A 138,874-nucleotide genomic window follows, 5' to 3' on the forward strand; every position below is an offset into this window, starting at 1 on the left:
TTCCAAGGAGAGACTTCTTTATAGCTTTGGGACAGACATTAGTCTCTCAGCCGTCCCACTGCTTGTGGAGCCCTATGCCAGCGAATCGAAGCACACAGATATTAGTTTATGTTGTGTGTGCTGTTGCTGAAATCAACAATTCAATTACTTGAATCAAAGTAATAAGAGAAATTATTTACTGTTACATGTAATCGGATTTAATGAAATATGATCTTACAAAACAAGAAAGTTAAAAAGCAATTGTTTACATGGAGTAAAAGTATACGTATATCTTTATATTTTTATTATTTTTTTAAGGATTTTGTTTATTTATTTGAGACAGAGAGAGAGAGAGAGCACGAGCGGGGTGAGGTGCAGAGGGAGAAGCAGCTTCCCTGCTGTGCAGGGACCTCAGTGTGGGGTCCATCCCAAGTCCTGGGATCATGACCTGAGCCGAAGGCAGATGCTTACCCGACTGAGCCACCCAGGCGCCCCTAAAAGAGTGTATGTTTGAAAGGCTTCATCTTAAACTCCTATGAAGAGATTTTCTAAGATTGATAAGGTGGGTTTAGGGGAAGCATTGCATACCCGGACTATGGCACCAGAGCCCCTCTCCATGGAGGTCATGGTTTCTGAAATGAATGTAAGTCCACCAGAAATAGCACTTCTAAAGGGTTCCTATGAATGTATGATGCAAGGCTTTTTCGCAATATTTCTGTGATTTCAGGCCAGGTCCGCTCACGCTTCAGGGAGCCTAATGCCACTGATTTGACTTGCTGACCCTCCCTCCTTGAAGCTGGTCTCCCCTAGAAGAGTTGAAGCTCCCTGTGGGGAGCTATGTTTCGGAGCCCCCAAAGATGGACTTCGAAAGTGGAGGGACGCAGCTGCGTTAACAAAGCCCAGGTGGCCTCCTTGGTGATTCCTCCGCCCTGGTCCCTGTGTCTAACCCATCAGCCAGTCCTGTCGATGTCCTCCCTCAAGCTTCTCCTCACGAGATCCAGGAGCCCCCGATGCTCTGAGTGTGCCACCTGATGCCAGAGGGACTCTCCTCCAGTTCCTAGAGATTATAAATGATTTACCCTGCACTGGGCCTTTCATACACAAACCAACCAATCCAGCGACTCTAGGAGTCCCCACCACCGACTCTAGGAGGCTGTCCCACTCAGGGCCACCTGCCAGAATCACCCAGAACCAGGGACAGACAACCAGGGGGCAGCCCCAGTGCCCAGAGCCTGCCGGAATTATCCAAACGTAGCCTTCTTCCCCGGCCTTGCCCGTGCTTCCCCACGGAAGCCGCAATAAAGGCCCTTGTGCACATTTTCCCTGGCTTCCTCTGCGTCTGGCTGACCCTGGGGCTTCCCCATGTGGCCCGGTGTAGGTGGCCTAACATGTCCTCCCTCCTGGGGACGGTCACAAACTACCTTTCCAATGACAGCGTCTATTAATCTGTAGGCCTTGCCATACCTACTTGAGTAATAATAACACATTTCAAAACACCCTGGAGCTGTGGGTCCCACTTCCCACCCCCCACCCCAGACCCTTTGATAACCGCCCCACCCCCACACTCTCCATGTGCTTCTCCTCTAAACCCGTGGCCCAGGACCCCGGGGACTCTCCTAAAATGAAAAGTGGTTGCGTTGCTCTCTTACTTAAAATCCCCCAGAGCCTTCCACTGTAGTTAGCATAAAAGCCACACTCCTCACCCATGCCTTACAAGCCATCTTGAGCCACTTCTGGCTCCGCGCTCGAGCCACGCGCTCTGCGCTCGAGCCACATGGGGACCTCCTCCCAGTCCCTCAGAGAGGCCACGTGCTTCCCTGCCTCCGGGACATTCTGTTTCTCTGTGGTCATTGTGCTTGTCACTGTCACCTCTCCCCACGGCACCCCCCACTTGGACTCCAGTGGAAGCTCCTTGCGAGCCTGGGCCTTGTCCACAGTTGTGTTCCCCGAGCCAACGTTTCTGGCGTGGAGCACTGGAGTCATGTATGAGGGGTACCTGAGCTGTATTTCCACGTCTGAAGTGGGGCTGGTGACCCCACAGCCACCTGAGAGCTGCTGGCTCCAAGAGGCCCCCAACTTCTGGACCCCCCGCCAGACTACTGCAGGGTCAAGGCTGGGAGAGGCAGACTGTGCCTGCTTCCTGGAGAAGCCAATGGAAAGCCAGCCTCTGTCTCATGAGGTCCTGCTGACCATCCCATTTCCCGGCAAGGGTGCCCTGTCCTTCCCCAGACCCCAGGCTCATCCGTTGTCTGCTCCAGAAGCTTGGCTGTCCCTAGGCTGCGTCTCCACTTGGCCCGAAGGATGCGATGCAGCTTTTGCTGGTGCAGAGATGTCTGGGGAGGCTGCCAGCGCTTTTATCTTTTCATTTCATCTGCCAGCCCAGAGCTTTTCCCTGCTTTTGACTCTTGAAGCTTAAGGTAAGAAACATTGACCTTGACTACAGGTAGCCTCTTGCTTTGTTATTCAAGGTCCCCTGTCCCGCTGCACATTCCAGGCCAGCTGCTCCCCAACCTTCTCTCTGCTTTTCCCTTGACTCCTGACCTACTGGGCAGCCTCGGAACAAAATTTGGGATTTCCCCCCCCCCCGAGACCCACCCCCATAAAGATCTGGCTCGGACTGTTGCAGCATTATGGATTTACCTCTCCTACCCAAGGGCTCCACGGCACCTCCCCACACTGCTGCCAAGGGGCCGCTTAGAGGAAACGCTCCCAGCGTGACTCACAGCTGTGTGCAAAGCGAAGGGGACTTTGACACCCGAGCCTGGTGACACTGGTCCCCCACCTTCCATGACATTCATTTGTCAGCATTTTTTTTAATTTTTAATTTTTTTATTTTTTATAAACATATACTATATTTTTATCCCCAGGGGTACAGGTCTGTGAATCGCCAGGTTTACACACTTCACAGCACTCACCAAAGCATATACCCTCCCCAATGTCCATAACCCCACACCCCTTCTCCCAACATTTGTCAGCATTTTTTAAGGATCCACTATTTGCTGGGTATTGGTCTGCTAGGGTCTGTCTCACTGGACTGGGCAGGGACTTTGATCACATCAGTGTTGCACAAGCTATCCAAACAGATGTTTTCAGACTGCATCATGTAGACAGTCGAACAAAGCGGCCCGGGATGACCGGATAGCCACGAGCAAATGAATGAAGTTAGACCTGCTTCCTCTCCCATCGTACACAGAAATCAACTCGACATGGACCCAAAGCCTAAATATTAGAGCTAAAACTGTTGAACTCATAGAAGAAGTTGCAAGCATAAATGTCCATGATGTTGGATAGGCAAAGGCTCCTTAGACTATGACACCAAAAGCACAAGCGGCAAAAGAGAAAAACAGATCAGCGGGACATCATTACGGAATTACTCTTATGCTTCAAAGGACACCATCAAGCCAGTGAAAAGACAGCCCACAGAATGGGAGAACATGAAAAGGTGCTCAATGTGAAAAGCCATCAAGACGACGTAAATCAAAACCACCACGATTAGATCCCGACTCACACCCATGAGGATGGCTGCGATTGAGAAGTCAGTTAATAGCAAGTGTTGTTGGCCAGAAGGTGGAGAAATAGGAACGCTCGGACACGGTCAGTGGGAACGTCGATTGGCGAGCCACTCTGCCAAATTGTCGGGCCGTTCCTCCAAAAGTTAATTGTCGAGTTACCATTAGGCGGGCCGATTCCACTCCTGGGTGTACGTGCCAAAGAAATAAGAACGTGTCCATAGAAAAACGTGTATGCGCGCACAGCCCGTAACACAGATGTCCATGAACTGATGAATGGATAAACAAAATGTTGCCTCTCCATCCAATCAACTATTACTCAGCAATTAAAGGGATGAGGCCCTGATACACATTGCAACATGGAGGAACCTGGAAAACATCGTCTAGGCGCACATTAAACGCGCGTGTGTATCTAACGCACGTATACACAAATGTCACATGTTACATGATTCCGTGTATATGAAATGTCCAGAATTGGCAAGTCACAGAGATAGAGAGTAGATTAGAGGCTGCCTAGGGCTGAGACAGTTGGGCAGAAACGGGGAATGAGTGCCAGGAGATATATGGTTTCTTGTCGGGGTGATAAAAATGTTCTAAATTGGTATTGGAGATGGTCCCATCACCCAGTGAACGCACTAAAAGCCAGTGAATTTTGCTCTGTGAATGGGTGAATTAGATAGTTGGTGAATTATATCTTAGTAAAGCTATTAGTAAAAAGTTCTCAAGATCCTGGACAGTCAGGAGGATTTGAGAGTCTGGAAAGTGATCGTTTGTGGTAGGCAGAATAATGACTCCCTGAGGATCTCCAGGCCCTAATGCCTGGGCCCTGGGAGAATGTCACCTTCCACGGTAATAGGGACTTTGCAGATGTGACTAAGGGTATGGACTCTGAAAATGGGATATTGTCCTGGATTATTCGAGTGTGCCCAGTCTAATCATGTGAGTTCTTAAAGGCAGAGGCCTTAAAAAAATGGGCACCTGGATGATGCAGTTGGTTAAGTGTCTGACTCTTAATTTCAACTTGGATCATGATCTCAGGGTCATGGGTTCAAGCCCCATGTTGACCTCCGTGCTCAGCAGGCAGTCTGCCTCTCTCTCTCTCTCTCCCCCTGTCCCCCTTCCTCTGCTCTCTCTCTCTCCCCAAAATAAATAAATAAATCTTAAAAAAAAAAAAGGCAGAAGTCCTTTCTCAGAAAGGTCAGAGAGATGAACCCAAAAAAGGAGAAATCAAAGCATTCAACCTTCTGCGGCTGGCTTTGAAGACGGAAGAATGGGACCATACGTCAGGGAATGTGATAGCTTCTAGAAGCTGGGAGTAGCTTCAGCTGACAGCCAACCAGGGGATAGGAATCTCAGTTGTAAGCCTCAAGGAGCTGACTTCTAGTAGCATCCACATGAGCAAGGAAAGTGCTGCCTTAGAAAGGAACACAGCCCTGGAGCCCCGAGGTGTTAGCCCCCTGACGCCCTTGCCAGACTTCTTCTGATCTATAGGGCTGTGAGATAACACATTTGTGTTAAGTCACTAAATGGGGGTACACTGTCATGGCAGCAGCAGCTACCTCATGTGGACTTGACGAAGCACATCTTCAGGGGGAGAAAAGTGCTGAGCTTTCTCCTTCCTCCTGCCTGGGGATGAAAAGATCTACTTGTGGCTGAAAATCCACAACACCTGTTCTCCCCCTCCCCACCCGGTGCAAAACGCGGAGTGAACGGGCAGAGCTGACTTAGTGAGTGGTTCTGAAAATAGAAACTGCAACGTGATTTTATTTCTAACTCCACAGACATCTCTTGTGAGTCATTCATCTTTCTGGGTCTCACTTTCCATGCCTGAGAAGCAGGCTGAGTTAACCCTGACTTCTGCCTACTCCCCAGTTTAGGAAGAGGAAAAAATCAGCTTCACGAAGAGAGCCAGAGGGTGCTGCTGGAGAGGTGGGAAGCCACCGAGGCAGTCTGGGTTGCGGGAGGCCCCAGGGGGCTTTGTTCCTTTCTTCTGGCTCCCTCTAGGGTGCTTGGGGCTCAGCTGGACCCCCATGATGTAGCTTAGAGTGTCTTGTAGCTGCTGGGAGTACAGAAATGAGAAAAGCTTCAGGGAGGCAAATGTCAGAGGCCCAAATGGACAAGGTTTTAGGTTTGTGTGTTTGGAGGAAGGCAATACTCTTGCACCTGAATGAGACCAAATTATTTGCATGATGGAAAGAAAGAGAAGCAATGGTCCGGATCAGACTAGAAGGTTACAGAGTCAGGACGAGCCTGAGATAAGGCCTTTGAAAGTGAGGGAGGAGGGTAGAGAAATGAAAACATCACAAGATCCCTGTGTGGGAGTGGAAGGACCAGTGGGGCGCACAGGAATGAACATCCGAGGTTCATTTCACGGCAGTCTTCAGACCCCGCCCCCCGACACCTAAGTGGGCGCACGCATTTTCTTAATAATCTGCTTGTAACTGGGGCACCCGGGTGGCTCAGTTGGTTAAGTGGATGACTTCTGCTTTCCGCTCGGGTCATGATCTTGGAATGCCTGAATCAAGCCCCCTGTGTGTGTGGCGGGGGGTGGTCTGGGCTCAGCCTGGAGTCTGCTTCAGGATTCTCTCTCCCTCTCCCACTGCTTGCGGGTGCCTGTGGTCTTTCTCCAAGATAAATTAATAAATCGTTTTAAAAAGGACTTGAGGGGGGCGCCTGGGTGGCTCAGTGCGTTAAAGCCTCTGCCTTTGGCTCAGGTCATGATTTCAGGGTCCTGGTATCAAGCTCCGCATCGGGCTCTCTGCTCGGCAGGGAGCCTGCTTCCTCCTCTCTCTCTGCCGGCCTCTCTGCCTACTTGTGATCTCTGTCAAATAAATAAATAAATAAATCTTTAAAAAAAAAAAAAAAGGACTTGAGGGGTGTCTGGGTGGCTCAGTCAGTTAAATGTCTGCCTTTGGTTCAGGTCATGACCTCGGGGTCCTGGGGTTGAGCCCCGCATCGGGCTCCCGTTTCAGTGGAGCCTGCTTCCTCCCTTTCCCACTCCCCTTGCTTGTGTGTTCCCTCTCTCGCTATCTCTCTCACCCTGTCAAATAAATAAATGAAGTCTTTAAAAAAATTAATTAAGGGGCGCCTGGGTGGCTCAGTGGGTTAAGCCGCTGCCTTCGGCTCAGGTCATGATCTCAGGGTCCTGGGATCGAGTCCCGCATCGGGCTCTCTGCTCAGCAGGGAGCCTGCTTCCGTCTCTCTCTCTCTGCCTGCCTCTCCGACTACTTGTGATTTCTCTCTGTCAAATAAATAAATAAAATCTTTAAAAAAAAAAAAAAAAATTAATTAAAAAAAAGAATTTGACTTGGCTATGGGATATTTTCTTTAAGATTTTATTTATTTATTTGACACAGAGAGAGAGAGAGAGTGAGCACAAGTAGGGAGAGTGGGAGAGGGAGAAGCAGGCTCCCCACTGAGCAGGAAGCCCAATGTAGGGCTTGATCCCAGGACCCTGGGAAGATTATGACCTGAGCTGAAGGCTGATGCTTAACCGACTGAGCCACCCAGTTGCCCCCATGGGATTTTTAAAAAAAAATGCCCTCAAGGTACCCACAAATCACCCTTGTGATGGTCGTATTAGGGACCTGGGAAACATCCCCTGGGCTCAACTCAGTTTGGGGCACCTGCCTTCTCCCATCTGTACCTCCCTTGGCCTCAGTTTACACCGCTGTGTGAGGTATGGCGCATGCAGGGTTACAGAACATGGGAAGGGCTCTTGGCCACGAGTCCCAGCATTATCCAGACTTGTTTGGCCCGCCCTGCCCCAGACCCTCTTGCCTCCTTCTAGCCCAGTGGGTACCAGGCTCCTTGACCCTCCACCCGGGTCCCACCCAGGATGGCCTTAATTCTTCCTGGAGCCTGGAAGCTCCCTGCAGGCCCCCAGATGGCCCCCTGGCCTTGATTGCAGTGGGGCCCTACCCCCTTCAGCCTCGCGGCCTTCCTGGAACCCTCTTGCCCAATATCCTGTGTGGTAATCATGCCTGTTGGCCCCGCTCAGCTTTGCTGGCCACTGCCAAGTTCCCTCAGCTAGTTCTCGATGCTCTATCTCTAAAGGAACCTTCCTGAACTAAAAAGCTGCTACAGGCTTTTCCTCTCCGGTCAGAATCCCCCTCCTGGGTGGTCTGCACCCTTCAGCAGAAGTGACCCTGCATTCTCCTGTCCCTGTGTTGGGAAGAAGGTGGGTCTGGAGGAGGGACAGAAAGAAGATGCTCCAGGAGTAGGGATGAGGGGCTGGGGGGTGGGTGGTCTACATCCAGGAAGCGGTCCTGGGTGGCCCTGCCTTCATTAACCCGAGGTCACTCAGGATCTTCACTCGGGAAGGAGGAGCTGCCTCGCTCATGGCGGGGCGCCACGAGGGGCGCTGATAGCTCGATGGGGTTGGGAGAAAAGCAGGCACGAGGTGGCTGCGTGGTGAGGACAGGGGTAGAGCACTGGCGCACTGTCCACTGTGTGCTGAAAGACGCCGCTGACCATGTCATCTCACGTACACACCCCGCCACCACCCTGCAGAGAAGGCCGAGTCCCTTTTACTCTCTTGCAAATAAGGCCACCCAGGTGCAAGCGCCCATTTACTGAGTACTTGTCACAGGCCGGGTCCCCGCTGAGGCACACCGTCCCACTGCCCCCACTGTACAGGTTTGGGTCTTCAGGTCACATGGGTGTAAGCAGAGATGGCCCTAGCGTGCTCTGCGACCCCTGAATCACCACTTCGGTGAGTCAGAGGTGGGACGAGCGCAGCTACTCTGCGGATGGAGAAAGGCAAGGCCAGAGGAGGTCGGGGAACCGGGTCCACCGCTCACGCCAGGTCCCAGGGAGGACCCAGCCACCCGACCTCCCGGCGCCCTCCACGACACCACCACGCCCCCGGCGGTTGGGGTATCTCGGACGCACAGCGGAACCCAGCGCGCGGGGGGCAGGGCAGGAGGCCGGAGCGCAGGAGGCCCGCTTGCCCGCCCACGTGGCTCTGAAGTCCCGGCCTATCCACGCTCACCGAAAAATCCTTCGGGAGGCCCCGCCTCCCCCACCCCCGCTCCGGCGACCCAGAGGTGGGGGGCGTGGCTTCGCCTGCGCCTCCGCCCCTCGCCCCTCTCCCGGGACCCGACTGCGCGCGCGCTCCTGAGCCGCCCCACTGCGCGCGCGCGCGCGAGGCCACCGGGGTCTGGGGCCCAGGCCCACCGGGCCCCACGCGCTGCCCGGCCCGACGCGTCTCGGGTGCGGCAGGGAAGGGGCGGCCGGGCGGACTCGGTCCCGCGCCCCCCGCGCCCGTCGCCCCTCCTCCCCGGCTCCTCTCGGCGAAACCCGAGCGCGCGTCCGACGCGGGGCCGCGTGACGCGCACCTGTCGGGGCGGGCGGCGCTTGCGGAAGAGGATGCGCGGGGCCCCGGCCTGGCCCGAGCCCGGCCCGCCGAGCCCCGCGCCCAGCGCCGCCGCCGCCCACGTTTCCCGGAGAAGCGGCCGGCAGTGACGGGCGAGATGAAGTAAGCTGCCTCCCCCGCTTGGTCTCTGGCTCCTTCGGCCGCGGGCGTCGCCGGTGGCGGCCGGCGGCTGCGCGCTCGCGCGGGGCCGAGCCCGAGGTCGGTGGGCCCCGTGGCCCGGGAGGCTGGGCGCGCGCGGCGGGAGCTCCTGGGCTTCTGGCTGGGAAGCGTCTCGCGTCTGCCCGAGTTCCTTCCCAACCCCGCGCCCTCAAAATAAATCCTTCACTTCCCCCGGTGCAGACCCCTTGGCTGCAGGGGGCAGCCAGGTCCCTAGGCTTTCTGGAAAGCAGCTCGACCAGAGGAGGAACTCCGGTGCTTTTCCCCCTGGGATCCGCTTAATCTTGGGCATTAGTCCTCAGGTTTCAGTCAGCTTCGGCAAGACCCCATCCAGTGAATAGTTGCCCAGAAGTGAACCGATCTGCATCTCTGAAAACCAGCTCGCTTAAACTTGAATGTAGTCGGAAGTGAGAACTTCTGGAAAGATCATAAACCTAAATTCTTTGCCCACCCAACCCCCTGTCCTCCCAACAGGGCCCGAGGCTCATGAAAGGGAGCGGACTGGGGGAGACGGGTGTAGAGTGGGCATATTTTAAATTATTTGGTACATTCTTTGCGGTGATGGATGGTGGGCAGACTTTTTGAGCTTATGAGGCTAATCTTTTGGGAAGTTTTGGGAGCACCTGAGATGAAAATGCTCCCTGTTTGGCACGAACAGAGCTCATTTTTCCGAGAGTACTTTGTGTAACTTTTCTTTGAGGTACATGACCGCCCAACCAATAACCACTCTAGGCAAACCTTCAAGTTATTTTTATCCAAAGACTGGAGTTCACTAAGTTACTTTTACAGTCAAATGGTCTTAGGTCATCTAAAAGGGAAGCCAGGAGGCACCTGTGGTCATCAGTGGCTTAGCCACTTCTCACTTTTTTGGTGGAATTTGAACAAGGTAAGATGTCAGGTCGGATTCCAGATTTCCTTGTGGATTCTGCCAGACCCTGATCCATGGGCAGAGCAGGAAGTCTGTTTTTTGCTTTTTGTTTTCCCTGAGTTGGGAGCCAGGTGGCTCTCTGTCTGGGAGAGCTCTTAACACCATTGCCCCCTAAAGTATTTTTCACAGCCATGATCTGAGCTTTTTTGGCCCAATGTGGAAATGCGGTGGATGGATCCCCATTTCACAGCTGGAGAAGAGGTCCTGGGGTCGTTAGGTGAAAGGCCTGTGGCTACAGAGTGAAGGGGTTTACACCCCTATTCTTAAGGCCAGATTATAAATCCTTCGAGGGCTGGAGTGGGGATTTTGAACCTTTTTAACATAGTATGTCTTTGATTTTTTTGTCAGTATGACTGGGAGGTCATGAAGCTGTTGATGAGCTGTTCCTTGGCATTTTTTTTGTGTGTTGTGGGCTACTCACTTCATCTTGTAGCCGTTCCAAGAAGCTAGCAAGAAAAGTACCTTTACCCATGCTGCTGTGGGTTTAATCATAACAGAAGCTAATGTTTCTGGGGAGCTTACCGCATGCCAAGCATTGTGGCACATGCTTTACAGGGACTGCCAGTTTCTGCTGCTTATCCGCTTGTTTTCCTACTCTGTGGTTGCAACACGCGAGACAAATAGACTCTGTACACCCCTGTTGGAGCAGAATCGGGTGTCGACGCCAATACAGTGTTTTAAATTTCACCACTGGGGGTTGTGGTCCCGCGTTTTCCTGCTAGGCGGGAGGTCTGTGCTGAGGCCAGACGGCCTGTGTTCACATCCCATCACCTCTGAGCTGCCTGCCCTGCCAACAGTTCCTTTCCCCTCCGTGCACTTCGGTTTCCTCTGTACTCCGTTCTAAAAATGGGCATAATAATGATACCTACCTCATAGGTTGTGGCAAGAATTTAACTCCAGTGATGGATGTGAAGCTCTCGTATCCGGCGTATGGGACATACTCTGTAAATGTTTCTCTTACTAGTAATAGTGTTGGTAGAGTTAGGAAGCTGCTGTGCCTGGATGCCGGGTCACAGTGCTTGAAGTCAGCTGTAGACACGTTTTCCTTCGTGCCATCGTTTAGATGCAAATGGCTCCTACACGGGTGACAGGAACCTTCTACTGATGGGATTTTATTGGTTCATTCAGCACATCCTTAGAGTGTAACCTCTGTGTGTGCCGGGCCCCGTTTTGGATACTGAAGATAAACACAAAACCCCCTGCCCTTGTTGGCACTTACATTCTTGAGGGAAGGGGCAGCGGAGAATAAACCAAACAAATACACTTTCCACAGTCAGTATATTAGAGACCGATATGTACTGCGGAGAGAAAGCAGGGAGCAAGAGGGGGCTGGGAGGTTTGCAGTTTTCCGGAGTCGGCTGAGAAAGCCTCACGGAGAAGGTGACATTTCAACGAAGAATTCAAGTCAGTGAGGGAGTGAAGCGTGTGGACATCAGCAGGGAAAAGTAGGTCAGGGAGAGTGAACAGCAAGTACAAAGGCCCTGAGGCAGGAGGATGGGAAGCTGGAGCCTAGAGAGGGGCAAGGGGCAGAGGAGAGCGAGGAGGTAATAGGTGGAAGGCACTGAAGAGGCCATTGAGTGTCATGTGGACAGAAACAGAAGGCCAGTTAGATGGTTCTACAGTAATCCAAACAGAGGTGATGGTGGCTGGGAGCAGAGTGCAGTGGCGGAAGGTGGTGAGTAGTTGTATTCTGGGTAAATTTGGGTGACAGAAATTATAGGATGTGCTAACAGATCCCACGACCCCCCGCCAAGTTTCTACTCTCAGCACCTGGAAGGATAGAGTTGTCATTCACCGAGGCTGGGGAAATTTGCATTTGGAGCAGGCTGGGGGAGAAGTCTGCTCAGTTTTGAACAGAGTTCAGTCTTGTAGGCACGCAGCTGTTGGTGTCGGAGTACCGGCTGATGGTGTGAGCCTGGAGTTGGGGGGGAGAAAGCCCAGAATGGAGATGAAGGCCTGGTGTTGTGTGCTGGTAAATGTGTAACGACTCAGCGGGGGCGGGGCTTGGTGACGGGGAAGGAGCCCGATTTACAGCATTTGCCAATATCTGTGGTGCAATATTCTTGCGCTGGCCACGGCAAGCCTCTCAGTATGGAGTATCTTCACCTTACAGATACCATAGCTGCCAATGATGTCAGGAGCACAGGTGGAGAGGAAAAAGCAGTCAAATCATTAGGAAACGATGAGCAGTAATAAGTATTTATTACTTTTGTTTTTAATACAGTTTATTTGCTTATAAGTTTGCGTGATTTGGTTTTTAATAATGGCTGTATTTAACACCTGGCTTGAAAAATTCCTGAAAATGCAGCATCTGAATCTTGTGTCCTGGTGCAGGGTGGCTTGAACACACCCCTGTGGTCACGGGAACCCAAGACAACGAAAACGAAAGAGGTGATAGGTGAAGGCTTCTCTGAGATCAGGGAGGGAAAAGGGTCCCAGAGCCTGGTCTTATAACTCTTGTCCCCAGTCTCGCCCCAAGGGGGACAAGTAGGGAATGGTTACAGGTCTCACAGCAGCTGAAGGGCTTGACTCGCACCAAACGTGACTGTGTTTGGTGCCGATGGGCCCGAACAAGGCGGACACAGGAAAAACCCTGGAGTCAGTGACCCTAGAGGGGACTAGGCATGGGTTCCCTCACCCTCTTTGGTTAGAAATGATCTCCAGTTTGAAGTCTGGTTTTACTCCCACGCATTCTTTCAAAAAATTCCAAACTCCCAGGCTGTGATTGGGAGAAAACGTCCCTCCTTCCTGCTTGGCAGACAGAAGGTAGAGGTTAAAGGTATCCATCCATGCGGCATTGGGAAAGAAGACGGGGCTGTGGCAGCCTCCGACCTTTACCTCCTCGCCCCTTTCTCCCGCCCCTTGTCGGCTGGGACTAGAGGACCAGAGCCGTTTCCTCCCGTGGTTCGCCGGAAACCACCCTGCCCTGGGAGCGCCAGCACACGCTGTGTCCCTGCTCGGACGGGGCAGGCACGGCTGTGGGGGTGCTCCCCAGAAACAAAGGCGGGAACCCTGGTTCTAATCCAAACCTTCTGGCTGGCCAGGTCAGCGCTCACAGCTCTGGGAATGTTGGCCGAGCTGTACTTTAAAAGGTGAGTCTGCCTGATGGGAGCCCCTCCGGCTGGGCTGGGGTGGGGTGGGGGGTTGCCTGGAATGTGCCCCAGACTGTGGCTGCAAGCCCCGTCAGGCCTGCTGCTAAGAGGAGCCTGTCCGAAGAAGGTCTTCCTCCGGCCCCACAGCCGCGTGCCTGAGCTTCCTGGTGCAGTGTTTCCGGCAAGGACCTTGAATAGCAATTGTTATAAATGAAACTGCATCCTCCCTGAAGGTAAAGCTTCAGAGAGGTTTGTCTGAACTTCTGAATGACCCAAGTTAGCCACTCCTTGCTCCCCGCCGAGTGCTCTTTCCCTGGCCCTGCCGCGGGGCTGAGGTCTCAACCCCTGACCGCCCCGTGGACAGGCGTGGACAGGCGGAGCCGGCGTCTCCCTGATAGGAAGGGGCTTGTCTCCTTTCCGTGGAGAGCTCGGGATCCGGGGGCAGCCAGGTGGCGGTCCTCCAGCCAAGTGTCTTCCTGTCGTAGACGAGGAGCGGCGGCCGGGCCGGACCCGCGGTCCTTCCGGGCGGGAGCTCTTCCAGCAGCGGTTTTCTTACTGACTTGTTAATTAAAAATAGAAACCGCTCCGGGCAGTCTCAGCTGTTGGAACGCCACATCCATGCTTTGGGGCTCACTTCGAGTGTGTAACGTTAGGAGGCGTCCCCAGGCCTGTTCTCCCGGAGTAGGAGGCGGGAGGCAGGGCCGCAGAGGGACCTTCGAGAACCTTGCGGCACAGCAGAGGCGAGAGCAGCGCTGGGGGTCGGAGCCATCTGCCTACCCTGTGGCCTCTCCCCTGCTCCCAGGCTGGGACCCTGATCTTGACTTGGGTGGGCGGCTCCTCTGAGCCTGTTTATGTCCCTGTGGGGGCAGCAGGGGGGACAGCTGTACCCGTCGCTGGCCGCCCCTTCTCAGGGCCAGGCATCGGGATGGGGCTGGGCAGTGGGACGGGTCTGTCCCTCCACGCTGCCTTCTGCAGCCCCTGAGACGGGGGCCGTGCGTGGGTTCTTCTGACACTAGTGGCACTGTGTCCCTTAGGAGCCACGAGGGGCCTTCCATTTAGCTCAGGTAGTCAACATAGGGGTTTGTCACCTGTGTCACCTCAGCTCATCCTTCCAACCCCCCATTTAGTTTGGTGGTATTGGCTCTGTTCTGTAGTTAGGGCATGAGGGCCCAGACTGAGCAGGTGACTTAAGTAGATCCCACAGCTCAGAGGAGGTGGTCTTGAGCCTGATCCTCGGCCCGAAATGCCACATTCCTGCACTGGACTGCAGAAACTGCTGGGCACAGTGACTGGGGGCTCCAGCTTTGGGACATGCCAGTTCAGCAGTCTTCTGGGGTGGGGGGTAGAGGTCCTGGCCCCTGGGGCTCCCTCACCTGCCTGTCCGGGCTCTCTGAGGTTCCCGAGCTCCGCCTCTTGTCCCTGGCATGTCCAGGGTCCTGGCTGCCGGTGCCGGATCAGGAGCCCTGAGCCGCCGCCTGCCAGCTGGAGGCTCCTCCTTCCCCAGGCTCTTCTCCGGGCTTCGGATTTCTCGCCGCCTCTTTCCCGCACTGACCTTGCAGCTTTTTCTTCCCTCTGGACGGGGCGATTGCCAGTTCAGAAAGAAACGCATGAAGGGCCAAGGACAGGAATTGGGAAGCGGGAGAAGAGAGTAGAATGGTCTCGCGGCCCATCTGATTTGGGAGTGAGCATGCGGGGGTGGGGGGAAGAGTGGAAGGTGAGGCCCGGGAGGCCGCTCAGCTGGCCCCAGGAGCCTCTGCTTAGAGCCCCGGTGGTGGACATGTCCGGTGTGCGGACACTGCTGTGGCCCCCTCCCCTTGGTTCGGCCACTGACCCAGAGATGAGGAGACGGGAAGGTGGGCTGTGGGGTGCTGCTGTCAGAGGGCATCTCCAGTCCCTCGAGATGGAGGACAGCATAGGCGTGCAGGAAGGCAGGCTGGCCAGGTGTTTCTTTAAACCTCAGTTTCCCTACCTGAACAACAGATTAGAGCCTCCAGGTCGAGGGTTGGGCTAGTCCTTCATCTGGGAATGCCTGCTGTCTGGGATCTTGAGTCCTCCAGCGCCGCTCCGGTGCCCCCCGCTGGGCCCCAGTGCCCCGTGATTTTGGAGAGCCGAGTCGCTGGCCACCATGACTTTCCCCGACACCACTTCTCCCTTTCCGCCAAAGCATTGGCCTTGCTGGGAAACGAACAGGGGAGCTGAGGAGTAGGAATGGGGCACATTAAGCCCCACAGCCTTGGTCAGAGCAGAAAGCAATGGAAAGCAAATTCACTGGTGACTTTGTGGCAAGTCCGAGGCCTCTGGCCTTTCCTGTGTGTCAGCTGCTGTAAGCGAGGCTGGAAACCAGCCCAGGGGAGGCCCCCTCAGGGAGGTTACAGCAGGCATTTGCTGGGTGGCAGCTCAGGGGACAGAGAGCCCGGTGCCTGTCCCGCTGCCCCTTCCTCGCCCGGGCCCCTTCACCACCCAGGCCTTGGCTTTGCCGTCCGCGGAAGGGAAACTGTCACGGAATCCATGCCGCTGGTCCTTTTCCAGGGCTTTCCTCCGGATGCAGCAAGCTCTTCTGTGCACAAGGACGGAGCTGAGTGCTGCTGCTGTCACTGGCCGACCACCGTGACGGCCGCTGCTTCTCGAGTGCTTCCTGGGCCCTAGGCCGTGTCCTGAGCATTTGTAAATATCAGCTCATTTATCCTTGTAATAACCGTGTGGCGTAGGTCACTGTTACCCCACTGCAGATGAGGAAGCTGAGGCACGGAGAGGTTAAGTACTTGTTCAAGGTCCAACAGTAAGGAGTTGAGCTGGGATTCAACCTCAGCTGGTTCCAGAGATTGTGTTTTTGGTTTAGTGTTTTATTTTAATTAAATTCATGCCCAGTGTGGAGCCCCGTGTTGGGCCTGAGCTCACGACCCTGAGATCAAGACCTGAGTTTATCCGACTGAGCCAACCAGGTGCCCCCAGTGTCTTTGTTTTTTATCACTGCACTGTAGCAGTGGCTGATGATCATTTTGTGCGCGGAGCCCAGAGAACGTGGGGAGAACAAAGGGAGGAGGGAGAGGGGGTGATCGTAGCTTCTCGTAGTTCTGGCCCGTCTCGCCTGAAGGCCTGCTCCCTATTCCCCACGTGCCCCAGTGGTCCTGGCGCCCTGTGCTCACAGACGAGCCTGCCTGTGGTCGGAGAGTGGACAGCTCCAATCCCATGGCTACCCTGAGGGCCTCTCTGGTGCTTCCCGCTCACCGTGGCCCGTCTCTAACAAGGAGCCTACCACCTTCGCAGGCATAGTCCCTGTTTACACAGGTAGGCTCCCGACCCACCAGCTTCCTGGCACAGAAGCCAGCCTGCTGCAGAGGGAGGGGCAGGCTGTGGGATTATAACATTTTCTGAGAAAACACGTGGTGGTTTTTTGCCAGGCAGGAAATGTTCGATGGCCTAGAAATGTGTTTACCTCCAGATCCCAGCCACCTGACCCATGTCTGATCCTTCCTTGTTCCTTGTGTGTCTTAACTCTGCCCAGGCAGCCTGGCTGTTGGAAGATGCTCGCAGTGGCAGTGTGCATGGTCCTTCTGGCCGGCCTGCAGGCCCAGGATCTCCAGGGCCATGTCTCCATAATCCTGCTGGGAGCGACTGGAGACCTGGCCAAGAAATACTTATGGCAGGGACTGTTCCAGCTGTACCTGGATGAGGTGGGGAAGGGCTACAGTTTCAGCTTCCACGGGGCTGCTCTGACATCCACCAAGCAGGGCCAGGAGTTCGTTGCCAAGGTCCTGGAGTCCCTCTCCTGTCCTGAGGACGTGGCGCCTGAGCGCTGTGCTGAACTCAGGGGCCGGTTCCAGCAGCTGAGCCAGTACCGCCGCCTGAGGACGAGTGAGGACTATATGGCCCTGAGCAAGGACATCGAGGCACAGCTCCAACACGAAGGCCTCCAGGAGGCTGGCAGGATTTTCTACTTCTCGGTGCCCCCCTTCGCCTATGCAGACATTGCCCGCAGCATCAACAGCAGCTGCCGCCCAGGCCCTGGCGCCTGGCTGCGGGTTGTCCTGGAGAAGCCCTTTGGCCACGACCGCCTTTCAGCCCAGCAGCTGGCCACGGAACTTAGGAGCTTTTTCCAAGAGGAGGAGATGTACCGGGTGGACCATTACCTGGGCAAGCAGGTGAGCTTCAGCGGGAAGCGTGCCAGGGATGGCGTGAGCTGGGCATGGGAGACCCCACTGACACAGCCACGCTGCTGCTTGTGGGATGAAGCCCAGAGCCCTTGTGAAATCAGAGCTCCCGTGGCTGTCCCGCAGGTGGGCAGGTGGCGGGAGGCTGAAGGAAGAGCCGAGCAGCCAGGCCAGGATGCGTGGCCCTCATTCGCGTGGCCCTCGTCCACGTGGCCAGCGCTTTTTTTCTCGTTGCCCTGTGGCCTCTGCACAGGTGTCTGCCTGGCTTCCTGTGGGTCGTGGGGTGGGAATTAGAATGAACTTATTCCATACCCATCTACCTTTTCTTAGTGTCTCTGTCCTCCTGAGTTCTGTTTTGAGCCAGAAGGCTGGCGATGAGATCTTCCAGTGAGCAGGGACCCTATGGTTCCATGGCGGAGCCTGGGGCTGAGCTCCCGGGTGAGGGGGGCCGCGTGGTCACCTCGCTCCGAGCCTGCCCTGCCCTCCAGGTGCCAATGGTGCGTCTCTTTCTAGAAACCGCAGCAGAGAGCGCACAGCACAGTCTTCCTCAGTACTGACCAGGCTGGTGGGCCTGCGGCCATGTGGGGGGGACACCTCCCAGTCCTCCAGGACAGAGGCGTCGCCAGCTAGCCAGCCCTGTCTGCAGCTGCAGCATTCCTGAAGAGCGCGCCTCAGACCAGGGTCTGACCTGGAGAGCTTTTCCCCTTGCTTCTGGGAAAACGAGAAAAGCGCACTTCCTGAATGCATCCAGTCCGAAGCTTTTCTTGCTCCTTTTTTGGCGTTAAAGTAGCTTTCTTTTATGAGAAGTTGACGGTGATAGAAGGTAAGTAATCTTAAATCTGCTTTTCCTTGCAAAATAAAATGCTGCTGACCCTGTGGAGGTCACTTAACAGTTCTTGGAGTCTGCACAGAGCGAGGACGTCCTGAGGCCCAGGGACGGGGTCTCCTGAGAGCGTCTGGGAGCAGGGGGTAGAGGAGTTGGGGCCCTTCCTTGGAGTCAGGATTCGTTCTTCATCTTGAAAACCGGCGGCATAACCGGTCTCCTTCCCTGGCAGGCCGTGGCTCAGATCCTGCCTTTCCGAGACCAGAACCGCAAGGCCTTGGACGGCCTCTGGAACCGGCACCACGTGGAGCGGGTGGAGATCATCATGAAGGAGACGGTGGACGCAGAAGGTGCGTGAGGGTCGCCCGCTCTGTGGCCTCCGCCGGCCCTGTGCCTGATGAGGTGGTGGGCTGAAGGCTCCCATGGCCGGTGCTTCTGGGAGGGAGGTTTTGCCTGGCGTGTGGTCTCAGCTCTGGACTGGGCTAATTAAGCCCTGGGGTGCCTGCAGGTGAAGCCCTCGTGGTCCTCGCTGCCCTCCGGGAGCACATACCTGAGTTTCACGTGGACATGGTACAGACCCTCTGGGCGGCATGAGGGCCCCTCAGACTTTGAGGTCGTGCAGGGGGCGCCGGCTGTCTCGATGCTGCTCCTCACCTGCTCCTTTCCTCCCCCCTCCTGTTTGCCGGTTCCGGCTCGGCTGCCGCTCTCTTCGGGAGCTTTGCTCAGGGGCCTTCTCCACGAGGTCGGCTCCCATCAGGCTCTCCGATGGCCACGTGCCTCCCTTCTCTGCCCTCCAGGCTTTTCTGGGTCTTCTCCGGCCCGTGCGCGTCTTTGCAGACCCTGGGCGCCAGGCCCCTCCTTTCTGGCCCCTGGCACACTCGTCAGACGGCCGAGCAAACACCAAGGGAATGAGCGGCACTGGCCTGGGGCCTGGGGCCTCTCTCTGCCAGGTGACCCCGGCACATGTCGCTTCCCTGCTCGGTGAGGCAGTGCGGACACGGCTGTGGCTCCCGAGGCGGCCCGGAGCTCTGGCCTTCGGGGAGTTCTTCACCTGCTGGGAGCGTGTTGTTTCGTTCAAAGCATCTGTTCTTACCCAAGACTGTAGAAGCTAATTATTCTTGTGTCAGTCCCCCCAGGGGCCGAATGAGGTGGGTTCTCATTAGCCTCCACCTACAGGTGCGGTTTGAGGACGTGCCCGAGGTCACGGGGCAGGAGGTGGTGGACCAGGCCCTCGGGGCGCGGTCCGGCTCTGGCCCTCAGGTTGGGCACCGCTGCCTCCCGTTTGTCCCATAGTCTGCTCTCTGCAGCCCGAGCTGGAGGATCCGAGGCTGCTGACCCACCCAGGCCCAGGTTGGGGGATCCGGGAGGTCTGTGTCCTTCTGTTAGCCTTTCCCTCTTCTTTCTCCTTCCCTTGGTTCCTCTCTCCAGCTTCCCTCCCTTCTAGTGTGTCCAGTGCTAGAGGCTCTGTGTGAGGAAGGTGGCCGTGCGGAGGGTATGAGGCCTGGCTCTGCCCCCGCCACCGCGCAGGTTCACTGGGGGGAGGGTCTCTTGGGAGAGACTCCAAAATGAACCCCACAGGCAGGCAGTGGGAGGACTGGGGGCCTGGGGCCTGGGAGCCACGGCTCTGAGGGCATCGCTGTCTTTGAGAGGAGCTTGGTTTCTCCGGTTGGGAGCCCATACCGGAACAGAGGCCCTTTCTCCACTGCGCTGAGCCTTTGTGAGTCTCAGGAACCTGCCTCGACCCTCTCAGCTTTCCCTCCTGTCCTAGGCAGGGCTCAGGCTGAGCTTCCTTGTGCCTGTCCTTGTGGGGGCGAGTGCAGGGCATCATTCTTGCTTTATCTGCAGAGGGAGGAGCTTCAGACCCGGGGCTGAGAGCCTGGGGCAGGCTGGGAAGGTGCCGCTGTCACCCCTTCTGTAGGCCAGCACCAGTTCCTGCCTGGACTTGTCTCAGCCACCAGCAGGGCTGGGACACTGGGTCCCCGCCCCCGTTTCTGGCAAGTCCTTCCTGGGCCCACGCTGGGCTGGGGAGGGGCTGTGGTGTCCGGGTTACCAGTTGTGCTGTTGCCCCTTATTCCTTCCAACCCTCTTGCCCCTTTCTTTTCCTTTTGGTTTCTCACATCATTTGTAGGTTTGGGTTTTGTTTTCTTTTTTTTTTTTGCGGGAACCCTGCAGAGCCAGGGGCCAGGCAAACTGCACGCCGGCTCATCCTAGCAAAGGTACTTTGGGATTTTGGAAAAAGGAAAGGAGAAAGTAAGACCGAAAGGCAGGCAGAGGCCTGGGCAGGTCTGTTTGCCAAGGCCTGGCCCGAGGCAGGGAGAATCTCCGGTTTGGAGAGCAGCGCACAGCGGTGCTCCAGGAGGGAGGGGACAGTGGCTCTGCCTTCCAGACTGCCGTGTGGGACCCAGGCAGAGGCCCAACTGCCTGCAGGGTGTGGGGTCTGAGGGGAAGGTCTCCCTGCTGCCATGCCCCAGAGCACAAGGCTTTTTCACTTGGTGGGCCCTGTGCCTTCAGCCCAGAGGCACAGAGAGACCCAGAGCAAGCAGGCAGCAGGGGACCCACTAGCCCCGGAGGGGCTTAGGACCAGTAAGGGGGTGGCCAGCTGCTTGTGCTTGTCGAAGATGGCCCGTGGGACTGCAGCTGTCCTGGGGGTTGGCTCTCCTTGGTCGGGCTGTTTGCCTGCGGGTCGCATACTTGGGCCCAGACCAGGTTCATGGGGGCTGACTTCCCACTACTGTGCTCGTCCCCATAGCAAGTGAGGCTGATTCCTGAGCACTGGGGACCCAGAAGGACAAGCGTTCTCTGCATGCTGGGAAAGTGGCCCGGTGCCGCTCTGGGGCCTTAAACACTAATCCTCGCTGTCCCCTCTGGGTCCTGCTTTGGAGCCCGTCCCTCGGGGGCCCCTTATAGACAGACTTTAGTTGAGGCCGGAGGGAGAGGGCAGGAGATGTGGGCCCTGCACCCACCTCCCATGCCCAGGGAGCCCCGTGACCAGCACATCCGGGCCTGGGCTGGGCCTTCTGCTGGGGTTGGGGCTGGGAAGGGCAGGAGGAAGGACTGCGCTCCTGCTGGAGGTCACCATGCCTTGCTGCGGTTCAGTGTGCTTAGTAGGCCAGCTGCTGCAGTGACACTGAGCGTGGTCTGGAAGTTTCGGAGGCGGGCTTTAGAGCCCAGTATTCTGATGTGAAGCTGCAGAAGGGCAGAGCGCAGTGGCCGTCTCCCTTCTCCGGATTCCCCACCCCTGCCCGGGGCCTGCGCAGCCCTTGCTGACTCCTGGGCAGGGAGGCTCCAGGGTGGCCCGGCTGTTGAGGACACGCCAGGCCTGGGAACAGGAGGACTCCGGTTCCAAGCTTCTGCAGGCCCTGGGAAGGGGACTTCCGAGTGGCAAGGTCGTTTGGATGTCTCCTCTCACCCCCTAAACATCCGAGCGGGTGAGGCTGGCTGCCCCCCCTTCTTGGGGCTGTGTGAGCAGCTCTCTCCTTCTCTGCCGCAGCCTGGAGCTGGAGTCGCCTGTCTGCCTTGTCACTGCACAGCAGGAGGGGGAGAGCAGGAAGGGGGGAAGGAAGGGAAGAGCATCCTTCCCGGTCCCAGGTCCCTGCTCCTCTCAGTCTCTCAGAGCCACAGAAACCCTGGGGGGCTGGGCTGGCCTGAAGCTGCAGCACCCTGGGCGGTAGGAGGAGTGACCTTGGCTGGGCCGCTCAGCTGCCGATGCGTGGAGAGGACCCCTGCTGGCCCTCCCTGTGGCCACCGGGGGGCCCCATGGGAAGGAGGGCTGCGTTGCGAGTGGCCCGAGGAACAGCCGTCCAGGCTGGGCTGCCCTCTCTTCTGGGGGCGCAGGAATGTGATCCAAGGTCTGTGGCCCCTCAGAACCCCAGTTTCTGACCATTATGCCTGTGGCCACAGGATCTGCCCAGGCCCTTGGCAGTTGGCCTTCCTGCCGGGATGTGCTCGGAGCGTCTCTGCGTCTCTTTGCTGCCCTACTTTCTCCTCTGCGTGGAAGGCTTTTTTTTTTTTTTTGGCAGGAAGAAAGAGGGAGACTTCGTGAGGATGGTGTAGCTGTCCCTGCCTGAGAGGGTCCCTGTTCCCATGGGGGGGAAGGAGCGTGGTGCATGCTGACCTCTGAGGGTCAGAGGGGCTGCATCGTGCCTCTCACACAGGGACCAAGGCGGCCTGGGTCCTCCCAGCTGCGTGCCCGCTGTCCCGCCGTCCAGCCTGGTGCGTGTCCTCCTGCAGGGCTGTCTTCAGGGTGAGCTCAGGGAGCTGCCAGGCCTCCTGACTGGAGAGAACCCCGGCCAGCCCGCAGACCTGCTCTCTCTCCTTGGCCCTCCCCACTTTTTATTCTTAGTTACCTCGAAGGTCCTGGGAGGGATCATAGCGAGCTTTCAGTTTTGTTGTTCTTAACTCCGTGTTTTCCTGGGACGATCCAGATCTCCACAGCATGGAGGCAATGGGGGGGGGGGGTTCTGGTCCCGGTTCTGAAGCGTGTGTTCCGCAGCACATCTCTGTATGATGACGGTAACCCCCTTACCTCTCTTGGGGTTGTTTTAAGGATGAAATGAAATCACATACATAGAAATACTTGACAAAGGAGAATGCTGTTCTTCCAAGCCGACAAGGGGAGGGAGTGGCAGTGTTCTTCACAGTTCCCCGTGACCTCACCGTGACCCGTGCTGGCTGATGTATAGACCCTCGCTGGTCTTTAATGCTCCATTGTGTCTGTCCTTCACCTGACAGCGTCTCTCTGTCTCATGTATGTATGTGAATGTGTATTTAAACTTCCATGTTTCGACAGTCTGTACAGTGTATAAGCTCTGTGTTTCTGTTCTGTTTGTGTCACAGAAAATGAATCGCCCCATTATGAGGTGTTTTGGCTGTTTTCACTTTTTGTTATTTTAACTAGGACGTTGCAAACTTCTAAAAAATTAGGATCTAATTCACGTTTCATAAAATGTACCCTTTTAGGGGCTCCTGGGTGGCTCAGTGGGTTAAAGCCTCTGCCTTCAGCTCAGGTCATGATCCCAGGGTCCAGGGATCGAGCCCTGCATTGGGCTCTCTGCTCAGTGGGGAGCTTGTTTTTCCCTCTCTCTCTCTCTGCCTACTTGTAATCTTTATCTGTCAAATAAATAAATAAAATCTTAAAAATAGAAAAAGAAAATGTACCCTCTTAAAGTGTACAGTTCAGTAGTTGACATATTCACAAAGTTGTTCAACCACTGTCGTTCTAGAACATTTATGAGCATTAAAAAAAATATTTTCCGTTTGAGTATGCTTCTGAAGTGGAATTACTGGGCCACACGGTGGAAATGACTTTGTAGCTCGTGTTGCATCTTATTAGACTGATTTCTAGAACATCTGCAACAGTGTGTCTGTGTCTAGTTTTCCTATAGCTTTGCCTGCATGGGTGCTCCTGTCCTTCCTGTCCTTGCCAGTTTGGTGGGTTTGTGGGAATCTTCTTCTTCTTCTTCTTCTTTTTTTTTTTTTTAAGATTTTTATTTATTTATTTGACAGCAAGAGAGGGACTACAAGAAGGGGGATAGGAGAGAGAGAGAGGCAGATTCCCCGCTGAGCAGGGAGCCCAGAGCGGCCCCTCACTTTTTCTAAGCTTGTATTTTTTTTTTAAGATTTTATTTGTTTATTTGACAGAGATCACAAGTAGGTAGAGAGGCAGGCAGAGAGAGAGGAGGAAGCAGGCTCCCCGCTGAGCAGAGAGTCCGATGTGGGGCTCGATCCCAGGACCCTGGGATCATGACCTGAGCCGAAGGCAGAGTCTTTAACCCCCTGAGCCACCCAGGCGCCCCTCTAAGCTCCCATTTTTAAGTAATCTCTACATCCAACGTGGGGCTCAGACTCCTAACCTCGAGATAAGGAGTTGTGCGCTCTACCAGCTGGGCCAGCCAGGCGCCCCTTGGAAGTCGTCTTTAAGAGAAGTCTGCTTCTCTTGCCTTCGATGGGATGCTAACCCACAAAGGTTTGAGCGGCAGCACAGCGGAGGGGCAAAGCGGGTCTCCCATGCTGGCGATGTTGCGATCTTGTGATCGTGGACGGTGCTGGACTTGAGCCGTGGGGAAGCCGGGATGTTGGAGGGCTTGCTTCCACTTTTCCGATGTGGTCGGGACTTTTTCTGTCCTTGTCCGTCCATCAGTGGGTTTTTCACCCTCAGCTTTCAGTCTAGGAAAGGCTAGCAGGAGTCAGTATAGATCATTTTCAGGAAAAATCAGCCACAGTAATTGGTGCTCACTAGGGAATAAACCAGAGCAGTTGGCGTTGTCAGGAGAGCGGGGGCCCCTGGCTTGACTTCCTGTCCTGTGGTTGTCTCTCCGGCAGAGGCGAGGCGAAAAGGCAGAAGGACCCAGGAAGGGATGGGAGGCTGTGCTAAACACGGGTGTCCCCCCCCAAGCTTGAAATTAAGGAGTAAAGGAAGCTCTCTTTTACCCAGCGGGTGGCAAACCTGTGACGTGCGTTCTCCTCTCCCCGTGGATGGAGAGAGGATAAAAACAGGAAGACGGCTACCGAGGGGTTCGCTACGCTAACGAGTAGTAGACAGATACAGGGCTTTTAAGGATCCTGCTGTGTTCCTCTATCCAAAATTCATCTGTTCTCGAAGCTTTAAATATCCCATTTATACTTTTAACCATGCAATTCACTGATTCCAGGACACTTCTTCTTTTTTTTTTTTTTTACACTTGACCATCTCTGAAGTCGCATGTACCACTGATGGGGCGCCGTGGTTGACGTGGCCAGCGGCCCATCTGTTCCTTAGCGGTTGTAAAACAGTGATGCCTTTGCCATCGGGGGCATTTGGGATTTCATGAAATCCAGGATATCTCTAGCCCTCGTGGCCTGCGGCCTTCTCGATACGGTCACCACTGCACATTCAGTAGATGTCGAATGTAAACGGTCGTTGAATTTCTCTCAGGAAACACCAGCTGCATTTTCAGACTTCTTTATTTCCAGGTGGTGACGGTCCCCTGTGTTGCCTGGCCGGTAGCCCCTCTCTTGCAGCTCCTGTAATAACACAGATCCTAGCCGGGACCTCCCAGCGCCTCCTGTGTGCCAGGCACCGTTCCCAGCCCCATACATGGGTTAACTCATTACTGCCCAGGGCAGCCCGACTCAGGGGAATGCCACTGTCCCCCACTTACGAGGGAGTGAGGACCGCTCATGTGGGGTCGCAGAGCTGAAAGGCGACAGAGCGGGTACGTGAACCCGTACCTCCCGCCTCCGGAGACCACACTCCAGGTCACGACCCGGATGGGCCTCCGCACAGCCTGTATTCATCTCCTGACTGATGCCTTGCATTTTGCTGTCACTTCATTTTCTGTGGCCCTAGTTACGTCCTGGATGTGCCCCAAGTGCTGCCTTGCTGGTTGCATCACCACCAGGCCCCTCGCAGGAAGGTCGTCTGGCAGGTGGGTGGGAGAGGGCGGTGGCCCACGGCACCTCCGTCGGGGTTCCCCTTCCTGCTCTAACACTTGCTTGAAAAAGTCTTATTTGAGATACAAGCCACATATCAGACAATTTAAAACATACAGTGCAGTGGATTTTAATATACTCTCAGCTGTGCAGCCACCACAGGCAACCCTAGAACGTTCGTATTGTCTTCAGAAGAAGCCCCACACCCCTTATCCTCATGCGCATTCCCTCCCAGCCCCGCGCAGCCGCCGACCCACTGTGTCTGTGGATCTGCCTGTTCCTGCCACATCCCGTCCAGGCGACCTCACACCGCGGGTGGCCTCTGGGTTTGGCTTCTCTCGCCGAGCGCACGGCGTCCGGCACGGTGTCTGGGTGTGTCTGCATGGCAGCGGGCACCGGGACTTCTGTCGTTCGTGGGAATAATGTCCAACAGACTATGGAATAGGCCACATTTTATCCACCCGTCAGCAGATGATGGACATTTGAGTTCTTTCCAGTCCTCGGCCGTTGTGAATAGTTTGTGTACCCATGTCTGCGTGCGTCTACATTTTCATTTCTCTTGGGTGCGCACGCAGGAGTGAAATTGCTGGACCACATGGTAATTCTGTTTAACTGGTGGAAGTAAAGAGCTTTTAATAGCCCTGGAGACTTCTCAGCCTCGCTTACAAGTCCCTTTCCGTCTGTTCTGGATTTCTGCTATTTTGGATCACAGACCACTGTCCGGCTTCCCGCTGTCGGACACACTGTGTGTTGGGGCCTCTGTCCTCTGGTTAGTGATGTGTACCCCAGCTAGGGTGTGGCCCAGGGCAGAGTCCACACACATATGTATTGCTTTGAGATATACAGCATTTAAAAAAATCAGTTATTTGTGCACACTTAAAAATCACGAGATTCTGAAGCACCTGGGTGGCTCCGTCGGTTAAGTGTCCAGCTTACGGTTTGGCTCAGGTCATGATCTCACCGTTGTGGGGTTGAGCCTTCCGTTGAGCTCTGTGCTCAGTGTGGAGTCTGCTTCAGATTCTCTTTCCCTCTCCCTCGCGCTCTCACTCTCAAATAAATAAATAGGATCTTTAAAAAAAAATCATGAGATTCAACTTAATCCAAACCTTTATATTCTCCTAAAAATCTGGAAGATTTGGTCGCGCAGGCCCATCATCCTGTGAGGCGCCACCGGACTGCAGCTGAGGCATCCGACAGGCCTGAGGGACACCTTCCCTGCCCTGTCCTCCTCCTACTGTGACTGGCTTCACTAGGATTTGGGGGTCCCTGACCTTTGACCTAGGTCTATCCTTCCAGCAAAGCTCTGCCAGCCTCTTCCTGCTACTCCCACCAGCCGCTGGTACTTGTGCCATTCCGCTCCCCTCCTGAGTTTAATGTTCACTTGTGTGGTGGTTTAGGTGGGAGTAGTGGGACATTGAAGGGGGGGGGTCTTTGGGTGGTAAGAATGGCAGGCTCTGCGTGCAGTCTCATTTTTACTCCTTTGTCAGCTGTGTGGCCCTCGGCAAATTACCTAACTTCTCTGAATCCCAGTTTCCTTGTATTTTTACAATTAAAATTTGTGTTTTAAAATTAAGACCTTCTGGGGCACCTGGGTGAGTCAGTCGTTGGGTGTCTGCCTTCGGCTCAGGTCATGGTCCCAGGGTCCTGGGATGGAGCCCCACTTTGGGCTCCCTGCTCAGTGGAAAGTCTACTTCTCCCTCTCTCACTTCCCCTGCTTGTGTTCCCTCTTCTGCTGTGTCTCCACCTGTCAAATAAATAGATAAATAAATCTTGAAAAAAAGAAATAAAAGTAAGACCTCCTTACAGATCATGATTGTTAGGAGTAAACGGACCGATAGACACTGTTCCTGGAATTACTGGCTTTTCTTGATGTCTTCTCGGCCACACTGTAAGTACCCCTGTGCGGCTGGGGGTACTCAGACATTGTTTCGGCAGTGGGGGGTGGTGGGGGGGTTGGTGTTTTGGAGGCACTGTTGCGCTCGATTGTCAGGTTCTGTCTGAGAACGAGAGTCAGGCTCCTATTGCTGAGGACAAAGGTGCCTTCCTAGGAGCGGGCTTCTGGGTTAATTTCTTGCCCCACGACACGTGGCCTATTGGGCTGCATTCAGGGCACGTTCTGCCAGTCATGGCTGGTCCTGCTCGCCGTCCAGCTGGCGGTGAGCGAGTACCATGGGCCGGGCTGGGGCAGGTGGCTCAGCGCTGGTGCCAAGGACCCCGGGTGGCCCCTGTAAGGGAGTGTGCGGGACCAGGCAGGTCTAAACCGGGGGCCGCTGCTTCTTGCTTATTTGGATTAAACATTGACTAGATAAAAAAGAATTCCTATTAAATGTGCATAGCATGAAGAAGTACGTGGTAGCGCAGACCCCAGTGTACCCACCAAGCCACTTTTTAAAAGGAGCCTTATTGTGCCCTTCCCCAAATCCTGTCCTTTTTTCTCTCCTTAACTATTCCAGATTTTGGGTAGCTCATTCCTTTGCTTCTCTTTATTGTTTCTATGTAGGTCAGAGTCTCTAGACAGTTTGTTGTTTAGTTTTGAGGGAGATGCATGCCGTGTGTGGGGGGTTTCTTTTTGTCCTTTTATCCTGCGATCAGGATGACCTCTTCAGATCTGTCTTCTAATGACTCTTTCCACCTGTTTTTAATTCATAAAACCTACCCACTGAATTTCTAATATCCAGTGTCGTTTTTCATTTATTGAAGTTCTAAATACACCGGTCGTTTTATATCCTGTTTTCAAAATTGGTTTTCATGTTATCAGAGTGAGCATGTTTCTTCCTCTCGACATCAGGATCTTGTGAGTGTGGATGCTCCGGCTCTCTCCATTTACCCCATTTAATGGTAGGGTGCAGAAGCAGACCCAGATGTCAGGAAATGCCTGGGATCACACATTCCTAAGCAACACAGACCCCAGAGCCGAGGCCCTTGCAGTGATGCCGCCGCCCCCAGCAGTACCACACCTGCAGACGGATGCCAGGGGTGGGACACGGGGCACAGGAGTCCGGCCTCACATCTGCCAATAAACGCCCTCTGGCCTCTGCTGGCGCCAGACCCTTCCCCACGCAGATTCCTGGGAAGGCCCAAGGAGTTGGACAGCTTCACTTAGAATGCTCAGAGACACCCTCCTTCCTTCTCTCGCTGAGGTTGGCTCTGGCTTAAGTCGTTTTTGTAAGCTCTCTGGCCCAGGGTCTAAGGTCACCGGCTGCAGAGTGGGTACACAGGGCTGGGGTGCAGGGTAGGGGGTCCCCGTGTGCCTCGGGGTGGTCTTGCACCTTGCTGATTCTTCACAGCCCCTGCTTCCCCACCCCCTCCCGTGTAGGCCGCACTGGCTTCTACGAGGAGTACGGCGTCATCCGCGATGTGCTCCAGAACCACCTGACGGAGGTCCTCACCCTCGTGGCCATGGAGCTGCCCTACAACGTCAGCAGCTCAGAGGCTGTGCTGCGGCACAAGCTCCAGGCCTTCCAGGCTCTGCGGGGCCTGCACAAGGGCAGTGCCGTCCTGGGCCAGTACCAGGCGTACAGCGGACAGGTGCGCCGAGAGCAGCAGAAGCCAGACAGCTTCCACAGCCTGACGCCGACCTTCGCAGGTGGGCCCCGGGGCTGCCCCCTACTGGAAGCAGCTTCCTGAGTCCAGACGCCCTTTGGTTGGGTTGGAAGAGACCTTAGGTGGCACATTCACCAGGGGGCTCGTCGCCAAGGAGGAAGGGCCTTCGCTTCTCTGGCCTTCTGGCGTCTTTCGGCAGCAGCTTACCTGTTGGGTCGTTCTGGGTGACGGGCACCCCGGCGGTGGTCTCAGTTCGGTCCGCATCCACACACGCTTCTGGAGCTCTCTGAGCTGGGGACAGACCCAGCTTCCGCCTATAACCAGCCCCCCAGGGAGGCTACAGATTGGTCCGGCCACAGCCCAGGGCACCTCCAGCAGGCAGTCTCCCTGCTGCTCAGACAGACGTCCTCCTGAACCGTGCTATGGACCATTCCCGGGCCCAGAGTGCCCCTGGAGAGGCCTGCCCCCCTAAGGCTGCAGGTAATAAGCTCCTCCCCAGGAGCGGCGGCTGTCCGTGGGGCACTGAGGACGTGCCAGGCCCTGGCTAGAGGCCACCTCCTAGATATCTGAGGGCACAGACCCGGGATGCAGGCAGCATCACTGCTCCCATTCCAAGGTCAGGAAACCAGAGGCTCCATGAACTTCAGACACTTGCTCAGGGTCATGTGGAGGCAGTATGTAGGAAAACCAGGCTGGGGACCCGAGTCAGGAGGGCACTGAGCTCTTGGCTCCCACTGCCATGTTCCTGTCCCTGCACGCCCCCCCTTACCTGCTCACCACCCTGCTGTGGGCTCAGAGCCCTGGCCCTGCCCCTTCTCCCCTGTCTGGCCTTGGCTCAGGCATATCCAGGTGCTCTGCAAGTGGGAGGGAAGCATCCCCACCCCCCACCGTGAGACTTCAGTTCTCTTTGCTGGGGCAGGGAGGCTAGGACCATAAGGCGCCTCACGGAGGGGTGGCTGAGGTGGTCCAGAGGCTGCATTTCTAGCACTGACTGGGCATTGAGTAGATGCTAGAAAGACTGAGCATGACAAGGCCTGAGGTGCTTCAAAGGCACCTGCCTAGAGGAAGGGCTCAGAGACAAGAAGTGCTGATGGGGAGGGAGGGTAGGGAAGGTGGGTGTGCTGGGAAGTCCTGGGCTCTCTGTGCCCAAGGGTCACCTCCGCTGTCCCCTGTCACCTCAGGCATCCTTGTTCACATGGACAACCTTCGCTGGGAGGGCGTCCCTTTCATCCTGATGTCTGGCAAAGCCTTGGATGAGAGAGTGGGCTACGTGCGGATCTTGTTCCGGAACCAGGCTTACTGCGCCCAGACTGAGACGCGCTGGGTGGCGGACCAGAGCCAGTGCCTGCCACGGCAGATCGTCTTCTACATCGGACACGGGGAGCTGGGCAGTCCCGCCGTGCTGGTCAGTCGGAACCTGTTCAGGCCCTTCCTGCCCTCTGGGAGCTGGAAGGAAGTGGAGGACCGGCCCGGGCTCCGCCTTTTTGGGCGCCCCCTGTCGGATTTCTATGCGTACAGCCCCATGAGGGAGCAGGACGCCTATTCTGTCCTCATATCTCACATCTTCCACGGCCGCAAGGACTCGTTCATCACCACAGAGAACTTGCTGGCCTCCTGGGCCTTCTGGACCCCCTTGCTGGACAGCCTGGCCCACGAGGCCCCGCGCCTCTACCCAGGAGGAGCTGAGAACGGGCACCTGTTGGACTTCGAGTTTACTGGCACCCAGTTGCGCTTTTCCCGGCAGCAGCCGGAGCAGCTGGTGCCAGGGCCAGGCTCCGCTCCGAGTCCCAGCGACTTCCAGGTTCTCCAGTCTAAGTACCGGGACAGCCTGCTGATCTCGGCCTGGCCGGAGGAGCTGATCGCGAAGCTGGCCGATGACATCGAGGCCACGGCTATGCGGGCGGTGAGGCGCTTCGGCGAGTTCCACCTGGCGCTGTCAGGCGGCTCCAGCCCCGTGCCCCTGTTCCAGCAGCTGGCCACCCGGCACTACGGCTTCCCCTGGGCCCACACGCACCTGTGGCTGGTGGATGAGCGCTGCGTCCCGCTTCGCGACCCGGAGTCGAACTTCCAGGGGCTGCAGGTGCACCTGCTGCAGCACGTGAGGGTCCCCTACTACAACGTCCACCCCATGCCGGTGCACCTGCACCAGCGCCTCTGTGCCGAGGAGGACCAGGGCGCCCAGATGTATGCCAGTGAGATCTCGGCCCTGGTGACCAACAGCAGCTTCGACCTGGTGCTGCTGGGCATGGGCACGGATGGGCACACGGCCTCCCTGTTCCCACAGTCGCCCGCCGGCCTGGAGGGCCCACAGCCAGTGGTGCTGACCAGGAGCCCCTCCAAGCCGCACCAGCGCATGAGCCTCAGCCTGCCGCTCATCAACCGTGCCCGCAAGGTGGCCATCCTGGTCATGGGCAGGATGAAGCGGGAGATCACCTTGCTGGTGAGCCGTGTGGGCCATCAGCCTAAGAAGTGGCCCATTTCGGGGGTCCTGCCTAGTTCTGGCCAGCTGGTTTGGTATATGGACTATGAGGCTTTCCTGGGATGATGGTGCCTCTGGCCTTTGCTCACTCCCACGCTTGCTTCCCCCTGTCCTGTCCCCGTCCTTAGTCCTGCCACCTGCCCTGGCCCTCTGGAATCTGATGCCTCAGGGTTAAGTCCCCAGAGAGGAAAGGACTAGGCCTTATCCCAATCCCTTTGACAGTCTCTATCCAGTTGTGGTGGGTAGACACAGACATGGAAGAAATGGAGGCTCTGCTCTTGAGAAGCTTCCAGTCCAAGTCAGGAGAGGAATAGCCACGCTAAGAACATACCAGCAGCAGTTACACGATAACACCAGCCAGCACAAAATAAGATTGGTGTGGAAGCTCCCAACTTCAACAGTAATGCAACAGCTAAGGTTAATCAGGGAAGGCTTCCTGGAGGAGGTGATCCTTGAACTGGCTCCTGGGGAAAAGAAGACTGGATAGTAGTGAGACGGGGGCACAGGTGTCCGTCAGGTATAGTGCCCATGCCAACCAGGTGCTAGAAACCGTCTGGAGACCTCGAGTTGGCCATTTCTTTATCCCTCCCTTTCTTCCCAAGCCTCTGGCATTTAGCCTACTGTCCTGGCCTCTCTGTGGCTGCTTCCTCCTGCTCTGTCTCTCTGGGTTCCCTTCCCCTCTGTCTTCCTGCTGTCCCGCAGACAGATGAAGGGCGGTAGCAGTGATACAGCAGCAAACAGTGGGAGGTTTCTTGCAAGTGGTGTTTGGAGCTCCCTTTGTCCGTAGGTGAACTTCTCTGTGTGGGGGAGGCCCCCTGCCCACTCTCCATTCTCTGGCCAACCCCCTTCGTGATACGCAGTCGGCGTAGATGACTCGGCCATTCCAGGGGTCCCTCACTCCAGAGGGTCCTTTACACATCAGGAGACTTCCTATGGGCGTTTCCACTCTCAGTGCACTCTCTTGCTTTACCACGCAAGATCCGGTTAAGTCTTTCTGTGATGGGGACACGTTGTTTGTGGGGAGAGATGTGAGGGAAATCGTCCGGACCACCCAGGGGCTCTGATCTGACCAGACAGGGGCTGGGCCTCCACCCAGGGCGGCTGCGGTTCCCAGGCGGCGCTGGCTGCCCACGGGCTTCTCAGGGACTTGACCAGTTTGCAGCCCTCCCCCTTCACACTACCTCTCAGGGGCACGGAGTCTGTCTGCTTGCTGTCTGCTGGCCCCTCCTGCTGCATCTCCTGGCACCGCCACACACTGACCGCCTGGGGAGACAGACGGGAAGCCCCTGTGGAGAGGAGGTGGGTGCTCTGTTCTCCGTTAGCGCCGGCCGGTAATGGTGGCGGGGGATGGGGTGTCTCTAAATTCCTTTAAGAAATATTCTCACACATTTAGTTGGTATTTCAGCTGCCCACATGCTCATGCTCCCAAGGCAGGACTGGGAGGGAATGAGCCCGATTTTTCCCTGGTGGCTGCTCTCTTGTTTTACAGTCACACCTTGTGTCAGTTGTTGGTGTCACCCTGAGGGCTTTCCTTGGTGAGGAAATACGTCATCGTCATCGGCAGACGTATTTCTCTGCTTTTGATTGTTTATACTTTCTTCAAGGCTATGGATTGAAAAGCCTTGAAGAAAAAAAAGCCTGAGCTGGGGGTTCTCCATGGGAAAGGCTCTAGTGTTCAAAGCCCCGTGGCCTCGCACGACCCTCCGACAGGACAGTTCTCCTTACACCGGGAGAGCTGACCTTGGCAAAGCTCTCCCCACTGCCGGGTCGGCAAGTCTCTGTGTCTGGGGGTCTGCGGTTTAGCGGTTTTCTTTTGCCTCCAGGGCTCGTGCTCCTGAGGGGACACGGACGGTTGCAGGCCCGGTGCCGCCTGTGGCCACGTGGGGGCGTTCTTGCACCGTCCCTGCCCTCCCCTCCCCTCCCGGCAGCCCAGGAGCCCTTGGCCTTGAACACGCCATGTGTGCCATGTGTTCGTCAGGAACTTCATCCTCTGTGGTTGTAACACCGCTACAGCATAGGCCAGCAGGCTCTTGATGTCACCACTGCTGACTAATAGTGAGTCCGTGTGGGCCTGAGCCCAGGACCTCCCGTCCGAGAGGAGGGTCCTGCCTTCATCTGTGGATGGGGCAGGGGCGGGGGCCAGGGCAGGGGGGCCAAGTGGTGTCCTGAGATCACAGCAGGAAAGTCCACCAGAAGACCCTGCCGGTGTTCTCCTGCGTCCGCTTGCTCCCTTGTCCTGTACTGGGCCACCTAGACTCGTGGTGTTCCGCCTTTCCGGACCATGACCCACGGTCGGAAGCACACCTTACCCCAGGCGTCCGTGATCACATTTGTGTGCGAGTCTGCCTCACGCACAAGTTCCATGAAGGGATTCTTACCTTAGGACACGAGACGCTTTCCAGTTTCTATTTTTCGTGTTTGAGAAAAGCTGCTTAGAGCCTGTTAGACTGAGCTGATACATAGTCCGGAAAATGCTGCTCTGATCCAACTGCACGCTGTCCGTGAGCTGAGGCCCCGAGGTGCAGAAGGGAGCCTGCGTGTCGAGCTCACCCGGGGACCACGAGGGAGCACGCAGGGGCGGGAGCCCGGGCTGTTCCCAGGTTCGTGCTGCGGGCCCGTATGCTGCAACGAGGCTGCTGTGGCCCCAGTGTGGGTGCCGCTCTGCCCCCCCCACTTCCTCGAGCGGTTGACGAGGGCCGGGGCGGCATGACACACGGTGCTCAGTGGCCTCCACTCTCTCATGTGCCCAGTGAGGAACGTGAGGGGGTCCTTGTTTGCAGAGACTTGGACACCAGAGCAGCAGTTGTCTGATGCCACAGGCCAGGGTGCCCCGAGGGGCGGGCGGGAGCCTGCCTATCCTCCGGACCTGGGGGGCTGGTATTAGCATCTCTAGAGCGAGCCCCTTGCCATGTGCTGTGGGGAGAGAAGGGAGGGGCTTTCCAGGTGGTCGTGAGCCAGACTCCGAGTTTGCTCTGGGAGCACCGTTCTCTGCTGACCGCAAGTCACAACAGTCGTGTCACGCTGGCCGCTGCTGCTCGCTTCTCTGCAGACAGAGCTCTAGTCCCACCCTGGGCCTGGCGGGCCAGAGTTTCCCCCTCCCCGGGTCGTCCCCCCGGAGTACCAGGCCTGCTGTCCCCGGGGCCCAGAGCTCGCTGCTGCTCTGCCTCGCTCCCTCGCTTCCCCGTTTGCCCAGAGAGCTGGGGACCGTGTGGCAGAGAAAGGAGTGGGGGGACGCTTCCATAGGCCCTTGAGGGGTGGTTTCCCGCTGTTTAGTTTTCCAGGGACAAAAAAAATTTTATTTTCAACAAAAACACATGCGGCCTCACATAAGCAGCATAGACTCAGTCTGTGTCGGTTTTATCTGGTTAAGTTTTTCTCCTAAGGAGACAGGAGCCTGCAGACCTCAGGCCGCTTGTAGAGAAGCTGCCTGGCGGCGTGTTCAAGAACGCACGAGGCCCATGGTGGCCGGCCTGTGCCATCCACGGCCGCCCGCCCCTTGAAAGACAAACCCAGAGGGCCGAGGGCCATGAGAGGGCAGCTGCCACCCAGTGTCACCCCGCCGTCCCCTGCCGTCAGCCTCGCTGCTTGTACTACCCCCAGCCCCCGCCCCGGGACCTCCTGCCACCCTCTGCTGGGCCCACAGCTGCAGCCCGTGCTGGGGGCGCTCGAGGGGCTGCTCACTTCATTCCGGGGTCCCCTCCTCCAGCCACACCAGCATCGGCCGCTAACAGGAGCCCAAGGGGGCGTTTGGCCAGATCACAGGGGCGAGCGGCTCAGTTGGTCCACCCGGTGCTCAGAGGCTCTGGGAATGTTTGTTCCAGCAACGAGTGTCGCCTGGTTGGAAGTGTCGCTGGCTTCCCCCGTGGGCCCTGCCGGCCCTCTGCCCACCGCAGCTCACCCGAGCCACCGGCTCTGTCCAGCTTCCGTCTGGTGCTGGGGGCCTGTGGGGGGTGCTGGCGGGCCATGGGCCCCTCTCACACCCTGTGGCATCTCCGTGGAAGTGAGGGTCCCTTCGTTCTGGGGACTTGCAGTGGCAGATGTCTTCTCCAGAGGCGGTGCTCCCTGGCCCCCAGTCGGCAGCCCCGGTGAGGTGTGAGCACGGCATCCACGGCTCGTTGCTAAGCGAGGCACAAGCTCACCAGTGCTGTCGCCAGCACAGGACTGGAGGAGGCATTTCTGAAATCCTAGCGAGCTGGGGAGAGTGATCTCTCTGGGGAATCCTCCTCCCTGGGGAGCTTCTGTTTGCAAAGCGGACCCCCAGGGGCTGTGTCTGTGCGTGACCTGAAGGCGGACGGGGCGGGGGGCTAGATGAATTATGCTTCTGCTTGTGTGTTCGTTCCCTAGGATGGTCTTTGTCTATACCCCTTGTCCCGCTCTCGGGTGTTTTGCAGGAAGTCTCTGCATCTTTTCACCCCTCTGGTGCAGGCCGGGTAAACAGACACATTTTTGGTTGCTGAGAGCCCAGGGAGCACATTTGAAAGGCTAGTAGTTCGCTCTGAAAGTGGAAGTGCAAACAGATGCTGCATAAACTCGTCAGTGTGGTGTTTAGCTGTACCGCTACGGAAGTCTAGAGAGGTCGGTCATAAAACATCATGAGATACCTAACTAGGAAAGGACGGGTTGCTGGGTGAGCTCCGGTCGAGGGCCCAGAGTGCATCAGCTCTCCGAGGTGGGACCTGTACAGCCTCCTCCTCCCGGTCCCCCAACCAAGGGCTGAGTGCGGGGTCTTGTCTCCAGCCAGGAAGGCTGAGCTGATCCCGGGCCGGCAAGAGACCTAGATGGGGCGCGGGGCCAGCATGGAAACCAGTGGGTGTTGCGGTCAAGACTGTGTCTGACCGTCCTGTGCTGGGACACTCCGTACTGGGCTTCTGCCTGGCAAGCAGAGAGGCGAGAACCTCCTTTCTCAGAGGGACCGTGTCCTTGTGCGGTGGGGAGACCCAAGACTCGAAGCCCTCCCTGGCGAGTGGCAGGGATGCGCCTTGTCTTCGTTCACGAGGAGACCGACCGCCCCTGGTTTCTGTGGAAGCGGCGGACACTTAGAGATGTTTTAGACAGTGAGATACATTCAGAACAGGGTTTTTAAAATGACTTTTTGTATGTCAAATGGATCATGTATTTTTTAAACAATAAAATTGTTTTGCCAAAAGCTGTGCTCTCCTTTTTCCTGCGGGAGACGGGGTGTGTGGGTGACAGACCTTGGTGCTGTGCTGTGAGTGGGACTTGGTGGAGGGGAGGGGAGAGTCTGGTCCCCAAGGGAGGACCTGCGTACGTACCTTCTTCACACGCAGGTGTGTCGCCGCAAAGTGGCTGCATCCCATTTGCTCAAAGCCCATAGGCCTCCGGGGAGAGACCTCGGTGGGCCAGGTGACCAGGCTTCATGGGTCCCTCAGCTGTCCCCCCCCAACACTGCTGGCAGCCCACCAGCTGGGGAAGCCCTGGGCCAGAGGGAGACGCCAGGAGGGAGCATCTCTGAAAGCCACGGGGCCTGATACCATCGTTGGTCTTTTCTGTGTGCTCTGCCTGATTCTCACCTTCCACCTGTGTCATGTTCCCAGAAACATAAAGATTTTTTTGGGGGGGGGGTAGTTCAGTAAAACTGCAGAACCACTGGGGACAGAGGAGCCAGAGACTTGCTGGTTGTGGGACCCGAGCAGAGTGGTGACTTCACAAGGCAGCGACAGGAACCACGGGCTTAATCCAGAAGGGGAGATGTCCCTAGGGATCAAGAGGCCCGGGGAACAGACACATGCCCAGAGTCCCCAGGGGAAGAAGGGGGGACCGTGGTCGGTAATGAAGGCGGAAACCAGAGGCTGCAGGCGGCCCATGACTGTGCCTCCGCCTGGGAAGCACACGGAGAACAGGCTTCCTGGAGGAGATGGCCCAGAGCTGGGGGAAAAACCAGTGTCGGTTTCCCACTCCCTGCTGGGGAGGGGGTGCTGTCCTGCAGAAACCCAGGGAGACAGGCTCCCCGCCTACCGGCCCTCGTGATGACGGGGCCCAGCTAGCAGCCGTGAAGGCAGCCCTGAGAGTCACAGGTACCTGCTCCCCCCCACTTTGGGGAGCCTCTGCGTGCTTGTATTCAGGGTCCTGGCAGGTCAAGACCCCCAACACCCACAGCCGCAGCGACTGGTTCCAGGTGACCTGTGGCCCAGGTTGGTCAAACCAGAGTGATTCGAGGATGGGGGCCAAAGCTCCTCCGGGTCCCTGGCTGCCCACCTGAGGGCCAGTTGCCCTGGAGCTGCTGGCGACCCTCTGCCCACCACGGGGAGCCTGAGAGGGAGGGACACGGCAGAGAGCAGAGCCAAGCAGCCCTCCCCAGCCCCCGAGTGCGGTCATGCCGGGATTCTGCCTGCTGACCATTTGCAGGGTTAGAAGAGGACTGTCACCCGTGCCGGGGGTGCACAAGAGACACCACAGCTGGGGGCTGCTGGGTGTCTCAGGAAGCCCAGCGGAAACCCCTGCTGGCCCGAGAGGAGGCTGGGGCCTATCGCGAGGGCAGAGCTCCCCGTCTGGGGCCAGGCTTTGGTCAGTCCGGGGAGGCCCCCCGCTGCTGGCTGGCGCCGTGCTAGACCACGTTGGCTGCTGGTTATTGCTTCATCTGAACCATTTTTCCTGACTGAAGTTCTGGCCCAGCCAGCCGGAGGGCGGAAGGCAGGGACGTGCAGATAGTCGAAGGCGCTCTCGGTGGACAAGCTCGGGAAGCGCTGGCCTTTTCCAGAATCTCCTCCGAGCTCTGTGCAGCCACAGCCAGAGCCCTGGAGGGCGTCTGCTTGCCTGCCGGGCCCCCAACAGAAGGGGACAGCATGGCTGGGCGCCCCTGGCTGCCCTCTGTCCACTCCCCCACCTGCTCACCGGCCCGCCGGGGACCAAGACCGCAGAGGCCGGGCGGTAAACGTGTGCGCGAGTGGCTGGAGGGCGATCGTGAAAACGGGACGAATTGTCAGCTACGGCTTCGTGGGTTCAGGGATGGTCCAGATGTCCCTGTTCACACGACACCCGGACATGTGTGCCTCCTGCGGGGGTAGCTACTGAGCAGGGCCGTCTCAGTAACACAGGGAGGCCACCCCAGCGGGGGTGAGTCCCCAAGGGAGGCTCAGGAAGGTCTGCTCTGGGCCCCGAGGCAGGTGTCTGTGGGTGAGGAGAGAACTGGGCTGTCGCCGGGGACCTGAAGGCCTCCTCAGGGCTCGGTCCACAGAGCTTCTCGAAGCCGGGGCAGCCGACGCCAGGGGCTGATGGGTGGGGGACAAGGCGGGTGTGGCCCCGGGGAGACAGAATCTCCCACGTTCACAGTGGCCTGGAGTGGCGACAACGGGGCCAGCACTCGTGTTGGGGTGACGGGGTGGGGGCATGGTAAGGGGAGCGAGCTCGGCCCCCGCACCTGGGACCTTGCACTCTGCTCCCGCCACCCGCCTGTGGACACCGTCATCATGTTTTTTGGGTGAAGGAGCCTCGTTGGAAAGAAAGATCATAGAACCGGGGGTGGGGGGGATTGACCGCTGAACTTGAGAGCAACGTGGGGGCTGGGCGGGAGGGTGACCCCGATTTTCACTGTCACTGCCTCCTCATTTGGTCCCTCCATTAACTACAAGGGCTGCAAAGCTGAGGTCTGTTTCCCTTCCCTCTTCCAACCAAGAGGGAAAGCGACTTCCTAAAGGTAAATTTTCTAGTCGTGTATTAAGAATACCGTAAAAACTGCGAAATGCGAAAAATTATCCGCCATGCCTACCTATTGTTTTTGTGTTCAGGGGTCCCCCTCCGGGCACTTGATCTTTGCCAGGCCAGGCTTCTGTATGCTGCTTTATGGTACGCCTGTATTTTCACGAACATTCTCTGTTTCCTCATGTCTTCACACTTGGGTTTCCACGCGTGCGTTATATCCCAGGAAGAGTAGCGTCCTGATGAAGTTCCTGTCCCTGTCACTGAACACGTATGTTTTTTCTAGCATGTGTCCGCTGGAGATCATGCTCTAACGAAAGGGTTTTATACTGCAAAATTCTTTTTTTTTTTTTTTAAAGATTTTATTTATTTATTTGACAGAGAGAAATCACAAGTAGATGGAGAGGCAGGCAGAGAGAGAGAGGGAGGGAAGCAGGCTCCCTGCTGAGCAGAGAGCCCGATGCGGGACTCGATCCCAGGACCCTGAGATCATGACGTGAGTCGAAGGCAGCGGCTTAACCCACTGAGCCACCCAGGCGCCCCTGCAAAATTCTTTTAAATCTATGGAAGTGTGGGGTTTAAAATGACCCAGTAAACATGAATTACCTTGCAGTGGGACAACAGACTCTGGTAGGACAGCAATGACCACACCAATCATCAGCGGCCCAGGAAGAAAAAGAGGGGACAGTTTGAAGACAGAAGGAGGCGGGAAGGCTCCAGGTCAGCGGGGGTCACCTGCCTGCCGGACTGCAGGCCAGAGCGCCAGCCCCAGAAATTCTCCTTTAAGAGTTCTCAAGCCCTTGGTGCTACTCTCTGGATTTTCAAGCCCTTGGATTCCCAGGTTGCTTTTTTTCCCCAGTTGTGGCCGTCACTGGCTATTCCGATCTCGACTCCTTTGCTCGCAAGTGACAGAAACCCAACTCAGAGCAGACCCGGAAGAACAAGGAAGCGCCTGGCTCCTGTCCGTAGACGGCCTGGAATTCAGGGAGGTCAGGCTGTGTTGCCGAGAAGCTGACCTAGTTCAGCTTGCTTTCATTAAGGTCATCAGATTTAGCAGGGACATCTACAGGACATGAAGGCAAATTGGAATTTCAGATAAAGAACAAAAATACAGTTTTAGTAGACATTTGGCCCATGCAACATTTGGGACATAGTATACTCGAGCATTATTTGTTGTTTATTTGAAATTCCAGTTGACCTGGGGGTCTTGGGTGTGTGTAGACAGGCTTTCCCACAAGGGAAGCCACAGCTCACAGCTTCTGGATGGCCCGAGACTCCAGAGGAAGAAAGAGTGTGCGGTCACGGCTCTGCCTGGGAGCCCACGGAGGACTTTGGTCTGTCCAGCGTGGGTCATTGCCATGGCCACACCAGCAGGTGCCCGGAGAACCGTCTCGCTCCCCCAACCCATTATCAGCCTCCCCCCTGCCCCCCATCTCGGACGTGGTTGAGTTAAGATGTTCTCAGTCTTTGTCAAGTCTTGTGTGGATGTAGCTTCAAGGCAAGCCCCATGTTCCCTCTCCTGGTCAGATCCCTGCCCCGTCTCTCCTCTTGGGGCTTTGTGTAGGGCCCATCTCTGAGCAGATGGCTGGATTCGGATGGGGGGTATGATCCGTCCAACCGGCGGGCCGCTCCCCCAGGAGACCGTGCTGGCCCCAGACCCACATGGATCTGTCACGTGCTGGAAAGTTTCACACGTCTCACTCGGTGCCTGTCGGTCCTTAGAGATCAGGGCAATCTAGTTAATAGAAATAATAGTTTCAGCAGGTATTCCGTGTTCCAGAGACAGAAACAGCCACCCGAAAGGTTTTCTAGTTATGAAGTTACTTCAGGAGCCATCATCCCCTGAGACACCCAAACCAGGGCTGTGTTCACAGGCCCAGTTCCTCGGGTGGCCTGCCCTGACGCCCCCCCGCGCCAAGAGGAGTTCCAGGGGAGACACCCAGGAGTGGCTTCCGGTCTCCAACACGGACTCGGCCCCCCATCTCCCGACATCCCTCAACAAACGGTTAAAATTACCCTCAGGGCCTCCTACCCAAGGCCTCCGCACCCTTTCCTTCTCGGCCACGTTCGGGTCCTCGCAGATGCTGGGGGATTGTCGCAAACCGCAGGATGCAGCGGAGGGGGGCCCAGACCGAGGAGGCGCCGCTGCTGTCTCGAGTGGGGTGACCTTCCCAGCTCGGAGGGCTGGTCCCCTGAGGTGGGAAGCCCCGGGGCTGGACGTCAGGGGGCACGGAGGCCGCCGTGGGCTGGGCTGGGGCTGCGGCCTGTCTTCTGAGAGCCACGGCGGAGGGTCCCCGGTGGAGAGCTTCCCGAGAACCAGCGCTCAGGTGACTCTTCCAGAAACAGGCCTCCTTCGTCCCGACAAGGGGCTCCTTTGATGTCCTTCCTTCTCCCTCAGCCGGCTCCAGGCCACTCTGTCGTCCTGCCCCCACCCCAGAATTCGCCCCGCAGCTCCCCTCCGGCAGGCGGGTTGCCCAGATGACTCAGCCCAGCCCATCCCAGCAGAGTGACCCCAGGCCCCTTTGCAGGGCCTGATTTCAGGACACCTCGGCCTGCCCCCCAACACCCTGCGGAAAGGGTCCCCGCGAGACAAGCAGACCTGTCCGGGCTTAGCACTGCCCCCCGTTGCCGGCGGGCCTCATCCGCGGTCCTAAACCCTGAAGAGAGGAGCCCCTGCCGTAGGCCCCGACCCCAGTGGTCCAGTGTGTGCTGAGGGGATGTAGGACTACGGCGTCGACCTTTCCAACACCCCTTCACACCCTCCCCCAGAAGGAGGGCCGATGCCCGAGGCTGGGTCCATCAGAGGGGAGGCTGATGCACGGGTGTCTTCAGCTCGCCCACCCTCCCCTCTGCTCCGGCCTCATCGGCCTCCTGGCCTCCCCCCACCCAATCTGGGCCGCACAGGCTCCCGCCGGGTGCATTCTTAGGCCAAGAGTGGGGTGGGCCATTTATCACCCCAGCTGGGAAGGGTGCTCTCGTCCTTGAAGGAAGGTCTGGGGGCTGGTGCAGCATCGCCTCCCCATGTGTCTCTCCCCTTCAGGCCCAGGGGGTGGGAACGGCACTCCTCCCTGACCCACAGCCCTGGCCTGCCCCAGCCCCCTGAGGTTTCCACTATGGGTCCAGACCTTCCTACCAAGCTGCTTACACAGCTCGGCTCAAATTACTCCAATGCATGTGCACCCAAAGCCTGGGCCCCAGGCTGAGACACCGTCCCTGGAATTTTCCTAGCTGGAGCTGGTGGGAACAGGGTTCTCTCCTGTGACTAAGGAGTGGTTGTGGGTTTGCCTGGGGTGCAGGCAGCCAGGGCTCCCGGCCCAGAGAAAGAACCCAGGTAGACAAGGGGTTCCGAGGGGTCCTGACGTCCCTGTCCCGCAAGGCTTGCTTCTCCCATGCCTTCACCAGTTTTGTGAGCCACCCAATCTCACATTTTTCTCCAGCTTAAACTAATCGGGTTGCATTTTTGTCATTTGCCATTTAAGAGTCCTGGGTAATACGGTGTGGACAGATAGGAAACATTCTGAAACGAAATCAGAAGCTCAATACTAGGGAAGTTTCACCACCCTAATGTTGCCCCAAAGCCCAGAACCCTCTGGGGGGGGTGCATCACGGAGGGCACAGGCAGTGCACTGAGCCCTACCTGGGGCTTGGGAGGGCTTCCTGGAGGAGGAGGTACTGAGTTGAGTCTTGAAGGATGAGGAGACATGGGCCTGGAGAGGGGGTGGGGGCCCACCCGGGCAATCCCAGGCAGCCCGAATGGGGTAGGTGGCTGCATGCGGTCCTGGACTGCAGAGAGGAACCATCCTGGCAGTGCATGTGGATAGCAGAGGTGACAGAAGCCAGACCCTCAGGCCTTGAAGCCAGCCAAGGAGCATGGACGTTTTCCCAGATTGGTCCCAGCTTCTTGGACTGGGTCACCACCAGATTTGGGGAGACTTGAAGACACAGGACCAAAGATACACCAAGTCCTGGGGTGGGGGGGGATCTCCTGCTGCAAGAGTTGAATGAAAATATTATTTTTATGCTAAAACAACCCACCCTGGGCAAAAAGCAAAATTCCATCCCTTCCCAATGTAACACACAAGACTTGCAAAATAGTCCCACTGGAGGTGGGTGAGGGTGGTTTGGGGGGCAAGTTCGAGCATCACTTCCCCGGTGGTGGGGGTCATCGAGATGCTTCTCACACAGGAGGGGTCCTGCCGGGTCTGGCCGTGGTGTGCGGGGCCCGGCGGCCAAACCAGCTCACCCCGGAGTCATACATGCCCCAAATAGCGATGTATGTCAGGGGCTCGGCCACGAAGGAGGTAGCGGGGCCTCCCTCTCCACACCAAGCTATGATTTGTCGTCCGGCCTTCTCCCCACCAGCCCAGCAAGGGCTGACTCCTCATCACTGTGCCTGTCCGCCCCGCCCCCGCCTGGTACACACTTGGTGCCAAATAGGTGCTTGCTGACTCTGTCACTGACTGGATCAGCAGCAGGTCATCGGGCTGTGTAGCCACGTGTTCTGTATCAGCGGCAGAGGCCGGGGTTTGCCGGCTCTGCCCACACCTCCCTCTCCCGGTCTCAGGGGGGCTGCTGCCAACAACGGCTTCCTTTCTGGCCTGAGGCCAGGCCCCGCAGCCCGTAACACTGCACGCCACCTGCGGCACATTTCTGTCCCCTCATTAGAATGCTGGGAGTGAGGACACGGGATTCTCAATGACACTGCCCTTTCCAGGATGACGGGGAGGAGACTGCACGTTGGGAGGGGAAGAGTTGGCCCCTGGAGTCAGAAAGATTTGGGTTCAAATCTGGGCCCTACTGTTCGGCTGCCGACCAGTGGGGATGACTGTTCGGCTGCCAACCAGTGGGGATGATTGGACGCCCGTGAGCCCAGTTCCCCCTTATGAACCAGGACGACAAACCCTGCTTTCTGGGAAGGAGAGTCAGAGCGGGGATTCAAAGAGGCCTTCAGCACCAGACCGCCACAGTATGTCCGTGGGGCCAGAGGCACAGTGACAGTGAAAGCGGGGGCCACGAGCCCACCCACCAAGCCTGTTCCTCTAACACTTGCAGATGCCCCGTGAGCCGGGATCCGTCTCCCACGGGGGTGACTGAGATGCAGCCCCCATGCTCAGCGACTCAAACCCGGGAACAGAGGATCCTCCCTCTGCGTGTGGGGCAGGTGGCCGCAGGGCTCCAGGGACAGGTGGCCCGGAGGCCACCAATCAGCAGTTTGGATCTCACATTACCCACAGGTGTGTGTTGGTCCCTTGGAGGACACAGAGTTGTCTTCTCAGTGTCCCCGTAACGGCCACAACGGTAGCCACGGACCCGGTTCACCAACCAAGTTGTCCATCTGGCAGCCCAGCCCAGACAGGCTGCTCAGCCTCTCCCCTGCCCTCGCTTTGCCCAGCACAACTGAGGTTTCACCTCCCTAACATTGCCCCAAAGCCCAGAACCCTCTGGGGGGGAGCTGGGGGGTAAGGGTGGTGCAGAGCTTCTTGCTAGGTCTCTGCTGGTCCCTGGGTCATTCCCGGCCGCCCTGGGAGACAGAGCTGATCCCCGCTCCCCACCATGAACATCTTCTTACAGCCCGGCCCACTGGGCGCAGAAAAACACAGGTTGACAGTCCTGCAGATGGCCCTGGATTTCGGCGTCCGCCGTGGAGTGTCTCCCAGATGTGGCTTCCAGACAGGGCTCAGCCCACGCTCGCTAAGTGCCAGCCGCCTGGGTGGTCTGGTGTCTGAACCAAATCCAGAGGCGAGAAGGAGCCTGGGTTCGAAACTGCCACCAATTTCCTGAAGGTTTCTTCTGGAGCTCCAGGCAAACCCACTGGTTGAATGAGGAGAAAAACAGGCCCCTCACTTAAAACCAGATGTCAGCATGTGTCCCGAAACAGCTCAGGGAGACAGACCACCCCCCTCCCTGGGCTTCTGCCTCCCCTTACCGCCCCCATCCCGGCAGGTTGGGTCAGCTACCACCCAGCCACACCACAGAGGAGGACCCTGGGCAAAGGAGGCTACGTCTTAGCCGGCAACTAAAAATATTGACTTGGGTTTTTTCTTTAAATAGAAAGGAAATTCAGCTCACTCCACCCCAGTCGCCCTCCTTCTGGGTTCTGAGTGGGCACCCTGAGGACCTCACCCAGACTCAGCTTCTTGGACACGGAGCTGATGCAGCTCTCTCTCTCTCTTCAGGGGGATGGAGCCATGACCTGGGGGTGGGGGACAGGGAGGGGACTCCCTCGCTCCTGAGGGGATTCCTGGGGCAGCTGGGGGACCAGGCTGGCACTTGGCTGACCCGGGATCCCAGGGCACCACTCATCCAGACAGACACTGGGCATCCGTGGAGCACTGAAGTCCCAGGACAAGGGCAACCAGATGGCCCATAGAACAAGAAGTGGGCGGGGAGGCTCTGATGCTCAGGGCCACGGGCTTACTGACTTAGATCCCTCCGCAGGCCTGTGCCAAAAGTGGCCAGTGGCCGGGACAGCAGCTCTCGCTCTGGGTCTGAACTCTGCCTGGGACGAAAGGTCACTGGGCTTGATGGCTCTGCTCCCGACTTGGTGGCCGAGTCCATATGGGGCCACAGGGACCTGGGGATGAGCTCACCCAGGGCCCCCTGCGGCCGGCAAACCAGGCCAGGTGTGCAGCCACAACCACAGTGCAACACTCGAGAGACACTTGACGCTTGTGCCTGGATGGGAGCCGTCTCCACGACAGACAATGCAAGAGATGCACGAGGGGGACCCAGGTGGGTGGGGTGTGCCTGCCCCGTGGTAGCAAAGGGGTCTGGAGGACACACAGGAAGCCACCCAGATCTGGGCTTGTCTCTGGGGGAAGGCTGTGGGGCGGGGTGGGGTCAGTGGGGGGAGACTGGAGATCCCTTGTGTATCCTTGAAGCTCCTTTTCACGATTTGTATTTGAATCAAAATAATACATGCAAATAGTTTTTAAAATACCAGAGGGCTACAAGCAAAACCAAACACCCCAGCAATTTCCTGCTCCACCCCCCACGCCCAGTGGTAACACCCAAGAGGTGACTGCTTGCAACTCTTTTTAGCCATTATTTTGAATACTTATTGCCATATTTCTCAATAGCCTGCCTCTACTCCTTTCTCTTTCTTTTTTCCTTTCTTTCTTCCTTTTTTTTTTTTTTTTCTTCATGTTTGACCTTAGCGAGCTGTCTCAGGTCTAAGAAACTACACAGAATACTGGTGTGGACTTTTGAGCCAAACCCCTCTGGGGCAAAACCAGTCTCTGTCACTCTGTCCCTTAGGACAGTGCAACCCCCGGCCAAGTTCTTTCCTCCATCGGATCTTGGTTTTCCCATCTGTAGTGTGGGGTCATCATCTTCACCCCTCACCCCAGGCTCACGGGAGCAGGCAGTGTCCCCCAGCCCGTGCCTGTTGGGCCTGGCACGTAAGCTCTCAGCAAGTGCTGACCATTATTATTATTATATTCGACATCATGTCGATGGGCACCCACACTCTCCTCCCAGCTTCAGAACAGGGTTAAACTGGGGTGAGTCAGGTAGTCACCATTCAATAAATGGTCGCTCTAAAAAAATATATAGTATATATTATATATATATGTATATGTGTGTGTGTATGTGTATATATATACACACAATGGCTACATATATATATATGCCCCGTGGTAGCAAAGGGGTCTGGAGGACACACAGGAAGCCACCCAGATCTGGGGTTGTCTCTGGGGAAGGCTGTGGGGCGGGGTGGGGTCAGTGGGGGGAGACTGGAGACTGTATATGTATATATACATATATATATATATATATATATATATATATATGTAGCCATTGTATGGGTTTGGATGCCTTAATTCTTCCTTCTTCCAACTTGCTATCCCCTGGAGAGAAAGATTCAGGACATCCCTGATGAGGGAACAGCCCAGCCAGACCGGGCATCAGCAATCCCAGCCAGAATTGGCCAGGCTCTGTGCAGAAGCGGGGCAGGCCCCATGTTCCTCGCTCGTGGAGATGCTTGTCTAGGAGTGAAGCGGAATGGGAACTGGTCCATCCTCTCTCTTCGTACTGGTCCCCGTGGGATCAATACTAACCTCACGAGCTCCTGGCCCAGAGGAGCACACAGCTTCTTCCCAGGAAGTGCTTGCTGAGTGGGTGGGGGGTGGGGGCTGACCCCCTGGCTGGGGACCGGGACACGCTGAGCTGAGGATGGAACAGAGAGGCTAGACCCGGCGGTTTGGACTCATTTTCAAGGTGTCTACCAATCACAGCAAGCCCTGATGTCGGGGACAGGAAGGAAAAACGAGTCCCCGACTATTGGAGGTCTCTGCTCTGTCATTTGGGAACAGAAGGATGAACTTTCTAGAATCTTCAGGCAGAGTCTGAAAGTATGAACTGAGGCCACTGACTACAGGTCTCTGTCTAAAGAAAATAGACCACGGAGCAAATTTACATGGAGTGATTATTTATGATCACGTGTTACTATCCGAAATGATCTCGCTTACTGCTCATTGTCTCTCCCCCTTAGCCTGAAATTCTCTAAGGCCAGGAACCTGGTCTGTTTTGTTTACTATTCTCCCTCCAGCATGCAGAATAGTGCTGTTCAATATTTGTTCATTCAGTCCCTCACTATTTAAGTTTTTAAAAAGTACTGAAGGAATTATGAATAAATGAATGGAAGGAAATGGAAGGAATGGAAAGGAAAATGAATAAATTCTCGGAGGGCACTTCACTTCTACTATGGGTTTTGTAATTCTGTAGTATTGAAGACGTTGTCCAAAAAAACACACCAAAAGACTGGTAAAGAGTTAAGACAGGCAGCGAGATCCCCGCTGCTCACTTTTACTTCTCTGGAAGTGTTTTTGAAGAACTTTGCGATACGTAGTGTCACAAGCCCAAGATCATCTCTTCTCAAGGTCACAGGAAGTCTCCTCAATCTTGGTTATCACCTAGTGTCTCATTTAAAGCTACGGAAACTCCCCTTTGCCTCCCTTCCTCCATTCTAGATCATTAATAATGTCTGATAGAGCTACACTGCAATACCACACTCTGCCAGCAGGTGTCGCTGTCTAACAATACATGACCTCGTGGGAGCCCCCACAACCTTTTAAGGGTGAGAGTCTATGAAATGAACCAGGTCGTGAATGCTGTAAGATCAAAATTCTGTGAAATAAGGTCCCCTCTATTTCAGTTACATTTCATGAGATATGTTGGGGGTTCAGAATAGGCCTACATTAATATGCTTCGGTGTTCTTTCATTTCTGGTGGATCTTGCCATGTTTTGGTGTTATAGATCCATGCTTTTACAAGAAAAGTTTTTTTTTTTTTTAATTGTCAATAATAATAGTTTCTAAAATGCATCTGTTATTTTGAAATTCCTCAAAGATCTCTGATTTCATTCTAACACATTGCCCCACACATGGTGCTCTCAGTATTTGTAGGAGGATTGCCCCTCTCCTTCCCAGCAAATCCTGGGGCACACATAGAGCTGTCCTACAGATGGAGAAACTGAGTCTCAGAAAGGTTAAGTAACTTGCTCTACATCCTACAGGCAGTGCTGGGGTTTGTCTAATTCCAAATTCTTTGTCCGTCCATTTACTCTAGGCAGCAAAAGGGACCCAGAGAAGATGGGTGCCCCAGGAGACAAGATCTTGTGAGGACAGCAGATTCTGCTCAGAGGGCTCAAAGGTGTCCAAGCCATCTCTGGACAGATTTCCCATCATCTGAAAAAGCAGCTGATAGTAATTTGCTATCTACTAATTTCTTCCCGTCATTTTCCTGAAACAGATTACAGAAGGGAACAAACTGTGTGTGCTGATGCCAGTGATGAAATGTGTGTGGGGGCTGGAGGGGTGGAGTCAGGGGATGGCATCACCAGGAGCCCAGAGCCACCCCCCTCCCTACTCACCCCTGTGAAGCACAGATACTTAGTTTAAGACATGAGTCAGTCTTCAAATTCCTAGATGTTTATCAGCTGATGTCACAATGTTTCAAGATTTTGTATCTTTTTAGCAAATAACAGTATCAACATTGATAGGGTGAGTATACACCCCTTTCCCACAATCTGGCCCCAGTGCACAACAACGCTCCATCCATGCTGCAGTGGGTCACTGCTGGATGGCCAGCTCTCCAGCCTGGTCCTACCTACCTGCCCAGAGTCCTGGCAGAGAGGAAGGTTCACTCCCCAAAGATTCCTTTGGGAAATTTAGGTCAGCAGGATCTAATTATCTGACTGGCTCAGAGCTGAGATTTCGAGATTAATGCTGAAGGAGGGGGGAGTGGGAGTGCTGAGGACTCCTAATTGGGAACCATCTGTTTCAGGGCCCTCACATCAAAGGTGGGGTCTCCAGCCCTCACTCAACAGATGCCGCCACTTGAATTACACGCAGTCTGCCCCAGTCTGCCCCAGTTGGTCTTGTCCAGAGTAAGAGGTAAAGCCTGGAGGAATCCTATGCAAGAGGCTGACAGCGGCATGCCCCAGGACTACCAGGCCACACCCCCAGCCCCAGGAGAGGACAGCACCAGACAAGGGGCACACACTTCCTATATAGCCCAGCCCACCATGCTTACTCCTCCAAGGGAGAGATCCCAAGCACAGAGGTGGCTGTACTTTTTAGGAATTAGTCAACTCCAAGGTATACCAGTAACTTGGAAAGATACCCTTACCATCCCGGATGTTTTCACCGTTTTCCCACGTGCCATCGCATCCTGGGACAGCTAACAGTCCTCACATTACGAAGTGGCTGAAGGGAGTCCTGGGCTCTCTTTAAATCCCAACCGCACCTGGGTTGTTGACAGGGGCTGCCCAGTTGGGCTTCTAGACAACTGGAACCAGGAGTTGCTGACTGAGCCACCAGAAGGACCAGTGAAGCTCACTCTGCCTGGAGAGAGAGAGCGAGAGCGAGCGAGCGCACAAGCAGGAGGAGTAGCAGAGGGAGAGGGAGAAGCAGGCTCTCTGCTGAGCAGGGAGCCTGAGATCATGACCTGAGCCCCAGGCAGATGCCCAAGCAACTGAGCCACCCAGGAACTCCAGCCTTGGTCATTTTTAAATTCAAAACAAAACAGAACTGATTTTCGGCATGGGGATGCGAGAAACTTGGAACCATAACAGGGTCCATTTGGGCTTGAGGCTCTGATCCAACAGGACCCTTGCACCAGGTAGGGCTCCTTCACTTTAGGAGTGTGACAACTGTCCTGCCCTATAGAGTTATGGTAAAGATGAAATAACAGGAAACCACATTAGGCATCACAGCTCCAATAATGCTAACTCCCATCCCCTTCAGTGGACACCACACATGGGGTGGAGAAATACAGGGAGATTTTGCTCTTAAAACACTAATTTCTTTATTATTTCTTCATTTTTATTAGATATTTCTTTTTTAAATTTATTTGAGAGAGAAAGAGAACATGAGTGGAGGGAGGGGCAGAGAGGGAGAAGCAGACTCCCCACTGAGCAGGGAGCCCCCATGCGGGGCTCCATCCCAGGATCTGGGGATCATGACCTGAGCTGAAGGCGGAGGCTTTAACCGACTGAGCCACCCAGACGCCCCAAAGCAGATTTCTTTACTACGTGCCTGTTCTAGGGCTGCAGAGGAAAATTCCTTTGAGGAGCCAAGCAAGAGCCACAAGATACTATGTAAGCAGTCCTGGGGCTGGAGGACCTGCCAGGCAATCGCTCACTCATTCATTCAACAAACATTCATGGAGGCCCCGTGTGCTGTATGCTCTGAGCTGAGGGGCCAGGGCCGGGCGGTCCGGGAGTTCAGAGAGCCCTCTCCCCGCTCCCCCGTCAGTCCCTGTGGGTACCAAATGGGAAAGGCATGGGGGCAGGGGCAGGGCGGAGAGTCCCCGGATTATCTTGCCGGCCTGGCCTACAGCCTCCTCTCCTGTGCCTTCGAATTAAGGAACCGTAAACTTCTGGGAATTCCAGATGAGGCAAACAAGGCCTTGCTCCCAAGGTTCTTGAAACAAACCCCACCCTCCCAAGAGATTTTTAAAAAATTATTATTAGGAAGCCCCCTTCCCCCGCACGATCGCGGCCCTCCGTGTGTTGCAACTCCGGCTTCTCGCCCGGCGGAGGCCGCCCGGCGTTTCCCAAAGACGCCTCCGGAGGGACCCAAGCTCCGGTGCCGTCCCGCGGGCCCCAGAGGCCTCCAGGTGGGGCGGCGGCGCGGGAGGAGGACGGGGCGGCCGAGGGAGCGCCCAGCGCAGGGGGGCGCCCCCGCCACCCCGCGCCCGGTGCCCCGCGCCCTGCAGCCGCCCCTGGGGCGCACCGCGCCAGCGCGCGGGAGCCTGACCCGGAGCCTGAACCCCAGCCGGAGTCGGAGCCGCGGCCGAGGGGCGGGGCGGGGCGGGGCGGGACATCTGGGCCCCGCCCCCGGCGCTCGCCGCTCCCCGCACTTTAAAGCCTTCGCCTGCTTTTTCTTCTTCGCACAGAAGTCGCGCTCGGGCCGCCCGCGCGCTCGCAGCAGGATCCAGGCTCCAGGCGCTGGCGCCGGGGCCGCGGGAGGAGGCGAGTGCGCTCCCTGCGGCGGGCGCGGCCCGGGCGCCCCGGCCTCCTCGGCCCCGGAGAGCGGCGGCGGTGGCGGCGGCGGCGGCGGCCTCCCTGGCGCGGTAGGCATCGCGGGGCACCGGCACCGGGCGGGCGGGGGTCCGGGCGGGGGATCGCGGCGCTCGGGGGCCGAGTGGTGGGCGCGGGGGACCTGTTTGGTGAGGGTCCCGCTGGGGACCGGCTGGGGGCCGCGGGGAGCCTTCCCTCGCCACAGGTCCCGGCCGAGGGGGGCGAGGGCGCCGCCCAGCGTCTCTGCGGCTGCGGGCGCCTGCGGGTCGCGGGGGCCCGGGGTCCCACCTGCGAGGGCGAGTCAGGGAGGGAGTCCCGGCGGCCGCGACCACTGTCGCGCCCGGGGTTGAGCTTCGGCCGCTGCAGACCCGGGGAGGGGACCCTAGGCGCGCGGCGGCGCCCACCGACGTCCAGGTGCCCCGGCGTCCCCCGGCCTCGGTGTTCGCGGCTTGTCCCTGCGGCCGAGCCGGGGGCGCTGACCCGCCCCTCCCACACGGGGGCAGCGCGACCCCGCTCTGCGAAGTTAGTTTCGCTTTTCCCGCCAGTCGGGACCCGGATCTGCTGCGCGGCCCTACTGGCCCCCTCGGGGCTCCCCCGCCCTGCCCGCAGCGCCTCCCCCGGGGAGCCCGCCGGGGCGACACCCCGGGCGGCGCCTCCCTCTCCGCCGTCCCGGAGCCGCCGCAGCTTCTCCCGGCAACCAGGGGGGAGCCGAGTGTTGTGTCAGCGGATCGATTGAAACAGAGAAACCACAGCAGCCTGGGTCGGTCGGTGGCACCGCGGCATGGCTCAGCGCGCGGCTGGGGTGCGTGGGGACTGGGTAACTGTCCTGCTCCTGTTCAAGGCAGAGGCTCCTGGAATGCTCACTGGCCCCTGGCGGGGTGGGTTGCCCAGCGGGGAGACTGGAAGTGAGTGTGTGAGTGAGTGTGCGTCTGTGTGTGTGCGCGTGAGGCCTGGTGACCCTGTGTCTGTCTGTGTGTCTCTGAGCCTGCCTGTGTGGGTGTGTCTGAGCCAGTCGAAGTGGTGTATCTGCGTGTGTGTCTGTGTGAGATTAAGTGTGCATGTAGTGTGTGTTTGTGTGTCTCTGAGTGTTTCTGTGTGTCTGTGGGCATGAGTGAGTGTGTGCCTGGGGTGAGTGTGTGTGTGTATGTGTGTGTGCCATCGACGGTAACCCAGCAGTGGGGCTGCTGGTGACCAGAGCTGCTTAGCTTGGTTTTCCTTGCTTGGTTCTTTCTGGTCAGTGGGCCGTGCAGACCTGTCGCCCCTCCGGTGTTGGCTGAGGAGAACACAGGCTCCTTCTCCTTCCCTCTTTTTCTCTGAAAATGAACCAGGCGGTTTGGGGGTGAGTTGGCAGGGGCTGCTTCCTGAGTGAGTAATATTTAATTAAACACTCTAGCCGGTAGCATCAGAAACTGGTCATGAGCTGAGTTTTAACAGGTGGTGATGGTGAAAAACGCCGTCCCCGGGGACCGCAGTTCATTGTCCTTGGCAGAATTCTCTCCTGGGGTAGGGCAGCTGGGGAGGGGGCCCAGAATCTCATTCCTGGTTGTTGGGTGTGAGGACAGCAAACATCCCTTCTCGGCCCTATACCTTTTTGATACTTCCCCTCTGAGTGGTGGAAAGTGCTAGATGAGGGGCAGAGACTGGCTTCTCTCTGCTGAGGCATCCATCCCGGAGCTAGGGAAGCCCTGTTTGACTTACAGGGCATTGACGTCGGCCAAACTTTCCCTCCCGGCAGAGGCCCAGAGAGGGTGGCTGACTTGCACGCACCGCAGAGCTGGGGCCATGGACGGTCTCCGGAGCCCCAGGTGCTGCCCCACATTACTGCCTCTGGTGCTGAGGTCATGGGCCAGACATCTCGGGTCTCCGCAGCTGTGAGGTGATGGACTGGATTAGATCATTTTAAGCATTTCTTGTTTTCTTACTGCTTTTTCTTCTGCACAGAGTGCTTTACGCAGGAAAGAGAGAGAAAGAGAGAGTTTGCAGGTGGGGAGGTGAGGAGTGGCCCGATGCAATGATTTTACCAATCCTTTCTTTCCCAGCCTGGCTACCACCAGGGAAGTAGAAAGAATCAACCACAGTGGTTCTGACAATTATGAGCCAAGTGGGGGCCGACCTGGCTTCAGGGAGATCAGGGCTGTGGGGAGATCGTGGGTTCTGGGGGTTGCACGGCTCTTAGGAAGGAGTGGTCCTGCCTGGGGGCCCTGGGTGATGTCACTGTGTTGCTGGGTGAGGCTGCCTTCCTTGGTCTACTCCAGCAAGACTGAAACCGCCCCAGTGGGCTCCTGGGGCTGCCTCCTGAAACACTTCAGGCCCCTGGGCAATCAGCGTAGAGGCTTTGTTTCTCCTATGGAGCCTGGGAACAGGACACGGCTAGCTGGCAAAGGCCAGCGCTGCCCCTCCTCACTAGGGACCATGGAAACTGTGCTCTCCTGGCTGGGCCTGGGCCCCTTCTTGGACCTTCCCCCTCCTGGGATGAGCAGAGTCTTGCCTACCGATGCGTTTTCACATTTAGCAAAGCCTCCGATGCTACAACGTTGAGAGTTTTGTCCAGGAATTTCACACTGGTTCTTTTCAAGAAATAGGCTGTGGCTCATGGCCATAATCAGTTTATTTTTTGGTGCCTGAGGAGTTTGGGAACGAGGATCTTCATTACACAGGAGCCCAGGGCAGGTGTCGGTGTGCCTCTGCTGGAGTGAGTCCCTCCTAATCTAAAAGTCCAGCTCTTGGTCAAGTGCAGGGCGTGTCCTGCCATGTGCTTCCGAGGCCTGCCGTTGTTGGATGATGAAGGTGGCGATGATGCTGGTGTGATAGCAGGAAACGGTTTTCTAGCCCGTGCTAGTGCCGGGCTCTGACCTGAGTCCTTGACACATTAACCCTCGTACTTTTCCTAAGAACCCTGGGGCAGCGAGCAGGTTCTCCTTCTATCCACCTCGTCCTGGGGTCGGAACGGCCGGCCACATGACTTGGCCAACGTCTTGCTGCTACCGTGTAGTGGAGTAAAACCCTACCCCTGATTTTGGTGCTCAAGCTGTCTTAATCAGTACAGGGTGCTTCCCTTAATCAGTACAGGTGACCTTCTCTTCAAGAAGCACGTGCTGACTTTTCTTTAATGAAAAGCTTTATTATTATGGAAAATTGCAAATATATAGCAGAGCTGGGGGAAGGGTGTAAGGTTTCCCAGCAGCTTCAAGTGTCGATGCATACACACACCCCCACACTCACACACCTCCGTGTACACCCACACACGTGTCCGTGTACACGTGCACACACTCATGCCTGACTCTTCGGAAGCAAACCTCAGACGAGCTATCAGGCTGTGAGTGCTTGCTAAGCATTCAAGCGAGATCTCAAGCCTGGAAGAGGTAGACTGACACCCAGGGGACAGGTGGGGGTAAGCACACTCTGCCTGGCTGGGACTTGAGGGTCCTTCCTGGCTGTGGCAAGGGGAGGACAGCTCATTGGGATGCCACACCCTCCCCCAGAGTCTTCAGGGAAGCTTCTTGCTTATTTTGTGTTTTAAAAGCCCCATTCATTGCTCAGCATTACAAATAAATGAGCCCGTTGGTTGGTCGCGAGACAGCCCACAAAACAAGACCTCGGCTCCCCATGGGCCTCCCTTGGAGATGGGGAGAGGGACCTGAAAGGCACAGCCCTGTCTCACGCCCCCATCGAGGCTGGGCCTTGGGTGGGCACTGGGCTGCAGGGGATGTGTAAGTAGTTCGTTAACAAGCGTGGTCCTCAACCCAAGCTTAGACCCAAGCTTAACCGTCTTGATTGAAGTCCCCACCATGTGGGTAGCCAATGGAGGAGGGCACAGGTGCCTCCCACCCTGGGGAGGCGGTGGGTGATTTAGGCCCAAGACTCAGGGCATGGGGACATAAATGCCACAGGGTGGGGGCTCCAGGATCTAGCTGGTGACAGGGTCCTGACAATGGCCACAGCTGCAAACAGCCTTTGCCAGAGAGGCTGCCTGTGGCCAAACAGCTTCTGGCTCTGCTTTCGGGCCCGTGATGACTAAACCGTGTCCCTGCGTCCCTGTATCTGTTTCCCGGTGGTTGGGGCAGAGGCTGGCGGTGTTTTCAAGGTGGAGTCCCCAGGCCGGGTAACTATTTGGACACGGGGTGTGAAGACGTGTGAAGACCCGCAGATGTCTGGGAGCCTCCGGGCCAGTTGAGGGTCAGTCTGGATGGTGACCCTAGAGAGAGGGCTGGGGGCCAGGCTCGTGGAGCCGCCTGGAGCCTCTCCCAGGTGGAAAGGGTCTGTGGGTGTGTCCAGATGGCAGCTAGGCCTGGGGCTCTAGAGAGAAGCCTGGGCTGGAGACAGAGACTGTGGAACCTTCTTTCCAAGGGGGGTTAGCTGAGGGGCCTCTGGCATGTGAGGAGGCGTGCCCAGGAATAGAACCCTGGTTCTGGCCTTTTCCTCTAGAACCGGGGGAGACCCTCGTCGTGGGCCGTGTGCTCCTTCTTGTTCTGAGAGCGAGGGTGTGTAGGATCCCCACGGTGGGTGCCCGGCTGCCCAAGGGCCCTGTGGGAAGGTCCCTCTAGGGTCAGGGGTTTCATACCTAAATCTTGTTCTATGGTAAAATGCACATGACCTCACACTTCCCGTCATAGCCACCGCTCATGCCCCATTGGCTGAAGCACACATGTGGTGTGTGGCCTTCACCATGTCTGTCTCCCCGACTCTTCCCAGCAGATGAAAACTCCACTGTGCGGAGTTACCACATTCATCGTGGAGGAACACGGCCTCTCTGTTTATGGCACTGCCTGGGAGCACCAGCTCCCGGGAGGGGCTTCGTGGGCCTTTGGGGTTGGAGAGGGAGAGTGCGGGTCCAGGGGGCCCTGATCCCTGCCCCTCCTGGATGCAACCGGCCCAGCCCCACAGGCTGCTGCCCCCTCCTGCTGGTCAGACACAAGGTGAGGCTGCCTGTGGGAGCTCACGGGGCCTGGGGAGCCTAGGGTGTGTGGGGGGCGGGGGGAGCCCCAGGGCTCTGGATCCCCTTGGTCACAGCCCCCAGAGCTGCCCTCGGGGCAAGAGGGGGGCAGCTCCTTCAGCCACTGCCTGCCGGCCTGCCTCCCACTCCCAGCTCAGTACAAAGGGTCTCTACTTCCTCACTTCCCTGGCACTTCTGGATCTTTCCAGGAGATCTTGGATGTCACTGTCCCAACTGCTGCTCCTCACTGACCCTGCTGCTTTGGGGCCATCACCCCTCCTTCCTGCCTAGAGAATACTCAGCACCAGTTGCCCGCGTCCTGCCCTCCCAGCGCGGCCCTCTCTCTGCTCCCCACCTCCCCAGCACCCGTCCCTGTCCTTAGAGGTCTCCCGCATACCCGCCTCCTCATGTCCCTGGTAGCCTCCATCCCCTGCATCTATGTCTCGCTGACCCCCCAGCCTTGCCCTCCTGCCCCCACCCTGCCTCATTCCCATGCTCACCAGCCCAGCACATTCCTACCTTGATGCTACGCAAACTCGTCTCACTTAATTTTAAAAACCTGATTTCCACACGTCTCCCTCCTCCCTGGCCTCCTGGCTCATGTGGCGTTCCTGCGGCAGGCGGCGGGGCCTCCAGCTTCCACCCAGAAACCCAAGCCAGACACACACTCCCCCTGCACAAGACACCACAGGGAGGCTGACCAGTGCCCCGCTGGACTGGGGGATGGGGGGCGGGCATGGCTGGTGGTGCTTCTGGGCAGGGGGCTTGGGGAGACCTGAATCTCCCCAGCCTTTGCTGTCCAGGTAGCCCAGACCCGGGCTTTCCCTCAGAGCCTCCGACACTCTGATCATTCAGGGTGACAGCCCCTTTGTGGGGCAGCCGTGAGGTCTTAGGGAGGTGACGCGCTCCAGCACTGGCCACGACATGCTAGTGGGTGGTGGCATCGCCCCCCACGGACCCGCCTGTCTGAGAACCCGAGTGCCGAGTTTACAGTTTGAAGACCAGAACTCCTCCCGTCCAAAACAAGCCCCCTCTCCTGGGTGTTTTTGGACTGCTCGTCATTTATTCTTCCATTCACACATTTATTGAGCACCTACAGTATGCAGCCAGTCTGAGGATACAAAGGATGGAGGGGAGGCGTGTCGCTCTTAGAGACCTCTCCGTCTAGCGGGTGAGACCGGCCATTCTCTGGTGATGACCTTCCCAGGGTGTGCTGGAGAGGCTGACGGGGGACTGGGGGGTCGGTGGGCGGTCCAGGTGGAAGGGCGGTGGGTGTGGGAGGTGAGCATGGCCTGTCGTGTGGCCAGGTGGGGGCTGAGGGAGAACAGAGGGGCCAGAGGACACTGGGAGGCGGCCTGTGGGGAGAGGGGCCGAGGCACAGGATGCTCTCTGGGAGGGTGAGCTCTGATGTGGGTTCCTCAAGGCAGTGGCTGAGGGGTGACTCTGGGGTGACCACATGTTTGGCTCTGTCATCTTTACCCTCTCGGCCATGGGTCCCTATGGCGGGATAGCCTCCTCGTGGTGGACGCAGCTTCCTGCGCTAGTTTGCCCAGCACGTGTTCCCCATAAATAGCCCGGTTCCGACAAGGGAGAACATTCTGGGCACTGCAGAGCTGGGGGCGGGGGGCTGGGAAGAACTCATCTTCCTGCGGGAGGCCCCTCGCCCTCCAGCCCAGAGAGGGGAGGTGGAGCTGGATGGAGTCTTGGGGACCTGGGGGGAGGATGATGGGCCGGGACCCTGGAAGGGCGGACTGGGTGGTTTGGCCGTAATGGAGGACAAAGGGCACGTGCAGAGCTCAGGTGGAGAAGAGGCAGCTTTGAGGGGCCGGTCGCAGAAATTCAGGCTGGGGATCCCAGTGACAGTGGTGACCACCCGGAGGCTGGCGGGTCCCAGTCGGTCTTCATATTGTCGGTGAGGTCCAGAGTGCGGTGCTGCCCCGTTTTACAGATGAGAAGACAGAGGCTTGGAAGGGGAGGCCAGAAGGGGAGGAGCAGGGAGCCCGGCCCTGTGGTCTGCACCCGGGTCTGCACCCACACTCACCAAACTCTGCCACCAAGAAGGAGAGCAGCGGCAGCGAGTGGCTTGAGAGGCTAGACCAGCCATCGGCGCGGCCCACACCCTGGACGCGAGGAGTCACTGAGAGTCAGAGGGGCCCCGGTTTGTGGGGATACGACGGTACCCCCAGCAGAAATGGGATTGGGGGCTCCGTGGAGAGGCCTCTTAACACGCTCTGTGCTACTGACTCCTTTTTTTTTTTTTTTTTTAATTGAGGTGAATTCCATTTCCCTACAGCAGTCCATTCTGAAGTGAGTGGTTCCGTTGTGTCTAGAACATTCACAATCTATGCGGCCGCCTCTGCCTGCTTCCCAGCATGATCGTCCCTCAGACGGAAACCTGGGGCCCGCTAGCGGTCACTGCGCCTGCCCCTCCCCCAGCCTCTGGCAGCCACCGGTCTGCCGTCTGTCTCTATGGATTTGCCTATTCCGGACATTTCCTATAAATGGAACCATCCACTCTGGGACCTTTTGTGTCTGGCTTCTGGCTAATTACGTTTGGCGTGGAAGATTGCAATGTTTCCTGAATAGAAGCTGGGTTTCCCTTCCTGGCTCGCTTGGGGGCCCCTGGGAGGTGGGGACAGCTCCATTCAGACGGCTGGTCTAAAACGCTCGCCTAGAGCCGTGTAAACACCTGCTTCCCTCTCTGCATCCATCCCCACCCAAGACCCAGCCGCTGTCCTGCTGACTTTCTCATTGTTCTAAACTTGTTTTTCCAGTGATCTTTTAAAAACACCTGATGAGGTCCACGCCTGTCTTGAAGCCCATCAACAGCAATGCTGCTCTTAGGGAAAATTCTCATTCCCAAACCCGTGACATGGCCTCAGACGTGGCATGACCTCGTCTCAGGTCCGCTTGGTGCCATCACCCCCCTACCTAGAGCAGCAAGGCCCCATGTGTCCCCATGTGTCCCCCGTGTCCCCCCAGGACCAGCTCTGGGGCTGGGGGTCAGTAACTCATGGAGCTTCTTGCTCTGTGTCCACCCTTGCCAGGGTCAGCGGCACCCCAGCCACGGGTCCTGCCTCGGCGGTCCCTGCAGAGTCACAGTGCCATCATCATGGCTGGGGTGGGGGACCGTTTGTAGAGGCAGCACTGCTGGGTTGCCCCCCAGCACGGGAGAAGACCCAACCTGTCACACTTCAGGGCATGTTGGCTCTTTCGTTGTTGGAGCCCTTGACAACTTGCCCCCCCGCCGTTTCTAGCCCATTCTCTGGCTACTGTTTCCGTGAGGCTGTCTCTACTCCTGTATGCTCCGAGTCGGAAATAGCGTGGACCGTGATGCGACGCCTGCTGGGTGTGAGGCACTGTGCGTGCTGTTGTCAATGGGTTTCAAAAAAGGAGGGTCCTTTGTCCCCCCCTTTCCAGATGAGGGAAGTGAGCCTCAGAGACCTTTCCCGAGTCGCAAGAGGGGACACGGCCGCGTGGCTGATGGAAGGCTGGCCTGATTCCACACACCGGGCTCATTTAGCCCTTCTTAGCACCAGGCCTGACGCCGGAGGCGTGCGAAGCTGCCTGAGGCCTCGAGCGTCCGTGTTGCAGCAGGTGGAGATGACAGGTGTGGGCAGGAAGCACTAGCTCACTGTCAGGTGTGCTGGGCAGGCCAGAGAGCCTCCATGCTAAGCTGGGGGGCGGGGTCTCATGTTGGGGGCGGGGAGGTAGAGTGACCCCAAGGAGGAGGAGGATCATGGGAAGGCTGCTGGGGAGCAGGGAGGCCTTGAATGCCAGGCCTAAGTGTGGATAGGAGGTGTCCTTGCGTCCCTTCCCGGCCCCAGGCACCCCAAAAGCGAGGAGGCACTGATAAACTAGGAACGTGTGTCTCCACCTGCCTCTGCCTCCTTCATGGAACACTCTGGCCAGGTCCTCTTAGTCCAAATCAAGCCCCTGGTCCTTTTCCTGGACGCTCTGGGGGGCTCTCCCAGCAGATCATTAACCATCGGTCATTTGGCTGCAGGTCTGACCAAGGCTGGGGTTTTTGGCCGGGGTGGTGCTGCACCCGTGACCTCAACCTCTCCTGGGATGAGAGCATGGGGAGGCTCCCCTGCACCCGCTGGGGCTGATTTCCCACCCTTGGAAGGCCACACGGGCCACGAGCCACATTGGTGGGATCTGTGGGCTAGGTTGATCCCAGGGAGCCTCATGAGATCCTGGACATAAAACACGGGATTCGGAGGATGGCTGTTTTGGGGGCAGGATGAGGGGCCCTGTGCCACGTTCTTGGGGTCACCTACATGGACTTCTGGGGGACGAGCCCCGGGATAGATCCGGAAGATCTGGGAATCAGAAGACCTTTGCTTAATTACTCTGGAGTTTGGGGTAGGGGGAGACCTGTGAGGGTTTTTACTTGTCCGAGGGTCTTTGCAGCTTGGAGATTTCGAGAAGCTCCAATTTCAAGAAGCTCTAATGAGAAAGGTCACCTTGCATTTGTGAAGCTTGAAAGAATCATCTTAAGGGGCAACAGCAGTGTGGAATGTGTTTCATGATGCGTAAATCATCTATAAATGTCCGGGTCTCTTTGAACCAACTTTCATCATCTCTGGAGAAATGTGGTGTTCGAAAAGATACTGATGCCCCCCCCCCCGCCCCTTCCAGTTCTATCTATTGGGCCAAATTTGAGCTGTTTTGTATTTTGTCTGTTTTACCCCCCCTCCCCCCACCCCATACCTACCCACCCCCCAGGGTTCCAGCAAGCCTGTCTTCCTCACCACTGTGTCACACTTGGGGGTGTCTAGACAGCTCAGGATAAAGGTGTTTGTTTGTTTGCTTTAAATTCCCTCATCATTCAGCCAGCATTCGCTGAATGGCTGAGCTGTCCAGGCTGTCGCGGTGCCTACGCCGAGGGAGAGGTCCAGACAGCACCGGCCCAGGGGACCGTGTCTGAGCCGAGTCCTGAACGGAGACGGGCTGCCTCCCTCTGTCAGGTGTTCTCACCACCCCTGCTTTCTGCTGTCTGTGTTTCTGTGCATTTTTTTAAATGGAAGATTTGGAACACGTGCAAGGGGGTCTCATGAGCCCCACGTGTCCATGACCAAGTGCGACGTTACCACAGTCCCTGTGTCTCTGCACTGTGCACGAGACACCCATCTGTCTGGAAAGACGCTGCTCAGGGAATAAACGTGAAGCCCCAGAAACGGCCAGACGGGACTCGGATGCCACATCACCTGGCCCTGGTTCTGTGCAGTCTTAGGCTTCCAGCCCCCAGTGGGAAGATGGGTCACTTGAACCAGAGCAGTCTGACTCTGATCCTTTTTTTTTTTTTTTTTTTTTTTTTTTGGTGGGGAGTAGGGTTCTGTGCTACACTTAACTCTTGGAGGAAATTAAACTGCTGAATATATGTTTGGGGGCCACTGTCCTAGAAGCAGACTAGGGGGTGGTCTTCTGTCTCCTCCTCCTGCCTCTGCCCTTCCCCCAAAACATTTTGCTAAACTGGCAGGAGTAGATTAAGGTCAATGTCGGGGCCAGGCAGAATGGTCCTGCCCTGACTGGCTGGGTGTTGGGTGTGAGCTGTGGCTTGATCTGCCATGTTTTGGATGTTAGGGATGTGACCTCTGTTTTCCTTCTGGAAATGGGTTTGGAGCCTCCATGGGGAACCAGATAAAAGAGCTGTGTTCGGGCAAAGTAGAGAAATGGAGTTGGTTTTCGCTCCTTAAGCCAGAGAATAAGCAATCACTGAGATACGGGGGCCCTTGCGATGGCCAAGTTTTTGCCTTCATGTCCTTGTTTTGCCTGAATTTTTAAAAAGACAAAGCAGGTGGAACCCGACTTTGCTGGCTATTATAGTGGGATGCTGTCTCTTCGGGGCTCAGAGTGTATACAGCAGGAGCTAATCCAGGATTCGTACTGAGATCCAATTCACACGCCATGCTGCTTACCCATTGTAAATGTCCACTCCGATGATTGCTAGTGACTGTGCAGTGGGGCGGCCAGCAGCGCCAGCCCCGAGTTCATGACTTCTCCCTACCCTAGCGCGATCTGCAGGTGGGAGCCGGGAGGTGGGGGGTGGGGGTTGCAGTTGCGGCTCTTGCGAGCGCCTGTACCGGTAGAGACAGTGTCGTCCTGAAGTTTCTTGGGTCAGCAGCTCACGGGCTGCTCTCCTCAAGGACCTCCTCAAGCTCTCCTCTGTCATCTCCCTGATGGGCACAGTTCCAGAAAGCACCTGTTGAAGGCTGCCCGAGGAAGGGTTTGGGTCTGTGTAGAGGTTATCAAGGGGAGGGGTGACTGGCAGTAGTGCGTGCTGATTGTCCAAAGCTGGACCCAAGCTGTGTGTGTGTTTCCCAGTGGACTGTACACACTGACCACCTTTTCCTCCTGGGTTTAGACCCATTTGCTCATTGTTATAGTGAGCCGTCGCTATGTGCCAGAAATCATGCTCGGCACTTCCCATACAAGTTATGTACTGTTCCCAAGAGCCCTGTGAATGGAGTTGGTTATGCCCATTTTACAGATGGGAAAACTGACCCAAAAGTCAAATACCTTGCCTGGGATCACACTGCCAAGAAGTCAGGCTGGGTGCAGCCCCTGTCTGTGCTCTTGAATCACGCCCCCACGAGGCCTCTGAGTGTGTAGAAGCCCCTGATCTGGGATGGGAGGGGATCAAAAGGCAGGAGCCATTGGGTCACCACACGGTGTTACATTATGTGATACGGGTGTGCCTGGAGCGCTCCAGGGGATGAGAGCTTTCTGGAGGAGAGAAGCCTTAGCCAGACAAAGGGGAGGGCACAGGAGGGGTCCCCAGGGGAAAGAGGTGCCAGAGCACAGACCAGGTGAGAACTCATTCCCCTTGGCCTGTCCCCTCTGTGTCTTGCTGGCCAACCCTTAGCAGGTACTGAGATCCTGAATCTTGTGTTTTCCCCTTCAGGAGTGACCAAGACAACTTGAAAATGCCCTCAAATGTTCTCTTGACATTTCAACATCTCTGCTGGGCTGTGACTAGATCTGGCTGTTTCCATGCAATCCTACCTCCCCTGGCCCCTCCAATAAACAAAACAAGCTGGCCAGCTGGGGGAGCAGGGGGGGGGTGCTGGGCGGGGGCTTCCGGTTCTGCAAGCAGCCCTCCTAGGGGGCCCGCACCCCAGCACCTTGACCCCCACCCCCACCTTCTGCATGCCTATAGCGGGGAGGAGATGCAGAGCGATGCCCTCTTTTGGTTCATAAGCAAAAGGAGAGGGAAGAAATTAGGGAAGTGAGGGCAGGACCCCCAACACTTGGTTCTGCTCATTGTCTATTAAATCCCATAAAGAATTTCAGAACAGGGGCGCCTGAGTGGCTCAGTGGGTTAAGCCTCTGCCTTCGGCTCAGGTCATGATCCCAGGGTCCTGGGATCAAGCCCCGCATCAGGCTCTCTGCTCAGCAGGGAGCCTGCTTCCTCCTCTCTCTGCCTGCCTCTCTGCTTGGTTGTGATCTCTCTCTCTCTGTCAAATAAAAAAATACAATTTTAAAAAAGAAAAAAAAAAAAGAAGAATTTCAGAACATTACTATCTCATCCCCGAGCTCCCCTTGGCCAGGCTGGAGCAGTGGTCTTCTTACATCACCTTGTTTTTCTCCAAGAAAAATCAGCCTGCAGCATCAGACTTTAATTACCTTCCCGAGGGACACTTCCTGTGGATATTTCTACTGACAAGTGGCTGAGGTCGTGCTCCTACATAAAATTAGGGTTTTAAACTGGGTCACAAACTCAGATGCCCCCAGGGGCCGGGAAAGAGGCAGAAACGAAGCATCAACACCTGAGTCAGGTGGAAGGCTATAGGGAGGGGGCAGGACTGTGGCAAAGCAGAGTACGTCTGTCCTCTGTCCAGGAGTGGCCTCTCCTACCCAGGACAGTGGGGTCCAATGCACTGAAGTGTCCATTTCTTTGTCCCCCTAAGAGAAGCCAGGAATCCAGGCGTTTTTTGTGTTTTAATGTAGGCAGAAAACGTAGAGGGTTTTTTGTTTTTTAAAGAAATGACACAGCATACAATGTCTGAGCCTTCCCTGTGCAGGTGAGGAGGACAAGGCCACGGAGGCCAGTGGGTCACGGAGCTTCAGGGTTCAGGAATCTGGAACTGGACTTGTGGGCGCCTGGCCTGGCCCCTCTACACCTCCCCAGGGCCGCCTCCTGGGTAAGGCAGCAGGGCTGGAAACCAAGTCAGCCAGTTGCCCTGCAGCAAGCAGGACAGGACCCAGAGAGACCGAGCCCTGCAACAGTCCTTCCGCCACCGTAGCTCGCAGCAAAAGACACCTACCTACTGCAGAGTCCCCGCCTTGCTGCCTGTCGGCGGCATGACCCGAAGCACCTCACCTAGATGGTCTCTGTGATCCGGCAGTGCTCCTGGTAGGTTCTGTTGCCCCCACTGCACAGATGAGGAAACTGAGACCCGCAGGGGTTCAACTGACTGAATGGGGTGGGAGCTGACGCCTGAGCCAGGGCTTCTCATCGCCGAGTTTCCCAAAGTGGGGTTCGGGCACAGAGCAAGGAGTGCGTTTCACCCTTTTGGACCTGGTGCGAGCAGACCTGCCCTCACGTTCAGCCCTGGCCGGGGCATCCCCTGCAGCGTGAGGGACCTTGCCCGCTCCGCCCCCCCCCCCAACTCTGGATGGGAACCTCGAGAGCCCCGGTGGCCCCACCTACTGCAGGACCCACTGCGCGGCTCACGAGCTTGCTGACTAATTCCTTTTGCAAACGGTTCAGTTTCACATGCTTCAGTTTCCAGTAACTACGTGGGTGGATTTGTTTCATTTAAGGGGAAAACAAAACAAAACAAAACATGGAGGGGGTTTTCTTTCCCAAGAAGAGGACTCGCCAATTATGGGTTTAGTGCGTGTGGCCCCGGGGCGGCCCGGTGCGGTTCCACCGCCCGCAGGGCCACTTGGCAGGCGGACTCCGAGGGAGAAATTGCTTAGTCATGTACAAGCGGGGGACCAGGTGCGGGCGGTCAGGGAGGTGCCCTGGCCCTGTGCTCTTCCCCACTCGGCCCTGCAGGCAGGGGAGGTGGGGGGCCGTGGTGCCAGGTGGGACAGCCGGCCTCGCCCACTGTGGGGCTCGCGGCACCCCCCAGGGGGAACTGGCCTGGAAGGAGACGCTCCCCAGCTGGCCTGCCCCCAGCTTCAGGTGAGTTGGGGAGCATGCTGTGCCTGGGCACGTTAGAGGCGGTCCCCAGGGGACAAAGGAGGGGTGCTGTGGGCGGGCGTGGGTGTGTCTTCCCGCAGAGGCTTGACCAGATAATATCAGCTTGCTGATTTGGCGTGGGCACCGGCCATGCGTTTGTGTCAACCTTGGGCAGAATCCTGGGTGTGACCCCTTTAGCTGCTGGAGATGGAGGTTACTGCAAAGGGGCTGATTGGTGAAGGGGATGCCTGGGGGTTCAGGGCAGTGGCTTTTCACCAAGAGATCAGGGATTGTTGGGGCATCTGGGAGCCCATATGCATTCCACAGGCCCAGGGCACCAACGCAGCCCTGTGTGAGGTCTCTGGGGCATGGGTCTCTCCTCCGGAGGAAACCACCTTGGGAAGCTGTGTATAGTCTGGCTGTGGGAGCTGGAGCAGTTAGGAGCCTGGCTCAGGAATCAGGTGGAGGTGGCTGGAGTCCTGCTGTGGTACCTGCCCCTGTGATCTGGGCCTCAGTTTCCCATCTGTGAAATGGGGATGTAAGAGTACCCCATGGATGGGGACGTTGACTTGGGTGAACTTAGGTGCTGTCCTTCCCATAACTGGGATTCAAGGCCTGAGGTGGCACGGGGCCTTCCCTCCCATGTGCCTTCCTGCTCTGAGGGAACGTGTCTTGGAATTTATAATCTTTAGTCCTGGCCTTTGAGAACTTGCCTAGTGTGCTCTCTGGAAGGGAAGAGAGCAAATCGACAGTTAACTCTCCAACAATATTATCCTAGGCAGAGGGTCATAAAGGCAATGAGCGGTGAGAGGAGTTCTGGAGGACTTAGTTGGGATTCAGAGTTTACTCTTAGCAGGCAAATCTAGGAGGGCTTCCTGGAGGAAGTGATGTTGACGCTGAACCTTAGGATGTGTAAGAACTGGAGAGAAGGAGGGGAAAGATCTGTCACTGGTGGAAGAAGCTGTCCATATGCCACTCCGCTAGGAGCACAGAGGGTACTCAGTGTGGCGTAAGTGCTTAATAAATATCCTCAAAATCAAGGACTCTGGGATTTTTAGTTTATCTGGGAACCTATTTTTGTAGTTTTATCTGTTTTTATAGATGTGGAAACTGAGGCTCCCAGAGGCCAAGTAATGTGTCTGGGATTCAGGGTGGAAGCTAGAATCAACACTCATGGCCTTCCTAGGGTGAGGGGTGAGGGGTAGAGGGGCTGCCTGCCGCAGGGCTGCACTTCCAGAGGCTTCTTGAATGGGTGTATCTCATTCTTCATCCGCACTCCCTTCACCCCACAGGTTGGCCAAAAGCCTCTGTGTGCCGGGCTCTGCCCTGGTTTGCCCAGCGGGGCATACAGACAGACACACGGACATGGGCCAAGACCGAAAGGGGAGTCCTGCCTCCGTGTCCTTGCCTGTGTTGGGTTTTTAAGCCCGTGCTGTTCTGGAACTGCCCAGTACCCTGGGCCTGCCCTGGCGAGCCCAGGCTGGGTGAGATGGGGTGACTGGGCGTCCCCCAGGAGCCAGGGGAAGCGCGGTGGCCAGGCTTGGCCCCTGACAGCCAGGTGGGGACCACAGGAAGCCGGTGCGCTCACTCCCTTTCCGGGCAGGTTGGGGAGACGTGGCGTGTGTTCTGGGAAGCTGCAGTGTGGGGAGGGAGGGGTGGTGTTTCCTGCGGCCTGGCCGGGGAGGGGGTGTGGGCCGGGGCCGCGGGCGGGTGGGGGTGAAGGCGGGCGAGAGCACCGGGGCCACGGCTGCCCTGCAGAGCCATGGCTCTGCCACCCCCGCTCCGGTCCCTCTCCAGCTGCCCGGCCCGAGGCGTAGACAGCACCTGTCTACAAGGGGGACGGGGGCGGGAAGGAGGCCAGCATCCCACACCTGCGGCCCACGGGGCGGTCCTGCTACGTTCCTTTGTTCCTGAGCATGGCCCTTCCGGCTGCCGCTCTCGGGGGTCCCCGCGTCCTGGAGAGACCACGAGGATTGGACTCTGGCTTCTGGCCTGGATCCCAGACCAGTCAGCCTTTTTGAGTCACACGTTCCATTCCCGTGAGAGCTCACCTTGTGGAATCATCACAGGGGCTCCACGAGGGTCGTGTGGGCCGTGGCCAGTTGCCTGCTTCATTCAGACAGTCGGTCCCCGGCCCGTGCAGCCGTCCGGCGGCTTACCCGTTCGGTGCGGGCTGGGGATGCAGCCGCACGAGGCAGGCACCTGTCCCGGAGGGTTTGCCGTCCGTGGTGGGGACGGTCACTTGAGCTGTAATTACAACACCGTGTGACCGGTGCAGGGAAAGCTAACAGGAGGGAACCCAGGAACGCAATCTGGGGAGGGTCGTCCTGTAGCAAGCCCTGAGGAGTAGGCAGGGACTGGAGAGGTGGGAGCCCCGGGGGAGGGGGTGGTGTGGGGAGCCCAGGAACAGCATGCGGGCTGCAGCTCTGTGTGGACCCAGCAGGCCGGCCAGAGAGGAGGTGGGCAGAGGCCCGGCCTCATGTCGTTCACCGTGCCCGTGGAACATGCCCCCCTGCCCCCCACCCAGATCAGGGCTTCACCTCACACGCTACCCCCTATCTGGAGCCTTGAAGTGCAAAGACAGAAGGAGAGGCCAGCAGGAGGGATGAAGACAGTCCCCGGGGCCCTCTGGCTGTGACCCCTCCCTGGGAGTTGAGGAGGAGGTGGGACCATCTTGGGTTAGAGGCTGGGTGAGGTTGCCTGGCCTCTAGGCCTCATGGGGCGTGGGGCGACAGGGCAGGGGGGAATTGGATTGGGGTGGCAGGGGGTGATGAGTTTTATGTGGCTTTGAGGCATGAGATCCTTCCAGACCCAGGTGTGGCTGGCGTGGTTTGGGGGGGGGGCATGGATAGGGCCCCCTCTCATAGAGAGGGGGACTTCAAAATATGTCCAGCCTGGTGGTTAGAGACAGGTTAGCCCATTTGAAGAGCGCTCCAAAGTCCATACCCACTGGTCCTGCGGCTGCTTGAACTACTGGCCTTGGGTGGGAAGCCTCCAGCCCCAGACTTCCTGGGAGGACCCTGGCTAGGTCTGGCTCTGGGCTGGCCACCTGCCTGCCTGCTCCTGGGGTCAGAGGCAGGGTACTCTCCTTTTCCAAAAGGTGAAGGGGAATCTGTGCTCTCAGTTCCCACTGGGTCAAGTGACTTCTGTTGTGGCACGCAGATACTGCTCAGGATAGGGCCAGAGCCCCCTGCCAGGGATCCCAGATATCCAGCTGGTGTCTCTTTCTCGCTCTTTCTGGGCTTGTCCTACCCCCCCCCCCACTTTGGTTTCTCTTTGCCTCCCTCTGAAATTTTCATAGCAGAAACTCCCTTCTGCAAATATTTACTGAGCACCCGCTATGTGCCAGCCATTGTTTTAGGCAGGGGGTCAGAGCAGAAACAAAACAGACCCGAGGGTGATAATTAACCTTCATTGTGTCTGGGGCATCTCTATGTTGTGGGTCTACCTGCAACACCTCCTCCCTCCCTCCTTCCCCCTGGTGGGCTTTAAGCCCCTCTCATGGGTCCTCCCCACTGCCGTTTACAGATGTGGTGTGCCTGTTTCCTGTTTAGCAGGTCTTGGAAGGTTCTAGAGAGCCAGGAAACCCCTTTGTATCTTATTGTCCCAGAGCACTCCATTGATGGGGCATCTTGTACCCACAGTGGACTTGCTCAGGGTTCCTGATTTATTCCTTGATACTCAGAGGAAGCCTGTACCCAGCCCCCTTCTGCTCTTGTGTTTCAGGCAGTGGAGCAGGAGAAATGGTTCACCTGGTGACAGGAGCTGGGGCTGGTCTCCCTGCTCAGTGCCTGTGCGTGGGGCTTGTGAGGAAGACAGGAGGCACCATGGGGTCTTGAGAGATGTGGTGGGAGTTGCTGAAACACCCGCCAGGGCAGACCCCTTGGTCCTAGCACTGTGGCTGGGACACTGTGAGGCTCGGTGGGAATTTGCCGAATGAACCTCACTCCTGCTGATCATGACTTTCCTTTTGAAGGTGCCCCCGTGGAGGGCTCTGGGTCTCTTTATTTCCTTGGTGGGGGGAGGAGGGTTTTCAATTATGTCACTGGAGGTTTTGAGGCCATACCTGCTCCTGTGGCTGTTGAGGTGGGGTGGAATTATGGGATGTTCTGCTTCATGAAAGGTTGGTGTGACTGGGACGGGTCACCCCCAAGACGCCAGTGGAAAAACCTCTCCCCCTTTTTAAACAAGCATCTTTGCCTCTGCTCCATACATATCTCAGACTCCCCGAGTCTCTGACCCACTCCCTAGACTGGACAAGGGACACACTTTGGCTGAAAAAGCCATCAGTGTGCTTATAGGTGTTGGTGATAGTCCTGTCCCCCCTCAAACCTTCTCCTCCGACCCCCCCCCCCCACGTGACAAAAGCCCTTAAACCTTTCTAGTTCAGTCTGCAGAGACATCCCAGGCACTGGGCCTGAAGCATTTGCATTCCTAGGACTTAGCCCGATGCTTTGAGTGTCAAGTTTCTGGGTTAGTGGAACAGGGAGCGGGAAGCCAGAGCTCTTTACAAAGAAAGCATGTGTGCGGTGGAATTCCAAGTATCCGGGATGGCACGGGGTGGCCTCCAAGCCTCAGAGAGAGTTCTTGGGGGAGAGCAGACCCTGTGTGACCTTTGTATGCAGGCCCTGACCTTGGTACCTGCCGGGGAGGTGTCTGGGCAGCTCCGAACACTTACTATTCAGCCAGATGTGGGTGAGAGTTCCGCCGGGGCCGCGTAGGCAGTGGCGAGGGAGGCAGACACGGCAGCTCAGTGCTGTACATGATCGCCTCTGAGACCCACGGAGAGAAAGGGTCACCATTTTTTTTTTTAAATAAGCTGCCGAGGGTCACCTGACCATGTCATGGATGCCAGGACCAGCCTGATTTCAGCGATGTGAACCGTGAGTCATCCTGAGTCATGAGAGGCAGAATGGGGGCATTGGACTGGCCAGAGGCATGGTCAAGTTCATGGGGGATGTTCGTTCAGCTGCGGGGTGGGGTAACCCGGGTGGCAGGTCATGGGCAGAGTGGGGTAGGGGCCGTGAGCATCAGCAGCAAGGTCCAGGCTCACTGGGCTTGTTTGCAGCTGGGATCTGCAGCCTCTAACCCAATCGGGGAGCAGCCGCGACGTGTCTGTTGTGCAGAAAGGCAGAGGCCATCCTGGGTAACGCGCACCTGGGACTAGCAATGGGCAGGGGCTTCCAGCACCTGCTCCCCTGAGCTCCCATCCTTTAGTAATGACTCAGATCCCCAGGGCTTAGTCCCTAGGGCCGGAGCTCCTTCTTTGCCTTGGATCTGTCTCTGTGCCTTCCTTTTCAGGAGCACTTAGTACAAAGCCGGCACCGGGATGCATGTGCGCCAGCCTCGCCTAACCCTGAAGCCACCCCTATGGACACAGATACGGTTCTTGTCCTCATTTTGCAGATGGGGAAACAGAGGACCCGAACATCTCAGGTCTTCGCTGGGGAAGGGTCAGAGCTGGGAATTGAACCCATCTCTGATGTTCACTGGTTTTGGGGGGATTAGTGTTGGTTGTTCCCCTGTTCATAGGGTGACCTGACTAATGGTTGATTGAGAGCAGGTGTCTGTGAATAAGGCCCAGAGTGACGAGTGTTCCTCAAAGCTACGAGAGGTGGTATAATTCTTGGGGAGATGTGTGTGTACGGGCTCCTGGGCCAACATTCTGGGGAGGCCAGGACCACCTCTGGTTCTACGAAGGCTGAAAATTGGCAGAATATTCCAGAAGGACAGAAGAACCAGAGCAAGGTGGCAAGTTGTTGAGCTGATCAGCCCCACTCTGGCCACTCCGACAGTCAGCAGGGGTGGAGGTGCAGCTGTGGGGGCCCCTGGGATGGGGGGGGAGTGCCATATTGGACCACCAGACACCTCCGCCCCCCTCCCAGCCTCCCTTTCCTTTGTCGTCCGGCTGCGTCAGACGTCTGGGCTTGCAGGGAGGTTCCTGAATGGGCCTTGGAAAGAGGTCACTCCCTTCCCGTGCTGCTGGCACTGACCCACATGTGACCTTCCCCGTGGTGACTGTGTCTGGCTGTCCCTCTTTGATGCTGTCTGTGGAGGGGCTGCAAATGTCTGGGGGCAAGGCGCTCTGGCCTGCCCCACCTCTGCTCTGGCCTCCCTGGACCTCTGCGTTCTGCGGCCCCTCCTCCCCTCGGCCACGCTGGGAAGGGGAAATCCACAGTCCTGACCCTCTGAGCATCAGACTTTTCCTCTCCACGAAGCGCCCCGGCTGGGCTGGTGGCTCGGACTGTCTAGATAGAACAGACCAGTTCCTGCTGGGCTGGAGCCGAGGCGGATGGGCGGCCCCACCGGGCCCCTCTCTGGCCCTCCGGCCCCTCTGCCTGGCGCTCAGCAGTGGACCTTCCTTCCGAAAAATCCCTGGGGTTTTTCTGTCTCTCCCCGGCTGGCTGGGGGAGCCCGTCCCTCGGGGCCTGCAGCTGGAGGTCATGGTGAGTCTTGGGAGACGTTCCCGTGTAGCCTGGGTGCCAAGGCTGACCCCAAAGGTCCCCGCTCCTCGTGTCCTGATGCCCAGAGGGCCGTGCTGGGCTGCGTTGCCGCCTCACCTGGGCCTGGAGCTCTGTCTGCCACGGAGGGCTGAACTCGGGCTTAACTTTTAGTCTTGGCGTCCAGAAGTGCACGCAGCGGAGGATGGAGAACGTGAGGCCTACCTCCCCTCAGGAGCCGTTTTCTTCTCACAGTTGACTGCCCCTGTGTCTTTGGGCGCCTGGAGCCCCACTGGGCAGATTCTGGGGAAGTGGCTTTTGCAGATCCCTAGGGCTCCTCGGCCTCCAGGGAACCAGGCCATCTCCTCGTCACTGACGCTCCTGCTGGGTGTCCGGAGAGGGGGTGAGTCGTTAGGGTCCGCTGTGATGCTCACAAGGTGGGAGGGCCCTGCCGCTTGGGGCCTCAGAGCCACGGGCTACGTGCCTTTTCCCTTCCTTCCTCCCTGTAGCCAGTGGAAAGTTCGGGGGGATCTTTTTCTGTAGGAAGGAGAACCAGGATACAGACCCCAAGGGGCAGGGGGTCACGTGCAGGCTCGATGCACACCAGCCATGGGGAAGGCACCTGAAATCCAGCTCCAGAACCCCTGCTCGGGGCACCCTGGTTACTGCATTCAGTCACGGTTCCTGGCGGCTTTTTCTCTTTCTTCTTCCTACGCTTTTTAGGGCGTATCTTTGATGCGCGCCAAAATAGGGGACCAAATCCCAGGGGAGGACCACTGCGTTCGTGCTTCTCTTAGCAAGCTGCGAGTCGATGAGTCAGATGCAGCTGGCACGGGCTCGGGCGGGCAAGCACTGGCGTCTTTTCACCATGTGGACCCACTGCGGGCTCTGCGCCGGCACACAGTGGGGCCGCACGTTTCCTCACGTCAGCGCATTGCCTCCCGATGCGCCATGGTCACACCTGCCGCCCTCCTCTGGGGCGGGCTCCCCCGCCACCCCGAGCTCGCCGCATAGTAGGTCCTCAGCGAGGTCTTGGTGGGGAACATGGGTTGCATCCGGTGCTGTTGGCATGTCCCTTGACGTCCTCTGTGGTGTCTCTGGGCCCAGCCTCGGAAGGGTCCGCTTGGAAGGGCTTGGGTCCGGACACTGTGTCCCCGACAGGGAGGCCAGACGGCTGGGGATGCAGCAGCGTCAAGACAAAGGCCTAGTTGTGCCCTCGGAGAAAACCCAAACCTGGTTTCCCTGTGGCTGAAGCTGCCAGTGCCCAGCCTGCTGTGTTCCCATAAAGGGAACTTTGTGTGTGGCTGCCGGCGGGGAGGAGGGGGTAGCCGGCGCCTCCCAGCACCCAGCCTCTCCCCGGGAGCGGGTGTGCCGCCTGGGAGCCGCCGCCCGCTGTGATGATAACTCCTGTGATCCCTGACCTCTCGGAGCCGACACTGGCCAGACGGTCGCATTTGGGACAATCAGTCTGTTCTCCGTGTCACGGGGCCAGCACTGTCGGATCCAGACCAGACACATTCTTTCTTGGAAACCCGAGTGGGGGCGGGTGGTAGGGACAAGGCTGGCGTGGGAGGTGCCCTGTGAGCGGGTCCGTGCCAGGCGGGCAGCGGGGGGCTGCGGGAGTCCCATCTGGAAGCCCAGCTGCTGCCCCTGAATGGGGGGCTTGTGTGCACCCTTGAAGTTAGGACCCCAGGGCTCAGTGTGTGGCAGCTGACGGAGCCCTGCTTCTGCTCCCACTGCTGACTCGGGGTTTTCCACCAAAGGGCAGACGGCACAGGCAGAGAGGAAAGGGGCCAAGACTGTCTCCTGCTGTCTGGGCTCGTCTGCCCTGCCCACTGGGGATGGTTTGGGCTGTTTAGGGGTGAGCTCTTGCCGTGTTTGGAAACCGGGTTCTCAAGGAATGAGGGGGCGGGAAGGCAAGTGGAGGCAGAAAGTCTGCAGATCCATTGGGGGAAGTTTCTAGAGCAGATAGGGGACATAGAGGGGGGTGCCTGACTCTACCTTCCAGAAGCGGTCCATGCAGGTAGCATTTCCATGGAGCTTGGCAGTGTGGACGGTGGCACTGTGGAATGGAAAGAGCTACTCACTCATTCTACAAGTATTCATTGAGCACCTACTGTGTACCGGGACTGTTCCAGGCCCTGGAACATAGAGGTAAACAAGACACCTGCCTTTATGAAGCAGATGTTCTCAGTGGGGAGCAGATCTTAAGCAGATAACCAAGAATGTCATCAGAAAATGCTGTGGGGAAGAGCTGAGTGGGGTCCAGGGATGGGTGTGCTGGGGGCAGAGAATGTTTGCCATGTAAAGTAGTAGCTGGGAAAGGCCTCTGTGATCACGCGACCTTTGAGCAGACGTCTGGTGGAAGTGAGGGGCTAGCCATCCGGGTATCCAGGGCCAGTGCACCTGGTACCATGCAGAGGGTGTAGGACGTGCAAAAACCCAGAGATAGGGGCTTATTAGCATGTGCTGGGAACAGCCAGAAGTCCAGGGAGGCAGGACAGAGTGTGGAAGGGGAGAAGGGAGAGGGGGTGCACGGGGCTGGGCTGTGGGGGCCTGCGGGCCACTCGGAGACACCTACTCTTCAGTGAGTGGAACCACTGGAGAGTCTGGGCAGAGGAGACTGGTGTTGAGGCCCAGGAGGGGCCAGTGAGGTGGGGAAGATGGCTGTGGTCTGGATGCATGGAAGGTAGGCCTGGTAGGGTTTGCTCCTGGACAGGCTTGGATTTCTGCCTTGTCACTTGTATATACCATGTCGATGGATAAGGTGCACTGCTCTGAGGCAGGGTTTTCCTTCCACCTTCGGCAAACATTTATTTGGTGCCCGCTGTGTGCCAAGCTCTGGGCTGGGTACTAGAGCAGCCTGGTGCCTGCTTCAAGGAGGGGGAGGCAGGAAAGAAAACCAGCCACGATGTCTCTCACTGGAGTGAGCCGACCAAGGGGCAGGGCTCGGGTGCTCAGCTCATGTTCGAGAGACCAGTTAATGAATGTAAACAATACACAGGTGCTGAGAGGCACAGAGTGGGGGCATCTATGTGACATGGGGAGGAGGCCAGAAGGCTTTCCAGAGGGAACATGTCTGTTCAAAGTCTCCATGAAAAGAAGTCAGGTAACCCCAGGATGCTTGGGTGGAAGAAACAGTATGAGCAAAAAAGTAGTCTTCAAAAAGCTTGTCTTGTGAGTCCATTTGGACTTTCCCATTTGCAAAGGACAGACAACCCAGTACAAATAGCCTTAAGCAAAAAGAAGCTGGTTTGCTGAACTGGATGAAGCCGCTAGAAAGTCAAGCGGTTTCAGGCATGGCTGGATCCAGGGGCTCAAACCTCAGCATCAGCTAGTGCCTCTTGGTCTTTAAGCACCTGCCTTCTTTGTTTTTGCCCTTGTTCTCAGAAGGTATTTAAGCCAAGGTCCCAGGACTGGTTCTGAGTGGTCTCACGGTCACAGGGGTGGGTGATGTCCTGATACAGTCGCCTGAGCCCGGGTGCCCACCCCTAGAGCCTAGGGTAGAGCAGGACCTACCCCGGCCCAGGGCAGGGGGTGGGGAGGGGGAGCCCTCCTTGACAGAATCAAGCTGCATCACCGGAACATGAAGACCCCCACCCCAACTTGTTAGGGACCCCGTGCTTGTTTTCAGCGGGTGGTTATTTGTGTCTGGTGGGCAAGGCTGGTGGCAGGGAAGGATTGGGAAGGAGGCTAGAGAGGTAGTCAGAACCAGGGCACGTGAGAGTTTGACCATTGTTTCTGAGGTGGCCCCGTGCCTGGTACATCGTGGCCGCTCAGCGAACTTAGCTGCGATGACCTGTTTCATGGGCGCCTCCAGATGGTTCCAAGCAGGGAAGCGGCACAGGGAGAGGAGTGCATGAAGGGGTCCCGTGCAGGGCCCGGGCCGGGCTGGTGACCCCCTGGGAGGACACGAGCGGTCAGGACCTCGGGGGCAGACGCCGCGCACGGCCGGGGGCAGGGGAGGCCCATCCTGCCCCCGCCTCCTCGGAGGTGGGCCCTCGTGCTGGCTCTCATGCTCCTGTCCCTCGGAGGCCGTCTAGACCCACTCGGGTGGCAGACTTGAAGCCCGGCATCCTCATCCTCACGGCCCTTTCCGCACTGGGGAGCCGTGACCTCCACGTGAAGTTTGTGGCGGTTGAGCTGGTGTGTTTCTCGAAAAGCAGCCTGTGGTCCAGTGAGGCCGGGCCCCCTTTTCCCTTGGACAGCTCTGCTTCCTGGACTGGCACTAAGCTCCCTGCGGCTGAATGTTTTTGCTTCAGAAACCTCGAGGGAAGATGTGTTTGTGTCCGTGCGTCTGCCCCACTCCTCCTGGGAGAGAGAAGATGCTACAAGGGGTCAGGAGTCCCTGAGGTCAGAGTGCATTCTGTGTGTCCCCGGGGGTGTGGCTGGGCTAGCCCCTGGCATAGGAGAGGTCACACAGAATGTTCTCTGCGGGGCCGAGTTTGTCCTTCCCTGCCTTTGGTCGGTGGGGCCGTTGGTATCCTGAGATTTCTTAGGGAGTGAGGTGTCACCCCGCGGGCCTGTTGGGGAAGGCCTGGGTTTGGTCCTAGCACTCCCCCAGGGTTGCTCAGGTCACTTGTCTGAGCTTGCACCAAGGGGCCACCAGATGACCCTGTGGGACCCCCTGGAGCCCCCTAAAGTGTCTACAGAAGGTTAGTGGGTGGCATCTGGTCAGGACCCCAAAGTGCCCCTTGAGCAGCTCCCCTGGGGTCACTGCCTATGGCCCAGTGTTTCCCTGGTGGGTGGCCTGGCCTGGGAGGACTACAGCGGGGGCTGCTGGAGGCCCAGTGTGGGAACTAGGGGTTAGGCCTGAGAACCCCTCAAGGCTGCTGGGCCAGAGGAAACACCTCCCAGAAGGGAGCCACAGGTCGCTCCCCGCCCCCGTGCCCCCGCCATCTTCCTTCCCGGCCTGGCAGAGGCGCGAACCCCGAGCTGGCTGTGTCCAAGGGGCTTTCCTCATTACTGCAGTTCGGTCTGCGTTGGCTTAATTTGAAAGACTTATTGCCTCTGAGTCAAAACACAAAAATCCCCCTGGATGTGCCACGGAGTTTGCCGTTGAAGGAGGAACTGGCGCCTTCTCTGGGGTGGGGGTGGGGGTGGGGGGTGCGGTCCCTAATCCTTTGCTTCCTGCCTGCAGCCAGGAGGCTTCTGGGTTCGGAGACCCCAGCCTCTCCCAACCCAGGGCTCCCCTGGGACGGGTGCTCAGGGCTGGGTAGACAGTGGCATGATTGCCCTGTGATCCAACTGGGAAGAAGCCTAGCCCCCCGCCCGACCTCGAGGTCCGAGCCCCTGCTGGTGCCGCCTGATGCTGAGAACCCGAGGCCTCCCGGGCACTCTCCTGAGATGGTCTGCCTGGGTGGGGGAAGAAATTCGTAGTTTGATTTTTTTTTTTTAACCTCTTCCTGTTTGATTTCTATTTTTTTGATGTGTGTTTCATAATGTACGTCATCTCTCGATACAAAAACAGGTGAGTATCATGTACGCACAATGTATCTTTCGGGGGATACGTAATGAAAAGTTCGCTAATCCCGTGCATGACCCAAAAAGGCCGGTACGTAGTGCTACGTGCGGGGCTATGGTTCGTGAAGGCAGGAGACACCCCCGAGGTCCGGGGAAGGAAGGTGTGGGTAGGCGGGGCGCAGCGGATAGCAGCATCCTGGCCCCACCCTGGGCTCAGGCATCATGTCGCATCCTGGGCACATGGATGTGGGGCCCTGGGCCTGGTGGGATGGGCTTTTGGAGGAATTTGAGGGGAGAGGTTTGGCCCATTTTTTCCAGGGTAGACACCATTTCCTAAGGTCTAGACCAAGGGTCATTGAACTCTAAGAGCCGGAGAGTAAATATTCAGGGATTTTGTGGACCATGGGATCTCTGGATTTTGTGGACCATGGGATCTTTCTAGCAAGCAGAAAAGCAGCCAGGAGATGGTATGGCCACAGAAGGGCATGGCTGTGTACCGATAAAACTTTATGGACAAAAACTGACAGTGGTCCAGACTGGCCCATGGGGCATCGTTGGCCAAACCCTGGTCTGGATTAAGAGGATGGGGCCCAGCACAGCTGAGAGCCAGCTGCTGTCACCCACCAAAAAGCAAGCCCCTGACCTTGCCATCACAGATGAGTGCTCCAGCCAGATGCACGCATGGGCTTGGGGGGTGGTGTGGACCCTACAGAGAGTTTGCTAAGCTGGGGCAGGTCAATGTCCCCTTTCCCCGACATAGCAGAGCACCCCCAACTCCAGCACTTTCTTGTTCTGGTCCTCTCAAACCAGATAATCATGGCAGCGGGAGGAGGTGGGGCCCCTGGTCATGGTAGAATCACAAAGAAACAGAAACGTAAGGCCCATGGCAGTCGAAATGTGGTTGAAATGTCTCGCTTAGAGTGACACAGAGGGCTAGGGACAGTGTTGGGATGGAGTTTCTGCTCGGTCACTTCCCTCCTGGCTCAGGAGAGCCACGGAGTTGGGGTGCCCCCCTCCCTGCCCTGATAGAGTCCCAGATGCTGGTTTCCTAGGTTGGCCTTCTGTCCATGGCGACACAAAGACAGTTTTGTCCAGGAGCGCACTGCATCCGTTCCCGTCTGGCTTTGCAGTTGGGGCACTTGGTGACATTACCAGCAGGATCTTTTTTTGATGTAGGGGCTGTCCTTGCTCTGGATGAAATTTAGGGTACACACCACTAGAAGGTAGACACCTTCTACCCTAGGTCACAGCCACTGAAAATGTCTGCAGGTGTGGCCTAACGTACCCTTGGCGGGGGGGGGGGGTGTAAAATCACCCCAGTTGAGAATCACTGCTGTGTCTTAGTTAAGCTAGGAAGCGTGGACCCTGTGTTTTCTGGGATCGCTGATCGTGGTAGAAAGTTGGGCTGACGCTCTGACCGATTATAGAGACTCCCGGGGGGATGCAGGGCAATGAGGGAGGCAGCCCAGGCAGGAAGCTTAAAGAGTCCCGAAGGCATGAGAAAGTACTACGGTGGTTCTGTGCTGCATCATGGTTGGTGGCCACCTGTTGAGGGGTTCCTGGATGGGGAGACACGGCAGAAGAGGGGGACAGAGGTGAAATCTGGAGTGGATGGAGGGCATGCGCCCCGGGCAGAGGACTTCATGCGAGGGCAGGAGGGGAATGAACTTGTAGGCAGGGGGTGATGGAATGTTCAGGAGTGCTGATGCAGGGTAGTGGGCGGCATGTATGAGGAGGGCACGGAACCGTGGGATGGAGAATCTTCTGGAAGGTGAACCTCACAGCCGACCGAGAAGGCGGTGCTGGAGTCTGGGAGACCTTGGACAATCAGCTGGAATGACAGTGAGCTTAGGTGTGGACAAGAGGGTTGTAGGCAATGTTCTGTGGGTGGTGTCATGCTACAGACATTTTCTTCTAGAAGCTTTGGTGGTATGAAGTTTTTGGAGCCTTCTCTCGGACTGCTTTCCAGAGTCTAGGGAGGAAAGTTGCACTGAGTGACACACAGCTGGTTTGGAGTGGCCAACGGGCAGGTGGTCATGTCTGTGCCAAGAGAGAGAAACCAGACGGTCTGCGTGGGTCTCACAGCACCGTTCTGTGTAGGCAGGGTGTCCTTTCTCACCGAAGGTTGTGGAACAATTGTTAGGTGTCTGAGTTAGGGTGGGGCATACACCAGGGTTTCTTCCCAGACTAACAAGTTCATGGAGAGGAACGGGACAGCACCTTACAGTTGGTGGGTGGGCGGATTAGTTAGTTGGTTAGTTAGTTGTCATTCAAGGTGATGTGGAACTTGCAGGGGCTTCCGGAGGGCCACCTGGCTCTGTAGTGACAGCCTCCCAGGTCGGTGAGTAGGGTGACCTGACATTGGCAGTTGTGTGAGCCGAATGGAGGGCAGTGGGGCCGGGAGGAGCTGGTCGGAGCGAGCAAAGGGGTAGAATGAGCCTTTCCATGACAAAGGGGGCTGAGATGCGTGTAGGAGCAGCCTGGAGTGCCCAGCTTAGAAGTCTGGACTTGATCCTAGAGGGAGGATGGAGCCACCCACGGCTTTAGGGCGAGGATATCATGGTGAGCGCCACACGTGGCGTGTGAAGGAGATGACCTGTGCACGGTGCTGGGGCTTTTTTCACCAGGCGCTCCCAGACTCGATCTGAATCGGCATGGCTTGTAGTCGTCAATTCTGCACAGGAAAAATACAGGGTTCGGTGCTCTCAACCCTCGTGCTTTTCTGTATGTAACTTTTTTCCACCACGAAAATACCTTTACTGTGCCTGCTTACAGTGTGCACGCATCGTGGGGACTCTGAGTGATGCGTGATGTGTAAATACAAAGAAGCATGCACCACCCGATCCCGATGTCCCCGCACGAGCCCTCTGACCCCAACCGTGCCGGGCTGATGCGACTCACACATTCGCATCTTCAGGCAGACACGCTGGGAGCATTATTTCGCGTCTGCCTATGACCCGCTTCCCTTTTGTCCCTCTCGTCCCCACCCCAAACTGATGGCAACAACGCAGAGCTGGTCTTTCTAGCCTTCTTTTTCTTGAATTGCAGTGAAATCCGCGTAATAAGCTTTACCATCTGTGTTAGTTGTCTTGGCTTGCTGTAAGACAGTACTGCAGGCGGCGAGCTTAACCACTGGACATGTCTCACGGTTCCGGAGGCTGGACATCCAAGGTCAGGGTGCTGGCAGGTGTGGTGTGCGGCGAGACCCTCTTCCTGGCCGGCATGCAGCTGTCTTACTGTGTACTCACCTGGTGGAGAGAGAGATCATCTCTCCAGGCTTTCTTCTTGGAAGAGCACTAACCCCATTCATCGGGGTTCTGCCCTCTTGACCTCAGCACCTCCCAAAGGCCTGATCTCCTCATAGGTTCACATTGGGGGTTAGGATTTCAACATATGCATTTCTGGGGGACACACCCTGCGAGTACGGAGCGCATCTTAACCACTTTTAAATGTACGGTTCGGTAGTGTTGCACACATTTATGGGGTTTTATGTCCACTGCCAACATCCGTCTTTAGAACACTTCATCTTATAAAACGGAAACTCTGTCCTCATTAAACAACAGTGTTCCCTCTCTCTCTCTCTCTCTCTCTCTTTCACACACACACACACACACCAGACTCAGGCAGCCACCATTCCGATTTCTTTTTCTTTTAAAAATTCAATTTTATTTCTCATTTTTTAAAAAAGATTTATTTATTTATTTGAGAGAGAGAGAAAGAGCGAGTATGGCGGGGTTGGGGGACAGAGGGAGAGACGCTCCAAGCAGGCTCCCGCCGAGCGTGGAGCCCGACGCCGGGTTCGATCTCACGGCCCATGAGATCGTGACCTGAGCTGAAACCAAGAGTCTGATGCTTAACCAACGGAGCCACCCAGCTGCCCCTATTTCTGATTTTTCATATGAACAAAAATTGTAACATTTTGAACCGTTTGTAGGGTGCAGAATTCCAAAGGTATAATTCAATTGTGAAAAGTCTCCCCCCATCGACTCCTGTTCCACAGACACCCCAGTCCCCTCCATGGAGCATCAGATGGAGTCATTTCCTTGGGGAGGGTCCATCCAGACCCGCTGTGCTTACGGGACCGTGCGTGTGTGGGCCATGTGATGTGTTACAGTACATAATGACAACATATTACATGTAATACACTCTTTTTCTCTTTTTCCCTGAAATGGTGACACCCTATATTCTACTGTATTGTACTTTGCTTTAGAGAAACAGTTCTGGGCTTATGTCGGGGCTCCCACACCCTTCCAGATCACTCCCTGCCGTGCCCCGTGCTGCCCCCGGCCCTGGGGGCACCCGTGGAGCACCTCACAGGGTTCCCTTTCCATCTGGCTTCTGACTGGGATCAGCCCGTGGGAAGCTCAGAGAGAAGGAGGGAGAAGAGCGCAGTCGAGAGGGACCCCGTGAGGTCCCTGTGAGGTCCCTCGCTCTGGCCGTGTCCAGCCACGGGCCTCTGCTGCTTTCCAGTGTACCACCAGATTCTTCTGGAAGACCTGTGCTTAGGTTGGAAGTTTGCCCTTTGGGCAGGGGGTAGGTGAGAACCCGCTGTCCTAAGCCCCGGTGGCTGGTGGCCACAGTCCCCCCTCCCAGCCTCCTTCGTGCCTGTTGACACTTTTTTTTTTTTTTTTTCAAACAGAACAGCATTTTAAAAAGTCATTTTTTAAAAATTACATATTTTTCATCATGGTAAGTGTACTCGGTTATCTACCCACCCCCATGCCACTCTCCTTTCTGTCCCTAAGAATCCGACTCCTCGTGAAAGAAACCTTGGGTAAGTGGAATCCTGAAATCCTCGTCTTTTTATGACTGTTTTTTTCACTTAGCATCATGTCTTCAAGGGCCCTACATGGTATGGCATGTCACGGGGTTTCCTTCCCGTTTAAGGCTGAATAGTGCCCCGCTGGGTGGGTGTCCCACGTCTCGCTTACCTGTCCATCCATCAAGGGACGCTCTAGTTGCTTCTACTTTTTGGCTCTGCGAACGAGGCTGCCGTTAACACGGGTAGTACCTGCTGTCGTCTCTTTTGGGTATATCACCAGAAGTGGAGTGGCTGGGTCTCCCGGTAAATCTATTTTTAGTTTTCTGGAGGAAACGCCCTGCTGTTTTCTACGACGGCTTCATCACGATCACGTTCCCCCTGAGACAGCACAGGGCTTCCAAGCCTCCCCATCCTTTCCAACATCTGTTATCATCTCACTGTTCTTACTGTAACATAACCCTTATTGAAGGTTAATGCACCCCGAAGACCTCCTTACCTCCCTGCCTGCCCGGTGATATCTATGCACGTATCTTTAGGGACAACATTATTTTATGAAGACGATCGCCTTTTGTATCCCCCATCGCCTTTCTCTCTAAATGCACGTGGAAATACCTCCAGGGTCACTGGTGGGGCTTTACCTTGTTTTTTATTTTTATTTTTTATTTAAATTCAATGTAGTTAACGTAGTTAATTAATAACGTATCATTAGTGCTGGGGTAGAGTTCGGTGGCTTATCAGCTGCATATAAGACGCAGCAGCGCTCATTGTCCAGTCCTCCTCCACGTCTGTCACCCAGTTACCCCATCTTCTCCTCCCGTGCAGCAACCCTCAGTTTATTTCCTGTGGCTTGTCTCCCTCTCTATTTTCATCTCATTTTAGTTTTCCTTCCTTTCCGCTACGTTCATTTGTTTGTTTCTTAAATTCTACCTGTGAGTGAAATCGTCTGATAATTGTTTTTCTCTGATGGACTTACTTCACTTAGCGCTAATACCCTCTAGTTCCATCCACGTCGTTGCAAATGGCAAGAGTTCACTCTTGTTGATGGCTGCGTAGTATTCCATTGTATGTATAGACCACCTCTTCTTTATCCATTCATCCGTCGATGGCCATCTGGGCTCTTTCCCTGGTTTGGCGACTGTGGATATGGCTGCTATGAACCCTGGGGTGCAGGTGCCCCTTTGAATCACTATTTTCATAACCTTTGGATAAATGCCTAGCGGTACAAGTGCTACGTCGTAGGGTCAGCAGTATAGTGTAGTGGTTCATGGTACCGATGTGCCAGAGCTGTCCACTTGATGGCTCTTCCATCCGTGACAATACACTTAGCCTGGAGTAGCAGACAATGGCAGGGTCTCTAATAACGTTACGCAGCCATCCTGAGGACGGGCGCTTTGATCCTTGTGAGCCGGCACCACAGGAGTGCAACCGCTCAGATGATTTCCGTTCGGATTTCGTCTCCCCAAAGCTGTGCCCATTCAGACGGCCCAGGCCACGTGGGTGCGCGCTCCTCTCTCCCCACCAGCAGCGGGCATGATTTCTGCATTGACTGTGTAGAAACCCGGGGGTACAAACCGGTAGCTCATTATCACTTCAGTTCCGTGGGTCTCTGGCCACCAGGGGGGTCGGGCATCTTTTCATACAAGTTTCTTTGCCCTTCGCTTGTTTACCTTCCCCACCACTCCCCGCCCCCCCGCCCCGCCACCGAATTGCCTATGCAGGGCCTCTGGCCGTTTGACCTTTGTGCAGGTAAAGGACCAGAAGCAAATGTGTCAGACTGTTGACAGCTGTTCACTTTAGGTGTTGAAAGTACGTGTCCCTTGGGGTGCCTGGGTGGCTCAGTTGTTAAGCGTCTGCCTTCAGCTCAGGTCATGATCCCAGGTTCCTGGGATTGAGCTCGGCATCGGGCTCCCTGTTCGGTGGGGAGTCTGCTTCTCCCTCTCCCACTCCCCCTGCTCGTGTTCCCTCTCTCTCTCTCTCTCTCTCTCTCTCTGTCAAATAAATAAATAAATCTTTGAAAATAAATTAATTTAAAAAAGAAAATACACATCCCTTTTATACATTTTTGAGCTACAAATTTTCAGAAAGAAGAAAGCCATCCAAATGAGAGTGTTTTAGGGAGACGGATTGTGTGGGCTGGGTCGGAGAGACGCTGTGGGCGGGCAGGCCGGTCTGGGAACTCTTGTGGTCGCCTTGCCGGTGATGGTGACTTAACCGTGAGAGTGGGGACAGATTGGAGCGATGGTGGGGGAGAAGGTGTTTATACCATTTGGTGCCAGTGAAGCCAAGAAGAGTAGTCCAGGGAAGCGAGGGGTGTGAATCTGGTGACCGATGGAGAGGATGAGGTCAGAAATCGGGTGAGACGTGGAGGCTGGGCTGCGGTGGGGGCGGCTGTGTGAGTGGGGGGGGCAGGGTTGCCATTAGAGCGATGCTCTTTGCTGGACGGGTCATGGTCAAGGGGAGTTGCTCCCCAGAGCCGGGAGAGCAGAGAACTCCAGGGAGGGAGGGACCGTCAAGAATCCGTGTTGAAGGGGCAGGAGGCAGAGCCTGCGGGGGACCTGGGGTGGGAGCCTCGCCAAGCAGGAAACCAGTGTTTCAAGGTCAAGGCCATGGTCGGTATTTTCACACACAGCTGAGAGACAGAGAAGATGCTGTTTGGGGACCATTCAGTCTATGGATGAGGAGGTCACGACTTGAGAGGCGGCTGAGGCCTGAAGTCAGCTCGTTCGATTCTGCAGTCTGAGGGCGTGGAGGGTGACAGAGGCCACAGGAAGTGTGGGTGGTGGCAGGAGAGGGCAGCGAGTCCACGGGGCACCCTGGGCCGGTGGCTTCTGTGCCCTCAAGCCGGGAGTGAGGACCGAGCTGCCCTCATGGGGTGTGCAGGGTGCCAGCCACCCCATGTGTCTTAGAGGTCTCTAGTCCAGGGCAGACTCTGCCAGAAGCTGCCTTCCTGTGAGAACCCCGAGAACCGTAGTCTCCTCACTGTGGTGTCTGTTCCCAGAGCAGCCCCGAGGGACCAGGGGAGACATGAGTCATTTCCTGGACAGCAACCTGTCCCAGCTTCTTAGCCGTTTTGGGCTCGGCCTTCCATAAATTATCTTCCTTTTCAAGCGCACCTGTAGCTCCTGCCCCTGCTGCCTCCCCGTCAGGTTTGTGAGGCACCCACGGTGTGAAAAGCAGGTGGGCCTCCCCAGTTCCCTGCTTCCCACACAGACTGCGCCCGGAAGCTACCTGCCAATAGCCAAGGCCTCGTTTTTCTTATTCTGAGGGAAAGGGAGGTTGGCAAAGAGAGCTAAGGAGCCCGTTAGCCAAAGAAATGGTGACATACTATCTCTGCTTGGGCCGACTTCCCCCTCCAGCTTGGCTCCTGGGAAAAATGTGTGGACGGCCATGGCCATGGTTGGCTGAGGGGGGCTGGCCAAACCTTATTCAGCATTTCCTCTCGTAGCTTGGCGTAGAGGGACCCCCGCTTTCCTCACTTAATTTTTCTGTGCCTCAGGTTTTTCTTCCTTATTTTTATATAAAACAAAGCATTTTTTAAAATATTTATTTTATTATTTGAGAGTGCACACACACAGGGGAGCGGCTGAGGGAGAGGGAGAGCGAGAACCCCAAGCAGACGCCCCACCCAGAAAGGAGCCCGCAGCGGGGCTCGATCCCAGGACCCCGAGATCATGACCTGAGCCAAAAATCCAGAGCCGGACACTTAACCAACTGAGCCACCCAGGTGCTTCTAAAACATACCCAACATGCAATTTATTGTTTTTACTACTTTTAGGTGCTCAGTTCAGTGGCACCGAGCCCATTCGCACTCACCACCATCCACCTGCCGAACTGTCTCGAATTCCCCAACTGAAACTCTGTCCCCATGAAACACTAACGCCCCTTCCCATCCCGCGGCCCCTGCGTCCACCATCGTGCTCACCACTGCATGTGCCGCCCACGAATTCGATGACTCTAGAAGCCTCCTAGTTACAGAGCCGTCGCTCGTTGTCTTTTTGCGACTGGCTTCTCTCATCGGGCATCCTGTCCTCGTGCTGTCAGAATGCCCTTCCTTTTTAAGGCTAAATTCTGTTCCCTTGTGGGGGATCGTCCACACTTGGCTTATCTGTTCATTTGTCCGTGGATGCTCGGCGGGCTTCGGCCGTGTAGCTGTGGTGAGATGCTTCCGTGAACGTGGGGGTAACAAAATTCTGCTCGAGAACCTGCTTCCGGTTCTCCTGAGTATATGCCCGGCCGTGGATCAGATGTTACCGGGAATTCTCTGTTTTCCTTTTTTGGGGACGCACCATTCCGTCTCCCACAGCAGCTGCGCTTTTTTACAAAACGAAGCATTTTGGCTGGGTGGGCTTTAAGATCTCTTGGCGCTTTCAAAGAAGGCGGCGGTTCTCTGGTGTCGTGGTCAGTGGCTAGGAGATGACCTTGGGGTTCGGATTTGACCGCGGATCGTGCGATCAGTAATTATCATGCCACCTAATACGTTAGTATGTGTCAGGTGCAAAGTGCCCCAGAGTGTCCCCCTCACCGTGAGGTCCTTGGGAACATCGGTACAGTTTGCGTTGAGGACCCGCTCTGTGCCTGGAAAAGGGTTTTCCTCTTCCCGTGTATTCCTGTCTTCCCTTCTCTCCGCCCTCCTGCAGACGACGTATTCGTTACTCTCGCTTTCCTGGGTGAAAAAATCAGCAATGCTTTCTCACGCTGCTGGCTGGAAGTGGTATTTCTTGGGTCGATAACGTGCTTTTGTCTACCTAAAAGATAAATTTGAATCCTTCCTTCTGGTTCTTAATCTGCCTCCTCCCAAGGACAGGAAAGCAAGCAAGAAGCATTGATGGAAGGGTTCGGGGCAGTGGCACCCAGGAAGGTCCCCTCCTCTACCACGGCCCCCCAACCTTCCTGCTCCAGACCCGGTCTCGCACGCGTGCTCTCTCATTAATGCTCCAAATGCTCCTGCCGCTCTCATCACTTGACCTTCCTCGGGGTCCCAAATAGGCCATCGCCATTGGCCGGGCTCTTTGCCCAGAGTGTCTCTCCGGCCTGCCTCCCTCGGCTCAGCTCTGCTGTTCGAACCTCAGCGCTCTGTCGGGGCCGCTCAAAAGGCACAGCCCAGCGAATCCCACCGTCCTCCACCCACACCCATCTCTGCAGCCCTCCGTGGGCCATGCACCTGCTTCTGCTGTGACTCTCCCTTGAGGCCGCAGACAGCCGTGGCTTGTTGGCCTCGGTCTCCTCACCCCAGCAGACCGTCGCCTTTGCTGGGCGATCATTTGTGGTTAGAAAAGAGCAAGACAGTGTCAAGCTTTTTTTACGTTTTCCTGATGGTTTACGTTTTCCCTTCACCATGTGAGGAGAAAGACTACTATGGGAAAGGTGGTTTATGGGTTTTTAAACAGAAGACACCGCTCAGTGACATCTTCCCGAGCTGGTCTCCTGCTGGGGAAAGCTGCAATGGTGCCTTGCCCAGGGGGGGAGTCCTCAAGGGAGGAAGGGGAAGGGGGTGCTCCTGGGGTTTTTGGGGTCTTAGTCCAGTGATTCTTGGCCCCTTCCCCTCCCCCTGTCAGAACAAAGTCCACACCTGAGGATCTGGAAGAAACCACATTAGCTTAAGGGAGTAGGGAAGGAGCTTTCTGGTAGTTTCTGTCTGGTTGTCCTAGAAATGCTCCATTTCAATTCCCAGCATGTCAGAGTGGGGATCCGAGACTCCATCCTCCATCCCGAGAGAACCGCTCTGGGACGGGGCAGGGAGGCGGTGGAAAGTGGCCCCTGGTCCCTCTAGGACAAGCAGGGACTTGGCTAGGTGAGGCAGGGACACGGGGAGATTGGCTCCTGGTACCTGGGGGAACCAGGCCCTCACTTTGAAAGGTACTGGTTTCTTTTCAAAGGAGAGGGGGCACCCCGCAAGGTGCAGGCCTTCCCCGTGGAGCTGCCGCAGCTGCTGCTACGCCCTCTCTGCCCAGAGCACGGCCCAGGGGACCTGGGGACCCATGACCAGGGGACCCCTCGCTGGCCCTGGAGCCCCTGGCCTGCCTGGTCCATGAGGTCCTTGGCTTGTTTTAACTTTAAGACCTCCCTGGTTTGGGGACAAAAAACCCTCTCTGTGGGGTGACAGAGCAGGGCGAGGCTGGGGGTGGGTGGAGGTGCACCTGCTGTCTGCTGCCCTCCCCCCCCCCCGCCCCCCCGAGCACTCACCCACCTGCCTGGCTTGGGCAGGGTCCTCTGGTCAGCAGCCACTCTGTAGGCCACTCCCACACACAGCCTCAGCCCTGCCCTCCTGGTGGGGACACTCTGGCCACTTGGGGCCCCACATGGACATAGGCTAAGGGTTTGGGGCCTCCAACCTCCTGCCTCCTGTCCCTTGTGCTTCCTTTCCAGCGTCATCCTGTCTTTCTGTCCCTCTGTCTATCTGTGTCTGTTTTTCTCTCACTGTTTCTATGTGTCTCTCTATCTCTGTCTCTGACTCTGCGTCTCTGCCAGTCTGTGTGTTTCATGTCTTCTGTCTCTGTGCCCCGGGAGGCCCCTGAAACCAGGGTTGGCTCTTCTAGCCTGAGACCAGCATGACTAAACTAAGACGGCAGAACACCTGCCCCGAGTGCCCTGTGGGGTAGGGGATGCCAGAGTAAGACAGATATTCTAGGGGTCTCTTCTTTGGCTGGGGATCTGGACCTGCTGCCACTTTCCTTGTCCAGAGCTAACAGTCTGTCCCTTGTGAGGAAATGGGGGATGCTCCCTCCTTCTCATTGCGGCAGAGGGGAGAAAGAGCCTGGCTTGAATCAGTGCCGGAAAAAAAGGCTCCAGTATAAATCCGCGGTGGCGGATGGTGGGGGGCAGAAAACCCTCTCCTTACCTGTGCCCCTTCCCCTGCCACCTGAGGGACCCCTAGAGATGGGCTGGAGGAGTGTCCCTCAGGTCTTCCCCTACCCTGTCCCCACCGTAGTGCCCCTATGGTTTCTGCTCACGGGCACCTGGAACGTAGCCGAAGCCCTGGCCCGGAGGTGCCTCCGTCTGGGGGACAGCCACGGCCTGGGCTTCCGGGTCAGCTCTGACAGGAGGCAGGTGGTGATCAGTGCCCAGACTGGGCCTGAAGCACCGCCCCCCCCAAGAGGATAGCCTTAGTGGGGATAGCCGTGGCCTGGGTGTGATCCTGGCCCGTCGCCCGCCAGCCCCACCAGGAGCCCCCAGTAAGCTGTTGAGTTTCTGTTCATTTCTTGACAAGTTGTTTGGGGACAAGAGAGCTGGTCATTGCCAGAGGGGACTGGGAAGGGGGCGAAGGGAGCAGAGCTGTTAATGAGGCTGCCCCTGCGGGCTGGGCTGAGGTCTACAGGGACATCACCTCTACCGCTGCCAAGCGGGGCCCACCTGTCATTTTGAAACCTTGACTTACTGGCTGCTGAGATGGGTACAGCGTCCGCGTAAGGTTCTGCCTTGGCCCCGCTTCCTCTGTGACTTCCAGCCTTGCCTTTCTGGGCTTCCCTGAAGTGGGCGGAGGGAGGGTCCCCGGGTCCTGGAGCAGCGGTAGCAGCAGCAGCAGGAAGGGAACGGGTTACAAAGTGGCCTCCCCTTGGGCCCACAGCCTCCCTTCTGGAGGGCTTTTAAAAACTGGCCTATTACCTTGTAATTGTTCCCAGCAGCGAGGAGTGAGTCTGTGGAGGAGCCTTTCCAGTGTTTGTTTGGCCTTCTGTGTTCTCCAGGCCGGTGGTAACCAAGGGCCGCTTCCCCTTGGTGACTGTGGAGCTCACTCAGGCCAGGGCTGATCCAGCCCCGGCAAAGGAGGCCTGGGGGACCCGCGGGCCTGGCTGCTGGCAGGGAGGGCACCCTGCTCCCGGAGCTCCGAGGGCCACCTCCCCTCCTCAGTTCTACCCCCAACCTGAGGGCCCACGGGCTTCTCTCCTGACGCGTTCCCCAGACACCGGCCCGAAACCTTCCAGAACTCTGGATCTGCCGGTAGGTGTCCGGGAGACTGTGAGGCCCCTTGCTGGCGGGCCGTGTGGGGTGAGTCTCCGGCAGGGCTGTGGGACTCAGCCAGGATGCTCCCCGGGGCCACAGGGGACCCACATTCTGGGTTCTGGCAGGACCCAGGGTCCCGAGGTGACTCGGCAGGGAGGGTTTTGCGGGAGAAGAAGTGTGTGAGGCTGACCGGGGAGGCTCCGGGACGGAGAGTGCCAGGACAGACAGAGGGACAGGATTCCAGGGGGTGGGGTTATCTGAAGTGAAAGGGTTGGGACCACAGCAGGTGTGGCCGTAAGACCGAGGGAGGCTCCCAGAGAGCGCCGAGGCTGGCGCGGCTCGCTGCTGAGGGGAGATGTGGAGAGCTGCGGAGGCCTCGGAGGGCGGGCGGACGGGAGCCCCTGAAGAACTGTGAGACCAGGAGGGCCTGCAGCAGGGGCTCCAAAACCTTGGTCTTCTCAGACTGCGCGTGGCAGGGGCTTCTAGAAGGTGTGGGCCAGAGACTCTACAGCCTGTTTTGTGGGCCCCTGCTCCCTGACAGGCTGTGCCCATTACTTCTGTGAACCTTGTCAGCTTCTAGATTTGGTCTCTGAGGAGCCAGTGATGTTTCAAGACTGCTTCCTGGAGAGGGCCGGGCGCATGTTCTGTCCAGGCCACTGCCTTGGGGAGGGCCCGCTCCGTGGCCCGCCTGGGACCTGGGCCCAGAGCACCTGGGCAGGGCCCGGGACTCTGCATTTCCAGCCGGCTCCAGGCGTTGCCAGATGCGGGGCGCAGTAGGTGGCGGGGTGGGGGTGACTGTTCCCTGGCCCCGGAAGGGTGTTCTCGGGGAGGGAGTTGGATGGCTCCCCGTGCAGGACCGCAGTCGTGTCTGGTTTTCCGTTTGGGGGCCCGGAGAGAGGCCGCTGTCAATCAGAGAGGTGGGCTCTGTGGGTGGGGGCTGGGGCAGGGCGCGTGGGGACCGGCTCCGGCTGCGCCGTCCGCCTTTCACACGGATTCCTTCCCCCGGCCCAGCTGCCGATACCATTAAACCTCAGTGATTCACTGCAGCACGTTTCAAGGGAGGGCGTTGTGTTACGAAAACGTGGGTCCCGGCCGCTTGTTTTGTTGGCAGGTCTTGCTGCCTCAGCAGAAAAGAGGCGCTCTTGATATGGGAACGGAAACTTGGGACGGTCTTAGAAACATCCAGTGTGTTCGGCGGGAGAGAAGAGCTTGTGGTCTTCCTCCAGCTGTGGAAACTCACCGCCCAGCCAGGAAGGCGGTCCCTGGGGCCGGCCACAGCGGGAGGGGGGCAGCAGAGGGGCTCCCGCACCTGGGGCTGTGGTCTGAGCTGCCCCGCGTCCGTGACCTTGAGGGGTGTGGGGCACGTCCTCTGCCCCTCATTTCCCTCCTGCCGGTTGTATTTTATGGCAAGTCCCGCTTGCAGAGGAAGTACTCTTCTGATATTGGTCTGGCTAATGTTGCCGAGGCCAGCACGGAAGGCGTGCACCTGCAGCCCTCACGGGGCCCTAGGACCAGGGGGACCGAGCCCAGCCCAAATGGCCGATCTGGGACTTGCTTACTTGCATTTCCAAAGTTGTTGCCAACACGCTTGCTGGAGAAGCAAACACTTTCACTCTGGCTGCTTCTTCCTCTGCCCTGACTGCCCTCCAGGACTAACCCATTAAATGGTTATCAGGCCAATTTCCCTTTTTCCCCACTTCCTGTTTCTTCCTTTTGCATTCTCAGATGTGTTAAGTGGGATAGACTCAGCCCAGATCGAAGTTGCTTTCCCAAGTGGGATAGACATCAGCCCAGGTCCAAATGGCTTTCCCAAGAAACTTCTCCAGATGTGTGTGTCCCAGCCACTTGGCCTCAGCAGAGCCCAGGACACCACCGGCCCACCCCCGCAGGTGCCACCGTGTCCTGGGGCAGGCACCACCACAGGGGGCGATGGGGAGGCACCAGGGAGCATCAGTAGAGGCAGACTTCGGCTGGCCTTACAGCGTTGGCACCTGAGCGCTTCCTCAGGAGGCCTGAGGTGGCGAGAGGCAGCCACGGAGCTGAGTCACCGACACCCCCTGCCGATCTCTGAGGCTGTGCTATGGCCGCATTCCACCACTGGAGAGCTACCAGAGACACTCTTTCCAGAAACCCTCCCGGTGTCCCTCCCCCCTTCCTCCCTTCTCCTCAGACCCCTAAATTACAAACGCATGGCCAGTGTTGGGTCTTTACTCAGTCCAGGCTTTCCACCAGCTCCTCATTTAACCCTCAAGTCAAACCCATGACATCGAACAGTCGTCCCCCCTGTCCAGTGGTGGAGGAACCTGAGGGTCAGAGAGGGCGGAGAACTTGCCCAGAGTCTCCCAGCTCCTGGAGCTGAAGCCCGAAGGGCCCAACTTCAGACAGCCTGGGTCTTCTCCATCTCTGTAGGCACTTGGTAAATAAGCTGCCCTTGACTGATCCTGTTTCGGTTCCAAGAAGTCTTGGATAGAGGGAGTGGGGCTGCTCAGATGACAATCCCAAGGGGGCCAGCTGGGCCCTTGGGGTCACTGTGGTCTACCCACATTCTGTAGATTCAGGAACCGGGTTATTTCCCCCAGTGTCTCCAATTTTGATACAGGTTAGAGATAGCCACCAAACTTACAAGAGACTGAGGTATAAGCCTGAGGTAATTTGCTCACATACAGTAAAGAGAAGGACAGTCAAGGGTGCTGAAGATGTGTGTTTGCCTCTAGACGTGGCTCATGGGAACCACAGAACCACAGCTCAAGGCTGAATGGCCTTCCTGTTTTGTAACCGGGTATCTCCGCTGTCGTCAGACAGAGAACTCACAAGAGTCCTTGGGTCCATGGGTTAGGCCACTATCTTCCTGGGTGCTGGGTCTGTGTTCTCACTCACCACCAGCTTTTTTAAACAATCCCTCTCTTCAGCAAGCCCTTCCGTTGGACAAGGCCTAATGTCACCTATTGGGTGGTAGTGCATTCTGGTTACATTCTGGAGCCTGGCGCTTCTACCGCCCTTAGGTTCAAGCTGCATTCTTGCACTGATGCCTCAGACGGTCCCCCACAGTCACTCGGGCTGCCGGCAGCCCCTTCTCCCCACAGCAGCCTGAAAGGATTCCGGGAGAGCAGAAGTTAGGCTGGGTCCTCTGCCGGCTCCGAGGCCTCTGCTGGTTTCTCATCACACTGGAGACAGAGTCCAGAGTCCTGACTCTGGAGAGTCAGCAAGGCCCGTGTGCCTGCCCTCTGCACAGCCCTTACCTGGCCTCCTTCCACAGCCTTCCCCCTGCCCTCCAGCCCTACGGCCCCTCTGTCATTCTCCCAGCATGCCAAGTGTGCTAACACCTCAGGGCCTTAGAACCTCCCGTTCCCTCTGCCCAGAAGGCGCGCGCTTTCGTCCTCTCCTTCCAGGTCTCCGTCCACGTCTTGGTGTCCGGGAAACCTTCCCTCACCCCATGCTCCCATCTCTGGCTCCGTCTTTACTACTGTGCCTTATTTTTCTTCGACACATATTGCTTGACCCTGCATTAGATATTTGGTCATTCAACACTTACTTATTGAGCACCTACTATGCCCCAGGCACTGTCCGAGGCCTGGGGGCTGCCACAGTGAACACAACAGACACCAACCTCTGCCCTTGAAGTTTGCGTTAATTGTTCACAGGATCGCTAGCTAGCCGTCTCCCCTACTAGACCAAGCTCCGTGAAGGCGATGATTTCTACCTGTGTGTGCACAGGAGGTGCCTAATAAATATTTTTGGAATGAATGCCGACCCTAGGGCGCCTTATTTGGACTTAGGTGTTTTCCAAGGGTTCTTCAGCTGAACAGGTGCGTTCCACCTCTGAGGTTGGATCACTTCTGCGGGCAACTGTCTTGCTGATTTTGCCCGTACTTACCACTTTGCACCTGCAGAAGATGCTCTCTGCCCGCCAAGGTGAGACACTGTCGCACTCACCTGGACACCGACCACATGTGGCCCACACTTTCACATTATCCACTTAGTTGGGATCCTCAGGGACTAGGGAACAAGGAAAGGGTCTTGGGAAGCCCGTGCTTCCCCACCCCCACCCCAGGGTTCAGCAGGTGCTTCTGGGATGGGGTGAGTATGCAACCCGGATACTCTGTAAGCACCTGCTCTATGCACATAGGCCTTGAGCATGGTCCCGTTTTCCCAACTTCCCATGTTTTTCATGAGTGAGTCCAGCCAGAGAGGGTCGTGGGAGAGCATGGTGCCCAGCCCACGAGGCTTAGGTCTCCCCAGGCCTGTGAGCAAGAATCCTCTTGAGAGCCCAGAAAATCAACCCATGGGAGCAGGTTTTCGTGTGGCGACAGGTCCCGTCCAACTGCGCACCAGCCCGGGCCTTGCCGCTGGCCGGTGGGCACCAACATCGTCGACAGAGTGAGCAGGGTCTGCACCGTGGGATGGTTTCCTGGTATCGCAGCGCGCGGCCTCGGCCAGCTCGGAGTGGCCTTGGGGTGTGGACTGGCTCTGTGCCCAAGCAGGGACCTGGGAGCTCTGGCCCTCCTGAGCCCGCCTCAGTCCCCCATCGGAGAGGGTGCAAATAGTGATCGCTGGGCCGTGGGGGGGTCCTTCCGTGACCTCGTCCTCGGACTGGGGAGCTTCTGTGTCTGTCGTCCGCCCCGCCCCCCAGCACATTGCGGGTGCGGCGCGGAGATGCAGGCACGCTCTCCAGATTCCTCCGGAGAAACTCGATCTGCAGGTGCCGGGTCCAGGCTGCGGGCGTGCCAAACCACAGCTCTGCGCTCTTTCTCGTGGAGGAAAGAAAGGGGGGTGGGGTGGGGAGCCCTGAGCGCCAACTGCCCAGCTCTAGAAGACTCCTTACGCCCTGCCTGGGGATGCTGTTGTCCGTGGCCCTGCGTGGAACCCTGGCTTATGGGCTTCCTTCCCCCAGCCCGACCTCTTCAAGCTCCGGGTGGACGCTTGTCATCCGTGTGTGGTTTTTGTGTTTGTCGAGGTGAGATGCACGCGGTATAACCACGGTTTAAAACAGTACCATCCAGAGGCTTTTAGTATGTTTGTGATGCTGTGCGGCCACCGCTTCTGGCTAGTTTCAGAACATTCTTTCCCCTGCAAAGAGACCGTGACTCGTTAACAGTCATTCCCACTTCCTCCCCACCTTCCCCGGCCGTGGGCAACCGCCAGGATGCCTCCTGTCTATGGAGTCACACATTCTGGCTTTATCGTATCGTGACCTTGAATTATATCTGGTTTCAGCATCAGTGTTTCGTTTGAGGTTTGTCTAGGTTGTAGCACGTGTCAGTCCTTGATTCTTCTTTATGGCTGAATAACGTTCCATTGTGTGTGTGGCCCACAGCTGGCTTACCCGTTCATCCGCCGGTGGGCCTGGGGGTCCGTCCACGTATGTTTTTGCCAAAGTAATAAAACAACAGTAAGGAAATTCGAAAGAAAGCGCGTCACCTGAAACACAGACACATTTTCAATTTTCTGGGTTCCTTTTCCTCCCTTTTCCCGCGCATGCCTGTATAGTATGTTCTAGATTCAGTGTTAGGGCAGATAGGGTTGGTGTTCTTCATTTCAGTTGCCATCACAGACCTTTTTCCTTGCCTGTCCTGCCGTGGTCCTCCTGGCCAGCATCTCTGATGGCTGCATAGTTCTCCCCAGGAGCCCCAGCGGGGGAGACCGCGTCCTGCCTCCTTGCCTTACCCACACCCTCCCGTGACAGGCTGGTGCTGTGGGGATCTGACAGCTGGGCCCTTGGGCCAGCCTGGAAGTTCAGGAGTGATTGATTCGCTGCCTTTGGACTTGCAGAGACTCCTCTTAGCCAGGGGTGGCCCGGGGTTTCAGGACTTTTCAAGCGGACAGGAGAGGAGGAGGAGGTCCAGCAACATAGAACAGGAAGTCTGCGAGCCATTGTGGCTTTAGAAATAGGGCTAAGTTCTTTTGTCAGCTGGCCTGTGAGGCGTGGGGATTTACCTCTCCCTCGGCATCCGGTTCAGTTCCGTGAAATTGCACACAGGGAATGGTGATTAGGTTGCACTAGGAGACACAAGCCCTGATTCCTTTCAGAATCCTTTCCAAGTTCCTTGGCTGCACTCCAGTCGAGGTCCAGGTGACAAGTCTTCAGCCCGGTGGGGCCGTGCAGAAATCTGAGCCCCTTTCAGCCCCCATAACCAGTTCAAAGACCAGGAAGTCCGGTGGGAGGTTGCTTTGACATTTGATCTTCTTCTTCTGAAAATCGACAGTGGGGTAGGGGCCCTGAGGTCCAAGACTTTGAGAGTGATGTGGGAAGAGGGGGCCACCAACTTGTGAGAGGAAGCTGTCTACGGCCAGCCTGCTGTGGGAAATCCCTTATCCCACACGGGACCGCCACTACAAGCAACTTTGACGTTCATCTCTACAGACAAGTGACAGAGATGGTCGTACACAGGGACTAATATATTATGACCTGGGATAAACAAACTGGGGACTGGCACGTGGGTGTGATCCTTGGCTCCAAGTGGACTTGGATGTCTTCTTAATGTCTTCTGTATACGCTTCTGGATTGCGATTTCTTACGAGCCTGTATAACATTTGAAATATTTCAAATCGAGATGGAACAAGCCGTGCTTAAAAAATGGTTGCTGGAAATCTGAGCCCAGAAGTTCATTCGTATGGATTCGAGATTCCAAAATGTTGAGCTGTGATGCCCTTGAACACACACACAGCATCCCAACCTGGCGGAGGGCTCTGTGGAACGCAGACCGCTGGGCCCCAGACCCAGAATTTCTGATTTAGGGGTCAGGGGCGGGGCCCAAGCAGTCGCTTCTCCAGCAGGTGATGCTGACCTCCTAGTCCGGAGGACCCCCCCCCCCCACTTTGAGAACCACTCCTGTGACCATAATCATTGGAGACCACCCCTGCCACCTCTTCCTTCTGGAGAAAGTTCTTGGGACTTCTGCCCTGCTCTTGACCCAAGAAGCTCACATTATTTCATTTGCAGCATTGGAAGTTGTTCATCCCCACACGGAGCTTCCTGCCATGCCGGGGAGGATGCCTGCTATTTGGCCCCCTCTGGGGGACTGGGCTCCTCAGGCTGCCCCACAAGGCCATAACCGGTGCCTGCCATGGTATTCCCTGGCTCACTGCTTTTTTGCACTAGACACTCAAGATTCCCATCCGTGTCCTCTGGTGTTAAAAAGGGGTTGGAGAAGGCCAGGTGCAGAGTGTCTTAAGCACCTACTGTGTGTCTTAAGCACCTACTATGTGTGCCCAGTGCCGTATCGATTGCTTTAGCATCTCAATTCCACACTGGAGTCCTGAACCTTACCTTTCTCCTCCTTCTCCACCCCCGGGTGCTTTGAGAGCATCACTTCTATCTGCAGGGTGGGAGAGGCAGACCAGACCAGCCTTCTCACCCCCCTGGTGGCCAGCCCATTGAGTCTTGGGGTGACCTTTCCTGGCTCCCACATCCCCCTGGAGGAGGCCAGAGTATAACCCGCTCCCACTCAGGCCTCTGGGCCCTAAAGCCTGGGTTCAGTCAGATTTCTGCTCCTGGGGATGATCGAGGCAGGCGGCAGGGGGAGTTGCTCCAGGCCAGTGGGCTCCAGAGCAAGCGGGCCAGCGAGTGTCTTGCAGGGACACCAGGGCTCCTGGGAGGACACTTATTTCTCTGTGGAGGCCCCTCTGGGCACCTGCCTCAGGGAGGGGAGGCTTCACTGCTAAGACCCCCCAGTTCTCCTGGAGGCCCCAGCCAGGTTGGGGCAAGAAGGGTCCAATGTCCCCAAGCCTTTCCCCTGGGATCCCGTGAATGGTCCCCATCGACCTGGCCGAGGGCGACTCTCTGCTCTGCCTTTCTGGTCCTGTCTCTGGGGTACCAGGCGGGCCCAGTCTGATGGGTGCCCAGCCCCCAATGTAGGCTCCTCGGCCGCTCTCTGTCTTGGTAGACTTTTGGTTAGATCTCCGTGTGTCACTGTGTGTCACCGTGTGTCACTGCATGTCACTGAGGCCCTCTGAGAACAGGGCTTCTCATCCGAACGAGGCACAGGTAGTTGCTGTCACCGCCTTGCCTGGGGCTGCGGCATGACTCTTTATTTTAATTTTTAGTCTCTGTATGAATGTAATGCTGATTTCCCAGGGGCAAGGTTCAACTGATTCGAGTGCTTTCTGAAAGTGCCATGAGTAATTTGGGTCCTTCCGTAGGTGTTTACAACAGGTGCCTTCTTGGTCTTTTGAGGTCAGAGGCTAGGGCTCTGGACCGTGCGGGATTTTCTCTCCAAAATCACTCGTCAGAACTTCCCAGAAGGGACCAACGCTTTCTGTTGGTTCTAGGAGCAGAGCCTTACTTCGAACACAGCCCTCCTGGGTGTCCCCAGACATCTCTCCTCAAGCGGGCATGTGGGACACGGTGGGGGACACGCGTCCTGGCAGCGGTGGCACCCCCTGTCAGGGTCTCCGTGGCCAGGCTCGCCGGGAGCACTCCCCGAGGGCGCCCCCTGCCAAAGTGTGTTCCCGAGGAGCCGGGACCCCTAATGAGCAGGCAGAGCCGGTCAGCCACGTGGCCAGGCTGCAGAGGTTGTGTTGACGTAGTACCAGACCGCTCCGGGGGTGCTTCTCTTGCAAAATTCTGGGCTGCAACCACGACGTGTGAGGTGGGGGAGGTGGGAGGAGGGAGTTTATTTGATCTTCAGGTGAAAGGAAGCTTTATAAATAGGTCACCTTGTTCCGCATCCTGAATTTCATTCTTTCCCCATCTTGGGTCAAAACAATGGTTTTACTGTTCTGGGGTCAGTCGGACACACGGAGGGGGACTTGGACTAAAAGGAGGTGAGTGTGTGTCTGCCACTCTCTGGTGGCCCCCTCGGCGCGTGCCCATACCCTCCCCCCCCACCACGTCCGTCTGCCACCCGTCACCTTGGATGTGTCTCTGTCAGACAGGACTACTCCTTCGACAGATTTTTTTTTCTTAAACAACAAGATAAAAGGATGCTTTTTAGTAGAGGTGGGCTCCAGGACTGAGGGCTTTTGGGAAGATGGCTTTAACTGAAGGACTAGTAGGTCCTGCCCGTGCCAAGGGTGGTAGCGCCAAGGTCCTCCTTCCTCGTCCGGCCTCCCCTGAGCACAGAACCACTGCGGGTTTCAGGGTTCGGGACAGAGCAGTTCTGTTCTTATTTGGGGCCAGCGGAGACCGTAGCTACCCTGTTTTTTTTACCGGGCAAAATAAAATTGTGACTTAGAGACAGTGCAATTGGACGTCTTGGGAGAAATCATTGTAGAAATAACTTCCCTCTTTGGGATGGCCCCAGGGCTGTACGCAGGGATTCCCATCCTTTATTTTAAATGCCCTCCTGCCAACTCTGGGTCCTTCCAGTGTATGTCCCCGGGTAAACCAAACATCTGTCCTGTGCTTGCGTTAGAAGAGGGGACACGAGTGGAGAGCCTTTAGGGATTGTTTTGGGAACAGCTTGTTTGTGGAAGGGTGAAGTCGGTATTTTTTCAGTCTTTATTCTTTTCGGTGTGTGCTTAAAAATCATTTCATGACCAAAGTAAGACGTGCATTTTAAAAAATTTTCAATTCAAAAAACGTTCAAAGTCAGGACACCTGGGTGGCTCAGTTGGCTAATGTCTGACTCTTGATCTCAAGTCAGGTCACAGTCTCAGGCTCGTGAGTTCAAGCCCCACTTTGGGCTCCATGCTGGGCATAGAGCCTTAAAAAAAAAAAATTCAGGGGCACCTAGGTAGCTCAGATGGTTAAGTGTTCGCCTTCTGCTCAGGTCATGATCTCCAGGTCCTGGGATGGAGCCCCATGTCGGGCTCCTTGCTCAGCGGGGAGTCTGTTTCTCCCTCTCCCTCTGCATCTCCCCCGGCCTGTGTTCTCTCTGTCTCTGTCTCTTTAAAAAAAAAAAAAAAAGTTCGAAGTGAACGCATCTTTCCTCGCACCCCACCCTCCAAGGTTAACCATTGGGGAAGGTTAGCTGTTTATTCCTTTAACCTTTCTCTATGCCTACAAACAGGTAAATGCGCACAGATAGAATCTTCTTAAATTCTGTTCTTACAGAAATGGGAGCACGTATTGTTCTCCAAATTACTTTTAAAAATATAACGCATCACGTTGCATTTGATAAGTCAGGAGCAGTCTGAAGGGCCCCCTCTTTCCCTCCAAGGCTGGGGTGGTTACAGGGCAGTGAACACATCCCTGTGCCGGGCTCTTGGGTTTCCTAGACAGGATCCTGCAGGGATGGGTTGCTGAGTGTTTTACACTTGGGGGTGTATCTTGGACACCCCCCCACACCTGTGCATGAGTGACTTTCTCCCACATTCTCTTGAGATCCCCCCAACCTTTTTAGCCCTGAGCATCCCGCATGGCTCTCTGTCCTCTGTCACAGATGGTCCTCTGACCGCGTCCCTTGACTGTGTGATTCACAGAGGGAGACTAGAACACGGCACATCCGAAGAACTGCTGTCTGTAGCAGCGGTGGGAGCAGGAGGCTTTGGAAAGCTCATCGGCTTCCAGCCCATCTGGAATGCCATCATGCACAGGTGGCTCTGATGGGTCTTGGAGCCACGGGTTATCCCACCCCATGGTGGCTGCAGAGTGGACTAGGTGGGATGCTTTTGCCCCCTAGAGGGTCTCAGAGGCATCCCCTTTTGCAGTGACCCATGAATTGACTTTTGACCCTTTGAAGATGAGGCATATTAGCGTTAGTGAGGGAGAGATAAGGGGTGTTCAGTTGAAGGAAAGGGGCCCCACTGGCTCAAACCATAGGGCTTAGTGGCATCTGGGCTGATAGCAAACCCCTGTGAGTCCTCACCCCTAGTCCCAGAGCTTTTCATCTTATCCACACACAAAGTAAATGCCAAATCTTAAAGCTTCTAGAGTGTGTTTGCTCACGTCTCTCTATGTCCCTCTTCCGGGTCAAACAAGTCCGTTTACAGGGCAAGGGTGTGACATGCAGGTGTCCCTGCCCTGTGGCTGTGAGTCCTCCTTCCCTGGCCCCGTGTGCTCCCCCACCACCCCCACCCAGCCCTCCAGTGCTGGAGACACACACTCACACCACGTGCTTGGCTTTGACCTTGGGGGTGGGTGCTCCCCTCGCTGTCCTTGGGGCACACGGGGGTGCTGTGCCGGCTTGGCGGGGGGGGGGGTGAGTAGGAGGAGGGACCCGGCTGAGCCGGGAGCAGAGGGGAGTAGAGACTCGGGGGCACACTCAGTGTCAGTGACCCCCCACCCCAGCTGCTCCTCCCTGGGGGCAGACAACCGCGTGGCCCAGCTGACCAAGGAGAAGCCAAGGCCGTGTCCACATGGCATTTCCGGAACCGCCTCAGGCGACTTTGACTGCACAGAGCCCTGCACCAGCACTGGCCCTAGAACTTGACCCTAAACAAGGCACTGTTCTGTGTTAGGACTCAAGCACTCTCAGTTGTGTCAGGAGCGTCCTTTCTCTCGGGCCCTTTCCAACGCACCCTCTTACAGTTCTTTTTCTCCTTGGACTCTTTTTGGTCTTTAATCTGATTTTACCTGTAGAAAAATGTTGCTGGGAGCTTCCAACCCAGAACGGCGTGTAAGAAGAGTCCTGGGACGCCTGGGTGGCTCAGTCGGTTGAGCTGCTCCCTTTGGCTCGGGTCATGATCTCAGGGTCCTGGGATGGAGTCCTGCATCGGGCTCCTTGCTCAGCGGGGAGCCTGCTTCTCCCTCTGCTTCTGCCTGCCTCTCTACCTGCTTGTGCTCTCTCTCTGACAAATAAATAAATAAAATCTTACCAAAAAAAAAAAAAAAAAAGAGTCCTACAGTTCGAGCTCCTTTGAACATTGCTTTGGTTCCATTCAGTGCCTGTGCACACAGGGGTGTATGTGTGTGTGTTTGTGTGCACGCGTGTGTCTGTAAGTATACAGTGCATTGTTACTCCTGGTGGCAGCACCCATCCTGCTGCCTTGGTGCCTGTCCGGGAGGGCAGTGATCCTCCCACTACCCAGTGGGCAGATCCCTGCCTGCCCCCGCACCCAGGCCTCGGGTCACGCTGGAGTCCTTCTCACCCCTGCTCCAGGTGTGGCTTTGGTCTTCCAGGCGCCCCAGGGACTGAGGACAGGCGGAACAGTGTGTTCTTTGGGCAATCAGAGGTGGGCGGGGCGGGAGGGGTACAAGAAACTGTCTTGAGGGCTGGCTTGGGATGGCCGTGGTAGGGACAGGCAGAGCTGGTCTTGGGGGCCCTGCGGCGGATGTGTCTGAGCTTTCGGCACGAGAGCTCCGGCGGGGGGAATGAGGGAGCTGCTGCCGGCACTGCCTGGACTTGCATGGGGCGCCCGTCCTGCTCATTAGCCCTGGCTCTGCAGCTGCCGGGGCTCTGGGCGTGCGTATGGCTGCGTGTGACTCGTAGGAGGTGAGGGTGGCGGCAGGGCCATCTCGGTCCTCCACCTCTCCTGTTCTAGGCCCGTGGGTCACTCCACGGCCACACAGCCACACCCCTGCAGCTTTGTTTCTCCTGAAGGGACAAGGTCTGGGTCCTCCTGATTCATGGGGACACACTAAGGACTTGCAGAGTCATCCTGGGCCCCGACGCTCCCAGGACAACCCTAGGCCCTGAAAGGCCCGGACGTCTGCATTTGCCTCTCAGAAGGCAAGAGCTGGGGCCTGTGCTGCTGCTTCTGGTGCCTCCCTGAAATTTGGTATCCACTGGGGACTCTCTCCTCTGGCCCAGTGTTGACAGGAGCTGCACAGGCCAAACCAGTATTTCTGTGACTCCACACCTGGGGGGGGGTGGCGCAACATGTCTGGGCATTTTGGAGATGGCGTCAACCGATGTGCCTGGGGTTAGGACAGGGGTCAGCAAACTATGGACCCTGGGCCAAATCTGGCCCACTGTCTGTTTTTCGTAAAGAAAGTTTTATTGGAACATAACCATGCCCATTCGTTTCTATATTGTCAGAAAAGCCTAGAATATTTACTGTCTGGCCCCTGATAGAACACATTTGCCAGCCCCTGGCTTGGAAGGGACCTTAAATTTGATCTGCTCAGATACTTGGGTCTTGGCTCAAAAACAGCGTCCATCACAGGGCCAAGTGCAGTGACCAAGAAGACGGATAACAGTGATCTTTGTTCAGTGTACAGAACACAGCCTAGAAAATAAAAATAAAAACAAAACAGAAGGGAAAATGCCAGCTGTACTAGGTCCTTCTGGAATGTTGTCTCAGTGGAGCCTTAGGAAGCATGGGACACCCGTCTTAATGGAGTAGCAGACGGAGCTTCGGGAAAGCTAAGGCAGAGTCCTAGGCAGTGGCCCGAGGTGCTGTTTGGATGAACAGGTTCCCCCCAGGACTGGAAGCCCCAGCAGCCGTGCCAGTGGTGTTGGACAAAGTAGGGAGGTGCAAATGGGAGGGAAGAACCCTACTGGTCATCCCCAAGACGGGGCTAGCAGAGCTGCAGGAGACCCCACAGAAGGGCGGATCTCTGCGGCCACATTTAAAAACAGAAGGAAGGAGAGAGCAGCCGGATGGCTTCACAGCCTTGCATGGCAAGGAGGTGGCTCGGTGTGGACAACAGGAGGTCTACGAGAAGGAAGCGTCGGCTCTGACCATAGCCTGAACGCAGGGTGGGAACAGGCAGGTGACAGGTGTGTCGAGAGTGGCTCCAGGGTTGCTACAGGGCTTGGCCTGTGGGGGCGATTCTGAAGGCAGGATGGCCCAGAAGCAGCAGAGTGGCCTGGCCCCGGCCCCTGGCCAGGCCCTGGGGTGCCCATGCACGGGAGCCTCCCACGGGGCTGCACACGCTCTTTCCTGTCCCCCTTCCTCCCAGGGACTCCTGCAAGACTTTGTCCTCAGTGGGGATGACGTTGCGGGGCCCCTAATCTAGCTCAGGGGAGGCCCCTAGTCTAGACCAGGGAGCAGCCTATTCTTTCAAATAAAGTTTTATTGGAACTCAGCCATGCTCACTGATTTACACACTGTCCGTGGCTGCTTGCGGAGTTGAGTAGTTGGCAGAGTCTGCCTGGCCACAGATGCAGAACACTTACTGTCTGGCGCCATGCACAAGACCTTTGCTGGTCACCGCGTCGCTGCAGTAGGAGTTCACGTACTCCTACTGTGTGTATGGATGTACACATGCAGGTCCCGGCTCAGGGCCCTGAGAGCTCCCTCCCTCTCTCCCCTTCTCACCCCCATCACCCTTCCCCCACTCCACCCTCGACCTGCCCCGGCTCTCCCCACCTTCCCAGTTCTTCTCCATTCCCACCCCTTTCTCTCCAAGTAGATAAATTAACGTGTTGGAAGGACTTCTCCGCGCCACCTCCCTCTCCCACACAGCTGCCTGCCCGGTGTCTCCCCCGACCCCCAGCCTCCTCCTCACTCCTCACCTGGGCCCATGGTGGGGTTGGGATCTCCTGCGCCGAGATGCTGGGACAGAGCCCACCGAAGGGCAGTGACCGCTTTGCTCCAGAAACAGGGCTTCCCACAGGGCCCTACAGGGAGGTCGCTGGGCACCTGCCGCAGTGAGATGTCCGGGCAAGGAGGGTATGGATGCTTCCGACTATGGGATCTGACCTGCCCAGCTCAGGAGGCTACTGGAATGGAGTCTAGGGAGGCATAGGAGAGAGGAGTCAGGGAAGGCTGCAGCCACGCGGCCCCCAGACTTATAGTTATGAGGACCATGTTTGCACACCAAAACCCCGGCTCTCTCCACCCCCATGCAGCCTGACAAGCAGGTTCCGATGCCATGGGGGCCCCCTCTGCAGGGCCACAGGCAAGTCCTGAAGAGTTTGATGGCTCTCAGGAGTCAACGGACCTGAAGGCTTGAAATTGGGAATGTCCTGGGGCTTCAGGATGTGAGGTCACAATATCCACAGAAATTTTCAGAACCGGGGGAAGGGGGTCCCTCTAGCCGCAGAGGCACACTTCTGCTCTGTAGCAACTTTGCATACATTGGACACAAGAGGTCCTAGCCTGGCTCTGAAGAAATAACCGTGCCTCAGGCAGGCTTCCATTCCATAGCAGAGAGGGGACGATGAGAAGCTTGATGTGCTCAGTGAGGGCGGGGGAGGGACACACACAGGAACATTCACCCTCCTGAGAGCCAGCCTCCTAGAGGCCTGGCCACCCTGAAGATGCGGTCCCAGAGGTCAGAGGCAGCTTGGGTCCGCTAGAAGACTGGCGATGAGAGGCAGCAAGCCCACTGCAGATCCCTCCCCTCCTCCCGGCTCCTGCTGGCCCCCAGCCCAGATTCCCCTGCACAGCCTGCCCCCCTCTCCCAGCAGGTGCCCTGTCCCTGCCACCCACAGAGGGGCCTCCCGCAGCACCCCCCCAGCGGGCTCCTTTGGACTCTCTTCATCACAGGCTCCCAGGCCCCTCGCCCCCGCATGCACATTCAGTTCCAGTTTTTCAGCCTGGAGCCTACCTTCTCCCTTGTCTGCTTGGTCCCAGGAGCCCATCCCCCAGACCAGGCAGCCAAGAGTCCCACAGGCCAGGGAGGTTTGTGATGGCCGCAAGAAGCTCTTCCCCAGTGAGGCTCAGGAAACCCAAATAGCGTGTTCTCTTCCCTTATCCAAGACTGGACACTGAGGACAGGCATGGCAGGGGTGGTCGGTTGGCTCCACATTCCAGGCCCCCCTCCTTGGCACTGCCGATGGAAACACCGGGACAGACACAGGGAGATCTCTCTGACTTCCGACCCAGATGGGCTCTTGGGACCCAAGGGGCCAAATGTTGGCTGCTGGTTGAAGGGTGTGGCTGGGGAAAGTGGCAGTCCTTGAAGTGTTGGTCTGGCACTACGTGAGGGCAGGGGGTGAGAGCCTCTGTCCTCACCTGACCAGGGGCCAGCCTGAGGGCCATGAGAAGAGTGTCACTGGTGGCCTGGGCCAGGAGGGACATAGGACTTGCTGGAGAGGCCGCGGTAGCCTTGGGGACCAGCAAGCCAGGGGACCCCTAGGGCCTCCCAGCCGAACACCCATGCAGACCCCCAGGTGAGCTTTCTGGCTACACTGGGTCCCCTTCCCTAGCATGAGCCCCCAGAAGCAGCTGTGCTAGAAAAGAAGAGGAGCTGGGAAATGGGGCCCTGCCCCTTCTGCTGCCTCTCACGGCCTCACTTCCCCCCAGACTGTAGACAAGGGAAATACGTTTTCCCTTCCTTTGACCAAGGAGGATACCCACTGCCTCAGGCCTGATTCAGGACCCGTGCCAACTTGGCCTTCTGCCCTGAGAGACCATGGTGGGGTATTTGGTGAGGGTCGTGCAGCCGACACCATCGAGCATGTTGCCCACTCCCAGGCCCCCCTCTCCACGCCAACTCTTTCCTCGCGGTAGTCTCAGGGACAGAGCCATGGCCGCAGCGTGTCCCGCCTCGGGTGTGCCCGGAGCCCCAAAGCCGGGTTGCTGGGACGTGTCTGCGCAGGCTGCCTCATACTCCCAACTTGCCCATTCTTCCCGCACCTCTACTCACCCAGCCTCCTGTTTCTTTCTCCATCCATCAGGCAACACTGAGGGCTCCGCTGTCTCCAGAGGCCGCCCACCACCCTTCCTTGGGACCGCTATCTGGGCCTCATCAGCAAACCGGACGGGAGGCCCCACGGTTCATGAGTTTGCCCCAGGAGTCCATGCAAAGGTGAAACCAAGGGCAAACATGGGTCAGAAGGTCACTGGAGGGATCAAGACTGTGGACATGAGGGACCCCACGTACCGGCCCCTGAAGCAGGAGCTCCAGGGTCTGGACTACTGTAAGCCCACTCGCCTAGACCTGCTGCTGGACATGCCCCCCGTGTCCTACGACGTCCAGCTGCTCCACTCGTGGAACAACAACGACCGGTCGCTCAACGTCTTTGTAAAGGAGGACGACAAGCTGATCTTTCACCGGCATCCGGTGGCCCAGAGCACGGACGCCATCAGGGGCAAGGTCGGGTACACGCGCGGGCTGCACGTGTGGCAGATCACGTGGGCCATGAGGCAGCGGGGCACACACGCTGTGGTGGGGGTGGCGACAGCAGATGCCCCCCTGCACTCTGTGGGGTACACGACCCTCGTGGGGAATAACCACGAGTCCTGGGGCTGGGACTTGGGGCGCAACCGGCTCTATCACGATGGCAAAAACCAACCGAGCAAAACTTACCCGGCCTTTTTGGAGCCGGATGAAACATTTATTGTCCCTGACTCATTCCTCGTGGCCCTGGACATGGATGATGGCACCCTGAGCTTCATTGTGGACGGACAGTACATGGGAGTGGCTTTTCGAGGACTCAAGGGCAAAAAACTGTATCCTGTAGTGAGTGCCGTGTGGGGCCACTGTGAGATCCGCATGCGCTACTTGAATGGACTCGATCGTAAGTGTCCTGTGTTTTGTCCAGTGTGAGGGTTCCTGGACTCCCTGTGGCCCTGGGGTCCTAGCTGCGCCTGCCCAAAAATTTACAGTCACTGGAACTAGAAAGTCTTTAAGTAGCTATCCCAGCGTATTCAGACCCTCAGAGGCTGTTTTTGCATGCCTCTGCTTCAATGAAGAATTCTAACTGGAGTCTGGCAGATTACCTGATAGCTTCTCGTGGATGGGTGAATGAATGGGTGGCTGGATGAGTGGATGGATGGATGGATGGTTGGATGGTTAGATGGTTGGATGGATGGCTGTGTGGGTGGATGAATGGGAAGGTGGATGGATGGGTACATGGTTAGATGCTCTTTGTTTCTGGTTGACCTGCCTCCAGTTTTGATCTGCAGTTGACCAAATTCTGTCACAATAGCCAACATACTACTGAACTGGGATTTGCCATTTTGGGGTTATGAGGACTTCTTACATAAATGAAAGCCAGTGACCTCTCTTGCTCATTAGATAGGTTTAGGGTCTCTCTCTTCTGGTGCCAGAGGCTTCTGAGTTGGTTCCTTTAGACCAGGTCCCCTGGGAGGAGCTTGTTTAGTCATGATGTCAGGAGGCCTTTGGAGAAGAACATGTGGATTAGAAACAGGCTGAATCAGCAATGATTTCCACCAATCCTTTGGAAAAGGGAGTGGCCTTTCTCAGACCACACGTGAAAATAGGACATGTGGTGACATGTCCTAGTTTAGGAGGTAGAGGACTCTGTGGCTTCATGGCTGGGACCCATGGTGACAGGAGATCCCAGAGTTCCAGAATTATCCATCCCATGTTTGACCCTTAGTCTTCCATAGGTCCTTTCTACCATCTTCAGACCTCAACCTGGAAAGGGGGTGGGGCGGAAAGCTTTGCCCACCCGCGTCTTGACTGTCCCTACAGGACAGGTTTGGCCTGGCACCCAGTAGGCCAGGTGAGCAGTCAGGGGCCCCCTGCTGGGGTCAGAAGCACAGATGCTTACTGTGGTCTTGCAGCGTCCAAATCGTCAGCTCCTCCCACACCTCTTCCCTGCTTCAGCCTTGGAGAATATCGGAGAAAATATCCAGGACATAAGGCAGAGGGACCTCTTAAATGCTTCTCTTTGGAAGCTGCCACTACCCGTCTTTCCCTTGCTCCTTGCCTCTGCCTTTGGCCTGGTGATGGCAATGACCTCACCAGTGCAGTCTAGTATCCCTGGGTCATCAGACTCGCGGCAGGGGCAATGAGCTGTGCCTCTGGCAGGTAGCCTCCCCGAGGAGGTGACTTCAGATCTGGTCTCAGGAACCAGCAGAGCAAGTTCCGTGAGTCTGTCTCCCCAGGTGATGGTATGGTAGTATAAAGTCCGTAGTCAAATCTGCCCGAGGCCAGGATGGGCAGGGTTTGGGAGAACCAGACACCTCCTGCCCAGAACCTAGGATCTCAGGAGCCCTAGCCCTGGCAAAGGAGTGACCATAGCCCTCGGTAACTTACTGCCCGTTCTGTGCAGATGGAGGAATGGATTGCTGGGCTGCCCATGCTGTCACTGGTCTGCTGGTCTCCACAAGAGCAGTGCAGCCGTCACCGCCCCCCCCAGCAACAGGTGCATCAGCGTTCCCCGTTCACAGAGCCAGCTCTAATACAGAACACAGACTGCCCAGGGGCCCAGGGGGACACTAGCCTGTTCACTGTGGCAAGTCGGGACACACCCCAGCAGAATTGTTCCTCTGCTGAATCAAGGCAAGCCTCGGCAAAGGTTCTGCCACAACAGTCCTGGAGGCCCAGATGGGCATCTTATAAAGAGACAGAGGCCCGTCGTCAGCTCTGCATCAGATGGGAGGTCGAGTGATTTTGTAATTTTTCTTGTCGGGAGGAAACGGAAAGGGATCCAGGGGAGGGGATGGGCGTGGGAACGTGTTGCTGAGGGTTGCATCTGGTTCTGGGTCTTGGGTGGAGACTCCAAGTGCCAGGTGGCTTGAGCCTACCTTGGATTGTCTTGATTAATGATGAGGACCCCCCCCCCCCCCGAAATGTCATGCTATAACACAGCGAAGTCTGCCTTCCTGCTGGGCGGCCAAGACAATTGCTGGGAGGCAGCAAGGGAAGGATTCACTCAAGAGGCGGTCAGACGAGGGAGCAGGAGGCAAGCCTCAAATCCAGCTCCCTGAAGGGAGAGCCAGGGTAACTTAAAGGCAAAAGGAAAAGGTGTGGGTAAAAAGTCGCACAGGGAGTCTGCCACTGCGATCAGTCCCGTGAACTCTCTGGTTACTGGTTTCGATGAAAGGGAGATGAGGCAGAGTGGCCATGAGGCTTGGGGGAGAGGAGTGGCCTGGACAACAGATGAAGAAGGACTTCTAGAAAGACGAGGCGGTGCCAGGTCGAGCACCGGGAGGGCTGAGAGGTGTCCATCAGCTGTGGCAACAAGGCCATCGCTGGTGACCTTGACTGAAGTTGTCAGGGTTGGGTGGGGTCAGACGCCTGACAGAGCACTGGGTCTGCAGAGGAGCGAGAAGGCTGGTGTGTTCGATTCGGGGGGCTGCTGGAACAGATGACTGCCGCTGGGTGCTTAAACCAACAGAATGCGTTCTCTTACTGCTCCGGAGCCCAGACTACAAAGTCGGGTGTCAGCAGGATTGGTTTCTTCTGAGGGCCTCCGTCCTGGCTCCTGCTGGTTGCCGGCAGTCTTGCCTGTGGACGCGTTCCCCCGTCTCTGCCTCCATCTCTACATGGCCTCCTGTGTCTGTCCTCATCTTACCGGGACACCAGCCGTTGGATTCTGGGCCCGGCCCAGCCCAGTCATACTCCAACATGACCTCACCTTAAGTAATGACATCTGCAAAGATACTATTTTCAAGAGGGCCACATTCTGAGGCTCCAGGTGCTTCTGAATTTAGAAGAGGGGGATACTATTCCTCCATTGTATATATACAGAGAGAGAGATGTGGAGACAGTGACTCTAGACCATTCCCATGAGACCCCCCAGGCCACCCCCTTAGGGGAAGGTGAGACGGTAGTCAGATGGGGTATCCATTGGTTGGATGAGGTTGAAGGGCACCTAAGTCTTCTGCCCATGAGAGTTTGCCTTACTTTCCAAGGTCACTGAGGAAGGGGGAATATCATGGTGAGACGGGGTCTGTGGTCCACTGGGAGCGGAGTGTGAAAAGCAGAAAATCTGGCCAGGGCTGGCTAGAGACATCATCTCGGGGTCACGGCCTTGGAGGCGTTCTGACTTGTTAGCCCTCCCTGGGCTGTCTGGGAAGTCATCCTCACCCTCCTTCCCCACCCTGCCCCGCCCCGCCCCGCCCCACCCCTCCCTGCCCCAGACACCAGGTCCTGACCTCTACAGGGAGCAGCGGTTTGCAGAGCTGGTCAGCCAGACTTGCTAAGCAGGGCCTCCCCCGTGCTGCAGGGCTCGCCGCAGTGAGCAGTCCGTAGTGCCTTCCCCTGGGCACCAGGCCGACACTCTCCAGCACTGCCCCGTCCCCTGCCCCTGTGCACCAAGCCCACCCTCCCCAGCAGAGTCCCTGTCCCCTTCCCCCTAGACCCTCCTAGCAGAGTCCCTGTCCCTGTACTGAGGCCAGAGCCAGAGCAAAAGCAGAGCTAGTGATCAGTGTGTCCCTATGTGACACCCCCCCATTGTCCAGCCAGCTCTGACCACAGGCCACTTGTTCTGACCACCTCAGGCCTTGAGACCTTCTGGGGCTGAAGCCACAGCCAGAGGGACTATGGTGTCACTTTCCTCTTGCCTGGGGTGAAGGGGTGGACATGACCATTGTAGCGAGGAGACAGGGCCCACGGTGGCCTTCAGGCCTGCCTGCCCCCTCCCTGAGACGCAAAAAGCAAAGACCTACTTGCAAGCCGTAGGCTGGCCACCACCCAAGGGAGGGTCCCTGCTCCATGGGTCTTCCCTGCCTCTACCACTTGTGACCGCGTCTCCCGCTAAGGAAAGCTTTCCCCTGCGTTCCTCCATTTTCAAATTCTCCCTTTTATAGCTCCCAGATAAGTTTGGTGAGGTTTTTTATGATTGTGGGTTCAGAGAGGGCTCCGCTCTTTTCCTCAGGAGACTTTCGACTTGGTGGCCTCCTCCTGGGGTCCTCCTGGCCTCCCTAGATGACCTCCTGGGGTGCCTCACCCAGTGGTGGATCCTACCTGCACCTGTTCCCCCTGCGCTCCAGGAAGCTCCTAGTCAGGGACGCTAATCACTCGCACCTGCAGGGGCTTCCTTCCGGGGGAGAGAGGCCACTGAGGAGGGAGGGGGTCTTTCTAGGCCCCCTGTCCCCCGAAAGGCTGGCATATGAGGACAGTAGGCTCTCAGAGTGGGGGGAGCAGGGACCCAGAATTGCCAAGCCACCCAGCCGGGCGTCAGGCGTCGTTTCCTGGCTGCCAAGAACAAGGGGTCGTGTTTTGTTTTGCTGCTTTTTTGTAAGAACCGCTTCATGTCGAGGGGAAACGCGCACAGAGGCTGATGGTCCTCCGCGATGGCCGACCTCCACCCAGGACTTCCTAGAATCCATTTCACGGAGCATTTTCAGTGCAAGCAGGAGTGAGCGGGAGGTCAGTCTCGGGACCAGTGAAGGCGACGGGTGGGAACGGGAACGTGGCTGGATCAGGAGTGCGTCTTGACGTGAGTGAGACTCCTGTCCTTGACCTCACAGACCTGAAGTTCATTCCCTGAGCTCGTGAGCTAGTGCAGGGGCAGGCCCTGGAGGTGTGAGTGGGGTTGTAGCCTCTCTGAGGAGTGTGGACAGGTCGGGTCGGCATGCTGGGCCACGCACAGTCAGACAGGCCACCTGGTAATCATTCCTCCTAGAAACCTAGAAACGTGGAAATTAGCACAGAGACCCTTCCTCGACCTTCCGCTCCCATAAACAGCACTGATTCACTCTCCAAAGAAACCTTGGCCTTCCCTGTTTGGGAACTTCAGGGTGTGGAACTCCAGTGGGCTCCTGGCTTTGTGGATGGAGCTGGATACAGAGTCAGGAGGCCCCCGTCCAAGGCATTGAGGTGGGGAGGCCTTCTTGGGTTCCATCAGTGACCAACTGAAATCAGGACAGACATTTTCCATGGCCCGGTACCCAAGTCCGGTTGCATTCCTGCTCTCTGCCCGGCCTTTGGAAAGCAGCCAGACCATGACCCCGTGCATCACTTGCCCCCTACAAGATCCAGGAGGGAGGGGGATGACCTGTGCACGTGTTTGCATCCCCCAGGAACAGACCCATCCATGGGATGCTTGTGTGACTGGTCGTATTTTCAGCTTGTGGTGCGTCACTGTATCTGCCAGCTGCGGCTTCTGCAGCTCATCCTGGCGGGACTGGGGCCTCTGAAAGACACATCCCTTCCGGGCTCACAACCGCTCTCCACCTGGATTGCTCAGTGTGGTCCTAAGATGGTCAGGCTTTTCGGGGGAGCGGAAGGAGGTAGCCACAGGTCCTCACCCCTTGGGGTCAACCGCAGGGGCTCTCGGGAGCTTCCTCCGCATGCCCGACTATGGAATTGGCTGAATGTGGGTGCATGTCCATGTTCTCGCCCTTGGCTCCCCACTCCCCAAGCCATTTCCCCATCTGTAGATTGCAGGGGCCACAGTCCCTGCCAGGCACCCCATTCATGGTCCGCAAGTTGCTGCTGGTGATGTTCTAAACATATAATTTATTTATTTGACAGAGAGAAATCACAAGTAGGCAGAGAAGCAGGCAGGGGAGGGGGGGAATGCAGGCTCCCTGCTGAGCAGAGATCCCGATATGGGGCTCCATCCCAGGACCCTGGGATTGTGACCTGAGCTGAAGGCAGAGGCTTTGACCCACTGAGGCACCCAGGCGCCCCTGCTGCTGCTGATGTTAATTTCAGGTCGGTTGTCACCAAAAATAAGGGAGCTGGAGCAGGGGGTGTGCAGGGCTCTGCCGCTTAGAAGCATTTCTTAGTGAGGGTCCCCATGGGATGCCTGGAAACCATTAAGCTAAGAGGGATAATGGGAACTCTGTCTCAGCCTTCCCTCCACAGCCCTGCTCGGCACTCTGGCCACAGTCAGTGGTTCTTGATACTTCCTTAAGGGTCCCCAACTGACCAGGGGAAAGCCCCTCTGCCTCCCCATGGGCGTCCAAACCACATTCTGGAGGGAGAAGGGGCTGGCCCAAGGTGGCAGAGGGAGAGAGCTCCGAGTGGAGGAGAGCAAGGAGCACGCGCAGGACCCCACCGTGGGGGAGACCCAGGGCTCCGTGGGCTTGGGGAGAAGCCCGCCCCTGCTCCCCAGGCGTCTGGAATGCTCACCACCTCAAAGGTGGTGACAGACAGAAGATAATTTAGCTCATCCTCCTGCCTCTGACGGAGGCTCCCCTCGATCATCCTGGGCTGTCCAGGAATGGCCCCAATTCAAAGCTTTTCATGAAAAACACTGATCATTTCAGTTCCCTTTCTGGTCTCGCTGTGGCTGACGGCCCATGGGAGATGAAGAGTAGCTGCCTGCCTTCTCCGAGAGCTGGGAATGTAGTAAATGCGTTACCAAGCCTGAGCCCGAGTCTGTGGATAGCAGCTGGTCAGGATGTGATTCACAGGCTGTACCAGTCCCGTGTTTAAAGAGCGCGACCACTAGGCCACCCTCTGTGTGATGGGCTTTAGAACACCTTCATGGCCCCTCCAAAACCTCAACCGCCCTCACTCCCCCATTTCCTCCCAGAGCCTTCAGCTGTAACATTTGTTCCTCAACACTTGAGTTTTTTCAATGTTATTTTTAATATTCTGAGACACACTTTGATCCCCTTCTCATTGAAGACCTGGGGTCTCGAGGGAAATGCTGGGGTTTTTTTTTTCTCAGTTTTTTGGCCACAGGGGAGTCTCAGTGTCAAGGGGAAACCCTGGCCGAAGCCACAGATGCCCGTCTCTTTAGCTCTTTCCGGATCTCTTTTCCGGATCTCAGGGTGGGCCAGCCCTGAGCAGCTGCAGGTGTGCTCGCCAGGAAGAGTCACCTGCAGGGAGGCAGGGAGAGCGAGGCCCCCTCTGCCCCCCCCCCCCAGAGGAGAGTTCATCTGAGACATGGGCTGCATGGAGCCTCTCTTGGGGGAAGACAGGTCCAGGCTGTCTGGAGACATAAGGACCAAAGTGCTTTTACAGGCTGTGGCTAGAAATTCCTCTCAAATCCAGGTGCCCGAGGCAGCACCATGAGCCCTGCCTCAGTTTCCCTGGCTGTGAGATGCTCTGGCGGTGCCGGGGGCAGCCTCGAGGGTCCCGGCTGTGGAGGCTGGGCTGGCATTGTCACCTGCCCTGGCCTGGGCCCCGACCTTCACCCTGTCAGATGCAAAGAAGTGCAAGGACTTCGGGTTTCTGCGGACTCTGCCCCTTCAGGCCGTGGGATGGCCGGGCCTGCCTCCCGGGCATTTCTTCCATCTTCCTTGGCAGCACGGTTTGGTGGCCAAGGATGTGGTTGCCGAGCCGGGCTGCCTGGATTCGGACCCCAGCACGTAACCTGGACACGTGGGGCCCCCTCTGCTTCAGCGCCCTCACCAGTGTGGTGGGGACCGCTGCGGGACCCGCAAGCACCAGGCTAACGCAGATTCCCTTCCCGAGCGCCTGTGTGGGGTCTGGAGCCTGGGGCCCGTGCTGGGACCGGCTGGCTTCCATGCGCTGCGGTCGGACACGCAGTGAAGGCTTGTCGGCTGGGTAAGAGGAGGGGCCGCCTGGGCTCGAACCCGGCTCCTTCTCCTTCCAGCGCCGTGACCCTGGGCAAGTTATTGGGGCTCTCTGTCCCTCAGTGTCATCAGTTTAGTGGGGACGATAATAGTGATGTGTCCCTGCGATTGTTAAGTCCCTCCTAACGAACCACTCTTCAATGAGTTTGCGTCTTCAGGGGGCTCACAGGGGGCCTGGCCCAGAGCAGGTTCTCTCCGTGTTTGCCATTAACAGTTGATTGAAAATGTGAGGTTGCCTCGTTGCTGATTGTATAGTGACACATCATAGTACCGCTAGGGTGGCTGTCACTGTTCGTGTTGTTCCTTCTAGAGCCTTCTAGAGCCATCCAGAGCCATGCTAACCTGTTCTCGCTCTCTCCTCCGTCCCCCCAGCCGAGCCCCTGCCACTCATGGATCTGTGCCGCCGCTCGGTGCGCCTGGCCCTGGGGAAGGAGCGTCTGGCTGACATCCACACGCTACCACTGCCGGCCTCCCTCAAGGCCTACCTCCTCTACCAGTGATGCTCCACCCCTGCACCGCCAGCACGCCAGCCACCTGGTGCCACCATGCTGGCCTGCCGCCGTGCCCCGCACCTCGGACCGGCCCCCGGCCCCCTGTCCATCCGCCCCCGCTGCCCCTGCCGGCTACCGACAGCTCGACGCAGGCTCCTCATTCCCCGTCCCGACCTTGGCAGAAGCCCCCTGCACTCCGTTTCCACAGTCCCTCTGCGGAAGTCTGTGGACAACAGACTCCTAGGAAGCCCTCCACGGAGCTCCAGCCCACCCTCGGGGTGGCATGAGGATCTCCATGCCCCCTGCCCTGACCTGGCAGGGCCCAGGAGGAGGCACCCCGGCCTTCTCCAAGAGCAGATCCCAGGGCCACTAAGAGGTGCTCGGATGAGGGCTGGTGCTGAGGCCAGCGGGGCCATGCCTCAGCAGACCACACTCAGGACGTCAGAGACTCTTCACGGACACTGAGGCAGAAGCCAAAATAGGACCTTCCACAGGCACACAAGCACCCAGCATCAGCCCCGGCTGTCAGCCCCCTGGTACCCTGTATTTATTCTTTTAACAATAACAAAAGCCATTTATTTATTCCATTTAGAAAGGAAACCTGTTTCGTTCCCCTCTCTCCGGAGTGTTCTATAGCTTCCCTTCTACCCGCCCCTCCTCGGGATGTGTGCGTCTCCCCTGTCCCTCTTGTTGGGCTGTGGCTGTGGTGTGTCCTTACATGGGCACAACAGTGTCTCCCTGTGGGTCCCCGGACCTACAGTTCCCAAGGGGCTCTGCTTGGTGTTCCTGAGCCCATGCAATATGAGGGTCTTGGGGGACCCGTCTACAAGGGCTGTGGCGCGCCCCTTGTCTCCAGCCAGGAGACATCCATCTTTGCACATGATTTTCCTTCTTTAGTCTTCTGTCGGGGGTTTGCTTTTGCTTTCCCAGCGGAGACCTCCCATGCACATCCTCAGAAACTCTGGCCTCCCAGAGCTGGAGCTAAGCAGGGAGGATGAGCAGGTCTCCAGCCCCAGGGAAGCCAGGGGCGCGGCGGGGCGGGGAGCCCAGAGTAAGGTCAAGGCCCCTCGGAAGCCAGTGCAGGCCTCCGCCTAGTGTCCCCGTCCGGGCTCTGTGCCCAGGGGGAGCAGCCTCAGCTCATCGCGACCCCCCAGAGCCATACGAGGAGCAGGGCAGGGTGGGGCGGGGCAACAAGCGGAGCAGGAGGACTCCTGGCTCCCTGCCGCAGCCCCCCACCAAGTAGCAGACCCCAACCCTGCAGCCGCGCTTACCGCTTCTTTGATCTCGAAGTCAGCTCGCTTAGAATCTGACTTCTGCTCATTTCTGTACAGGTACAATAGATGACTTTATTTGTCTAAATGTTTAATATATATACATATATATTTGTCTGTAAGAATTATGTTTTAAACAGCTGCTGTAGGGTACCTTTAAAAAAGAAAAAGTCTTCCAGTGGAGTATATTTTTTAAAGCACAAAATTGGTGCCAAGTCTGGGTGAGGAATGTAAATTAACCCCCTTATTATTTTGAATTTTTTTTTCCAAGTCGGGGGAGAAACCTTACCTGTAAGACTTTTAAAGACTTTTCCTCACTTCTGTTTCAGGGTGGGTCATGTTCTCATGAATGTTGCACACAAGAGAGTTTTACTTCCTTGGGAGCCTTGACCCAGTGTCCTCCCGCCGGCGCTCGATGAATCGTGGGCTGTTGGTCCTTTCTCTGCCCCTCTGTCCCCCGGCTTCCCAGACCTCAGCCCCACCCTTCTCTCCTCTCCGCCCAGAACCTTGTGACCTGTACAGTTTTGAAACTCCCGTTCCATTTTATGATGATTAATAATAGTAACCTAATAAAGGAAAGTTTATTAAAATACCAAACCACTTTGAGTCCCTCTTTGTGCCTTGGGGGGAAGGGAAAGGGGTGTGGCCAAACCCTCCCTGGGTCCAGTTTTCAATAGATAATGAGGTGATCCCTGGGGACCCCATGGCCGAGGATGGGAGGCCAGCCAGAGCCCCCATGAGGAGGAGAATCCTAGAGAGGTGATCCTAAAATGTCTCCATCCCTTTTCAGAAGTTCGTGAGCCTGCAGCCCAGACTGAGCCTTTCTGAGGGATTCTGCCCATCGATGAGACCTCTGGCTCATCAGTGTCCTACAGCTTGAGTTGACAGTGGGCTTTTTAGGGGCAGAGTAGAAGCCCGAGGGGGCATTCTCTCAGTCCAAGCTCTGCACATGCAGTAGAAGGAGCTGGTCCTTTACTCACTTCTGTGTCCCCAGTGCCAAGCGCACAGTGACACTGACGAGCTTTCTCAGGGAACCTATTCTCCCCGCTGCTGTGGGCAGGATCCCCCCAACCCCATGACCTAGCAGAGGAGACGGGAAAATCCGGCTTCTTCAGCGGACTGGTGAGCGATACGTGAATAGTCAAGACATTTACTAGATACGATCGCATGTCATGACTAGTCTGCAAAGAATTGGCAAGAATGCAGTTCAGCTCCCTGTGGACCCATCAGGATCTCCTGGTGCTGTGAAAAGCGGCGTGGTCTGGGGGCCTGGGAGCCCTTGGACCAAAGTCCCCTGTCCTTTTCTCTGCCCGCCTCCTAGCCAGCTTTCCTCAGACCACCTGCCCTGGCATGCCCCTGGGAGGTATTGGCTAAAATGCACGTTTTCTCAGAGCTCTGCCCGACCTGAACCGAATCAGCGTTTCTGGGGCCAGGCCAGGGATCTGCAGTTTTCTCAAACTCCCCAAGTGACCTTGCCTAAGAGTTTGGAGACCACTGTTTGTGACTGTGTCAGCTCTTTTTCCGGACAAGTTGCTGAGGGAAGGGAAATTCTTTCAGTGTGTTGGTGGGTTGGCCCAGCGACGAGCAACAGGGACTCCTGAGTCAGACCTGGGTTCAGATGTTGGCTCTGACCCCTCCCTCGCTGTGGGCTCTTGGATGAGCCTCCGTCGAATGGCAGTCCTCACAGTGCTCATCTCGTAGGAGGGTAGCAAGGGTGAAATGAGGCTTTCAAACAGGGCCTGGCATACCAGCAAATGTGCAAACAGATGCTTTTAAAGCTCATGCACTTCTGTTCTGGAAAATGGTCCAAACATCCCTAAACCAACTTTCCGATAAATGTTCCTTCTTCTTGGGTAAAGTCTCCAAAGATCAAGGTGGGTACAAGGGAAAAGGGAGCCCTAGATGCCTTCCCCAGATGCGTTTGGAGGAAAGGGGTGGCCTGGAATTATTTTTCGGTTGGAGTTCATGTCTGGGTTGCAGTTGGCACTCTGTTGGCTTTGAAGGAGGTGCCAGGGGGAGGAAGGGGGTCCGGCAGGGTGGGGTTTGGGGGGGGGGGTTGGAAACCCCGGGAAAATAAGGCCCTTTGTACTGCCTGGAGACTTCTCGGGGAGCAGGGTTTCGAGTTGGAGGGAGCAGCCTTCATAAAACCATTCTGCAGACCAGCCCATGTGGTTGTAATTAATACCCTGCCTTCGAGCAGGTAGCCGGCCTGGGGCTTGGCCAGAGATGCGAAGAGGCCTTCCTCCCTCTCCTGCCCAGGCTTCCCTCCCACCCTTCCTCCCGCGCCTCCTCGGCGGCGAGATGAGGAATGTGGACTTTACTGAACCATAAAGTATGCTGGGGGAGCTGGGGAGGGGGCTGAAGACAGAGCAATTAGTTCATGCTCCAGTCCAGACACCCAAACATGGTTGGAGTCCAGCTGCAAGGAATATTTGAAATAAATGAGCTGCCCGGGGCCAGGAGTTTGCTGTGTTTTCTGTACGGGGCCATGGCAACCGGGGAGGAAATCATGAGCTAGGGATTGGGCTCTAGAATCAACAAATGATGTCCCGGCCGAGCAAGCCCAGAGGAAGCCGCTCATGGCTCTCCGAGGGCTTCTTAGGGCTCAGCTGCCGGCGGAGAGGCCAGCCTTACGGTCCTCCGGCATACTCCGTGCTGTCCTGCCCCAGCCTCGAACCTTTGTGTCCTCTGTGGGGCTCTGACCTTCTCTTTTTTTCCCTTTTCTGCCTTTCTTCTTCTTCTTCTTCCTTCTTCCTTCTTCCTTCTTCCTTCTTCCTTCTTTCTTCTTCTTCTAGAAAACCAAAAGCTAACACTTCTTTGGAACCTTTCTTCCTGGGCCAGAGCACAGCTGCCGCTGCCGGTCTGATAATGGTTTTGCTGAGCAGAGGGAATGTTCCCGGGGGAAAAGCCCAGGCTGAGGGCAGCTGGCTGGATGGAAGGTGGCATGACTTACCCTGGCTCTGTCTTCCCCAACCCAACCCAGCGGCCGCCCCTTCAGGGTCTCCCTCATAGGCAGGAAGGGCAAAGGTCTCCTTTATCCCTCCCTTGACTCTTCTGAGGGTGGGTCTTACAGGTGTCCCCGAGATTGTGTCTTCTAGAAACACGCAGTGAGCAGGACCTGGCCTGAGGGCCCTTGGCTGGAGTTCACAGGTACCTCCTGCGTTGGAATCATGAGGGCACCTTGGGAACAAAGCAAAATTCCAGAAACTTTGATGCAGTAAATGGAGCCCAGGCATCTGTGTTGTGCAACCCTGGAGCTGAGTCAGATGTGTTTGTTGCCCCGGGGTGGATGCGGGGCTGGACCCCTGCAGCCCTGCTGGCCTTTCCTATTCCCCTCAGAGGCTCACAGGGGCCGTGACTCAGAGAAGCCTGGAGATTCCGTGAAAATCGGCTCTCCCTGTCCTGTGTTTCAGTGCATGTGCTGAGGTGTTGCAGAGCTGGGCCCACACCGCCAGCCTCTTCCCGGGCAAGGAAGCACTTGTCTCAGAAGAGTGAGCTGTACAGTCTGAGAAAAATACCAGACTGAGGGCACCTGGGTGGCTAGGTTGGTAAAGTGTCTGCTTTTGGCTCAGGTCATGATCCTGGAGTCCCGGGATCCAGCCCCTCGTCAGGCTGCCTGTTCAGTGGGGAGTCTGCTTCTCCCTCTCCCTCTGCCCCCCCCACCGACTGCTTGTGCTCACTCTCTCTCTAAAATTAAAAAAGAAAATTAAAAAAAAATATACCCAAGTGGAGGCAGGAAACTTCAGCCTTGGGCTCGTCCCCCGTGCCTCAGTTTCCCCAAGGAAATTAGCCCTGGAAAGCTGAACCAGCAGCTCGTAGCCTGCATGGAGGTCTTGGAACCACAGCATAAGTGCCATCCAGAGGGGCTGTGCCCTGGGAGGTGCTCTGGGTCTGCCCCATGACCTCAGCACCACCCAGGACCACGTCTCTCCCTACTCGTGTCTCCCCTCTTTAAGTCATGAAGAGCAGAGGAGCCATTTCTTCCTTCCACCTGTACCCCTGGGCCCCACCTTTTGAGAGATTTTTCAACCAAAGCACTTTGGGAAGCTCCTTCCCATTGATTCTGTTGAACAAAGCCCCCGTCGGGGTAGCGATGACCCCAGGTAGAAGAAGCCTCAGCCGAAAAACAAAGGACTTGACCCTCGAGCTGGCCTGTGTGTCGAGTCTGTGAGACCCCAGAGAGGGCCCGGGCTCTGGGGCCAGGACAGCCTGGGGTTCCCACCCAGCTCCCCAGCCCACCCAGGACAGTCCCCTCCAACAAGGATCTCAGGAGGCTTGCCATGCCCGTCTGGGACATGGTGGCCGCACTTGCTTCCCCAGGCCCTCTGAGACACTGGAAGCCTACAGTGAGACGCATCGAGGTCCTGGGTGCAAGGACCTCCCACCTCACCCTTTTCCAACCGGCTCTTTAAAAAACTGTGGTGAAACTCATAGGACATCACATTCACCACTTTCAAGAGTGCGCTTCAGTGCCATTAGCCCATTCCGGATGACGGGCACCCCCCCATCTGCTTCCAGAACATTTTGATCCCCACAGGGGAGTCCCTCCCCCTCACCTCTCCCCAGCCCCCAGCAACCGCCCAGCCACACTTGGACTCGAGCTGTCCTTGTGCCGTTCCGATCAGCGCACCACACGCCGCGAGACCCTGTATGTCCCACATCTCTCACCTCCAACTGGCTTGCCAAGGGGGTGTTCCCCGACGCCCGCCCCCCGCTTTGGCTTCCCTTTGTCTTGCTTCCCTCTTTGGTAAAACAGAGAGAAAATGTCCTCCCTGGAGGTTCCCACGAGGATTCCAGGAACCCGTGTCCGGAAAGAACCTAGAACACAGCCTGGCCCACAGTAAGCGGTCAGTAGCAACGGCAGCTAGCAGGAAGCCTCGCGCACCACATGCGGCTCCCCCAGGCCCTCGTGTGCTCAGAGGTCGGCCGACAAGCCTTTCCTAGGAAGGCATCTTGCAAAGACATTGCCTGGGCCCCAGAGCCCCTGTCCTGCTGCATGGAAACGAGGTCAGTTTTCTAAAAAATCAGCCTCATAATCAGGGAGACAAAGAGCTAGGTGGCCCTGCTGCGTATCTCTGACCCCGGTTTCCATGTGGCATTGGGTTCCTGTGGCTGCTAAAATAAAGCACCACGCACTGGGTGGCTTAAAACAATACGCATTTATTTTCTTATGCTACTGGGGTCCAGACATCCAAAATCAAGGTGTGGACAGAGCCGTGCTCCCTCCCTCTGGAGGCTTCAGGGGAGAATCCTTCCTGCCTCTTCCAGCTTCTCGTGGTCCCGAGGCAGTCCTTGGCTTGCTGTCCTGTCACTCCAGCCTCTGCCTCTGTGGTCACATGGTCTTCTCTTCTGTGTCTCTGTGTCTGTCCCATAAGGACACCCGTCACTAGGTTTAGGGCCCATGCAGGATGAGATCATCTGGGGATCCTTAACTCAATGGCACCTGTGAAGACCCTTTTATCAAATAAGATCATATTCACTAGTTCTGGGGTTAGAACATAGCCTATATCTTTCTGAGGGCCATCGTCCGACCCTCTACAGGTATCTTTAGAACAAAGCTCATAGAGGCGCCCGCCAGCTCAGCCGGTGGGGCACGTGACTCTTGATCTAGGGACTGTGTGTTCGAGCCCCACACGGGGTGTAGAGATTACATAAAAAATAAAAGTCTTAAAAAAAATAAAGTTCATAGGTGTACCCCCTCTTAGATTGAACATGAAGATATACAAAATGATGAGCGTGGAGAACTTACCCCGGGGCCAGGCGCTGTAAGGGTTAACGTCATTGGCTGCACCTGCATCTCCCTTTTGCCCCTGCCCCTCATGGCCAGTGCCACCAGAGCAGACCTGCTCTAAGACTGGTGGCTGTGCTTCCCTGGGCTGGGCAACCAGTGTGCGTGTGGGAGTCATGGGGCCCGGCTCGGGCCTGGATGTGAGGAGCCCTGCGGCTCCCCCTGGGTCTCCCTCTGGCCAGCCACAGCAAGGGGTCCGGGGTCTGGGAAGACGCCAGCCCCGCTCAGGGGTCATCAGGAACAGAGGCTGCACACTGGGGGCAGGAAGGCCTCTCGGTGGCCATGCACCCCCCCATCTCTCCTTGGGACTGAGGGTGCTAGCTCACATTCAGTAGCCTCTGCGGCCGGGCCAGCTCCGAACTGATCGTACAAGGAAATGGAATGTGAGCCCCAGGCTATTTAAAGAGGGCCTGGAGGCATGGCTGGGGCCTGGCCAAGCAGGGTGCTTCAGGTCGGGGCGGGCTCCTCTGTGCACATGGTTTGATTTACTGGAGGGCCGCGAGCAACTCCGGCCTCAGACACAGAACTATTTGAAGCAGCTGCCAGATGTTGTGTCTGAGTTGGGTTTTTACAACTTGCTTACTGGTTAGCAGCCTGCCTCCCGCCGGGGTTCAGCCTGCCCCAGCGGGTTCAGGGCCCTGGCCGCAGCCCACAGGCCCTTGCAGAGCGGTGCTGCCCCTCCCTCCCACGCAGCCCGAGCCTGATCTCCTCTGAGCGGAGCCAGGGTAGGAGCCCAATTTCCCAAGCATCCGGCCTTCCTGGGGTGGCAGAGTGGCCCCGACTTCGGGGTGTCTTGCCAGCACCCTGAGCTGGTGGAATGTTCTGCCTGATGTTTACTGCTGGGCCCTCCGGGAGAGTCAGGGTCTAAAACAGAACTCACAACCTCGAGAACAGCTTTGCAATGAGGCATCCCTGGAGCAGGCCCTCCAAGCCAGGGCTGTCCCCCAAGCCCTGGGTGTGGCCTGGGAGGCCCGGACACGGACCTCTCCCTCTCTCTCCTGATCGTCCCTCCTGCTCCCACCCACTGATTTCACTGTGGCCGCTTGAGGCCAGCCCCTTCCCATGGTGCGTAGAAGAACACGGGGGACCAGAGCTGGGACCAGAGTTCATCCAGGGGGTTCTGGAACATTCTCAAGCCTCTGGAAATTCGAATGAACCAGGGAAGTTCGGAGAGGCACCAGTAGGACCCAGCTTTGGATCCAGGCCACTGTGTCAGGTCAGAGACCAGGCCTGCCAGTCAGGATGGGATGTGCCCAACGTGACACGGTTGGGGTTCACTGGGCTCAGGGCGGCTGGGGGTGGGGGTGGGGGTGTTTCTCAGCTCCTCCCCCCCATGGAGGAGGCCTCCTGCAGGAGGCCCATGATTCAAGTGCTCACTTCCTGAGGCCACTTGGAATGATTTCTCAGAAGTTTGCTCTGGAGGGAGCGGGTGACAAGGGAAGGGGCGGGGCAGGTGAGAAGCCGGGAGGGCTGGGGATTGTGTCATCAATCTCGCTGCACGGGAAAGCAAGCTTGTGTCCGTCCAGGAACCCGAACGCGGCCAAAGTGGACAGAGTGTTCAGTCCCCTCCTGAAAGCGCCAGAAATGTTTTGTCCACTGGGCAGGAAAACATCCTCTATGAGCACGCTGGGGTTTGGCTCTCCCACTAAGGAGACGTCCCGAGGGCTGCGAGGAGCCGGGCCTGGTGGCTGTGGGGCAGAAGGAACAGCATGTGGGTCCCCGGACCCTGCTCCTCTGGGGCCCCAGGGGACACCTCCAGCCCACCTTTCCCGGTGGACCTAAGGAGCCCAACTCCTCCCTGCCACCCTCCCCCGCCACCCAGCCCCTACACCCGCTCTCACTTCTGAGTCCTCCCAAGAACTGGGAAGAGAGAAGGTCACAAGCAGGGCGCCCTCACCGGAGAACCGGAAAGGCTGGTGGAATCCCGGCTGGCGGGACGCGGGGTGCATCTGCAAAGGGCCCCGTAGACCCAGGCAAGGGGACAGGAGGGCTGGGGTACGAGTCACCGATCCTGTGACTCTGGACGTCACCTTTGGGAGCCTCGATTTCCTTTCTGTGAGCTGGGACTAATGATACCTTCCATCCAGGCCCCTGGGGTTGCAAAGGCTGAGTGAGGACTGGGTGGGGGCAGCCTTACTGCCCACAGAGCGGGCAAAGCCCACACATGCCCGAGGTCTTCTAACTTCTGCCTGTGAGGAAGTAGGAGAGAGAAGCATCTTGGGTATGCTTGCCCCTCCGAGGGACACCCCTCCCTCTGGTCCTATGGCTTCTCCCCAGGCATCCTGCAGCTGACCCTGGAAGCTGATGCCCCCCCCTTCTGGGGATCGCCCACCCCCAGTTTCCTGGAAAGATAAGCTGGGGATGAGCTGCCGACCAGCCCAGACTCACCGCCAGAGGACAGGCTTTCCAGGGCATCCTGGCCGCCTATGAGGGAGACTAGCCACCTTTTCCTCCAGGAAGCCCTGGGGGAATGAAGAGAAGATGGGCCGCCACACCTCTGTTGTCCCATTTGGCAAAGGTGTCTTGACCCCCCCCCATCTGTGCCAGACACACAGAGACGCCAGGGATTCAGACTCAGAAAACAGGCTTCTGGGGTGCCTGGGTGGCTCAGTCAGTGAGTGACCCACTCTTGATGTGGGTTCAGGTCATGATCTCGGGGTGGTAAGATCAAGTCCCACGTCAGGCTCCCTGCCTGCTTCTCCCTCTGCCTTCCGCACCCCTGCTTGAACTCTCTCTCTCTCTCTCAAATAAATAAACAAAATCTTAAAAAAAAAAAATAAATGAATAAATAAATCTTTTTTAAAAAGGGGGTGGGGAGAAAAGCAGGCTTCTGAGCAAGGAGCTCCTTGGATGGGCAAAGCGGACCCCTGGGGAGAGTGGACGTCATCAGCGCCTGGAGGGCGCATGCACGCAGCACCGGGCTCGGGACGGACAAGCGAGGAGGCCGGATGCTGCCTCCCGCAGAAGCACAGAGTCAGTCGCTCTTTAACTGAGGCAGAGACAGCAGCAGGTCCGGGAGAGTCCCCAGCATGGAGCCCCCATGCCGTGAGCCTGTGTTTCCGTGCCCGTCTCCCCCGTGCCTGTCCGGAGACCTCTAGAAGACAAGACCCGAGTCACCGCCGAGCATGTGGAAGCGCTCAGGGCGAATGTGCACACGGGTCCCCTCTGTCAGTCACCCAGGGCTGGGGTCCCTGTGCAGGCAGATAACTGGGGTGGGGGGCAGCACTGGCCTCTGGGCTGAAGCCAGAAGCCTCAGGAGAGGGGCTCTGGAGGCTTGGTGGCCCTGGGGACGGTGACATGTCCACAGAGTCCCACCTGTCCCAGAGCGCCTGTCCTGAGCAAGACGGCTTCTCCTTCATCGCTGCCCGCCCGCGGCTCCTCAGAGAGACTCTGGAGACCCAGCAGCCTCCCCGCGGGCATCTCTTCGAGGGCCCTCAGTGGAGCCTGCTGGCTCCCCCGGTGCTGCACCAATCTCGTTTTCTCTGAAAACAGCCCAGTGTCCAAGACCAACGCCGACAGTTGACCTAGCCGGTTACCTTTGTTTGCCTGGCCCAGTGTCGGGTCCTCGCTTATTTTTATGAGCTGTTTAATCTGCACACTCTTCTGTTCTCAATAAACGGGGCCGCGCATTCCAGGATGGCCTCGAACGATAACACCAGCTGTCTAGACGGAGGCCAGCCCACTGACGCGCTCATAAATAAAAATAGATCTGCGCTCCACTCTCTCATCGGTGCCCAGGGAGGGGCCGCAGCCTCCCCGAGGGCCGGCGGGGACAGAGCTGGCCCGGCTCCCTGCCTCTAGTCCCCAGCCCCATTCCCAGGGGGGGCCGGCGAACCCATGCTGCCTGTGGGAGGGAGGAAGGCGGCCCACTGAGTCCCCGGTAAGGCATCTGCCCTATCTCTGAGGCTTCCCTTTGTCTGTGGCTTGCAGCAGCTGCCGGGGCCGCGGACACTGAGGTGGCGGGGTGCGGGTGTGGACTCCAAAAGCAGTGCTCCACCCACCGGTCCCCAGGCCCCAGTCTAGGCTGGGAGAGGCTGCAGACTCAGGCCCAGAGTGACTTGTCCGCTCCTTTCTCTCCCCGTCACTTTGCCCCTTCCTTCATTCCTTCGCTTACTTGGCCTGTACTCATTCCTTGAGCCCTGCCCCAGGACTGCCTCCGAGGAGCCCAGTGAGGGTGGGGACTGGGTGCAGGAGCAGCGCGCAGGTGGAGGGAGCTCAAGGCATCCTCCGGGCTCAGCAGGAGATGGCACAGCTGCACACACGTGTGTGTGTGTGTGTGTGTGTGTACGCTCCAGCAGGATACAGGAGCCTCCCTGAGCATGTCCAGGACAATGCGGGGTTCACATAAAGGAGGCTTGCCACAGCTACACAGAAACACAGGCCTGCATGCCCACACTTACCCATATACCTCCTACAGGTCAGTTTATGTTGACAATAGTGTCTGTATAAGTTGAGGCCCCCTTGTGCAGTACATAACCTGAACACGTGTACAAGGCAGCCCTGTGCCGCCATTCTTCCCTTTCCCCAGATCCAGCTGGACTGAGTCTCTGGAACAGAAAACCTGGCTCCTCCTTGGTCTGTCAAATCTTTATTTCACCCTCTAGTAGGGGCTGAAAAATCCCAGGGGGGTCAGTGGTCAAGCTGAAGAAGGAGACTTACAAAGAACCGAGAGGCTGATACTTCGAGATGGACCTCTCAGAAGAGGAAGAGTCAAAGAGAGGTGGTGGGGCAGGGATGGGCCCCCCTGGGGTCAGACAAATGACACAAGAAGGGACAGGTCACCCTTTCTGATCCTACACCCAGGGAGGGGGTGAGGGATCAAGGGTGTCCCTCACCAGGGACAGGAGCAGAGGGCAAGGACAAGGGGAGAGGGCTCCCCCCCCACACCACCCCCGCCCAGGGGTTCCAGAGAGAGACAGCAAGGACCAGGATGACTGAGGCCGTACGCCCTGAATCTCGCTCCCCTCGGCCCCAACCCAACACAAAGGAGGAAGGGGGACAGAGCAGCGGCGAGAGTGACGGGGACACCAGAGAATCAGAACACCCAGGTCTCCGCTTGTTCAAACTGAAAGTGAAGGAAGCTCTGTGAGCCAAGGAGAGAACGGTGTGACTGAGCCCAGCTGGGGACCAAGGGACTGGAGTGAAGTCAAACCACACTGGGCTGTTCGATCAACAGGCCACCAAGCCTCCAACCCAGTGACCGGCCCCGGGCGAGGCGCGCGCTCCACCCGGCTCAGCTCCAGCAGCGCTGCTGGGGGATTGTCTGTCCCCCCTTCAGAGGCAGAGAGGGAGGCACCCAGGGGACAGGCTGGCCCCAAGTGTGACTCCAGCTAGGAGGAGGCAGGGCCTGGGTTCAGCTAGAGATGCTCTGATACCTCGTCCTCCACGGTCTGCGCTGGCCTGACCCCAAGTTGGTACCAGACCTGGTTCTCCCAGCCGGCCTGGAGAAAGCGGGGCCCCTGCCCCCATGGCCACACTCCCGTGCCTCTCATGACTCACACGAGCTGCCCGCAGTGCCTGAGGGGGCGGAGGGCCGTAAGGACAGCAGGCCACTGGCAGCCAGCCTCCATGGGCCTCCGAGCCGCCTGGCCACACGAAGACCCGAGGGGACACGAAGGGGACCCGGAAGAGACACTCAGGCGCACTGTCCTGACTCCAGGGCCTGAAGATGAGTCTTGGAGGTCGGCTTCCGAGAACCACAGAGAGCGCCTGTCAGATGCTTGCTGAACCTCATCGGTTCTCTCGACAAGGGGGAGCAGGCCCGTCTATCCGGCATGGAAACGGAGGCCCAGAGGACGACGGTGCTTGTGCACAGGTCACACAGCAAGGATGTGGCAGAGGGGGCCGTCCTGCTCACTCAGCTTCCGGAGGCTTCCTGGAGAGCAGCTGGGGCCATCTGTGCCAGGGTGGACTCGGAGGGAGCACCCCCATCCCTAGGGAGGGTTTATGGTGCTGACGTCCTGGGGCCGAGTAGGGTGTCCTTCTGCACCCAAGCACCTTCATCCCCCTCCCCAGACCGACTGCCCACCTCCTCCTTCCCAGTCTCTGGCTAGGGTCAACCCCTCTGCTAAGGCAGAAGGAGCTCCCATCCCACATCTGCTCGACCCCGCCTTCCCCCCACCGAGGCAGGTGACAGACAAGAGCTCCGCCCACCTTCCCCACCTGCCCTTTCCAGAGTCTCAGCGGCAGCCTGATTTCCCTTGAGAAGCCACATGCCCGACATGTGACCCAATCCACCAGCGTCTCCCCTGGGACTTCTGCAGCCACCACGGAGAGAGAAACTCCCTTTCTGCCGGGAACCTGAAGCTGGGCGGTCAGGAGCCGTCCTGCCCCCACCCACCCCTCCCAGGCACAGCCACCCAAGAGCGGAGTCGGTGCAGAGATCCGGAGCTGACAGGAGGGACACAGACCTTCTTCAGCCATCACTTGCACAGGTGAGGCTGTCACCCCAAACTTTTCAAGCACATGAGCCAATACATCCACGGGAGTGGGGGTACCATTCACCCAGAAAAGGTCCCATAGTCAGCCCCCACTCTTCCTACCTCTCCACGCCCCCAAAGGACGCCTCTCGGAGACAGAACTGGCTCCTCCCGGGGTGCTGCGAGAAGGAGGGCATTCCTGGGGGCAGGGAGCAAAGGTCTGGAGGCAGACCCGAGCCCCATCTCAGCTTCAGGAAGGAGCTCAGTCTTGCTGTGTCTCTCTTCATTCGGGAAGAAAAGACCCTGTTTGTGAGGGTGGAAGGAGATGGCCTAAGGGCCCAGAGCTGGTCAGTATGCCCATCAGCATCCCCGCGGGAAGCAGCTGGCACTTCAAGGTCATTCAAGGAGGGTCCCTTTGCAAGGTGGGGCGCAGGGGGACCTCGAGTAAAGAGAATGTAGACCCCCCGGGCTGGTGTCAGCAGAGCCATTACCATCAGAGGCACCAAAAGATCCAAGTCCAGAATAAAAGGGTCAACCAGATCAGGACACCTTGAAGGGGACAATGACCTTTGATCAGGGGACACAGCCAATCCCAAAGGGCTTTGCAGCAGGTCGAACAGTGTCCTCCAAAATTCATGTCCATCTGGGACCTGAGAACGTGATCTTTTTTGGAAATAGGATCATTTCGGGTGGAATTATTTAAGGATCCTGAGCTGAAAAGGTCATCCTGGATTTAGGGTGCATCCTAAACGGACTGGTGACCCTCTAAGAGAAGGAGCAGAGACAGAGAGATACAGAGGAGACGCCCTTGTGAGTGGAGCGGTGTCGTCCCAAGCCGAGGATAGCCTGGAGCCACCTGGAGCTGGGAGAAGATGCTCTTGGAGCCTCCAGGGAGGCTGCGACCTTGCCCATAACTTGATTTCAGACTTAATGATCCCCCAAACTATACCAGAACAAATTTCTGTTGTTTAAGCCCTGCAGTCTGGGGTACTTTCTGATGGCAGCCCCAGGGAACTAACACAGGCACGGACTGGAAAGAGCCAGGACGAGTGGATCCCCTGTCCTCAGCCTCCCCCCTCTCTCTAGCTTGCTAGGGGACGTCCCAGCCAGAAGGCGGAGGGCACGGGAGCCCCTTGTGCGCACAGGGCAGCCTTGAGGACAGGAGCAGGGGAAGGCGGAGCCAGGATCTGAGGGGCCAGTGGAAGATACCGAGTCATTATGACAGCGGTATCACACCCGGACCCCAAAGCAAAAGCGGTTGCTCTTGTGTCACCAAGGCTGTGAGAACGGAAGCCACGGGGACCTCGACGGAGCCCAGCCCGCCCCGTTTCTGTGCTGCCGCCGATAAGTGATCGCCTGGGCCTGTGTACACATTTACTCTGCCGTGTCACATGTGCACCCACGCGATTGCTCTAGAGTCACGCGTGTTTTCTCCCCCACACCCCACATACTCTGTTCCCAGACCACCATGGAATAAAACACTGGAAAAGGGACGCCTGGGTGGCACAGTCGGTTAAGCATCTGACTCCTGATCTCAGCTCAGGTCTTGATCTTGGAGTCCTGAGTTCAAGACCTGGGAGCAGACACTTCATATGAATGAATGAATGAATGAATGAAAGAAAAACACTGGGACAGAGGGTTCCATGTGCGACCAGGGCCCAGGAGAACGGAAGCAGGTGCTCACCTGGAGAGAGGCTGCTCTCTCCCTCTCTCCATTCTGCTGCCCCGCGCGAAACCATAATGAGTAGAAGATATTCAAACAGGAAGGGCTCAGGTTTTCTTGGAAGCTCCCCGAATAAAATTTTATAAAATAAAACAATTTTATTTGGGGAGCAGTGCGGTCATTCCTAATTACCCCCCACAAACACTAAAGCGGCGGCTGTCAAGATAAGACAGGCCAGAGCGGGGACGAAGGCCACGCTGCTGGCTGTGACGCCGGCCCCTTCTTTCCCACCTGAGTAAAGGGAGCTTACGATGGATGGCGCGGACTCAGTGACATGACCCGAGGAGGCCTCAAGTTGCAAGGGACGGAATGCCTCCTTGAAGAGGGTTAAGCAAAACAGGGGATCTAGTGGCTCCTGTGCTGCAAAGTTCAAGTCACTCCCGGCTCGGCTGGGATGTCCTCCCACTCTCCATTCTGTGCTCCCCATTTCTGGGTGGCCTCCCCTTCGAGGCGGACTTTCACCCCGCAGAGCGCAGCAGTGGCTTCAGGCTCACGTTCATGCTCAGCCACCTTGGTGGAGACAGCGGTTCTCTTTAGTCCCCGGGGCCGGTTTCCGGGAGAGTCCCAGAACTCCCTGGCCTGCAGCCACCCCGCACCCCCCGCCGGAGATGCACGAGGAGAGACGTGCGGTTCTGGCCTTTCCACACTCAGGTCACCGGTTCCACCCAAACGCAGGGAGAGGCTGGGGGCCGGGGGGAGGTGTCCTGAGGAAGGGCTGGGGGCTGTCACCAGGGGAAAGGGAAGCAAGGCCAGACGGCGCAAGCCAGATCTCATGTGTCCCCTGTGTTCCCTTCCCGCGGCGACTGTCCCAAACCGCCACAAAACGGCTGAAAACAACACACATTTATTATCTTACAGCTCTGGGGGCCAGGGGTCTTCCAGTCAAGGTGTCGGCAGGGCTGACTTCTGGAGGCTTCAGGCCTTTTCCAGGTCCGAGAAGCTAGCTGCCTGCATTCCTGGGTTCGTGGTTCATGGGCCCTCTTCCACCGCCACCCCCACCTCCCCCACTAGTGCTCGGGCTGCCACACAAAATATCGTTTACTGGATGACCTAAACAACAGAAGTTTATTTCTCACAGTTCTGGACATTGGGAAGGAAAGATCAAGGACTGATCTGGCCCATTCAGTTCCTGGTAAAAGCCCTCTTCCTGGCTTGTAGCCAACCGGCCTCTTACTTGGGGCTGGGGCCTTGCTCTGTGTGTACACAGCCCTGGGGGAGGGGGAGAGAACAACTTCTCTGGTGTCCCTTCTTATAAAGACACGAACTGGGCACCTGGGTGGCTCAGTCAGTTGAGTGTCTGCCTTCGGCTCAGGTCATGATCTCGGGGTCCTGGGATCGAGCCCCGCATCAGGTTCCCCACTTGGCAGGGAGTCTGCTTCTCAGCTGTCTCTCTGCCCCTCCTCCCTGCTTGTGCATGTCTCTCTCTCAAATAAATGAATAAAATCTAAAAAAAAGAAAAAGAAAAAAGCCGTGAACCCCACGGGATCCGGGCCCCACCCCGTGACTTCATTCTCCCTTCATTACGTTGTTAGAGGCTCTGTCTCCAGATACAGCCACACTGGGGTTTCAACACATGGATTTTGAGGGACACAAACATTCCTACATTCCTACCATCTCTGCCCTTTCTGACCCTCCTGCCTCCCTCTTGGAAGGACCTTTGTGATAAGCAGAGATAATCTCCCCACTACAAGATCCTTAATGTAATCACATCCATAAAGTCCCTTTTGCCTCACTAAGTATCATAGTCCCAGGCTCTGGGGCATGGGGGTCTCTGGGCAGCCTCCTTCTGTCTAGCGCGTCCCCTACCTGGATTCGCCTTCATCCTAATGCCCTTACCTCCCCACCCTAACTTAGGGCAGCAAGTCACTCACAGCTCTCAGCCCCCAGCGCCCGTGGAGAGCTTTCTCCAAAAAACACCTGGGCCTAGGGGGGGGGGGGGTGTGCAGAGGAGCAGAAGCCCAGTGGGTGGTGAGATCCCTGGGGAGTCACCGTCCCTGCAGGAAGTCCCCACAGGAGGGAGGCAGGGAACTCAGCCTCTGTCTACACTATCTCAAATCCACCTACCTGGGGCAGAACTTCGGACCCAGTAAAGACCTCCTCTAGGATTGACAAAAAGAAAAAAGGTAAATGATTTACGAGGGACGGAAGGGGTGGGTTCCAGCTCTTTTCCCCGGCTTGGCACCTATAGGGCTGCCTGGTGTAATGGGCGGACCCCAGCAGCCCCCGAGTGGCCAGGAGGACCTAGCCATGGTCTTGTTGGCAGGGAGCTGACCCCAATGGCGATGGCCTAGGAGGATCTCAGCCAACCCTGGTGGGGAGAAGGAAAGGAAGGTGCTTCTCTAGAATGTCCAGCAATCCCAGTGCCCCGAAGCCCACTGTCGTGCAAACTTCTGCGTCCTTAAGCGCCACACCATACAAGCCCAGGGTCTCCCTGGGTGCTGTCACACTGGACCCCAGGCGATGGCAGCATCTGGCAAGGCTCATCACCAGGCTTGGCCAGTGCCTGTGCCCCACATTTTCTCTGGGAGGAACAGGTCCTGGCCGGGGCCAGGAGCTGGAAGATGTCTCTCGGGCCCTGCGGCCTGGCCCCTGGATGGATTCCATAGCCTGGAATCCTCCATCCAGGCCTCAGTGGCCCAGCAACTGCGGAGGTTTTATTGTATTTGTTTTATATTTTTTGAAGATTTTATTTTTAACTACTTTCCACACCCAACAGGGGGCTTGAACCCACAACCCCGAAGTGAAGAGCCGCCCTCCCCACCGACGGAGCCAGCCGGGTGCCCCTGGAGCGATTTTCAGTGACTCTTTGGGTCAGTCAGGGCGTATGGGGTGTATGAGCCTGGGCCCGGCGGCGGCACAGCGGCTGGCTGGCACAGGGCCCCCGGCCAAGGCCAGCCAGCCACACCCATGGGCAAGCCAGGTTTTTCCTGAGTGGAAACAGGGTTCAAATCCCATATGCTCCATGGGACCGAGGAGCTGAGCAGGCCATCCGGGTCTCATAGAAAAGGTGGGGAATTCTGGCCGCCTGCCGGGAGGAGATGGAAAAGGATGCTGAGTTGCATCCAGGCTGCTTCTCCACCCTCCTGAGTCACACGGGAACGCCTGAGACCAGGAGGCAGGTGGCTTGGGGAGGGGGGGACGGGAGGGCCCCCACAGCCTCTGCTACGATCACAGCAGGGACAGGAGGAGAGGGGGCCTGGAGCCTCCAGGGAAAGCTGGAAAGAGGTCTCCTCCTCCCCTCACTCCTTCCCAGGGCCACGGCCCACCGAAGACCTCATTCTCTGGGCGCACGGGCCTGCCCCACCCACGGGGCCAGGGACCCGCGGCCTCCGCATTCCTTCCCTCCGTCTCCTGCCGTCAGGGGCTGCGTCTCCCCCTTCCATCCCAGGGTCGAGCGCGAAGCCAGGCACGCAGCTGGTGCTTAAAAATGCTAGTTCCTTCTCCTCCTTATGTGTCATAACCAGAGTCTTTTGAGTCCCCTCCTGGTCCCAGTAGGGATCGCTCCCAAATGAGTAACTAATCATGAGCGTGAGCTGAGCGGCCTGCGCCCCGGGGAAAGAGGCCACCCGAGGACCAGCCAGCGTCCCCCACACTGAGAGAACGGAGATCCTGCCTACTCTGCCCGAGGGAAATGTCGCCTCTGCCTGCCGCCTGCGAAGCCAGCCCCATCCCCACTCCCGGGGAGGATCCTAGGTCACTCTGATTAGAAGGCTGCCTGGGAGCACAGCCTTGTTTGCTCATTGGGCTTCCAGAAAACAGAGCCGTGTTTTGCTCCCAGCCTGGCAGCTGGGCCCATCCTGCAGCTGGTGACCCAGGCAGGAAGTCCGGAGGAGCCCTCTCAAGTCCCTGTCGTGGCGGACAACCCTTCCCTCCGGCCTCCCACCAGGGAATCCCAATGGTGTGGACAGACGCCCCCTTAGAGCACGGAGAAGAGCAGCCATCTTTCCAGAAAACCTGCAGCCGGGCTTGGCCCAGCTGGAAACCACTGTACACAGTTCTGGAAGGCTGGGACCATGGCCTTCTGCAAACTGACATGGGCTGTGGGGTGCAAAAGGGGGACACAGAAGACCTCTGGGTGCCAAGCCCAGGCCCGTTCCCCGCCACCCCTCACACGGGCAGGGCCGAGGAGAACCTAGGGGAGGAAGGCTCGTGCCAGCTGCTCCCCTGCACTCGGGGACTAGAGGTCGGACAGCTGGGATTAGTCAGAAATTCCGAACTGGGTCCTCCGCCAGCCCAACCATGGGGACCTTCTCCAAGCAGAAACCTCGGGCCCGGGCTTGGACAGAAGTTGCCTCTGCGTTGGAGCCAGTCCAATCCACCTGGCTGGAGACACGGATGGCCCGGGCTGCTTCAGCCTCTAGGGGTCTGGAGGGAGAAGAAGCTGAGCTCTGGTATCTTGAAGCCCTGGACGAGAGGGCTGGCTGGCTCCTTCCCGCCGTAGCCGGGACCCAAGAGGTGGGTGCTGGATGCGGTGACGGATGCAAGTTTGTCTCTTACTCTAAAGGAATTCCGGGCAACACGGTATGACCACACAGAGGCCGTGGAAGCCGGAGAAGAGCCTGGGAAGTGCCCCAGGGCCAACTCTTGAAGGACAGGGAGCAGGGCTGGAGCAGGTCGGAACCATGAAGATGCCGCACAGAGGCCTCTGCCCGGGGTTGGGGAGGGGGTGCTCATTTGTCCAGCGGTCCCTTGCCAGGGCCCACCAAGTGCCAGACCCTGCGAGGCATGGGCCAGTGTGCCAACCCCACCCCCGGGAGCCACAGCCTCCACCATCCGGGAAGCCAGAGGCCGCAGCTGCACCTGCCCCGTCCCGGGCCAGGGGAAGAGACTGGCCTCCAGAGCTCCTGCAGGCCGTATCCCGAGAGAGCACACAGGAAAGAGTTTGCAAGTTTTACGGCCACTGAAGTCAGCTCAGGCCTGGGGAGGGCGAGGGCCAAGCCGGCAGGTTCTAATTAGGGGCTGGGCTCCTTGCAGTGGCCTCGGGGCTGGGGGTGATGCCAGGTTTGCAGAACAGCCAGCACTGTTTTGCACGGTGTCTCCCAGCAACGGGGGCCACTCTGGTGAGAGCCGCAGCCAACCTGGCCGCACAGCCCTGTGAGCCGCCAAGGAGCTATGCCCGTCCTGGACTGGAGCTGGGCCACCCACCCCTGCCGCCCCCTTGAGGGGCTGCCCCCCCAATCAGGGCTCAAGGATCCCCGCTGAGCGGAGGGAAAACTGCTTTCCCCCCAGCCCCAAGCAGCAGCATGGTCCAGACCCAAAGGAAGTGAGGGCAGGGCCTGGATCTGGGTCTTGAGTTGCCCCTGGTCAAGCATCCTGGTCCCACGCCGGGCACACACATAGTAGGTGCACCAAAAAAGGATCAATAACTAGAAGCCAGTATCTAGAGCATGCCTGGCACACAGTAGGGCTCAGAAAATGTAGACTGGATGATCCAGGGCTTAGAACCCTGCCGGGCATACAGTAGGCGCTGCATGGGATGTATTGAGCAAGCGAAGGCATGAAAGTCATCTTGGCATGGGGCAGGTGTCTATAGAAGCAGGCGCCCTGCTGTGTCCCGCCCCCAGGGGCAGTGCTTGAGTCTGGGCGGGACGGGCCGTAGCGAAGTTCCTGCCCCGAGGCTGGGGGCAAGGGTGAGGGAGGGACACAGCGGGCCGCTGGTCAGACAGTGTGAGTCTGGCCTTCGAGTGCTATTCCCGGCAGTTCCTCTGATTCACAGCTGTCCCAGGACCAGTCATGGCTGTGTCAATAAATATTGGTGACTCCGAATGACCTCTCCGTCTCGCAGGGCCATTAAAGCCTTCCTGCCCCTCCAAAGACCCGGTCCGGGCCATTGTTATTCTAGCCGGCGTGTCCCTCTCCCTGCCAGTTCGAGGGCCTTGGAGAGTGAGTGTGACCCAGGGAGTCCCTCATCCAGGATGCATTTTCTGTGACCTTGCTGCGCGTCTTCATTTCCCAAGAACTCCCAGGCCTCCGGGGCATTCATGGCCCTTGGTTGCCGATGAATGACTCTCGGAAAGATCCAGAAAACCTGTAGTCGTGGCCGAGTGGTTAAGGCGATGGATTAGAAAGAGCCAGAAAGATGTTCTGGTTGGCCCTTCTCCCCACATCCCCGACCGGGTGTCCGCTCTTGCCTCTCTCCGAGCCAGACCAGGACACCAAGGACGCCGCGCCGAGGAAGACGGAGCTGCCCTTGCTCGCCTCGTGGCTTGCTCTACCCTCGGCGCAGGTGGCAAGAGTCTGAGTTCAAAGTGCTTCCTCAGCCACATCCCCCCTTTTTTAAAGATTTTATTTATTTATTTATTGAGAGAGAGCGCAAGCCAGATAGTGACAGAGACAGCAAGAGAGATCACAAACGTGGAGGAGCGGGAGAAGGAGACGGCACGCGGAGGAGGGAGCGCGATGCGGGGCTCCATCCCAGGACCCTGGGATCCCAGCCTGAGCCGAAGGCAGACGCTAAACTACTGAGCCACCCAGGCACCCCTCAGCTGTGCCTCCTTTAGGGGGGGTGGTTTCCACAGGGACAGGATAGCTGTGAGCACCCAGGAAGTGTATCATCTCCTCGATTTAACTTCAGAAAGCATTGCCTGCGTGCTGTCTATAGGCCAGAAACTCTAGGGAACGGGAGGTTGGGGGGGGACACTGCCAGACCCGAGCCAGGCTCAGTCCCATTTCCAGGAGCAAAGCTCCAGGGAGGGGGATAAATGCCTCGGTGGGCAGGTTCGGCTGCTGCCTGAGGGATGACGGAGCTAAGAGCAGTGCACGATCAGACATTGGGTGAAATTCTTGGTTGGGTCCTGGATCCGAGCAAAATAAGGACAGCAACCAATTTCAGGGACTATTGGAATTAAAACCTGGATTGCACCGTCTATACTCCCTCCCACACTGAAGTTAAATTCCTGGGTATGAAAATGGAATTTGACGGCACTGGCACTGACTTCTGTTCAGGTCATGATCCCAGGGTCCTGGGATGGGGGGGCGCCCTGCTCAGCAGGGAGCCAGCTTCTCCCTCTCCCTCTGCTGCTCACCCTGCTTGTGCACTCTCTCTCCCTGAAATAAGTAAAGAAAATCTTTTTTAAAAAAGACAAGAAAACAGAATTTTGGTGGTGCAGGACGCTGTCCTTGATCTTAGAAGGCACTTGTTGAAATATTCAGGAGTGAGGTGTCATTGTGTCTGTGATTGACTTGAATATTTTTAGGCGTTCCTCGAGGAGGCTGAGCGGGAAGCAGGGGAGAGGGGACACAGGACAGGGGCTCACAGTCAGGGACTGGTGCACGGAGGGCAAGCTGGGGCCAGGAGGTCTGGGGAGCCACGGCAGGAATACTGAGTGGGGCTGAGCCCTGGAGGGCAGGATGCAGCCGGCCAAGGATGGTGGCAGGGGGCGCGGAAAGAATCAGGAGATTCTTGGGAGGCAGAGCTCAGAGCGCTTGGTGCTGGCTCCGATGTAGGGAGAGACGGTGTGCAGGAGAGTGTCAAGAGAACTCTGGGTTTCTGGCATGAGATCCAAGAAAGTGGAGGGGCCACTGTCAGAGGCAGAGACTGGGGGAAAAGCAGGTTCCGAGTGGGAGGTCAGCAGCTCCGTTTCAGACATGCCAAGTTTGGAGCTTGTGGGGTGTCTCAGGGCTCCAGGAATTTGCAAGTGCCTTTGCCCAAATAACCGGGAGACCAGAACTCCGAGCTCAGGCCCGGACTGGGGGGCTGCTGTGTCCTTCGGCACTGCCGGCCAGGCATGCTGGGGTCCACAGAGCTGGGGCTCTGGTGAGGGCCAGAGCGGATGGGGACATCTGGAATAGAAACTATGGCTGTGTGTCCTGCATTTGTTTTCCCAGGTTCCTCTCCATCTGCCAGGAGGGCCGGGTAGGGCCGGGATCACAACATGCTCCGTTCCCACGGGGCCATGATGAGCCAGGATTCCCAGACCCACCGGGAGGCCACCCACCTTCTGTCCCAGGTCAGAAAGGTCTGATTTCCCAGAGCTCA

The 138,874-nt window shown here is 57.1% G+C and overlaps 2 protein-coding genes and 1 long non-coding RNA gene across 8 annotated transcripts; 2 read left to right on the forward strand and 1 right to left on the reverse strand.

Moving 5' to 3' along the window:
* Nucleotides 1-7,527: 7,527 nt before the first annotated feature.
* On the forward strand, nucleotides 7,528-36,593 carry H6PD (hexose-6-phosphate dehydrogenase/glucose 1-dehydrogenase). Of its 4 annotated transcripts, none has more exons than XM_059135298.1 (5): nucleotides 7,528-7,668; nucleotides 16,547-17,183; nucleotides 18,248-18,365; nucleotides 28,742-29,011; nucleotides 30,150-36,593. In XM_059135298.1, the coding sequence occupies exons 2-5, from the start codon at nucleotides 16,566-16,568 to the stop codon at nucleotides 31,511-31,513; spliced, it is 2,370 nt and encodes a 789-aa protein (XP_058991281.1). In that variant the 5' UTR covers nucleotides 7,528-7,668; nucleotides 16,547-16,565; the 3' UTR covers nucleotides 31,514-36,593. The 4 variants fall into 4 exon arrangements, with proteins under 4 accessions (XP_058991281.1, XP_058991280.1, XP_058991279.1 ...); XM_059135297.1 differs by lacking the exon at nucleotides 7,528-7,668 and adding an exon at nucleotides 8,569-8,967; XM_059135296.1 differs by lacking the exon at nucleotides 7,528-7,668 and adding an exon at nucleotides 12,179-13,041.
* Nucleotides 36,594-51,495: 14,902 nt separating this feature from the next.
* SPSB1 (splA/ryanodine receptor domain and SOCS box containing 1) lies at nucleotides 51,496-117,563 on the forward strand. Of its 2 annotated transcripts, none has more exons than XM_059135696.1 (3): nucleotides 51,496-51,679; nucleotides 106,690-107,532; nucleotides 115,577-117,563. In XM_059135696.1, exons 2-3 carry the CDS (start codon nucleotides 106,839-106,841, stop codon nucleotides 115,702-115,704), a joined length of 822 nt encoding a protein of 273 aa, XP_058991679.1. In that variant the 5' UTR covers nucleotides 51,496-51,679; nucleotides 106,690-106,838; the 3' UTR covers nucleotides 115,705-117,563. The 2 variants fall into 2 exon arrangements, with proteins under 2 accessions (XP_058991679.1, XP_058991678.1); XM_059135695.1 differs by lacking the exon at nucleotides 51,496-51,679 and adding an exon at nucleotides 90,175-90,295.
* LOC131809108 (uncharacterized) lies at nucleotides 85,889-90,047 on the reverse strand. Of its 2 annotated transcripts, none has more exons than XR_009345058.1 (2): nucleotides 89,963-90,047; nucleotides 85,889-87,105 (listed from the first exon to the last, which is right to left on the reverse strand). It is a non-coding gene; the product is annotated as an uncharacterized LOC131809108 (long non-coding RNA). The 2 variants fall into 2 exon arrangements; XR_009345057.1 differs by having other exon boundaries at nucleotides 89,736-89,972.
* Nucleotides 117,564-138,874: the final 21,311 nt, after the last annotated feature.

The sequence above is a fragment of the Mustela lutreola genome, chromosome 10 (genome assembly GCF_030435805.1).
Source record: "Mustela lutreola isolate mMusLut2 chromosome 10, mMusLut2.pri, whole genome shotgun sequence".
Classification (NCBI taxonomy): Eukaryota; Metazoa; Chordata; class Mammalia; order Carnivora; family Mustelidae; genus Mustela; species Mustela lutreola.

Coding starts and splice junctions, on each gene's coding strand:
- H6PD (XM_059135296.1), top strand. CDS start 13,016: ATGTTGGCCGAGCTGTACTTTAAAAG. Junction 13,042..16,546: donor GCCGAGCTGTACTTTAAAAG/GTGAGTCTGCCT, acceptor AACTCTGCCCAG/GCAGCCTGGCTGTTGGAAGA. Junction 18,366..28,741: donor GGAGACGGTGGACGCAGAAG/GTGCGTGAGGGT, acceptor CCTCCCGTGTAG/GCCGCACTGGCTTCTACGAG.
- SPSB1 (XM_059135696.1), top strand. CDS start 106,839: ATGGGTCAGAAGGTCACTGGAGGGATCAAGACTGTGGACATGAGGGAC. Junction 107,533..115,576: donor CTACTTGAATGGACTCGATC/GTAAGTGTCCTG, acceptor CCGTCCCCCCAG/CCGAGCCCCTGCCACTCATG.